The 141746-nt window shown below is 44.5% G+C and overlaps 6 protein-coding genes across 11 annotated transcripts in view; 2 read left to right on the forward strand and 4 right to left on the reverse strand.

The window, feature by feature from the left end:
- Positions 1 to 4338: 4338 nt before the first annotated feature.
- Positions 4339 to 82859, reverse strand: KIF4A (kinesin family member 4A). Its single transcript, XM_051969267.1, has 31 exons — positions 82812 to 82859; positions 75232 to 75372; positions 75003 to 75120; positions 69272 to 69462; positions 67737 to 67829; positions 64386 to 64552; positions 64110 to 64204; positions 55449 to 55565; positions 54661 to 54836; positions 53888 to 53949; positions 44971 to 45103; positions 43354 to 43412; positions 43164 to 43269; positions 40222 to 40272; positions 39111 to 39296; positions 34694 to 34797; positions 32980 to 33124; positions 31253 to 31363; positions 29884 to 29967; positions 29208 to 29321; positions 26465 to 26620; positions 17485 to 17579; positions 16491 to 16620; positions 13668 to 13838; positions 13327 to 13434; positions 11899 to 11976; positions 11444 to 11542; positions 10739 to 10909; positions 6639 to 6755; positions 5241 to 5363; positions 4339 to 5098 (listed from the first exon to the last, which is right to left on the reverse strand). The coding sequence occupies exons 2-31, from the start codon at positions 75349 to 75351 to the stop codon at positions 4868 to 4870; spliced, it is 3711 nt and encodes a 1236-aa protein (XP_051825227.1). The 5' UTR covers positions 75352 to 75372; positions 82812 to 82859; the 3' UTR covers positions 4339 to 4867.
- Positions 82860 to 83054: 195 nt separating this feature from the next.
- Positions 83055 to 86519, forward strand: PDZD11 (PDZ domain containing 11). 3 transcript variants are annotated; one of them, XM_051969270.1, is made up of 7 exons: positions 83055 to 83177; positions 84242 to 84341; positions 85065 to 85148; positions 85423 to 85479; positions 85731 to 85829; positions 85960 to 86037; positions 86205 to 86519. In XM_051969270.1, the coding sequence occupies exons 2-6, from the start codon at positions 84255 to 84257 to the stop codon at positions 85990 to 85992; spliced, it is 360 nt and encodes a 119-aa protein (XP_051825230.1). In that variant the 5' UTR covers positions 83055 to 83177; positions 84242 to 84254; the 3' UTR covers positions 85993 to 86037; positions 86205 to 86519. The 3 variants fall into 3 exon arrangements, with proteins under 3 accessions (XP_051825230.1, XP_051825229.1, XP_051825228.1); XM_051969269.1 differs by having other exon boundaries at positions 83060 to 83177; positions 85977 to 86037; XM_051969268.1 differs by lacking the exon at positions 83055 to 83177 and having other exon boundaries at positions 84223 to 84341; positions 85977 to 86037.
- Positions 86520 to 87913: 1394 nt separating this feature from the next.
- RAB41 (RAB41, member RAS oncogene family) lies at positions 87914 to 92406 on the reverse strand. 4 transcript variants are annotated; one of them, XM_051968411.1, is made up of 8 exons: positions 91930 to 92406; positions 91665 to 91723; positions 90868 to 90921; positions 89792 to 89897; positions 89570 to 89681; positions 89155 to 89248; positions 88786 to 88852; positions 87914 to 88373 (listed from the first exon to the last, which is right to left on the reverse strand). In XM_051968411.1, exons 1-8 carry the CDS (start codon positions 92093 to 92095, stop codon positions 88306 to 88308), a joined length of 726 nt encoding a protein of 241 aa, XP_051824371.1. In that variant the 5' UTR covers positions 92096 to 92406; the 3' UTR covers positions 87914 to 88305. The 4 variants fall into 4 exon arrangements, with proteins under 4 accessions (XP_051824371.1, XP_051824368.1, XP_051824369.1 ...); XM_051968408.1 differs by having other exon boundaries at positions 91948 to 92237; XM_051968409.1 differs by lacking the exon at positions 90868 to 90921 and having other exon boundaries at positions 91930 to 92241.
- Positions 92407 to 93928: 1522 nt separating this feature from the next.
- ARR3 (arrestin 3) lies at positions 93929 to 102979 on the reverse strand. The gene is made up of 15 exons (XM_051968109.1): positions 102843 to 102979; positions 102552 to 102582; positions 102350 to 102410; positions 102149 to 102193; positions 99768 to 99967; positions 99525 to 99584; positions 99293 to 99360; positions 98737 to 98872; positions 98518 to 98602; positions 98328 to 98400; positions 97045 to 97182; positions 95640 to 95723; positions 95305 to 95328; positions 95134 to 95190; positions 93929 to 94108 (listed from the first exon to the last, which is right to left on the reverse strand). Exons 1-15 carry the CDS (start codon positions 102857 to 102859, stop codon positions 94012 to 94014), a joined length of 1176 nt encoding a protein of 391 aa, XP_051824069.1. The 5' UTR covers positions 102860 to 102979; the 3' UTR covers positions 93929 to 94011.
- Positions 102980 to 116621: 13642 nt separating this feature from the next.
- On the forward strand, positions 116622 to 124186 carry P2RY4 (pyrimidinergic receptor P2Y4). The gene is made up of 2 exons (XM_051968371.1): positions 116622 to 118182; positions 122219 to 124186. Exons 1-2 carry the CDS (start codon positions 117140 to 117142, stop codon positions 122220 to 122222), a joined length of 1047 nt encoding a protein of 348 aa, XP_051824331.1. The 5' UTR covers positions 116622 to 117139; the 3' UTR covers positions 122223 to 124186.
- Positions 124187 to 134369: 10183 nt separating this feature from the next.
- AWAT1 (acyl-CoA wax alcohol acyltransferase 1) overlaps positions 134370 to 141746 on the reverse strand; it is an 11397-nt gene continuing 4020 nt past the window's right edge. The window contains exons 4-7 of the mRNA XM_051968402.1: positions 138388 to 138592; positions 137903 to 138077; positions 136448 to 136647; positions 134370 to 135148 (exon numbers count right to left, since the gene is read on the reverse strand). Coding sequence (XP_051824362.1) covers positions 134994 to 135148; positions 136448 to 136647; positions 137903 to 138077; positions 138388 to 138592 — 735 coding nt within the window. The 3' untranslated portion in view covers positions 134370 to 134993. The remainder of the gene's footprint in view (positions 135149 to 136447; positions 136648 to 137902; positions 138078 to 138387; positions 138593 to 141746) is intronic.

Raw genomic sequence — 141746 nt, forward strand, 5'->3', positions numbered from 1 at the left:
CTTCTCCAGCTCATTTTACAGATGAAGAACTGAGTCAAACAGGGTTAAGTGATTTGTCCAGGGTCATACTGTAAACGTCTGAGGCTGCATTTGAACTCGGGTCTTTCCGACTCCAAGGCTGGCGCTCTATCCACTGAGTTGACCAAACCCCCGTTGTAGCATGGCCAATATGGTCATCCAGCCTTTGCTTGAAGACAGGCAGGGAGACCCTGGATGGGGAAGCAGCCCCGTCCACTTTTGGATGGCCATAATTGTTAGAAATTTTTTCCCAATTTCAAGCCTAAATTGGCTTCTCTGCAACATCCTCTCTCCATCGGGTTCTACCTTATCAGGCCAAACAGAACAAATTTTAATCCCTCCTCCCCCAAATACTTATTTTTAAAATATTTAAATTAAATTAAATATTTAAAATATATTTTTATTTATCTCATTAAATATTTACCAATTATATGTAAATCATTTATTTATTTATTTGAGCTTTTTTTTTTTTTTAAACATGCATGGATAATTCTTTGACATTAACCCTTGCAAAACCCTGTGTTACAATTTTCCCCCTGCTTCCCCCATTCCCTCCCCTAGATGGCAAGTAGTCCAATATACGTTAAACATGGTAGAAATAGGTTAAATCTAACATATGCATACATATTTATGCAATTATCTTGCCGCATAAGAAAAATCAAATCAAACCAGTAAAAAAAAAAGAGAGAGAAAGAGAGACGCAAAATAAAATGGGAGCAAACGACAACAAAAAGAGTGAGAATGCTATGCTGGGATCACAACATAGCATTCTCACTCTTTTTGTTGTCGTTTGACAGTTCCCACAGTCCTCTCTGGGTGCAGATGGCTCTCTCCATCACAAGATCATTGGAACTGGCTTCAATCATCTCATTGTTGGACAGAACCACGTCCATCAGAATTGATCATCGTATAATCTTGTTGTTGCCATGTATCTCCTACTTCTGCTCTTTTCACTCAGCACCAGTTCATATAAGTCTCTCCAGGCTTTGCATGTAAATTTAAAATAATTATTTCTTAAAATTTTGAGTTCCAAATTTTCTCCTTTCCTCCTGTCCCTCCCCCTTCTTGAGAAGGCAAGCAACTTGATATTGATTATGCATGGGAAATCGTGTAAAACATATGTCCATATTAGCCGTGTTGCAACAGAAAACACAGACAAAAAATAAAACAAGAAAAAAAAGAAAGTAAAAAACAAGTATGCTTCAATCTGCCTTAAGAATTCACGAGTTCTCTCTCTGGAGGTAGGGAGCACTTTTCATCCTGGATCCTTTCAGATTGTCCTGGATCATCGTTTTGATCAGAGTAGCGAAGTCTTTGTTATTGTACAATAATGCTGTTATTTTGCACAATGTTCTCTCCTAGTTCTGCTCCCTTCACTTCACATCAGTTTCATATAAGTCTTCCCAGATTTTCCTGAATCCCTGCTAGACTGGTTGGACTAGTAGTTCACAGTTCCATTAACAATACATTAGTGCTCTTCAACAATGAGATGAACCAAATCAGTTCCATTTGTTCGACGATGAACTGAACCAGCTACACCCAGGGAAAGAACTCTGGGAGATGAGTGTGAACCACTACAGAGAATTCCCAATCCCTCTATTTTTGTCCGCCTGCATTTTCGATTTCCTTCACGGGCGAATTGGACACTATTTCAGAGTCCTATTCTTTTTATGCAGCAAAATAACTATTTGGACATGTATGCATATATTGTATTTAACTTCTACTTCAATTTATTTAACATGTATTGGTCAACCTGCCATCTGGGGGTGGGGGTGGAGGGAAGGAGGGGAAAAGTTGGAACAAAAGGTTTGGCAATAATCAGTGCTGTAAAATTACCCATGCATATATCTTGTAAATAAAAAGCTATTAAAAAAAAAAACAAACAATACATTAGTGTTGGGGCAGCTGGATGTACCAGGATAGAGACCTGGCCCTGGAGTCAGGAGCACCTGGTGTGACCGTGGCCACTGTCAATCCCAATTACTTTGCAAAACCCCCAAACGTCCCTGCCCCCTCCCAAACCTAGTGAATAAGTGTCCCAAACTTTCCACATCTCTTCCAAAATTTGTCACTTTCCTTTTCTGTCATGTTAGCCAAGCTGGTATCTCACTTGTTTTAATTTGTATTTCTCTAATCAGCAGTGATTCAGAGCATTCTTTTGTGTGACTACCGATAGTTTGGACTCGACCAGAGCTGGCTCAGTGTTTAGGAGGCTCCGGAGGAAAGTGTGGGAAGAGAGGTGTTGGACCGACCCCCAAACTGAAAGTCTTCAGAGCCATTGTGCTGATCTGATTGCTGTAAGCCCATGAAACCATGCCAGAGCCGTGGTAGGGAAGCGAATCGCTTCCGTTTGAATCGTTTTAGGAAGATTCCGAAGGTCACCTAGTGAGATAAGGTACCGGGTACTCCTTGAGCTGAGCTGTCAAGCATTCCAACTCTATCGGACAGAGGGCAACTCTGTCGGGCTGGCCACGTGGTTCAAATGCCAAAGTATGTTTGCTACAGACGCTATTTTTTTCGGAGAACTCACACTAGGCAAGCGCTTACATGGGGGGCAGAAGTGATACTCTCAAGGTCTGTCTGAAGTACTCTGGAATCAATTGCAGGACATGGGTGGTACTGGTACAGCACCGTGCAGTATGGCGTGCCCTCATGAAAGAAGACGCTGTACTCTGTGAAACATGAGACGTGCACATTTAGAGATAGCTCTATTCCAAATGTTCATCTGGACTATTTATGCTTGACTGATGGTAGAGCCTTCCAAGCGCATACTGGTTTGATGAGTCACAGTGGACACACTGTACTTTGACCTCACCACAGTGATGTCATTTTGATCCTCCAAGAATGAGGGATAAAATACCATAACTTGTTCAGCCATTTCCCAATTGATGGGCATCCTCTCGATGTTCGATTTCTCGCCACCACAAAAAAAGCCGCTTAGACACATTTGTGTACAAATTTTCCCTTTTCCTTGCTCTCTTTGGGGTACTGGGTCAGAATATCCAGTTTATAACTTTTGGGAGCTTAGTTCCAAATCATTCTCTGGAATGGTTGGACTAGTTCACGGTTCCATTAACAATGCAGTAGCGCCCCAGGTTTTCCACATCTCTTCCGACATGTCAGTTTCCTTTGGCCATGTCAGCCAATCTGATTGTGAGGAGGTATCCCACTTGTTTTCATTTGTATTTCTCTAATCAGTAATGATTAAGAGCATTTTTATGTGACTCTGGATAGCTTTGACTTTTTCAAAAGTGCCTGATCATATCCTTTGACCATTTATCAACTGGGGAATGGCTCTGATTTTTATACATTGAGCTCAGTCTCCTATTTATTTGAGAAATGAGGGCTTTATCAGAAAAACCTGCTATAAGACAGCCATTTGGAACTCTGCTCAAAGAGTTATTAAACCGGGCGTACCCTTTGACCCAGCAGTGTCTCTACTAGGTTTGTCTCCAAAGAGATCTTTGCAAGCCTGCAAAAATGTTTGTGGCAGTCCTCTTTATGGTGGCTAGAAACTGGAAACTGAGTGGATGCCCATCCATTGGAGAACAGTTGGGTAAATCGTGGTATATGAATGTTATGGAATATTCTTGTTCTGTAAGAAATGACCAGCAGGATGAATAGAGAGGCTTGGAGAGACTGACAGGAACTAATGCTGAGTGAAATGAGCAGAACCAGGAGATCATTGTACACGGCAACAACAAGACTATACTATGATCAATGCTGACGGACATGGCTCTCTTCAACATTGAGAAAAAAAGGATTTGATTAGAAAATTTTGCATAGCTGTTCATTGAGGAAATTGATCAAAGTCTTCTCTCCCTTTTTTGTCTCTCTGGTTTAAGTATCAGCACCATGCTTGTATCACCAAAAGAACCTGTCCACCTGATATTTAAATAGCCATCTGTCCCCACCCTGTGCTTCCTCCACACTTGTTCGTGCAACTGATTCTCATCTGGCATGATCTTGATGCCTCTGGACCCTCCCTCTTCTTCTACATCCGAATTATCCTCTTCTACAGTCTCTCTGCGTCATCAGTCTGCTGCCTAAAATGTGGTGCCCACAACTGATCCCTCAGTATGGCCCAATGAGACCTTCCTCCAGGAAATTGTGCCTTTCTGAATTCAGTCCAAAATTGCCTATCACATCTACATAGTTTGTTTCCCTGGATTCTGGCCTACTCCTTCCCACCCATTTAAAGCATCCATTTAAAGCCACAAAGAGACAGAAAAAGTGATCCAGTCTGGTTTCTGCAGTGACTTAGCCACCATAGGTACACAGGTAAACAGACTTCCCTAACAGAGAGACAAAAGGCACACAGGATTTCAAGTTTATTTATTTACCCAATATTAACTTAACAAAGTGTCATTAACATTTGCCCGAAGACCAAGGGTCTCTATTCCTACTAGAACAATAGGCCAGGGCGTTCCCTGGTCTCATGGTAGCACCTAGAGCCGTGTCTCAACATAAACCAGACTAACCACTAGGTTAAGACTACCAAGAAAGCCTCATCCCATTCGTCTTCTCGGGCTGAGGGCAGACATCTCCTATTGATTTGGATGGCACCAGACTGACTTCCAACATGAATCCTGGAAAGGGGAAACTTCTCAACTGATAGATAATACACATATGGGACTTTTTAGGGTTATGGGAATAATTCATGGCTCAATAGTTCCAGGAAGGCTGCTCACAACAGAGGTAGCTTCTGGAGATAACAGGGGGAAGTGGAGAACAATTTCTTCTTTATTATGCAACAAGTAATCAGAAATCCAAAAGAGGCACTAAAAGCCCCCTCCCTCAGCAACCTCTAAAGCAGCATAAAGACACCGCCCAGGTCGGCTGGCTAAGTCTAGACGCCTGCCTCCTCCTCATCGACACAGCCAGAGAAGAAGTTAATCGTGCTGCTCAGAACTCGCTTCTGCTTCTTCTTCTTCTCCTTTTCCTTCTCCTTCTCCCCTGAAGCCTTATTCTCCTGGGAGGTAGACGCAGGGCCAGACTCGGACGGGGCAGGGGAAGCAGTCTGCTTCTTTAACTTTGTGGCCGACAGCACCTGGCTCGCATCGTACATCTCGCGAAGGATCTAGGATGACAGAGACGGGCATGAGCAAGCTCCTGCTATGAGCAGCCACCCAGATGGGCTTCATTCTGAGGTCAAATGACAACTCTGTGACACGGCTATCCCTTCCTGACACTGCCACAGCCCGAGACCCGGCAGCTCCTACCTTGCTAGTGGGCGTAGCACAGACGGGATTGAAGAAGCTCAGGCCTGGGGTCACTTCCGTGGGATCCTCCAGCTTGAAGGAACCTTCAGAGACGTGAATATTTTCCAAACTGCTGGACATATCCTGAGAGATGGACAGGCAGATTGTCACAGTGAGATCTTGCCTGCTCCTCCATAACCGATCGGAAGCAGTGTTTGCCCAGCTCTGACGACGTGTACATCGTTCAGAGGAAGGCAGCGAGGGGTTAGCCTCGAAGAGGTACCAGTGGTGGCCAACTTAATTTTTTCTTGCCAGAGAGGAAAGGGGTTTGAAGACAAGTGCTTTAAATTCAACAGGACCATCATTTGGTACACTGCGATCTCTCCAATTCCCATTCGGGATCACAGGGAAAGGGCCGGAAGAGGTGACTGGACAACGACCCCACTGTTTCCAAGGCAAGTCTAAAACTGGCCAGGTGTGGGCAGCTTAGTGCACCGTGCTGGGCGCTGAAAACTCAGGAAGGGGCGGTTCTCCTCTTTAGGCTTTGGGCTCACTGGTTCCCCAAGATGAAGGCCAGCATTTAGTGTAGTTCTGAGAGACCAGCAAGAACGCCTCTCCTTCTAACTGTGACATTAAGGCTTGGCTCCCAGAAGTTGGGCCAGTGTGCATTTTCCTGAGAGCAGCATGCTGGGATGCCCCTTCCCCAATTCCTTTTGGCTCTAAGCCTAAAATGTAGTGCTAGACTTGGACTTGGGAAACACCTAGGCTTTCTAGCTTTGTGACTAAGTTACATTCTAGGTAAACTGTGGATATATATGAAGCGACCTCATTGGGCTGTGGGGAACCGAGTACTCAGGAAACCTTGAAGTCCTATGGAAAGTAGAGGAATTAGAAAGGAAGCTAGGGTGGGGACTTCCCTTCCTTTTTATCTTTCTAATACCCAGCATAGGGCTTCCTACAGGAAAGTACAAATGATCTGTATCAGCATAAGGAGACTCCCTGTATGGGAAAAGGGCTGCAAAGTAACCCATTTAGTCAAGCTGACTGGTTGAATATTCCATCTAAGGAAGAAACCTGGAGGAAACCTGAAATAAATGGACCCCCCTCCACACTCTGGGATGAGGGGAAAGAAGTCATCTTAAGAAGGCTCGACATTGCTCAGCTATCGTACCGTATCCCACGGTTAACACATTGGGTAGTTTCGCTGAACTGACCTTTTCTCCTCCTTTTAGTCTTGGTTACAAGTGCTCAATGGGAAGAGAGAAGAAAGAGTAAGATTCGAAAGGGAAGGCTGTGTGTAAAAACAAAGAGATCAATAAAAATAACTATTTTTTAAAAAGAACGTTCTGGCTCAGAGGGTCCGTCTTTCCCAGGGAAAGGCGAGCAGCTTTGGGGCAAGGGGCAAAGACATCACTCAACTGCTTGCAGTTCTCGGTTCCGGCACTTTGTAGGGTCACAGACACAGTCAGCTCCACAGTCCATCTTTTGTTTCCTGCACCCGCACTGTTTGTTTCCACACCAGCCTTTGCAGGTACACTGGGGAACGGGAAGAAAAGAAAAAGCCTTAGAAAGCCGAGGGACTTCCAGTCTTCCTTCCACAACTGGCTCCTGCATATCCTCAAGGCACCCCCGACTGTCCTGCCCCTAAAACACAAAGTCACTGTAGCAGCTAGAAGCCCCAGGATGCCTTGTGACAATCTGGAAAAAGCTTTTCTGGTACTATCAATTACTCAATCATTTACAAATGTGCATTTGTCAAGCATGTGCCAGGGATGACGTTTTTTCTTTGTTTTCAGAGGACCAACGACATCTCGGGTGCTATCTTAACTTGTGAACTGGACTGAAATGAGGCAGAGCTGCACAGAACCGTCAGCTTCGCCCCAGCGGCAGGACGAAAGTCAGGACGACCAGAGACGGCTCGGGATGCAGGGGCCGACATCGGTTTTTTTGACATCTGACTAAACTAAGGGCTCCCCTTTGTTTAATCCCGCTTCAGCTGCCTTTCTGGCCACTGTAACAAGCTGTGCCCGTACCCATGCTTCACCAGGAGAAGTCTTCATGTGCTTGGGGTAGATGTCTCCCTAACTAACCATTGGGGTTGAGGCCTGTCTATTATCCTCAACCTGGTTTGGCCAGTCTACCGGGGTAGTTTTCGCTGGGCATGGCCACTCTGTGTCCTCCAGCTTCTTGGAGTCACGGGAAAGAGTCGGCCGAATCGGGCAGATGGACAAGCAGCCTTGAAAAGAGCTCGTTCTTCTGAACACTAAGGCCTTGCATTTTATGTAAGAGATTACATTTTAATAGGGGAGACAAGTACACATAAAAAACCTACAAAGCACAAGTGTACAGTGAATAAACACAAGAGGTGACGAAGGTCTGAACTAAGGTGGGAGCTGTGGCAGGGTTGGATGTGAGATCGATTACGAAGGTAGAAAGGGCAAGATTTGGCAACTGATTTGGAAGTGTTGGATGTGGAATATTATACTAAGGTTAAGACCATTGGGAGCTGGAAGGATGGCAAAAATAGGGAACTTTAGAAGACTCTTAGGTTTTTTTTCTTTTTGGGGGGGGGTGATCAAGAGTTCAGTTTTGAAATGTTGAGGTTAAAGTGTTGGAAATGTCCACTAGGCAACAGGACTGAAAATCAAGAGGGGGTCTGAGGCTGCAGAAAGACGGTAAAGTGTATGAGAGCTGATGAGATTGTCAAGAGAGAAAAGAAACTGAGAAGAGAAGAGAACCCGGGAGAGGAGACCTCGGGGAACGTTCACAGTTAGAAAGCACTATGTGGATGATAAAGCAACAATGGTTACCGAGGAGCAGTCAGGAGAGAACAGTGCCCTAAAAACTAAGAGATGAGAGAGTATCCAGCAGAAGGTGGTCAGTAATGGAACAGACAGGGGGAGGATGAGGATGGAGAAGACCTCTGTCAGATTTGGCAAGGAAGAAAACATTAAGAAACTCTGAAGAGCAATTTCACCTGAATGAAGAGGTCAAAAGTCAGACCTCAAAGGAATAGTAGAAAGATACATTAGAGCTTATATAAGACCAGAGGCTGAACAAGTGGGATTCTTTAAGGCAGAAGAGCAGGGATCTGGCTATTACATCCTGTCCCCCCTTGATATCGACTCCTCATGAATTTGAAATAAAGGTTTTGCAATCCACGAGGTGAGGGGGAGCATTTCAAGGAGGAACGGCTGATATGGTGAGGAGGGCATTTCAGAAAGGGCTATTTTTCCCTTCATTTTTAAGGTGTGCAGGAAAAAAATGGAGGCACTTGCACGACTTAGTGCAAACTTCTTTCTCTCAGTCCTCTCGCTCCAGGTCTCCCAGCACTGGCTGTGAGTTGGTAGGAAGCGAAGAAAAAGAGCACCAGGCTAAGAGTTGAGAACTGGGTGTGTTGGGCTTATACCTAGCTCTATGTACCTAGCTCTACATACAGCTAGAAAGGAAAAGATAGATCTTCAAAGTGCTTAACAGCTGCCTGGGAGAGAGCGCTGACAAACACCATCCAGGTACCGTGGTCGGAAAAGTTATCTGCTCTAACCTAGTCTTAGAGATTCCCCAAATGGTAGAATGGGAAGGGAATTTTATTGACAAGAAAGCAAAGGCTGGAGAGCGTGGGCAGGCAGACTCAGCCCTATGACTTATTACCTTTGATTACAGGCAAGTCATCAGAGAGATCTGAGTTTCATTTTCTTTATCTGCAAATTGAATCTAACAATACCCACAGTCCCTCTACAATGCTCCGTGCTCAAGATCAAAGCCAAAATAATTCAAGTTTCTTGGTGCCCTTTCTATGGCCTACACTGTCTATTCATTAACAGTTCTTGGCCCCAGGCAGCATGGCTAACATGGGGCAGCAAAATAGTTCAGTGGACAGAGTGCTGGGTCTGGAATCAGGAAGGCCCGAGTTCAAATTCCATCTCTGTGTGAATCTGGGCAAGTCACTTAACTGGTGTTTACTTGAATCCACTGGAGAAGGAAACATGCCAATAAGGCATGAGGAACTCAGGTGAGAACCGTTTCCCCCCCTCCCCTTTGCACCCCCCCCCCCAAAAAAAAAAATTACAGCCATAGGGCCATGGAGAGTTGGATGCAACCGAATAGCAACTGCCACAACCACACGGCTAAAAGGCAGATTGGGCTCTTGGGGTGACTTTGGATAAGTCACAACTTAAATATTTACTCCATCCAGGTTCCTTTTTATGACCTGTCAAGCACACTTCTCTAGTCTGTGCTGAAGGCTCAGAAAGGAGAAACGCCACCTTCTGACATCCCTTTACTAAATTACCTGGCCTCTAATGTCCTCTTATGCATCTCCCTGGGCCTGCCTCCCTCCCTACGTCTTGTCACTCAGCTGCTTGACTCCAGCTACCAAGACCTGCTGTCTCCCCCAGCTTTCTCTGCCTTTTGTCAAACACCCCCCTCACCATATCAGTCTTTTCTTTGAAATGTTCCAATACTGACTCCCAAGCCTTCCCAGTCTAATCTCACCTGGCTCCAAGCTCTAGAGTCGCTACTCTTAGTACGGAACCACACTGAGGTTTTAGAACCACTGAGCTCCTTGAAGATGGGGGTCGTTGGTCGTATTCCCACTACACTCAGTCCAAGGGATGCTCAATAAAGTGTAACTCACCGGAGATTCTAGTTTCTAAGGGCCAGCTTTTCTCTGGCACTGTGGGAGTTGTACAAGAAGCTGACAGTTATTGAGATGAAGCATCCTCCCAGCAAGTCAGCTGTTTTCACGAGGGAGTGAGAATGAACTATACCAATGGACAAAAGAAGGCTTGAGCAGCCCCGATGGCATCAGGGAAGAGCAGTGGCTAGTGAAAGGACAAAGGGAAGGCTCAAAATGGCCTTCAAAACCATCTAAGTAGGATAATTAGGTAAAAATGGATTATTACTGAATAAAGGCTATCAGATTGTTCCTGAATGGTTTTAATCTGGTAAATGAACTCCTGATTCAGCATTCATCTGAAGTCAATGTCTTCTCCAAAAGACAGAGAATCAGTAGGGCAGAACTGGGTGGAGAAGAGAAGTCTCCTGCCCAAGTTCTGTTTTTTCCTTCCTTTCTTTCTTTTTTTTTTTTTTTTTGCTGAGGCAATTGGGATTAAGCGACTTGCCCAGGGTCACACAGCTAGGAAATGTTAAGTGTCTGAGACCAGATTTGAACTCAGGTCCTCCTGACTTCAGGGCTGGTGCTCTATGCATTGCGCCATCTAGCTGCCCCTGACTTGGTATTTTCAAATCAGCCTCAATGTAACTATGTGGAGCATGTACTTAGAGAGACCTTGAAGTGCAACTAGCAGGCAACTTTTGACAGCCTTCCACGCCAGTCCCAAGCTCTGCAGAGCTGGCTTAATAACTCCTCTGAAAGAGATAGGGTCTCTTCACAGGGTTCTAAGAGAACAAGAGGAAAGGGTAAAGTTGACTTGGCTCAGACCCAGTTCAGATGCTTCAAATGCTGTGAAAGCTAGGGTCAAAGACTGTGGCCAGAGATCTGGGGAAGTGGCTCTCACCCCTTGCACGTTTTTCTTGGAAACTTTGACTGATTTTTTTGGCTTCCACTCATCATCATCCTCCTCATCGCAATCAGCTTCGCTCCCAGAGGGCTCTGTAGTAGATTTGAGATCCTCGACTTCCACGGTCTGTATCTGGGACTTTTCTTTCGTTAGACGGGAAGGTCTTGGCTAAGAGGAGAGAAAGTTATAGTTAAGGCTAAATTAAATAAAATGGGCGCCACATCCTTTCTGGCAGCTGCTAACAGCTACATTTTCAGGGCAAAGTCTTTGGATTCCCTCAAGCCAATTTGACTTGGCTTCATCAGCTAGGATAACTCTGCTTTTAGTTTCTGGTCCCACAGAATCCTAGATGGAATGAAAATGGGAGACTGAGAAATCTGAGGGAGTACTGAAGGGTTCCATGATCTTATGAGGTAGTATCTCTGGACCGAGAGCTGAATAATACTCCTCCTTCCCTAAAGCTGTGATGGAGACCTCCTCTGCAAGCACCGTCCCATTCCAAACTTATGGGAACAGTAGCAGTCGGCCTTCTCCAGATTTTCTGGGACAGTCCAGGGCAAAAGTGATGCATCAGAGCTCGTGGTAGATATTTTATTAAAGGAGTTCTGGGATTCTGCTGGCAACTTTAGAACCCGCCATAGGCTACACTCCCAAACCAGGGGTATGAGATAGCACTGATGGCATTAACTCTGGCCACCGTACCTTGGGGGGGATATACTCAAAGGAAGAATCAGGCGACAGAGCGCTAAGTTTTGGAGGGTGAAGTTTCTGTGAGCTCACGACTCGGAGAAGGTTCAGTTTCTGTTTGAAAAGAAAGACAAAGCACATATGAAGCGGTGGGCAGCCTTTGAGGACGCAGGCAAAATCCAAACTGCTCAGTGTCAAGCGAGCTCTGGCCTCCTCACTTCTAAATCGCCGTCAAGTTACGACAAGGCCACAGCAAAGTGAGCTTCTACTTCCCCAGATGAGACTTAGATTTGGACAAGGGCAACTCAAAAATTCACGTTCATTCCAATTTGAAATATTTATGCTCTAGAAACTCAAAACACAGCACAGAGTGGAGTCATCTGACATACTGAAGGCTATTCTTCAATAAGACTTTTGGCTTCAGCGGCCACCAGGGCTTGCCAGAGCTCACCTTTGAGTGCGAATCCTACCTGCTTGATGGATTCATTTTCTTGAAGCAGCTGCTGGTTTTGCTCACACATTTCTCGCATCTTCTCAAGTTCTTCATCCTATTTTCAGGGTAAGTGGGGTTATTTGGGGCACTACCTGTGGACTAGCAAACCACTCACAAGGATTAAAAACACACATGGCTGCTAGTCGTCACATACTGGGGAATGGAACCAGACAAAACACTCTTATTCTGGCTTCAGGAGCAATGAAAGCCAGGCCTTATCCCACTGCTCTAGGCAGTCTTGACTCCAATCTTGGCAGCCATGCAACTTTCCACTGCCCAGCCCCGTTGAGGACACCTCTGCTGTTCTTGACTGGTCCAGCCCTGCTTTCCCCTTGTCAGAATGAATAAGAAACCTGTGAAGGCTCAATTTTGTTTGCTGAAGCCTTGAGAAAGTTTGTTTCGTGGCTTCAACAAGAGGAATGATAGATGCTAAGCAAATATGGTCCACATCAGGGGTCCTCAAACTTTTTAACCAGGGGGCCAGTTCACTGTCCCTCAGACTGTTGGAGGGCCGGACTATAGGAAAAACAAAAACTTTGTTTTGTGGGCCTTTAAATAAAGAAACTTCCTAGCCCTGGGTGAGGGAGTTAAACGTCCTCAGCTGCTGCATCTGGCCCATGGGCCATAGTTTGAGGACCCCTGGTCCACATTATAGCTTGGTGAGGAGAGAGACTCAAGGAAACCTAAAAAATGGATTCAGATGGGGGCGGGAGAGGGGGGAATATTCTAAACTGGGAAGAAGTTAAGCACTGCAGTATGTTACTACTGGAAGGGATTCAGATTCAAGGCACTTTGCCAACATGTTGGGTACTAAGTAAGAGCCAGTTCAGAGATACAGAGAAGCTTGGGTCTCATTCCTTTGCTCGGGACAGGCTGTATTTAAGCCCGGGACACGGAGACACAAAGAAATCCAAGCCCTGCCCTCAGGGAGTTACAATTTATCAGAGGAAGCAAAGTGTACACAAAGAAATTTGTCCAAGGTCACTTAAGGGGAGGGAGCACACTAGAGAGATAAGGAAAGGCAGATCAGAGAAAGTGGCACATAGGCCAGGGAGGGACTCTCAGAGGCAGAGGCAACGAGGGAAACTTTTACAGGAGGCACAGCTTATGCAAAGGCAGGGAGGGAGACAGAGAATCAAATGACAAGTGTGGGGAAAAAGTACTTGCGTGCCTTCTAACAGGCAGAATCACTGAGTAGTTTCACTTAACTGTTTTAAAGGGGTGACTGTCAGGGGTTGGTTTCGGTGTTTCCTGGTCTTTCATCAAAACATAAAAACCCAAGCTACTCTGTAGGAGAAGCTAAGGAGAGACTTTACAAAGGAGCATTGGCTCACAGTTCTGCCCCCATGGCCATCTTCTCCCACAAGTCTGGGGCCTCCTGCCCGAGGGAGGGCTGCTTTCTCACCTGAAACTTTAGCCTGTCAAGCAGCTGCCGCTCCCGTTCATTGATGGAGTCCTCTACCTGGGTCTCTATAACTTGGTTTTGCTGCAATTGGCTAAGGAGGTAGAGTACCTAAAGAAAGACAAATCCTCGATGCTGAACGCTTCACAGATAAAATGTTAAATGTCTTGTGCCCAAAGAAATAAAGCAATTCCAGGTCCCCCCTCCCCCCCCCCATGCTGATTGAGGCAATCTCATAATGAATCAGGGTTAAGCACGCTGTTCCTGTAGAGAGCACTGGATAACAGGCAAAAGTATGAGAGGATCAGCTGCTTGAGCCCTGGGCCCAGTGCTGGCCACTTCACCTTTTCCTGATGCTGTTGCTCTAACTTCATCAGCTGTTCCTGAAGCTCATTCTCCACCTCAGTGGTGTGATTCCGTTCCTCAAAGACCATCTTTTGCAGTTCAGAACAGTTGTCCTTGCTCTGTTTCAGGTTGCTTTCAAGTTTGCTGAGCTGTACTTTAGAAGAGACCAACTAGAAGGGACACGAGAAGATGAATGAATCCAGAAAACCACAACTTTTTTTGTGTGCTAGGCCGGGCAATCACCATTTTCCTAAAATGAGCAATAGGCACGGTACACTGGGAAACTGAAATATCTGAAGCCTACAAAAGGCCTTCCCTTTTTTGTTTTGTTCCTCCAAACAGGGCCATAGCCAACGCCCAGAGAAATAGGCTACGGCACGTCACAACTCTGACACATGCATGAAGGCAAACCCCTGAAGCTCAATTGTGTCCCATCTCAATTGTGTGCTTGATCTGCTAGCATGTGAAAACGTGTTGGCTGAGATTCCATTAAGTGGGTCTGGTTCCTACATGTTTCTTCAGGGATATCAAAAATTTGACTTTACTTTTACTTCAGGACCTCCACCATGAATTGTAAATGTTTATAAGGATCAGGATTCTTGCGTGAGATTATGCTGATTAACCCAAACCAATACATAATAAACAAACATTTATTAGGAGCTGATTAACTGCCAGGCATTGTGCTTAATGGGGAGGATACAGAGAAAAAGCAACAACATCCCAGATCTCAAGGAATTGATATTCTAATGTGAGACAATCTGTACCCTCATCTGTTGATGCCGGGAGAAAAAGGAAAGGCTTCCTGCAGAAGCTGAATCTTAAAGAAAGTAAGGAAGCAAAAAGTCAGTTTGGAAGGGAAGAGCAAGCCAGGCATGGGGGGACAGTCAGTGTCAAGGTATGGACTGGACACACATAGGTACAGACAAGCTACCTATAGAGGAGAGGGAAGGTAACCTTCGAAGGAATTGAGAAAGGCCTTGTGGGCGAGGTGGCTCTTGAGCTTAGTTTTCAAGTCAGAGACTAAAAGAGAGTAGTTGAAAGAAAAAGAACTCTAGGCATGGGAAAAGCCAGTGCAAAGGCAAAAAAAATGGAGTGACCTGTGCAAAGAATAGCAACCAAGCCAGTCTGGGCACACTGTGGGGTACGAGGAGAGTGTAGAAGTTAGGAGACTAGGGAATGCAGGAAGGGGCTAATTTGTGATGCCTTTGAAATGTCAAACAAAGGATCTTTGATCCTGGAGGCAACAGGAAGCCTCTGGAGATTAGGGAGTAGGGAGGTGAAGAGATTACATTTACAGTTTAGAAAAATCCACTGAGCCTGTGGCTGGGAGAGAAGCCTTCCTCAGGGACATCAAGTAGGAGGCTCTTGTAATAAAGGAGTATCTAAGCTGGAGAAGTGGCTGTGGGAGGAGAGATGTTCCAGAGAGAAACATTCTAAGATCTGGAAACCAATTAGCTCTGTAGCATAAATATGCCAGAGGAGCACAGGACAACTGGGAAACTGGGAGGACCATCAATGACATTAACAGTCACAGAGAAGCTCAGAAGAAGGGAGGGTTTGGGCACTTAGTGGGGAGTGAGGGGGGAAAGATAGTGAATTCTGTTTTAGGCACGATGAGTTTAAGATGCTTGAGGGATAGCCATTTTGAAATGTCCAACAGGCAGCTGGTTATATAGGATAGAGCTCAGGGAGAGACTAGGGCTAGATTATGGATCTGAGAATCACCTGTACAGAAATAATTGAACCCACGGGGACTAAGATGACTAAGACAGCCAGTACAGAAGGAAGAGAGAAGAGAACTTTAGACAGAGCCTAGGGTGGGGGCAACCACACCTACCTGTGGTATGGACACACCAGTGGATGCAACATGGATGAAGTTATGGCAAAAAACAGGTGGGAGGAGAACCAAGAAAGGAGAGGGCATCCAGGAAGGAGAAGGTGGCCAACAGCGTCCAGTGCTGCCGGAAGGTCAAGAAGGATGAGGATAGAAAAGAGGGCCTTCGATTTGGCAATTAAGAAACCAGCGGAGAGAGCACCTTCAATGCAATATGAGGCTGGAAGTCAGAAGGTTGAGTATTTAGAACTGAGAGGAGAAACAGCACAGGGAGATGTGAAAGTGAGGAGAAACAGAGGTCAACGGCTGTTAGGCACGGCAGCGTTTTGGTATCAGAGTATCTAGTGTTTCTGAAAGATGGAGGAGAATTAGATGTGTTTGGAGGCAGCAGGGAAGGACCCAAAGGGAGAGACTGAATAGCATGGGAAAGAATGGGGAGGATAGTGGGCAATCTGCTGCAGGAAATAGCCCGGGACGATGTCAAAAATCAAGGGGTTGACTTTGGTGAGAAGAACAGACATTTACGAATGTTTGTAATAGTTCCGTTCTTTACTTAATGCTTAAAGGAGGTGGTACAGACAATTTAAGATCCTCTCTCTTGTTTGGACCTTAGTCCAAATGGAACAGGTGATTGTAATTTCCCTTAGCAGGGAACTTCTTTCCTTAAAAAACAAAAAACAAAAACAAAAGCAAAATCCCTCCACAAAAGGCCCAGATCTGTTAATGGCCACTGCCCTCTGAGTCTTAATACATGGCCCTGACCTGTTATGGCCATACTTTTGAAAAGCCAGCTTAAAGCTTGTACTTGCATGAAATTGCTTAAGCACCTTTTCGATACTTCCTTCCAGCAGACTTTTCCAGGCTTGCTAATCTGATTTATTGGCTTCATGCTGAAGTCTAGTACGATAAGCGAGCAATCTCCCAGATCAACATCCTGTCTACATTCACACAGCCATACCCTTAACTCCCAGCACCCAGAAAAGCTTACCTCTCTTATTAAGCATTTGAGAGCACACTTGGCCTCCACAATGGTTGCGATGTTTTCCCAGCGGTACTTTGCCCTATCTTCATTGTCTGCATCCAGCAATTTCTGTTGGAGGTCAGCAATTTGGGCACTCCTTTGGGAAAAGCAACAAGGACATTCATTGCCGGGATGCCCGAGGACCAAGGAGAAGCAGACTTAGGGAGGTAGCGATGGCGTAGGGGAAAGGACACTGGATCTGAAGTCAGGAGAAGCTGGGTTCAAAGTGTGCTTCAGACAGATTAGCTGTGTGACCCTGATCAAGTCATTAAACCTCTTGTCCTCAGCTTCCTTGTCTGTAAAATGAGGGTGATGGACTTGATCTGTAAGGGAGTCTAAGTTCTCTTTCAACTCAATGAACCTAAGAGCCCTGAGGAGACTCATAGTAAATCAAAGGGAAAATAAATACACACAACACAAACACAAACACACACACACACACACACCCCAGATGAAGTTCCAAACTCTTAAAAAGACACAAATTCTTTTTGTAATGTTAAATATTGTCTTATTTAGCTCAAAAAGTCTACGATCCTAAGTAAATCAAAAAGATTACCATAAAAGTTCTTCAGGATTCTAGCTAATGTGCCTGCAGAAATCACAAGATACTAGCCTAGAACACTAGAGTTCTTACCTTCAAATGTAACCTTGGACAAGTAACTTTTGCTCTGTTTCTCTCTAAAAGGAGGGTTTGGATGACAGCATTGTTGAAAGGTCCCAACCAATACTGGGTTCCAGGGAAATTCTATTCTCACTCCTTTAGACTATTCTTAAGGATTCAGGTTGGCATTTAACTGGCTCGACATTACAGAGATACCATGATCCTTCACCGTTACAAATGAAGCCTTTTCACACAAAACATGTTGAACTGACTTATTAATTCCACACAGCCAATAGAAATCTAGTTTCCAATTTGAAATGAAACTGAGTCTTTTCAGTGTTTTCGGGACAATCATCTTACCTGAACTCCATTTCAGTCTCCAGACTCTCTATCTGTTTTGTGATAGCATCATTTGATTCAAAACTTTGTAGATCAGCAAGTAAATATGTTTGTCTCTATAGAAAAGGATAAAGGGGTTACAGGAGGAGCAAAGAAGCAGTGTCTTGCTCTTTCATTGTATTGCATCAATCAAATGGATCAACACATGTAAAAAAAGCACTTTGTTAACTTTAAATGCTATGTAAATTCCAGTTATTTTATTATCATCTATTTCTTGAATTTTCCTTTTTTTCAGATTGTTTTGATGACATTTTAAAATTTGAAGCAAAGGTCATCTTTACTTAGTCCCACCCAGCCAGACCTCCAAGTGTCTTCTGAATATTCTTATCAGTTTTTTAAAACATAAATTTAATGATTTTATCCAAAAAAATCCCGTGGTATTTTGACTGCTATAGAATTCAAAATACAAATTTTTATTTGTCATTTTTACCTTATTAATATGATTTCACGAATCTTCAATATTCTTTCAATTTTGATTTTCCTTTAATTATAGGCGTTATACTTTTATAATTGTCCCCACATCTCATAAGTAGGTTAATACTCAAATAATTGACATTTATTATTATAAACGGGGTTTGTTTATGGCTTCGCAAAATATTGCTAGCAAATAAGAATGAAAAAGGTTATTATGGGTTAATCTTGCATCTTGCCACCTTTCTGAACTCATATTGCCTCCATTAATTTTATGATTGAGAAAAATGGATTTTCTTGCTATACTATCATGTCAACTGTAAATAATATTTTGATCTTTTCATTTCTAATGTTGATTGGCCTAATAACTGTGTCTTGTTTGAATACTGTCTAAAACAAAAACAGTGAGAATAGGCACCCTTGTTTGAGACTCATTTTTAGTGAGAATATTTCTCTATTACATATTAGGCTGGCTCCTAGGTTAAGAGCCCTTTTACAGAATTAAGGAAAGTCCACGTGTGTGTTGTGTGTGTGTGTGTGTGTGTGTGTGTGTGTGTGTGTGTTAGTGTGTGTTAAGGCATAAAGATTGGATTCTATCAACAATTTATTTCATCTACATATATATATAATATATCCACTAACAACATTTTGGGTGAGTTTCCCTTCCTCCTCCCCTTTATCATCAGTTTTCCTGATATTGAACCATATCAGATAAAAACCCTATTTGGTCTTGTGAATATTTTTTTGAAGAAAGATTTATTTTAATACTAATAGTGTAGTCTGTGATTTAGGCTGTATTGCCAGAAGCAATTTTATTTAACCTATTATAAATCATTTTTATATAAATCATACAAGTCATTTCTAGCTTGGAGAGAGATGGTATTAACTGGCATATCTTCTTCTCATGCCTTTCAATCTGACCTTTGGTTCCAAGACAATTTAAGGTGACACCTAGGAGAAACCTGAAGAATATATTAAAATATATTTAGGGTTAACATTCCAGAACAACCCAGTGCCTTTCTGTATTTCTTTCTTCAAGTATTGAAAAAAGTTCCTTGGAGTGATCAAAACCTTAGCTTTGAATGCAAGAGGACATTGCCTTTGGGTAGGTTGTAGAGCAATCAACAGAGAGTGAAAAGGCTATAATCTTATCTTTGTAAGAGTTGAATTTGTTAATCACCATTTATCCATTTCAAAGGAAGGCTTTTATTTCTGTGGTTCTCACTTTCCTAGGGAGAAAACCTGGAGAGAGTTTTACATAGAAGAAAGTATTTTTAGAGAACGAAATATTTAGAGAACTAGAGAACACATAAAAATATATACAAGAAACTTAAACATTTAGGAAGACAGTTCCTAGGACACATGATAAATGATCAAAGGATATAAACAATTTTCAAAAAAAAAAAAAGAGCAAATGGTTAACAATTTTATCTGAAACATTTCAAACTAGAAAAAAATCAATAAATAAAAAACCTCTAAACTCAAATAGAAAACTTGAAAATAAGAGATTAACAAAATTGAATGAAAAAAAGCAAACACTGACTTAAAGGGGGAAGGAAATAAAATTATTAGTGAGAAAAATGTGAATTCATGGCAAATTAAGAACCAAGTAGAAATTGTATTACCCAAATTATGTCAATAAAACTGGCAGCAAAATAAAAGAGATGAATATTTGCAAAGTTGCTCAGATCAACAGAAGAAATAGGAAACGCTAATGAAGAGAGACACGCCTAAAATAACCCAATTTTGAAAAAAAATTGAACAAATCATAAATGAACTCTCAAAGAAAGAAATCCTAGAGCTAGATAAACTTACAAATGAATTAAAACAAAAATTCTTCTTCTTCTTCTTCTTTTGTATTTCAGAGTTGATTTTATTGGCATTTGCTAACCAATAGTGATTTTTAACATTTTTCAAGTGACTATTGATAGTATTGATTTCTTTTCTGAAAACTGTATTCATATACGTTAAACATTTATCAATTAAGGAGTGGCCTTTATTTTGACAAACTTGACAATATTTTACATGCCCGTGCTAGAAACAACCTATTTATTACATACACTCAAGATTATATACATACATATGTATGCGAGTATGTATATATATGTAATTTTACTGTCTATGGCACCTTTTCAGCAAATGTGGCTTCCTTGATTATCTCTTTCAAATGAGTATATTTTTGCTTCTGCTTTGTCTCATTTTATGATTTCTACATTTGCTTTTTTAAATCAATCCATAAACATTTATTAATTACCTTCATAGTACCAGATATAGTGCTAGATACTGAGGATACAATGAAATATAACCTGCCCTTTTGAAAAAATTGTTTAAAAAATAAGTTTTTTATGTTTTAAAGTACATGCAAAGATAATTTTCAACATTCACCTTTGCAAAAACCTTGTCCTCCAAATTTTTTTTCCTCCACCCTTCTCTCCCCAGACAAATGATCCAATATAGGTTAAAAATGTGCAATTTTTCTACACATATTTCCACATTTATGCTATAGAAGAAAAACCAGATCAAAAAGGAAAAAAAAAAAACTTCTCAGAAAAAAAAAAGCAATCAAACAACAACAAAGGAGAAAATTCTATGTTGTGATCCATTAGTCCCCACAGTCCCCTCTCTGGATGTATATTGCTCACTGTATCACAAGATTAAAAAAATTAATTCTAATAGCATATAAGTAATTTGAAAAATAGCAAAAGAAGGGGTCCCTAACAAACTCCTGCTATGAAACAAAGCTGGTTCTGAAATCTAAATCAGGGAGAGTCAAAATAGAAAAGAAAACTACAATCAAATATTCCTAATCAACAACAGTATAAAACTTTTATAACAATGTATCAAGAAAGATTATATACCAAATTTCCTGGGGGGAGGATTGTGGGAAGATGGCAAGTAGGTTAGAAAATTCTAAGCTCTCCAGATTTCCTCCACAAATAAAACAAATTTGCTCCTTAGGGCCAACACAGAGCAGTGAAAAACAAAGCTGCCTTGGGGCAGATGTACAGGGTCCTCCAGAGACAACCATAGAAAATCCAAAAAAGACCCCAGGCTGGGATTTATTAAGTGTAAATGTAAACATGGCCCAGCTACCTCCACAAAAACAAGTAGCCTTGGGATTAGCAGGTTCTGAGTGAGCCTCAGCCCCAACCAGCTTGAAACTTTCACCTCCCAGACTGAGTCTGGGAACAGTGAAGGAACCTCTGAAGATAAGAAAGCCAGGTCCAGTTGTGCTGCTGAATGGTAGCCCTGGCCCATCAAATGGGGCATAGAAGGGTGTTTACGTTAAGGAGTGAGAAGAGATGTGTAGACTAATGGGAATGGGATAAAATGGGAAAAGATAAGAAGGGGAGAAAAACAGATTTGAAAAAAAATTTAAAAGCTAATGCTCCACCTGACTAATAATGAGATGCAAATCAAGACAATTTTAAGGTACCACACCCTCCCGTACAACAAACAAACAGTTAAAGGCAATAAAACCACTGACAAGGCGGTAGAGAAACACATAATGCAATTCACTGCTGATAGAAATGCAAATTTGCAGATTTTTTTTTTTTTGAGAGCAATCTGGAATTGTGCAGTAAAAATTACAAAAAATAAGCATACCCTTTGACCCAATGATTCCATGCCTAGGAGTATACTCTGAAAATACTAGCTAAAACAAAATAAGAGCTCTCTGTTCAAGTTTTCATAGCACTATTATTTGTAATTACAAGGAAAGAAAAGCAACCCAATGTCCCAAAATAGAGGAATAGTAAAATAGATATGATATATTAATGTGACAATACAATAGTGTAAGGAGAATGTACAAATATAAAACACATATAGAAACATGGAAAGTCCTTTGTTAAATAATGCAAAACCAGAAGAAGAAAGTAGAGACTAACTACAACCATATAAAAAAAAAAAAAGGAAATGAACATTAACAAAGCAGAAACGATAAAAAGATAAATTATCTTATTCATTGAAAATTAATTATTTTAAATATAATTAAAAATCAAAAAGCAAATTTATCTGTTGAATAACAACAATATTTTATTAAAAGAGGGAATCTATGTTGAAACATTTATGGAGCACCACTAAGTTAGATACCCTTAGAGTACCATGTACCATAGACCATAGTTCCTTATCTAGGCTTTAGAGAATTTAGAGTTGGAAAGGTACTTAACTAAATGATTCCATTCCATACTTAGAAAATAATTTTTACTACATCATCCTTTTGCTTAAAAACCTTTTGTGAGGGGGAGCCACTACCCCCCAGACAGCCCTTTACAGTTCTGAATGGCTTTAATTATGAGGAGGTTTCTTTTTTTATTAAGATTAAATTTAGTCCTTTGCAGCTTCCACCCATTATTCCTTTGGGGCCAAACAAAGCAAGCCTAATCCTTCCTCCAAAATATCACCTTAAATGCTTGAAAACAATGAATATGTTCCCTTTGCTTCTCTAGGCCAACCATCCCCAATTCTCTCAAGGGATCCTCATAATGGCAATAACTCAAAGCCTTTTACCAAGCTACTTTGCCCCTCCTTTGGATATTGCTCCTGCTTATCTATGAATAACTTTTCTAAAATGCGATACATATTGATGAATATGGAACTAGAAGAACTGCACATTTACTCTATATCAGATTGCTTGCAGTCTTAGGGAAGGAGAAAAATTTGGAAGACAAGGTTTTGCAAAGGTGAATGTTGAAAACTATTCTTGTATGTGTTTGGGAAAATAAAATGCTAATAAAATGAAAACAACAATAACAAAATGTGATGCACAGAACTAAATCTAACACTCCAGAAAAGGACTTACCACTACATAATGGTACTATCACCTCCTTATTCCTGAGAACAATGTTTTTCCAATGCAGCCCAAAAATCACATTCGACTTTTTGTTGTCGCTGTTACCACACTGTTGCCTTTTATTGGGCTTGTAGTTTGACAAAATCCCCAGATCTTTTTCAGATGAAGTGACTTCCTCATGTTATGAAGCTTTTAAAAAAATAATTCTTCAAGTTTTTTCAATATTTATGAGTTCATCAGTTCTCTCTCTCTGAAAGTGTCTATCATTTTTTAATCACCAGTCCTTCAGAACTATTGATCAGAGTATCCAAGTCTTTCACAGGTAAACAACATCGCTGTTATACGTAATGATCTCCTAGTTCTCACTTCACTTTACATCAGTTCATACAGGTCTTGCCATGATTTTTCTCCCTTTGTCATTTCTTATAGCACATCAGTACTCTATCACAATCATCTGCCACAATTAGTTCACCATTCCCCAACTGATGATTATCCTTTCAATTTCCAATTCTTTGCCATCACAAAAAGAAACGCTAATTTTTTTTTATACAATTGGACCTTTTCCTTTTCTTTGATCAATTTGGGATACAGACTTTGGGATACAGATGGTGTTGCTGCATCAAAGAGTACACACAATTTTATAGCTCTTTGGGCATAGTTCCAAATTGTTCTCCAGAACAAGTGGAGGAGTTCCCTAGTCCTCTAGCATTTCATTAGGGTACCTATTTTTCCCTTATCTTCTCTAACTTTTTTTTTTGGTTGCTGAGGCAATTGGGGTTAAGTGACTTGCCCAGTGTCACATAGCCAGGAAGCATTAAGTGTCCTGAGACCAGATGTGAATTCAAGTCCTCCTGACTTCAGGGCTGGTGCTCTATCCACTGCGTCAACTAGCTGCCCCTCATCTTCTCCAACTTTTGTCATTTCTGATAGGTGTAAGGTGGTTACCTTAGAGTTGTTTTAATTTGCACTAAAATTTTTTTTAACGTTAGCTTTTTTGTCATCATTTTCTATTTTTGTCCTTCCCTGAAGTTGATTTCTTAAACCCAACTAAGAATTCACATTTATTCCTCTAAATTTCATCTTATTTGATTGAATTCTTTAATAATAATAAAAGCAACAACAACTAGCATTTAATACACAATGCTTCAAAGTTTGAAAAATACTTTACAAACATTATTTCATTTGATCCTCACAACATCTCTGGGAGGTAGGTGCCATTATCATAAGAAGCTGAGGCAAACAGAAGCTAAATGAATTGCCCAAGGTCACACAGCTAGTAAATGCTCAAGGTCAAACTTGCTCAGATTTTCTGGACTTCAGGTCCACTGAGCTTTGTACTGAACCATCTAAGCTTCTAAAATCTCTCTGATTCCTCCTTAACTTGCAGGCAACACAAAGCTAATGATGATGCCGCCCAGCCTTTTCTCCAAATCACATCAAAAAGAATTCTGAGGTTTTACCTCACACCTTGCAAACTGGCCAAAATGACAAAAATGAACAAGTCAGTGTTAGAAGGGCTGTGGAAAGATGGGAACGTTGCTAAAAATCACAAAAAGCTACAACTATTTTGGAAGCAATATGGAATCATGCAAAGAGTGACGAAAAATATCCATACCCTTCCTACCAGTCTCTATTATTGGACTTATACCCCAAGGAAACCACTGATCAGAACAAGTTCCTACATATTCCAAAGTATTTATAGCAGCATTTTTTTTTTTTTTTTTTTTTGGTGATAGCCGAGAACTGGAAACAAAGTGGATAGCCGTCAACTGGAGACTGGCTAAACAAACTGTGGTACGTGAATGTAATGGAATATTACTGTGCTGTAAGAAATGCTATGTGATAAATACAGAGAAGCATGGAGAGATCTATATGAATTGATGCAGAATGAATTAAGCAGAGCAAAGAGCACAATGTACACAGTAACTCCAACAGTGTAAATATTTTGGAGGTAGGATTAGGCTTGCTTTGTTTGGCCCCAAGGGAATAATGGGTGAAAGTTGCAAAGGACCATCACACCAAAAAAAAAAAAATCACAAATAAACATAGCTAAATCAGAAGATCAAATAGGAATCAAATGAAGAAATAAGAGAAGCTACTCATGGTGTTACAAATTGTACATGTTTTCAGACTTTAAAAAAGTTTTGATCAGTTGTGCTGGCTTTTTTTTCTCTCTTAAAAAAAAGACTGTCACGTGAGATGGCTCTCTGAGAGAGGAGGAACACATGGGATGACTGACTATGGTGATGTGAAAAACAAAATATCAATAAAAATATTTTTAAAAATGTTAAGCAGTACTGGGTCAAGCATAGATAGAACCATTAATGGATAATCTGGATCTGACCATTCAAGTAGTTCTGAATTCATCTAACCATACTATCATGTAGGACTCCATCTCTCCAACATTTCCACATAAATAGCATCGCATCAACTACTTTGCTAAAATTTAGGGAAACTATCTACAATATTTCTTAGTATATCTGCCAAGCAGTGGTTATCTCAAAGTCAAAAGACATGGATGTATCAGGCACTTTTCTTATATATTCCTCAATTCTTTTCCAGAATGGGTATGGCATTCAAAGCTTTGTCAATAGTATTAGTGGATCTGTAATCTAGTTAACTATTCCAACATAATTAATTTCTGGCTTTGGTAATTTTTGCCAATTTGCTTAATATGAGGTGAAAGAGAGTATTCCCCTAAGTAGTTTGTTCTTGGTTTTATTGAGCACTGTGCTAATATTAAACCAGGCTATTTCTGATAGGACTTTGAAGGAAACAATAAAGGATTTGGACTATCTCCTTCACTTGGGGCTCAGCTAGTTTTCTGGGGGCCTTCCGGAGTCTTGGCTTCAGTGGAGAAGTGAAGGAGAGCCTGACACCAAGGTGGTGTGATTCGGAATGAATCTAAGTCCAAGGGCTTGTGCTCCAGCCTTCGGTTCGCTTGTCTCTCTGAATCTCCCTGGCTGAGGCTTCTAGCTTATATGCTACACACTGAGTACAAAGCAATCATTACATCACTAGAAAACCATTATTTATTGTAGGATTAATGCTAAACTAGATCTAACCATTGTCTCCTCAATTCCATTTAGTGCCTTGTTTCAAGTTCTGGCCCATAACATCTCCATGTGGGACCAGATCAATCATACTGAACCAGGCTAAATTAGATAACTATTGTCTCTATCAATTCCACTGACTTAGTACCTTGTAAGAATCCTTTGTTTCAAGTTCAGAGTTCTGGCCCATAACAGATTCTGTTTTCTCTTTTCATTCATCTTCATCCATATACTTTGTACTATATTATCCATTATGGTTTGTTGATTTCTTTGCAAAAGCAAACTTTTTAAATATACAATACTATCCCCTTTCTGTTTTTGCCTATCCTATTTCTTTCTGAATATGGAATTACCATGCAGCGCCACCTTTGCATTTTGGGTCTCACTCTCAGTGCTGTCCATGAGGCCAAATCTGTCTCCTACCGTACTGTAGTTTATTGCCTATACTTTGGGTATTTGGATACAGACATTTAAAGCTTTAGAGCTTTTTACCGGCTCCTCTCCTTAGATTTAAGAGTAGAATGGAAACAACCATCAATTTGCTTAGTTATAGAAAAGCAAAGTAAATTAGCAAAATCATTCTCCCTTCCCCCACCCCCAATCTAAGGAAAGAAATTCTCTTGAGCAGGAAGAGATTACAGAATATCACTGTTGGCAAAATGTCTTCTCATAAGCACTTACTTACCCGGAGTTTGGGAGGTGGGTTTTCTCTAGAATCTTTTTTCTGTTTGAGCTGAACAAGTTCCTGAGCTAATATCTTGCGATCTTCAAGGAGGTCATTCAGATGGCGTTTGGCTTCTTCAGTACTGACCATAACTTCTATTTCATTGAAAAGCCAACTCTAGGAGAGAGAGACAAGTCAAAAACCATGAAGGTCTGTGTCAAAAATATCCAAGAACATACAGACCACACAGACTGGATTCAGTCTCATGAACATTTCAACTAGTAGGTAGGACAATTTTCTAGTAGCAACACACTATTTCTGCCTATAACTCAAAAACATAATATAACATAAAAGGTTTTATCTGTAATATCTCCAAGTGCTATAGGATGTGCCTGATAAATCACTTCATCCACTAAATTAATCTCACTATCTCTCCCTTAACTACAACTCCTATCTTTAAACTAAGGGATTTCAACATACATGTGGATTTCCTCTCAAACATGCTAGCTGTTCAATTCTTCAATGTCAACTCCCATGATCCCTTACCTCCACATAACCCACTTGTAAAACAGTCATGGTTCTGATCTGTCTTCAAATACGTTCCTGCTTTCAAAAAATTTTCACTAGAAGAGCCAGATGGAGACTGAGTATAGATGACAGCATGGTATTTTCACCTTTGTTGTTGTCTGTCTGTTTGCTTATTTTTTTTCTCATTTTTCCCCTTTTGATTTGATTTTTCTTGTGCAGCATGATAAATGTGGAAATATGTTTATAAGAACTGCACATGTTTAACTTATATCGGATTGCTTTGCTCTTTAGGGGAGGGGTGATGTGGGTAGGGAGGGAAATAAAGTCAAAAAGTTTCATAAGGGTAAATGTTGAAAACTATCTTTGATTTATTTTATAAAATAAAAAGCTATTATAAATTAAAAACAAAATAAAAAACTTTCACTAGGTTTTTATCATGCCATCAAGAGAGCATCCCCTCTCTCCCCTTTTCAGCCAAAGTCCTAAAAAAAGCTTGCCTCCACTTCCCCTCTTCTTACTCACTCTTCAACCCTTTGAAATCTGGCTTCCAGCTTTTTGATTAAATTGCTCTTTCTCAAAAGCTACTGATGATTTCTTTATAATGCTGTTGTCCTTGAACAAGCTGTTCTCTTTATTTTGTTCTGCATCAGTTCATGCTACCAAGTGGTTTTTTTAGTTATCTCTTTCAGCATTTCTTGCAACACAATAATATTTGATTACGTTCATATAATAGTTTGTTCAGCTATTCCATAAGTGATGAGAACTTTTAGATTATGGTTATTTTCTTTTTCTATTTTAATATTCTATTCATGATCTTTCATCACCTTCTTCTACCTCTTTTCTACACTAATGTATTCTAACCCTCCTCTCTTTTCTCTCTTCCAAACCTCAGAATAGAACCAATCTACTCTGTGCTCCTTAATATTTCTTAACACTCTAAATAACTGAAGACATTAAGTTTCCAAAGGGACACATCTCACCCCCTTTCGCCCCCCTACAGTGTTAGCAATACTGTCATCATGCAGTCCTTGTAAATGCATTGAAAGCCCTTCCTAATCTGGCTCCAGTCGACCATCCTAGGGTTACTGCCTCTCTATCACCCTCCTTCATGAACTCAACGTGCCAAACTTACCGGCCCAGTAGCTGTTCTTCATGTTCTGCATCTGCCCTCGGGTCCATCTTTTTTTGTGCAGGCTAATTCCATGTTTGGCAAGCATCCCTTCCTTAACTTTGCTTCCCAGAATTCCTAGCTTCCTTTAAAGCCCGGCTTTAATGTTACCCCTTAGTAAGGCCCACCCTGATTTTTGCAGTTGATAATACCCCCCTTCCCAGAGAAACTACTTTTTACTTATCTTTATTTATATTGTGTCCCTCCCAAGAAAAAGTAAACTCCTTGAATATAGGGACCTCAAGTGTCTTTGAGCTAGCACCTAATACACAACAGGCACCTAATAAATGTCTATGTAATGAATAAGAATGCCATTTGTTTCCTTTTTCTTCTAGGATAAGATGCATGACTCAGCCTGGCATTTAAATCTCTCCATGTTTGGATTCTACTGGTCTAGACCACGGGCTGTGTCCTGGATGTGACATTTCATCTCATACCTCTCTTGTCTCCAGCCCCTGGAATGTCCTTTCGCTTTCTGCTTTTGCCTCCCAGGATCCCTTGCTTTCTTTGAAGCATACCCATCTCACTTGCCACCTCTTTCAGAAAGCCTTCTTGATCCTCTGAAGTGTCAGTACCATCCCCTCCATGGAGATACTTTGCATAACTTTACATATACTTCTCTAAATTTAGTCCCTCAGTAGAGGGGAATCTGCTTGAGGTAAAGTGAGATTAAGTGACATACATGCCTAGGATCACACAGCCAGCATGCGTATGAAGTCAAATTTGAACTCAGGTCTTCCTGACTCCAAGTCCAGTGCTCTATCCGCTGTAGCATCACCTACCTGATACTGAAAGCCGCGTTTAAAAATATTTGCCTGATTCATTTAGTTATTAGTTCGAAGGTTTTGAATTTTTGAATTTTCCAGGGGAAAGCAAACCAAAACATTATTTTGAAATCTCTAAGCAATCAGTAAACATTGATTAAGCACCTACTATATTCCAGGCATTGTAATGCTACAAAAATAGGCAAAGGCTAGTCCCTGTTCTCAAAGAGCTTCCAATCTAATGTGTTCCTCAAAGCCTAAGCAGTCATTTCTCGCTCCTTCCTCAAGCTCAGTTGGTCAGTACCTTCACTCGAGCTGCAGCTCCTTCCATTCCTCGGCTCTGGCTCTCTTTCCGCTTCTCTGCAACCTCCCGCTGTTTCTGGAGAGCATCCCTGAGGCGCTTGTTGGCAGCCACTGCCTAAATGGTACACATTTCTGTTGGCTTGAGGAGGAACTAGGAGAAAGTATTCCCCACCCCAAAGGATAAATCTATGGGCTCCGAGCCACACGAGAACTAGATTTGACTCCATAGCCCAACTGGCAGGTCACTTAGGGAAGTACTACTATTGTAAACCTAGAAGAGACCCAAATGTCAAGGACCCCATTCAGAGAGAATAAAACAAACACAACAGATGTGTTCTTGCTGAAAGTTTGAAGCACAGATTTTTTAAAATCTCAGGTGATGTTTTCTTCAGTGTTTAAAAACCATTATATTAGCTACTTACATCAGTACTATGTTCTTCGCCTCCTCCTTTTACCAAGGTATGAGATCCACACTTTAGGTGATATAAACAAACTCAGGACAAGACAGACCAAAGAAGAGGGCCTTTGGGTTCAATATTGTAATGAGGCTTGTTGGTCAAGAATGGCTCTCTACTTAGTCACTCAGTATGCGGGCTCACTTAAAGAATGAATTGTCAGCCAGAAGACTAGAAGGACAGACAGATGAAGCAATCTCGAAGAAGACACGGATTTCTTACCTCCTCAGTTTTCCGTATGAGGACATTGGATTGTTGCTGGAAGTCCTTTTCAAGCTTTAGGAGTTCATACTGCCTCTTACGATCCTAAGAAGAAAAAGTTTTAATCAGAACATAGTCCTTCATGGTATTCATTTGAAACAAATTGATAACACAAGAGGAGCCATTCTTCAGCTTGCTCTCTCTCTCACTGGCACTGGGAACTGGCAGTACCCAAAACCCGGGGTCCCTTGTCTATTCTGGACTGATTGCATCCTGCCAGATGGATGAGATAACTGTTCTCCTCCTCTCTGGAGTGTCCCAGTGGTCGGCAAACAGGAAAGGAGACAATGCTACGCAGGCAGCCAAGCCATGGATATCAAGTTGGAGAGGAGCTTCATTTTTTCAAGGAGGCAGATTATTGAAGACAGATACTGATGGCTCTAGCCACAGAGATATCCAGAGAGAGAGAGAGAGAGAGAGTGAGAGAGAGAGAGAGAGAGAGAGAGAGAGAGAGAGAGAGAGAGAGAGAGATGTAGGCGTATAGAGACATATCTATCAATCTCTATCCCCTCTATATGCTTCTTTCTCCCTCTCTGGATCAGAGAGGCAGCAAACAATACAAATGAAAACACTGGGATGTCAGATGAAGACAAAACTATCCTTCTAGTCCTAGTCAGGAATAATGCTCTTGTGAATCCCTTCCTTAACTCATTCTTCTCTTACACAGCATTTGCACCACTTGCTTTTTCTTACATTAACTCTTGTGTAATTGCCACCTCTCCATGAGGATTAGATTCCCAGAGGGCAGAAACCCTGTCCTAATATTATCACTGCACGTTTCCATAACACTGGAAATTTTACAAGATGTTTTCAGGGACGTTATTTCATTTATCTCCCCACAATCTTACTATATAGGTAGGCTAGTAGTTATTATCCCATTTTACAGAAAAGGAAATTCTATCTTGAAGTGGTGAAGGGATATGGTCAAGGTTACACAACTGGTCAGTGACAAATCTGGGACAAGACCCCATACACTGACTCCCCAAATCAGAGCTCCGCTAGACCATGTTTCCTCAAAGAGAATCTTGTATATAACAGATACAGAACCAACATTTGTTGAATGCTTTAATTTCTTCCCTCTCCCCTCACACCCTTGGTGCAGCAATTGGGGTTAAGTGACTTGCCCAGGCCCAGCCAGGATGTGTTAAGTGTCTGAGACCGGATCTGAACTCAGGTCCTCCTGACTCCAGGGCCGGTATTTTATTCTTTGTGCCATCTGGCCACCCAATGTTTCAATTTCTAGAGATACTACCTGTTTCAGGAGAAACTACAAAGAATATCTGTCAGTAAGCCAAGTCAAAGGCTCTTAAGGAACCATGGAGAAACTCACTCGTTCTTTCAGCTGGATTACTTCCTTGTCTTTTTGTTGCTTCCAGTGTCTAAAATTTTCAGCATCTTCTTTCATCTTACGCATTAGCTGTACTCTTTGGTTTTTCATCAACTAGAGGGAAAAAAAAATATAAGGATTGCTCGTTTCTGAGCCCATGTGCAAATGAATAGATTCATCACCAACATTCAAATTTTGCTGGGGCTACAACCTAATTCTGCTCCTGATTGGGACTTCCAAATAGAGTGAGACACACTTTAGAAATCAATAAATAGTTTTATGCCCTTTAACTCTGAGATCTGACTGTCAGACATATGTGTCAAGGAAGTCAATGATAAAAAGGAAGTACAATTATATCAAAATATTCATAGCAGCACATTTTGTAGTAATAGAGATATGCAAATAAAGTACATGCCCTTTAATTGAGGAACGGCTAAACAAGTTGGGGCACATGAATGCAACAGAATATTGTGCTATAAGAAAGCATGAATATGAATAATATAGGGAGACATGGAAAGTTGCATTTGAGCTGATAGAGAGTAAAATAAACTAATCCAGGAATATAGCACACAGGACTATCAGTATGTAAATGGAAAGAACAACAACAATGAAATGGAAAATTGTGTAATTATAATGACCAAATTTGGCACCAACTACCTCATTTCTTTGCAAAAGTGTGGAGCCAGGAGTGTAGAATGAATGAACAACATATGCTGTTTGGCTTAGGTGATATTTTGGTTAATTTTTACTGAACTGCTCAACCTCCCCCCCATGCCTCTTCTTTTTTTATTCTTTGTTGTAAGGGTTGGTTTGCTGACTGGGGGATGGGAGAGGGATATATTTGATAATGAAAATGATATAAAAATAAAATATACTAATATATTTTCTTAAATCCACAAATGTAGATACAAGTGCAATTTGTATTTCAGATCTTGAAACGTAGAAAATGATACATCAAACAATAGGGTCAGGAAATTTCTATCGAGTTTCAATGTCTAAACAATTTAACAGCCCACTCAACTGACAATGATTTCCAGGGTTCCATAAAGATAACGCAGTAACTGTATATGCTGAGACCTGATAGTTAAGGAAGAATAAACCTTACAGTGCAAAAAAGGTATATGTCACACAGACTGGATGAGGGTAAGGAAACAGGATATCACCAATGAATTTGGAGATGTCATGGTGCTCCAGATATGGAAGGAAAAGCATTAAAGTAGGAATTTTAAAGATTAAACGAGGGTTATGCCATTCAGATAATAAAGTCCTTCCTGGCATGCCTCTAACTAGGAATTACCCACATGGAACAAATCCAGGTGGAAGTAGTGGTTGATAGCTCCAAATAGGACATTAAAAAATTAAATATTTTTAATGCATTTTTTGTTGTCCCGTCACCTAAATTTCCCCGTATATACCACCCCAACTTGTGAAAAACCTATCCAATACAACAAATAATTATTTTTAAAGAAAAAGAGAAAACCCCTTAGCAAAATGGAACTACATCTATCTATTTTTCTAAAAAAAAAAATTATATATATGTTCCATACCCATAGACCTTCCACTTCTGCAAAGGACTAAGGGGAGGTGTCTTCTCATTTTCTTTGGGGTCATGCTTGTTCTTTCAAAATACACACAAAGATAGTTCTTAACATTCACCCTTGAAAAACCTTGTGTTCCATATTTTTAAAAAAAATTTATAAAAGGCAGTATTTTCAATACTTTCTCATTACCCGTATCTCCTGGTTAAGTTTGGAGACTGTGTGTTCTGAGGATTCTTTTAACTTAAGAAGCTTTGATTGCTCATTCAATTTTTTCTTCAGGTCAATAATTTGCCCTTCCAGCTCTTGGAGTCGTTTGCGACGACGCTCACTCAATCTGTATGAAAATGTAATAAGATCAAAAGTTCAACCCTGATGTCAAGTGGTACAATACTAGACGGTATGACCTGACCTAGTGATCAGTAGTAGGCAGAGGAAAGATTACATGCCATCCTCTAGCTCAGTCTGAAGAATTTTCTTGTATAATAGATGCCTGATAAAGCCAGAGACTTGATCTTGATTCATCTGTCTGAGTATGGGAGGCCACAATCAGCTCCAATTCACCTTGTACCACCACATCCTAGAAAGCAGTTTAACCTTACTTAGCTTTACCAAGAAGCTATACATCCATTTTTCTAACTGCAAAGGAAATCAGATGTGATATATCTAGGATATACTACAACATATTTAACATATATAGGACTGCTTGCCATCTGGGGGAGGAGATGGAGGGAGGGAGGGGAAAAATCGGAACAGAAGAGAGTGCAAGGGATAATGTTGTAAAAAATTACCCTGGCATGGATTCTGTCAATATAAAGTTATTAAGAAAAAAAAAAAAGATTAGAAGGGAAGCAATAAAATGGGAAAACATTTTTACAGTTAAAAAAAAAAAAAGAAATCAGATGTGACAAATATTTGCCACATCAAGGAAAAGGAAAGTGGGATAAGGAATAAAGTAGAGCATTGAGGCAGTTTTAGTGAAGAGTAAATACTCTTTGGTTATTATTTGGAAATGACTGGTAGTTGGCTGAAGAAGTCTCTCACTTACTAGTAACCTGGAGCAATGGATTCATTCTAAAGCTGTATTACTACTAAGCTACTTCACAAATCGCAATTAACTCAGACTTTCTAGACCATTTCCTATTCTGAAGCAATCGCCCTCTTAAAAACGTCCAATGCAATCAGATATACAAAAAAATTGTCTCTTCTATTGCCTTTGGTGGTTATTTAAAATATTTGTGAGTGAATCCAATTCTTCCTGTGCAACAAGAAAACTGTTCAATTCTGCACACATATATTATATCTAGGATATACTGTAACATATTTAATATGTATAAAACTGCTTGCCATCTGGGGAGGGGGTGAAGGGAAAAATCAGAACAAAAGTGTGTACAAGGAATAATGTAAAAAAAATTACCCATGCATATGTACTGTCAATAAAAAGTTATAATAAAAAAATATTTGTGAGGGGAAAGATGTGGAGAAATCAAATCATGACAGGATAACAGAACTCTAAACATTTTGGGAAGCATTGCTACAGAAGAAATGGATACATAGAAACATACACACATAAATTTATAAATGTATACAATAGAACAACTTTCAGAAAGTCAGTTTTGGTTCCATCATTGAAGTGTTTCAAATGGAGGCTGGATACACCTGTCTGGGTGGTTGTAGAAGGGAGTCATACCCGGCTCCAGATTAGATTAGGTCCCTTGCAACCATGAAATTTTGTGAGTAGCTTCTTGTGTGTCTGTGTCTTGTCTTTCAAACTAAATTGTGACTTCCTTGAGCCTCAACAAGAGCCAATGCCCTAGTCTTCTTTGGATCCTCCCCACCAACCCCAGAATGTTTAGCAGAGTGACTTTCCCATAGTGCTCAATATAACTGATGATTTGATCCTTACTTGGCTTGGTTGACATCCTTCTTTGTTGAATTAAGTAAAAAGATCAAGTCTTCCTTTTCCTTTTGTAGATTGACAACTTCCAACTCTAGCTTTTTCATGTTATCCTAGAAGATTATGAGTCAGAGAGAAAGAAACCATTTACCAGGAACGAAAACATGTTCTCCATCTCAAGTCTCGGGGGAGGGGGGGCATTTATTGACCTCCCATGAATTATGTCAACATGAAACCACTACCGAGAAAGCTTTTTTTGTGATATAAAAATCAGAGAATGGAAAATAACTCTATAATAGCACTTACAGTTTTCATTTAACAAAAAGATTATAGGTAGTTTGGTGGTTTCCATGATTGGGAAAACCCAAAGAACAGATTCTTTCCTGTTTCCTTCACTCTAAGACAGATGAAAGGAAGTTGGCTAACATTGGTTGTCAGTTAAGATTAGATTGGGGGTAGGAGTCAACTTTGGATGGACAGGAAGAGTCAGAAACTAATTAGTACCCAGAAATACTTCTTATAGAGAATTACAGCACTTTTTTTTTTTAAAACTAATATGCTTTTACTGCATGTTTTTTTTTTTAAACCAGTCTAGCTGGACTTTCTTCAATATAGCCCAGATGTCCAAAAAGTATTAAAAAAAAAGATTAAGAATTACAAGAAGACACTATAGTAAATATTCATCTTATAATAACAGAATTTAGCATAATGCTCAAGACATAGTAAGTGCTTAACTGATTGATTATTGAGAATTTATTTATGTAGTACTTTAAGCTTTGCAAACTCCTTTGCAACTTTTTTTCATTTAATCCTCATAACAATCTTGGGAGGCTAATATTATTGTTATTATTATCCCCATCTTACAGATGAGGAAAATGGAACTGACAGACGTGAAGTGATTTGCTGAAAGTCACATAATTTGTAAGTATCTGAGGCAGGATTTAAAACAAAGGTCTCTCTGCCTCTGAGTCTAGAATTCCATCCACTGGACCACCTAGTTGCTCAAATTAAGTACATTTTACTATACCAGGTCTGGACAAAAAAAAATCCCCAAATAAACCTGAGTAAAGGGTACAACAAGAAAACTCCAGCATTGGGATGTGTACAGAGAAGCCTTCGATCATATACCAGGCTGGGAACCCTAGATCCTGAAGCTGTGGTTGGCCAGGCAAGGATACAGGCTGTACTATTTTGACCAGAACTGAGGCTCAGACTAGGAAGGCAATAATTGGCAAGTGCTCAGAAACAGAACCTCCCCAAACAGGCCACTGTGTGTATAATAGTGTTGGTGCAAAGTAGATGGTGGAACAGGCTGGCCAGCAGCTCCAGAAGTATTAGAAAAACCCAGTTGCTCATTACCTAGAGCCTAGATAATACAGAACAATAAAAGAGGATGCCAGCATTTCTTTGAGAAATACACAGAACGGAGTCCTGACACAAAGTTCCAACTCAGGAAGTAAGGCTAGAAAGAAGGAATAAAAATAAGAAACCACTGATAAAAAACAAATTTAATACAGCCAAGGTTGCCCAACAATAAGTCAACAAACATTTATTAAGTACCTAGTTGGTGCCAGGCACCAAACTAAGCATTGGGGATATGAGAAAGACAGAAACACAACCCTTGCTCTCAAAAGGCTTATACCCTAACGGGGGAGACAACATGCAGATAATTATGTACAAACAAGCCACAATCAAGATCAAACAAGGTCTAGCAATTACTACATCAAAGGAGAAGAAAGTTTGGAATGGGATATTCAAAAAAGGCAAAACAGGTTTATATTCAAGAAGAACCTCTATGCAATGACTGCAATTTTACAGAATAAAAACAAGGTCTTTAATGAAAGAAAAGATTTTTTAAAGTATTTCTGTTGTCATCCTGAAAACAGCTCAAGTAACTAATCTGAAATGCAAACAAAAGAGTTAAGGAAAATACAGAACTGTGAATACATCTAAGCAATTAGAAAGGACTATATGATACTGAATGGTTTATATTATAAAGAGAAAAAAAATAAGTATCTCTTCAGAACCCTAATGCCTTCAAGGGTTATCGAAGGAGTAAGTGATAGAACCAGGGAACAGTTTTGTTCTATCTTGATGATTTTAAGAGGAAAAGGAAAGAAAGAGATCTGAAGAAGAATAATTTCACATAATGAAGGTTCACAATAAGATTATAACAAATATGGAAAGGGTGTGGGGGTGGGCTACAGACATATTTCACTTTAACCTGGATTGAAAAAAAAAGCAGGTTGAAAACAAACACATAAAATTTGGTATAGAAATACATTAAATGCAACAGGGAATCTGGTGAGAAGGAAGGTGCATATGAAGAAAGAGAGGTAGATTCAAGGAGAAAATAGTCATAAGCAAAAACAAATTATAAAAAAAAGAAGTGTTAAGAACCTGTTATCAGTGACTGAGTGGAAAAAAAAAACAGATGAAGGACAGAAATAGATTGCATCAAATACAGACCAACAGTTTTGAGCACACTCCTCTGATATCCGAGACATAAGGAACTGACTTAAATTTATAATAAGAGCCATTCCTCAATTGATAAATGGTCAAAAGATATAAGCAGACAGTTCTTTAAGGAAGAAATCCAAGTGATCCAAAGTCTCATAAAATACTTCATATAATCATTTGAGAAATTAAAATTCAAACTACCCAGAAGTTCTACCATACCATCTATAAGATTAGCAAAGATCATAAAAGAAGAACACGGCAATTGTTGGAGGATCTAAAAGAGGTCAGGAGGCCAAATGCATTGTTAATGGAGTTGTCAGTCGGTCTAGCCATTCTGGAAGGCAATTTGGAACAAGGCCCCAAAAGTCACTAAACTGTGCATACCCATTAATTTAATACCACCATTATAGCACATATCCTCCAAAGAGATTAAAGAAAGAGGAAAAAGATCCATCCAAACAGAAGTACTTATAGTGGTGTTTTGTTGTAGTAAAGAACCAGAAACAAAGAAGAACCCCATCAATTGGGGAACGGTTGAACAAATTATGGCACACATCTGTAAAGAAATGATAGCGGATATAAAAAATAACAAAAGGAATGGTTTCGGGGAACCTGGAAAGACTTGTACAAGTTGATATAGAATGAAGTAAGCAAAAATAGGAGAATTTATACAGTAACAAAAACACTGTAAAAAACAACTCTGAACTCTCATCAATATAAAGACCAACCATGACCTCAGAAGACAGATGAAGGAGCTGGCTACTCACTTTATTTACAGGGGTGATGGATGCAAAGTAAAGAGTGAAACAGATTTTTGGACATGGTAAATGTGCAGATTCATTTTGCTTGACTAGACTTGTTTCAAGAATCGTTTTTCTTTTTGTACAGTGTATATGGAAAAGTGGGATAGTTGGTATGAAGAAAGGGGCTAATACTACAGTCACTCTCCAAAAAGAAGCATTTTAAAAATTAAAAAAAAAGAGAGAGAACCAAAGATCAGAAGGAAAAAGAGCTCATGTTTTGCATATGAAAGGTAGTTTGGAAGTTTCATGTTTGCAAGCACTTTTGATTCTAGGAAAACGCCAGATATAGACTGACGCCTCAGTTGCTACTAGCACTTTTCCAAGGAAGTAGAAGTGTTCTTTCTGGCCACTCTCATCCCTAAAAGGCATGTTTATCTTAATTTCTCTTGCTATCACAAAGTGATGGTGTTGGAGGGAGCAGGAGGGACAGTGAAAATCATTGGTCATTGAACTTTTCTTCTCCACATGTATGGGTAGAAACAAAAAAGTCAATTTGGTAGGTCTATATAGGTGTAAACATACAGAGTGGGTAGAGGCTCAATGTATATGGCTGGAAAGAATGAAGGAAGACCATGGAGGAAACTTGTCCTGACAACTTCACAGGTAAGTTAAACTAGAACGGTTTAACTGAAAAAAGTTGAACTAGGAGTAGAGGCCAACCTTTGTGGTTTCCACAAAGGTTGTGGAAACCTAATAGCCAGACCCTGGCCTTGAAAGAAGTACCGCTGTGACTCAGAAAGAAATACTATGAAAAACAATTTAGCCACTGGTCTTGTGATCCTGATTCCAAAAAAGGGAATTCTTTCTCTATTTTTGTACTGTAGCTCAAAGTAATAAAAACAATCTGGCTACAAGATCAGAACCTTGGTTTTATCATTAGAATATGACTTTGCCCAAAAGCAAGCAAAGATTATCCTTTATAGTGTTATCAAACTACATTTCTTTTCATATTATGCAGAGGCAGACACTGAAGGATAAAATAAATAATAAGGTCCCTATCCTTTAGTATTTTAAAAGTTTTAACACTCTATAGCTATATTGGGCCAAGCCCTTATCTTCTGAATTCAAAATGAAGTGCTCATAATCTTCAGCAGGGAAGTCCATTTAGGGAAAGAGAGATGACAGATATATCTAAATTCCAGCTCTAAGTCAGCAGAATTTACCTGGTACTGGAACTGAATGGGCTGCAGGTTGCTGTCATTCTCACTAACTTTCTTGGCCAGTGCTTCTTTCAGAGCCAGAGCTTTATTCAGTTCTAGCAGCTCCTTGGACATCTGAGCCTGGCGCAGTGCATGTTCCGTGGAGAAACCAGTAGAGGACCTGCTGGTGTTGGGACTGGTTTCCACTTGCTACAAGAGAAAAGAATGATTTGCAAAAGAAACAGGCATTTGGGACTCCCTCTGCCTTGTGACCTGGACAATTCTCTTAGCCACTCCGTTATTTATAGCTTCTCTTTCCATCCCAACTGTGGTCACTCCTATAAGACTCACTCTGAATGGCTTCCAGGTTTGTCCTAAGCCATTCATCTCATGGCGATCACAAGCGCTACAATTCTAATCAGCTTCTCCAACTGACGACCCTAGAACTTATCTTTTCTCCCAACAATAGTTGTCTGGGAAACCTGTATCTTAGCGCTCCCTATTACCACTGAGCTAGATGGTCTTACTCATTTTCTCTTGTATTTTTCACAGAGGAGGCCCTCAGAAAGGCCCAGAGTTGGAAATTGGGAGTTGTAAAAATGGAAGTGGTGGTAGTAGTGAATACCAGCTCTTACAGGGCAGTTGTTTCTGTACCTCTTAAAAGCACCTAAACAACCTGATTTGCGGATTCACTTTGGTATCTAACCTTTGACCCTGATCTGGTTTGTTCTCTGTGACTCCTACCCTAGTCACCTACCATTCCCTCGTTCTGGTCTCTCAACACAAAAGAGGCTTTTAACTCAAAAGGACAACCTTCCTTCTGTTTCATCTTCAATCCCTTCTTGCTCCTGGACACAATTTCCTAATCCTCCACTTTAACTCCCCAGACAATTTATGAAACATAAAGGATGTTGCCTAAGAAGGCTTCTGGAAAGTACAGGGCACACACATGGTAGTGGTATCCGTACATGGCTCCGCCAGACTTTACTAGGTACCAGGTATTAGAGACAAAGCTTTCCTGAATGACGGGGCACTCTAAGAATGGTAGAGAAAGGGGCTGCGCAAGACAGGCTAAGTCACAGGAAGCAGCTCGGTTCAAGCTAGCAATCATACACAATAAGTGCCGGTTACTCACGGTGTCTGGCTCTGTAGGAACATCGGCAGCCACACACGCATCAGTATCATCCTGTGAAACAATAATTTTTAGAAATTATTTCCAATTTTTAGAAAAAGGCTTTTAGTTAAATCGACAGACATTTTTAGAGCAGCCATTAAAAAAAAATCTGTATTTAGAAACCTTGTTAATGGATCAAGCTCAATTTTGCAATCATCTATACACCAACCCATGGATCCATTTCACATCTGCCACTATCTTTTTTTTCCCCCATGATGAAAAACTTTGTGGCTCCTGTAAAAATAAGGCCATATGGCAAATGCTGTGGCCTCTTCTGCTAAAGATGATGCCATCAGACTGGAGCATTGTCTTGGAAAATTGGCCCTTTCCTGTTTCACCAACTGCTCTTTCTTTATATGATTTACCAGTTGTCTTCTAAGTCAGAAAGGCTTTGCTTCGAGTCTAGCTTGGGTACCTTCCTGGCTGTGTGACACTGAGCAAGGTACTTCTTGAAGAGCACAGTTAAGAGACAGTACCAACCTTCACTGGCATGTCAATATAATAGCTAACATTTACACGTCAGGCACCAGGCCAGGAGCTTTCCAATGGTCTCATTGGATCCTCATGACAATCCTGGGAGGTGGGTGTTCTTATGACCCCCATCTTTCAGTTGAGGAAATTGAGGTAGGCCAAAGTGAAGTGGCTAGCCCAGTGTTGTCACACGGCTACCAAATGTCTGAGGCTAGATTTGAATGCAATTCTCTGACTCTGGGCCCCGAGCTCGATGCGCCGTGCACCGATTTCATGTCAAAGAAATCACAGGAATGGTTCTCCCTCTCCTTCTGTTGTGTCTTTGATGTATGTTTTAGAGTCAGTAAAGCACCATAGTCTCAGAGAACAAGAACCTGGTTTAGAGAGATCAATAAAAGCACCAGCCAGGGCCTTAATTAAAAAACTGCTCCCAAAGCAAGTATGTTTCAGTTCCTGTTTGGGACACAGAAAGCAGAAAGAGACCACTTCTATTTGGATTAATGAGTTTACATTGAGTTTAAACACTAGGGGACTTGAGCCTACATACTAACACTCCCTCAAATATCTGCCCTCGGAGTTCTTCAGTTTACTTTATTTCCATGAACTCCTCCTCTACCCCATCTTAGCTATCTGCAGAGATGGCCAATCCCCTTTATCTTGCATCACCCATAAAAGTTCCACTTCCATGTTCAGGAATGCTGAAAGTCCTTTATGTGATTCCACTACTCCTTCTGCCTTGTAACTCCAAGCCCTCAGATCTTTCCCAGGCCATCACCTCTGTACCACTCTCAATCACCCTTAGTTTCATTCTCTTTCTTCCCTATTTGACGCCTTGATGAAGTCAGTTCGACTCTTCACCGCCCTCTTCTATTGGGTCTCCCGCCCCCTTACCCTCTTGCCAAACTCAATCCACCCCCTTCAGTCTCAGGTTGCCCCCATCATATAACTCTTTGCTCCCACTTCAGGTGCTGTTGAATGAAGCTGGAGAAGATTAGGAAACCCAGCTAAACTCTCTGGCCATGGGCATGGACTAAATCGAAGAACCTAGCAGGGTACATATGTCCTGTAGGACCTTGGTTTAAAATGCCTACCTTTAAAAACTTGTGTCAGAGTACTTTTTTCTTTTTTTCCCCTGAGTCAATTGAGGTTAAGTGACTTGCCCAGGGTCACACAGCTAGGAAGTGTTAAGTGTCCTAGGACAAATTTGAACTCAGGTCCTTTTGACTTCAGGGTTGGTACCCTATCCAATGCGCCACCCAGCTGCCCCTTCAGAGTACTTTTTTCAACAACAATTCCTTACTCTTTACTCATTTAAAGGTTACAACTAGGAGGCTCGTGTAATATAAAATAAGGCCTGCTAAAGGTGACAGCCAGAGTGGCAAAGCTCAGAAATGGTAAGCCATCCTTGCTGGGACATACAGACAAATAGACATTTGCTTATTTTTGTAGGATGTGGGCACTATCTCCAGAGTATACAAATTCTTTCTGTGGCATAGATGTGTGTGTGTGTGTGTGTGTGTGTGTGTGTGTGTGTGTCTTTACAGATAACTGTCTTAAGATTTTTAAGAGACATTATTGTATTCTAGGATTTAAATACAACACATACAAAGTGCTTTGCAAACCTTAAAGTTCTATAGTAATGTGAGTTATTACTATTATTAGAGAACCAGGAGGAATAAAGTGGGATAAGGTCTACGCAACCTCAACAGGGGTGTTTGCCCTCCATAAGGAACATGACAACTGCATAATGATGAATGTTGATCATCCAGGTGGTACTATGAAAAGGGGGCTGCACCTGGAATCAAGGATTGGGTTGAAATCTGCCTCCAATACAACAGCAGAGTTAAGAGCCTTGGATAGGGAAGTCTGTTTCATGGAAGTCAGGAGGTTCTAACACCTTTCAGCCCCCATACTTCCTATTCAATATGAAAAGGAACAGGCCCTGGCTAGAAGGCAGAATGAGGCTCTTCACGGTTGCTGTGATAGACAAAGATGACATATTGTCTCACAGTGATTTCCCAAATCAAACTTGTATATCAGCCATCTCCACAGTACAGTAGCAGAATACCATCTTCTTTAGGAATTCTTTAGCAGATCTGAAACTGCAGCTCCATGTGGGTGGTCATTTTTAACAGAGGCAGAGATGGAGCTACCCATGGTCACATCTTGCTCTGGGAACAATGCTGTCCTTCAGTTAGGCCTCAGCTTATTTAATTTTGCATTATATATGGGAACAGACCTCTCATCACAAGGTTGTCCTCTCTAATTCAGTAGACAAACAAACCTGGGTGCTCTTCATGTTCCAGATCGTGGCAGGGAACCACAACACCAATCAGGTGGTCGAATGCGGCAAGGGGCCCAGTTTGATTCTCCAAATGGATACACATGGGCATAAATGGCCCACGTAGTAATACCATCTTTACTTGACTTACCGAGAGCTTAATTATCATAAGTTGCAGATCATGAACTGTCTCCAAATTTTCTTTTAACTTTTCATCCTCCAGAGAGTCTATCAGTTTTTTCAGATCAAGCTTGCACCTGAAAGTTTAAGCGCAAAGATCAGAGGAGAGACTACGAAGGTGGCCCTGGGCCCTCACAATGAACATCTGACAAGAAACTTACGCTGCATGTTGCTTGAGCTCTTCCAGCTTGACGATCAGCTTGTCATTTGTTTGTTCTGTCTGTAACAAAAACAGAAGACCATCAGAGGCCTTATCTAATTATGTTCACCTATGGCTTGGAAGAAAACAACTGGATGGAGCAGATGCTTCCTCTAGGGCAATCTTGGAGCACTTCAAAGGTTTTAATTATTTACAGAGAAATTCACTGCAAAACTCAGCAACGGAAACCGGCCACTTCATTCTCACTCTAGTCACCACCGACCACTTTCAAAAACACACACGACATGAGAGTTATCAGACTTGCCACTGGAGCTTATACTTTTTCTCCACAGAGAAGTTTAGGATCATGTAGGAAAGCTGGGCTTCCTGACCACTCCCTAGTCTATAAAGCAACTCAACAGATACCAGGACTATAGGGTTGCCTACATAACCTAACATCAGGACTAAATGTTAGTATTGCTCTGGCAGGGCGAACAAAGCACAGAGGTCTTTCCAGAAAGGAAGGAGGCTGGGATATGGTGTAAAACCACATAAGAAGAAATATAATGTAAAAGTGGAAGTAAGAAAACGGCTACTTCCATGAACATCGAGATTGGTACTGAAAAGACAGCAGCAAGGAGAGAAGAGACTTAGTTTTTATAGGGAAAAGTGAAAAACAAGAGATGTAATGGTAGATAGTGGGGGAAAGAATGAGCCAGGGAAGAGAGGGACCCAGGTTGGTGAAGGAAATTTTTTCTGTTAGATTTCAGTATTTGAAATAATATGCATGTCCACAGTGGATTAAAGTTTTCTTGTGGAGTTATGGTATACGATTCTGTTCCTGTATACAAAATAGTTCCTGTGCAAACTAGTAACTGCTGTGAAGCTTAAGCAGACCCCCCAGGTCAGGCAGCACCCTTAATAACTTTATGAATGGCACAGGTGTAGAGCTGGCACAAGAAATGGCCAATTGATGTCTCAAACAGCAGTATCATCTAGAAGCATCAACTATAGAACAGTGATAAAAATCTTTAGGTAAAGGGGCAAAACACTACCCAGCATCCTTGCCCTTATGTCAGCAACAGATAACAAGTTTAGTCCTCTTTGAATCAAAGTTTGGAAGCAGTCTATTCTTCCTTGTTGGAAAACACATCATGATATAGATGGATGCATGTCAAATGTAGACTGAGTGGAAATCTGTTGATCTGGGGCAAAAGATTGCCTGTCAAAGATTGAATTTATATACATTCAACTTCATATTTAGACTGGGGGGAAAGGATGTGAAGTGAATCAAGTCTGGACATTGGACTATGGAGGCAAGAGAGTGACCAAATTTCCTCCCTTCTAAAGTGATCTGTAATACATCTTGAAATGGGATGGAATAGAAAAATAGATATAGAAAGATACTTAAATTTACTTTATAGTCAAACACTCTAGAATGAGAACCTGCTTTGTAACGGACTAAATCTATACTTTATAACACTTGATTTATTACAAACCCACAGGGCTGTCCCAGAAGAATTTTATAAAAACCTTTTATTCCATCAGTTTTACAAAATAAATAAGACAACTTAAGCTAGTCAACATCCAGACCATCTGTAGCACCAAGGCTTCTACTACACAGTTCTTGTAGTCTCACCAAAATGATCCTCTCCAACATCTGGGCTGTCTGACCAGCTGCCTCACTTAGTCCACGGCTTAGCTTTTCATTCTCCTCACTCAGAGACTGATTCTTTTCCATCAAGGATTGTAGATTCTCTGATGGCTCCACACTAGAATAGAAATGAAGTCATGAGAAAAATACCTGAGCTGTCCAAAAAGAAATTTCATGGGCCATTTCTTAGGGAATAAAAGTGCCCCAGTTACGCCCTCCTCATACTTCACATGGGTCTGTCCATATGATTATATTCAATTTAGTCCAATGACACTTGGGGGAAGGGGCGAGAGAGACACAGGACTTTGGAATGAGAAGAACTATTTCTTTGACACATCTCTCAACAGAGAACTCAGAATCAGATGTGGTTGTAATAAGAATAGCAATCAATGATTGTTCTCTTTACCATCTTTGCAATAAGACCAAGCCATATATATATATATATATATATATATATATGTAAGTAGGAAGAAGTGAAGCTAAATTTTCATTGATATATATATATATATATATGTAAGTAGGAAGAAGTGAAGCTAAATTTTCATTGACTAGCCCTATGGTCAGATAGTATATAGGAATAGTATCAATATTGCTCAGCACAATACTATGGATAAAAGACAAGGCCAAAATTCAGTCTATTCAGATGCTGGAATTGAATACCAAGGCTTTTTTTTATTATAGCTTTTTATTTACAAGATATATGCATGGATAATTTTTCAGCATTGATCCTTGCAAAACCTTCTGTTCCAACTTTTCCCCTCCTTCTCCCCACCCCTCCCCCAGCTGGCAGATAGACCAATATATGTTAAATCTGTTAAAGTATATGTTAAATACAATATATGTGTACATGTCCATACAGTTATTTTGCTGCACAAGAAGAATCAGACTTTGAAATAATGTTAAATTATCCTGAGAAGGAAATCAAAAATGCAAGCGGACAAAAAACAGAGCGATTAAAAATGCTATGTAATGGTTCACACTCATTTCCCAGAGTTCTTTCGCTGGGTGTAGCTGGTTCTATTCATTATTGAACAAATGGGATTGATTTGGTTTATCTCATTGTTGAAGAGAGCCACGTCCGTCAGAACTGATCATCATATAATATTGTTGTTGAAGTATATAATGATCTCCTGGTCCTGGCTCATTTCACTCAGCATCAGTTCGTGTAAATCTCTCCAGGCTTTTCTGGAATCATCCTGCCGGTCATTTCTTACAGAACAATAATATTCCATAACATTCATATACCACACTTTATTCAGCCATTCCCCAATGGATGGGCATCCACTCAATTTCCAGGTTCTAGACACTACAAAGAGGGCTGCCACAAACATTTTGGCACATACAGGTCCTCTTCCCTGCTTTAAGATCTCTTTGGGATATAAAAGCCCAGTAGTAGCACTGCTGGATCAAAAGGTATACAGTTTGATAACTTTTTGAGCATAGTTCCAAACTGCTCTCCAGAATGACTGGATGTATTCACAATTCTATCAACAATGTATCAGTGTCCCAGTTTTCCCACATCCCCTCCAACAATCCGCATTATCTTTTCCTGTCATCCTAGTCAATCTGAGAGGTGTGTAGTGGGAATAACAAGGCTTTTTACAGATGACTTCAAGAGGAAAAACTGACATAAGTGAGTTATGGTGATGGCTAGTGGTCAAGAGCATATGTCACAAGTTATAAATCAGAACGTCCCCTTCCCAAAAAGATGGAGAGGGGATAGAGAAGAGAGAATTCTCTCCCTTTTGCTTCTCCAGAAATGTATATTTCACTGCTTTCTGTTTCCTTGTTTTGTTTACTTTAAGTACCCACTTCTAACAGAAGAAGAGGCAGCAGGTTATAGATATCCCTGTAGAGCACATACGTCATTTCTTGCCCATTCTGAAGAAATGGGGTAGGATCTGTCAAAGGATATAGATAGGAAGTCTCAAAAGAAGAAAGGCAAGCTATCAACAACCAGATTAAAAAGTTCTCTGAATCACTAATGATAGGAGAGATGAAAATTAAAATAGCACTGAGATTCTACCTAATGCCCATCAGAATGGCAAAGATCATAAAAGAAGTAAATGATGATTGTAGAAGGGGCTATCAAAGGACAGGAAAACTAATGCACTGATGGTGGAGCTATGAACTGGTGTAGTAGCTCTTCCAGAATGCAATTTGGAAGCAGACCTCAAAAAGCACTAAACTGCGCATACCTTTTGATTCAGCTCAACCACATTTTATGTTCCACAAAGATCAAAGGCAGAAGGAAAAGAGCCACTTGCACAATATTTATAGCAGTACTTTTTATCATAGCAAAATACTGGAAACAAGGCAGGTACCTCTCAATTGGAATGGAATAAATATTATGATACATGAATGTAATGGAATATGATTGTGCTTTAATAAAACATGAAAGAGAGATATTCAAAGAAACCTAGGAAGACTTATTTGCATTGATGTAGACTGAAATGAGTAAATTCAGAAAAATAATTCACATAATGAAAATATTGTTTAAAATAACTTTTTTCAATGAACAAGAAATTACTTTTTTCTGCTTCCCACTTTGCCTCCCCTACTAGAAAACAAACAAAACAAAAGAATGAAATATGGATAGTCAAGCAAAACAAATTATTTCATTCTCTATCCTGAATCTATCACCTCACTAAATGATTACTGTATTGTAAATGTCATTTATAAATGGAAACTGAAAAACTCAACAAGTCTGATTGATATAATTACAAATGATGAGTCTAGGAGCCTGATAATGAAACTTGCTTCCCACCTCTTTGCAGAGGGGTAATACACTAAAGGGGCCAAATGTCATACACATTTTAGACATACCCCATGTGTACATTTATTTATTCCAAGAAATGGTAGAAAGTTTGGGGACACAGTGATAACAGTCAAATAAAACAAAAGGGGGAAAAAATTCAAACATCAGTGAAACATTTAAAAATACAAAGAAAACAGAAGGCTCAGACAAGGAAGGGAGTATGCTATTTCATATTTCATACATATTTTTAAAATCCACAAACTGGGTATATGTAATGAAGATTCTTTTTCACACACACACACACACACACACACACCCCCCACCCACTCCTCCTTTTCAGTTCTTTGTACTTAAAATGTTTGTGTTTCCAATTTTTTTAAAAAAATGGAGTGGATCAACAATATGTATTTTAGTTGGTATGAAATGTTCCCAAGGGATTTTGGAAAGGTCAAAAGAACTGCAATTTGATCCAAAGACTTCAGGGAAATGGAATAATCTTTAAGACAAATAAGGGTTACAATATTGGATGGTAACCAGCTGCTGCCCTTAATCTTCAAAAAAGACAGAATAGAGTTTCAAGGATAAACTAGATGAGCTCTTAGCCAGTTCAAAGATTTCACGAACTCAGAAGGCCTCCGAGTTTTCGGCTTGTTCATAAGCAGAAACTGTAAAGTGGATCTTATCAAAATTAATATGAGTGTCTCATATTACATTGTGGAACATTTGGTGGTTAGGAATTTATGAAGGAACACTGTTGAAAACAATTCATTATTCCAGATGAGGGATTCTTAACCTAGGGCCTGTGAATGTTTTTAAAATACTTCTATAACTGCATTTTGGTAGAACTGATTTTCTTTGTAACCCCAGGATTCTTATAGAGCTAAAAACATTATTTCAAAAAGAGGTTTGTTCCCTTTGTTGCTAGTTTATGACCTTTACCAAAAAACTGGTCCATCATGTTTATTATCAGTTGGCCAGGTGTAACATTGAATATATATCTATTTTATCTTTCAAAATTGACAAAAAAGGAAGAATTATGAAATCCAAGTTAACCAACTAAAATTTGGCAAGTTATGGGCATATGAGTCATTTTAGAATTAGAGAATATGAAAGCTAGATGTGACCTTAGAGAGCAACTAATCCAAATCTCTCATTTTATGGATAAGGAAACCGAGACCTGTAAAATGATTTGCTCAGAATAACCCAACTAGTAGTAAAAAAAAATCAAAATCCATCTTTTGCCCGAGTCCAGTGTTCTTTCCCTACATCATGCTACCTCTTTGACTTGAGACAAATTTCTTAAACACTTACATGCTATAAATGCTAAGTACTATAGGAATAAAGAGAATATAGAACATAAAAATCCTCAAAGCTAAAAGGGAAGAGTTGGTAGTAAAGAATTAAAACAGCTCTATGGTTATGACCTGAGGCAGCCACATAGAAGGCTGGGACGACAGAGGAAACGTGCTCAGACTAGCATTAACATAGAGATGTAGGGCTATGGTTTGTCAACTGTCATTCTGCAAAAAAGAGGCAATGTGAAACCAAGATCCTTTCAATTTGTATTCTATTCAATTGCCTATGTGGGGAATCAAAGTTACAAGTAAACGACTGCAGATCTCAACTAAGTTTAGTGCAAAAGCTTTATGGACCCTTCTCTAAGAGAAGATGAAGAAGGTAAAAGGGTAAAGGTAAAAGAAGAGGGTAAAAAAAATAAAAACAGAGACAAGCTTTCTAGAAAGTGAATGGGCAAGGACTTTCTGGGATGATGGAGGAATGAAAGGTCATCTCTCCTCAATATCTTCTTCAAACAAATAAATCAATCAACTACAAAGAGAAAACTCAAAAGAAAAGTAAGGAATTGAGCATGACTAGAATCGATGGACATATTGATGAAGGAGTTTATAAATGGCTATGAAAAAGAGAAAGAGAACTGGCTCAAGTGAAAAACAACAAAAAAAGATTATTTCCCTGGAAGATACAAAGTACAAAATAGATAATGCAGAAAACAAATTCAGGAAATTCTAACGGGAAAAAAAGTTTGGACTCAAGACAGCCAAAAGTTATAATGTATTCATTAAGGTAGAACAAGCAGAAAAAAATGTAGTAAGAATTGTTGGCCTTCAAAAAACAGTGAAGAAAATCAAACAAGCATTTATCAAGCTTTCATCATGTGCCATATACCAGGCACTGTGTATTAAACAATGGGGACACAAAGAAATGCAAAAACTGTTTCTGCACTCAAGGAAATTACATTCTAATGAAGGTAGAAAAGAGGCTGACTAGAAAATTTCCAAGTTGGAAAAGTAGGAAGATTACAAAGGAACAGGCTATCCGAAAGAGTGAACCCTAAATTCAATTTAATCAGACATATCGGCAAAGTGCAGGATAATGACAAGAAGATGATTTTACAAGTAGGCAAGAAGAAAAACATCTCATATAAAAACTCATTAATTTGAATTGCACAAGACTCTTCTATAAACATGAAAACTAAGAGAAGCAGATGGAACAGGATATCCTGAAAGCTCAGAGAAAGGAATTTGAACACAAATCACTTTCCCAAAGAAACCAAGTATTCTTTTCTAAAATAAAAAGATTGTCATTTAAGAATTCATAGGTGTAAAGAATTAAAGACAACCAGTAGCACCCTTCAGACAGCTTTTGGTATATAAATGCAAGAAAAAGCCTAAAACTTTTCAAAATAAATACTGGGGGAAAAAATCAGTGGGTTGCTTATATGGGTGATCAACTAGTTGCTCCCTCAATGTAATCACCACAGGAGGAAAACAATGAAAAGAGACCATTATCAATATATAGACTAAATGACATAGAAGCTACATGTAAAATCAATAATGGTGGAAGATTCAAATATTTCATTTATAGAACACAAAGCAGTAAAAAAATAAAGAAAAGGCCCACACTTGAACAGAGTTCTGAAGAAATTGCATTCAATAGTTATATGGGGAAAACTCAATGGGAAAAGTGAGGAATACCTCTCCTCATATCCCTATATACAAGGGACTCACAAAAATTAAATGGTCATATTCTAATATACAAGTTACAAATAAATTTAGAAAAAAATTAAATACAACATTTGCAAATAATAATAGGGCAGCTACATAGCTCAATGGATAAAGCTCTGGGCCTAGAGTCAGGAAGAACTGAGTTCAAATATGGCTTCCAACATTTACTAGTGATCCTGGGCAAGTCACTTCATCCCTCTGTGCCTCAGTTTCCTCAATCATAAAACGGGGATAATAAGAGCACTAACCTCTCAGGGTTGTTGTGAGGATTAAACGAAAAGATATTGGAAAGTGCTTAGCACAATGCTCAACGCATATTCATTACTCTAAGGTCCATAAAGGAGAATAAGAACTGGAAACTAAAAGCATTCCCGAGTTTCTGTCCCAGCGCTGGGATTCCACTGCTAACAGGAATTTGAGGGAAGAAGCTCCTTCTACCAAAGCAGATGAGCAGTTGTTCTTCAATTTCCTTTCTTTCTTAGAGTTGTTCAAGGCACAGAGAGTTTAAGTGAATTGTCTAGGATCACTAAGCCAATATCTGTCAGAGGGAGAACTCAAACAGGGGTCTTCCAGGCTCAAAAGCTGGTTCTTCATGTTACCTCCCATTAATGAAGACAGATGAAAAGAATGCTGGAATTTATAGAGGGTTTGGGGGGAAGATAAACAAATACTTGTTAATTGAGAAATATTTTAAAAATTCATTGGCTAAAATATAGCAATATGTAAATTGATGATGACGATGATATGATTTCTTATGATCATGACTTTCATCAAGAATATGAGGATGATTCAATCCTGGGGAAATAATCAGTCTAACATATTGTAATACTAAGAAAATGAAATTTCCTTATCTAGTCAGTGTCTTTGTGAGCTGTGGTGGCTGAACAATAGCTGCTAGACCTGGCGGCAAGAGAGTATTCAGACATCAGTCAGCCAGGTGCTGTCACCACTGATCCCAGGCTATACTATTTTCTTGTATACTCACTTCCACAATAAGGCTGAGAAGGGCTTGATGGTGCTTGTTAAAACATCTGAAAAGCTAATTTCTCCTTAATGATAAAAAGTTATTTGAAACCACAAAGTCTCTTTATGTGTAATGCAAAAACAGATTTTTACAATAAGAAAATGGGATAAAATTAGGCTATCTACTCTCACTATTACCTTTTGGAGAAGTTTTTAAATTTTGAAATACTAGCTAGAGAAATAAAGCAAGAGAACTAAATTAAGAAAATAAGCATAGGCAAAGGATTTGTTAAAACATCCCTATTTGCAGCTGGCTTATTTAGAAAACCTGAGAGACCTGACTTTAGAAAATTGAGATAATCGCTTCAGCAAATAATGAGACATAAGATATACCCACAAAAAGTCATCAGCACTTCTAAAGACCATGAAAAAAGGACAGAGTAATGTGGTATAAAGATAGTAGAAGCTAGGGAATAATACAGATTGACTATAATTATGCAAATGATAAATAACACTACAAAATGGTGATACTGTGGTGAGTTCCAATGAATAATCTCACTCCAGAAGAACTGAGAAGGAAAAACCTGGCTCTTCTTTTAGTAGATAGGAAGTACAGAACTGTTGTCTATACCATCTACATCTTGCTTGGTTTTTCTAAAGGTCTTTTTTCTTTTATTTTCTTTTCAAGCTAAGGACTAGGTAGGCGTTCAATGGAGAAGGGATAATTAAGGCAAAAAGATTGGTTTAAACAAAAAGCAACAATAAAAATGTTAAAGACACAAAAACAAATGGAACTTTAAAAAAACTCATATTATTTATGATGACAAAATATTAGCCATTAACTAATCAAGGCACACACAAGCTGTAGAATAGTGACAACTATAAGACAATCTAAACAGAAGAAAAGAATGAAGTAATTTGCATATCATGGCTAGGTCGGGCCAAAATTATAAGCTTAATATAACACCAATCAAAATACTAATAGATGGCCTTCTTTGTTCCTATGAAGTGATAAGAAACTATATGAAAGAACAAATGAACAAGAAGCAAGTGGTAAATTATGGAAAGAAAGACAAATAGATTGTCAGAACTCAGCTTCTCATGGGGCATTTATTATAAGGTGATTAAAAGTAGAAAGCACTAGAACTGTTATCTTATTTGGATCTCACAAGCTCTACAAATGGTGGGTACTATAGACACAATCCACTTTATAGACAAAGAAAATAAGATTCAAAGAAGTCACTGGTCTCTGATCAGAGCTACACAAATGGCAGAGACAGCATCTGAACTGAGATCTTCCTGGCTGAACCTTGCCTTTGATCCCATTCCCTGCTATCTTCTCCATCAGTTCCTTCATTGGAATTTCCTCCCTTTTCCCCTTCCTGCTTGAGGTTTTATGCACCACAAGTGTTTTTTTTTGGACATCTGAGCACATTAAAAAACAAAACAAAAACCTTACTCTATCTCTACAAGTGATTAAATACTCATAAAAACCAAAAACAAAAGTTTTTTAAAACAGAGCTAAGATTTTCTAAAGTCTGTTATGTGAGCTTTTATATAGTGAGTTTTAAATGTCTGATTAAAATTAACTTTTCAGATCCCGTTCTTCCAATAGGCCAAAGCTCTAAACTATGTAGTAATTTGGAGGTAGGTTGGAATCTGGAATGTCCAGCTTACCAAGACCATACAAATTGCAACTAAAGCGAATGTATAGCTGCCCTCCTTTCATTAGAAAGGTATGCAACGTTGTATTTAGTCAAATGCAGTTTGTTTTGCCAAACTTAAAAAAAATGTTTTCTATAAAACAAAGCTCACTGGATCAGCCAGGGTGTGGAGGGTATATTTGGAAATGAATGAATTTTAAAAGCCAAAAAAAGGGAATCAAAACTTAAAAGAAATTGAGAGTGCAGGGATTTGACCAAAGCAAAGTCCTGGTTTGTGTCACCTCTCCCCCACCCCCTGTAACATCCTGTTTGAATATAGATGGGTCACCCAGTCCAAATAAAAAGAAGAGAATTAGAAAGACAACTTGCCAAATACTAAAGAATCAACCAATCAGCACTGTTGTAATTGTGCTGAGTGATGTCAGGAGCTCCAACTAGGAATGGAGGAGAAGCCACTGTTAGAATACCCAATTTAACTAGTCCAGGACTCTTACTTGATAGACATGGGCAGGGTCCCTCCATGGGTCTGCAGCAACAAAACTTGCAGCTGCTGTACCTGAGAGAAATCAAAGAAATAACAGCCTGGTCAATTGAAAGCTACTTATCTCTTGGAAGTCAGATTAATTAATGATTAAAAACATTTTAATTTCACCCAATGCCTATTTTTTTTTTTTGAGACATTTCAAAGGGGGAAAAAAGTGAATAAGATTTGGTTTTGGAGAATGAAGGAAAAGAAGGTCTGGAACAATGGTGATTCAAGTGACAGAATAATGAAGCAGGGAGGAAGAACTAATGAGTTTGCTTTTAGATAGTTCCTTCACTAAAATGAGAGGGTTAGATTGTTTTACCTCCAAGGACTCTCAGCTCTAACATTTTAAATCTATGATTACTTAATAGATCCTTGGGAGAGACCAAATGGTTATATACCCAATCTGCATGCTTAATCAAAAGCAAATACAGATTTCTGGTTCCCAGGCCCAGAAACTCTCTCCTATGTCTTTGAGATATGCATGGTAGAAAATCTTTATCTCACTGTAGAGACTACTTCTATAGCTCCCTGAGATTTGGGCTGAAGTAATTTTTTAGGGCATGATAAAAAGAAGAAATCCAGTAGGGATCCATTAATGTTTCTGAACTGGCTAGACCATCTTAAGAAAATTTAACAAATAGGACTATGTCTCAGCACTAAATTAGTATTTCTTGAAACCCATAATGATAAATTAAGACAATAATACCAATGACTCCCATCAAATTCTGTCTCTAGTACCTGTTGCTTGAGATGATTAAGTTCAGCTGTCTGAGGATCGATGTTGATGATGGGTTTATTCTTGATTTTTCTTGCCCTGTCAGCATAGCGCAGTGTGTTCACTGTTTCTTCTAGGTTGGAGTCTGCAGGACTCACACAGGCAATCATGAGAGTATGGCTATTACCACCTAGTGAGTCTGAAAAAGAATAATGTTCTGGTGTTGAAACCAAGTAAGGAATATGCAGAGAAAGCTGCCAATTTTGCTGGATGAATTCAAATCTGGAGGCTCTAAAAAACCTTCCAGGCTTATGATGGAGATGTGGTGCTCCTGAGAAAGGCTAAGTTTTTTACGTTGAGATTTACTCTATTTGTTCCCTAATCTTACTTGAGAAAGGGCTTCCTGCTGTTCTACAGAGCAGTCACTAAGGCCTAGTCTAATCACGTCAATGTCACTTCTGTCATCAGACATTCTAAGGATGCCCCCTCTTGGTGAATTTTATGTTTTGTTTTGTTTTTCTCTTGGTGAATTTTAAGCCAGCAAGGAATCCTCCCTGAACACCAACAGTCTCACAGATACTGCTGAGCATTCTTTTTAGCCAACAGTGTTCAGGACTGAGTGTGCCTCGGCCACCAAGCAAGCCTTCTCTTGACCCCGAAAGCTGCCAGCCATTCTTACTACCTTTTATTTGGTCACAGGCCCATATCTAGCACAAATCACAAATTGAATTTTATCAGTTCCCAGTCTCTCCCATTCCCAAATCATTAACCTAAGATTCCATCACTTTGTTTAGAGGGTACATGGCCTTACCTTGAAGCAGACGGGTTAACTTGGAATCTCTGTAGGGGATAAAGCCACTCTTTTTGTCATCTCCGAGTGCACTAATTACATTTCCCAGGCATAGGAGCCCTCTGTTAATATTAATACCTACGAGTGAGAAAAGAGAGAAATCAAAATTATGTTGACTTATCTAGCATTAGAATTCTTTTTCCTAAAATGAGAAAAAGAACAGATCCTTGAAAAACACTCAAAATTAAAGGCCTACTCAGTTCTCCAAGAAAACCAGGTGGAAATCTGGCAGCGAGCATTTAATTCAGTGGAGTTCAAAGAGTTTAATGAGTTGCTTAAGTTATTAATTAGCATACTATATAATCAAATTCACTGGTGTTTTTCACTCTTTTACCAAAGAAACAAAAGTAACCTAGTTTAGCCTAATAGGCTAACCCACCTCTTGTCTCTCTCTCTAATCTGTCCTATGCAAATAAACTTCTTAATGTACCCTTTAAAAAAATTTCCAATAATATTTTATTTCCCCAAAACATGAAAAGATAGTTTTCAGCATTTATTTTCTAAAGACTTTGTGTTCCAAATTCCACCCCCACTTCTCCCCAAGACAGCAAGCAATCTGATATAGATTAAATATCTGCAATCCTTTTAAACATATTTCCATATTGGTCATGTTGTGCAAGAAAAAGCCGACCAAAAGAAAGAATACGAATTTTAAAAAGGTGAAAATACTAGGCTTCAATCCATTAATGCATCCTTTTAATCATGTCAAAAACCATTCTGAGCTCCCCATTGCTTAGCAAATAAAGAAGAGATGCCTTTGCCTGGCTTTTAAAGCCCTCTTATAAGGTAGCTGCAATCTCTCCAATCCTCCCACCTGTTTTTGGTCTTTGGATGCTCTCTCTACATAGAGTGAAGCTAGTCACCGTGAATTCCATCTCTGCAGACCTCAGTCTTCTCACGCTGCTAAAGGCTCCCCTATCCGTCTGTTCACTCTATTCAGCTCTTCCATAGTATCTTCTCTGGTGCTCTCACTTGGGAATGATCTATCTCAACTCTTAATAGCACCTCAAAGATCTACTATCTACTGAATACATTATTCAGGGTATCTCAGAAGTTTTAGTGAAGTTCTAAGACTTTGAGGATAATTTGTACCAGTGATGTCAAACTCAAATAGAAATACGGTATAAAGGGCTGAAACTTTGAGTTGATGCAGAGGACAGACAACTGAGCACTTAAGGCTAACTACCGATTGGACAATATTAGCATATGCTTGGAAAATGGCCCTTCCCACTATTCTGTGCTGGTTCAATCTTTTGGTGTATACAGAGAATTGTGGGAAGTGGAGTAAGACAAGCCAGGGTCACTTTGGCAATAGGAGAAGAGAAGGAAGGTCCTGCATCCATCCTGTTCACTTCTACCCCTAAAGACCAAGAATAAAGGACCAAGGACTTTTGCTTATCCTGACTCCAACTGATTCTAAGATATCCAGGGTGCTAACTTGGTCTTCATAATAGGGGATCACCCAAACCATATATAAGGATCCCTGCAAGCTGCATGTTGACTTAGAAAATCAAAAATTATCATTTGCAATGTTTTAATTTACTCTTTATTTTCATTTTGCTTCACTTATTTTAATCCAACAGCTGGGTGCGGGAAGAGGCAAGAATCTGCTTGCTTCAAGTCTCTCCCTATTCCAATCCATCCTCTATTTAATTATCAAAGTGATTTGCCTAAAGCACAGGTCCCATCATATCTCTACTCAGTAAACTCCAGTGGCTCCCTGTTGTCCCCGAGATCAAACACAAAACACCATGTTTGACATTCAAAGCCTTCATAACGTAGATTCCTCCTCCTACCTTTCTAGTCTTTTTATACCTCACTCCCTGGAACACATTCTTTGATCCAGTGACACAGACCTCCTGGTTGGTCCAGAAATAACTCCATTTCAAGGCTCTGGGCATTTGCTCTGGCTGTCCCCCAAGCAAGTCTTCAATGTTCTCTCTCCTTACTCCAACTACTGATTTCCTTGGATTTCTTTTGGTCCTACAGGAAGCCTTAATTCCAGGCCCTTCCTATTTATCCTGTCTAGAATTTGCTTTGTATTTGTGTGTTTGTTGGCTCCCTTTTGAAGGCAGGGGCTATTTTTTGAGGTTTTTTAATATCCCCACGGCTTAGTAGAGAGCTTGGCACATAGTAGGTACTTAATAAATGTTTCATTAATTGCTTATTTTGTTAAAGTTTCCCAATTACATTTTAATTTGGTTCCTGGCAGGATACTCCAGGAACAAACTTTTTAAAAAATGGTTTATTTTGGAAGCAATTGGGATTGTGACTTGCCTATGGTCACACAGATATAAGGGTCTGAGACCAGATCCTCCGGATTCCAGAGCCTGTGCTCTAGGCTACTGTACCACCTGCCCTCCCCCCCGCCCCTGAGCAAACTGTAAGTTTATTAAAGATTGTTGCCTAAAATTAGAATGGTTGCCTCCAGAGATGGTTGGCTCACCCTCCTTGGAGGTCTTCAAGCAGAGGCTGGTATGTTAAGGTGTGAATTCCTCTGGTGTATGGATTGGCTCAGATGGACACTGAGGCTATGTTTTATTTAGCTTTCTGTCTCCCTTAGCATCTCCATGGACATAGTGCTCTATACAGAGTAAGCAGCCTATAAATGTTTCTGGAAATAGTTTCTAATATGAAAAATTTAATTGTCTTTTCTCATCATTTTATTCTGAAAAGAATTATCTATAATTTACACTTCATTTCATAGGATTTAAATTTTTCTTTTTAAATACAGAAAAGGATATGGACAGATACAGTAGCTTCGGTCTGGCTAAAATATTTGCTTTCCCATTATTATTATTATTTTGTAATGGAATTGATTGCCATGTTTATCCCTTCCATTTCCAATACTCTTAATCTCTCGTCTCCTTTCCTCTCTACTGGCTTCTTTCCTTTTGACTTCAAATGTACAACTGTCTTCCCTCTTCCCTAATTTGGAAGGATATGGTCCTCCTATGATTAGGAGGACCACTTCCTTTAGCCATCTATTCTTCCATGTGGGTGCTGTAGACTAAGCATTTCCTCCTTATCTCTACCAAAATGTGAGTTTCATCTCTGCTCCTTAACTGAAGATGGCTCCCAAAATGTCACTAATTCAACATCCTTTCTCCTTTGACTTCTTGTAGGGTAGGTTTCCTGGGGTTGCACAAAACCCGACATCTCCATTTACCTGGAAACAAATCAATGAAGAACCGAAAACTATCTAATCTCATCTCTTTCTCAATGGGCTCTCTAACTGCCTGGACTAACTTCTCAATGGTTAATATACTCCTATCCCGATAATCCTAAACTGACATACAAATGCTATTCCCCATGCTCCCCATTTCCTCAAGCCTTATCTACCTCAGCCATACTTCCCCAATGTGCCCCTCCAGTTCCGAAAGCTTATTCCACTGTGCCCTCTAGAATGCCTGCTCCAGAATTAATAAATTTCCTTTTATCTTAAACTTCTTTCTCTCTTCTAGCCCACAATTAGACATGGCTCTTGAGTGATAAACACTGCTTCTCAGTATCCCCTTTCCAGGAGTGGCTACTTTCATATCCCTCCCTCAACTCAATGGTTATGAAGAAAGAGTTAAAATACTCCCACAGCTCTGTTGTTACCACTTTCTTATCCTCTCTTAACTAACACCTATACTAATTAACTTCTTTTCCTTTTAGGTTTATGCTATCCAAATTTATTATCCAATCTAAACCCCTATGGTTATCTACAGCTCCCCATGACTTCCTATCCTCACACTAAGAAATTTCAACATACATATTGATAAGCTCTTCAAATAACCTAACAACTCAGTTCCTCAATCCATTCTCATGATTCACTCCTGTACTCCACCTCAGCTACACATAGACTTGGTCACCCTTGACCTGGACAACATCATATTGATGTCTCCAAGATCCCTTCTTTTGAACATAATCTTTTATCATTCCCTCTTCCCTATGCCTTATGAACTCTAATCTAATTACTATCTCTCTCAAATCCTTCCTTTTTCAAACTTCTCCATCACTATCATCCCTTCAGTCACTAGACCTGCAATTTCAGTGTTATCCTTTACTCCCCAATCATCTCACAGATTCAATTCATTGGCAAATTTTGTTTCTACCTTCATGTTGTGTCATGTTGTTTCCTCCTCTCTACTCAGACAGTCAGAACCCCAATTCAGGTCATCATCACCCATCTCTCATCTGGACTACTGAAGTAGCCCTCCAACTGGTACTCCTGTCTTAGGTTTCTCACCACTCCAACCCATCCTCCAATCAGCTGCCAAGGTGCTTTTTCCAAACTGCAGGTCTGACCATCACCCCTTGACACCCTGTCCAGAAGCTCCCATGGTTCCCTATTACCTCCATGATAAAGTATAAACTCCTCTGTTCTTATATGTTACTCCCCTCCATGATGTAGTGACATTGGCCTTTTTGCTGTTCCTTGAACACAACACTCCTATCTCCCACCTCCAAGGCTTTGTTCTTAGTCTCCCTGACTTCCTTCAAGATTCAGCTTAAACTTATACTTTAACATATTTAACATGTATTGGTCAATCTGCCATCTCGGGGAGGGGGTGGGAGGGAAGGAGGGGAAAAGTTGGAACAAAAGGTTTTGCAAATGTCAATGCTGAAAAATTACCCATGCATATATCTTGTAAATTAAAAGCTATATAATTAAAAAAAAAAAAAGATTCAGCTCAAAATCCACTCTGGTCTCTGAATTACTAACATCTTTCCCTTTCAGGTTATCTTCTACCTTCTCTGTGTATCTTGGATGTATCTAGACATCTTCATCATTAGAATATGTGCTCCTTTGATTTGGAACTATGCTCAGAAAGTTATCAAACTGTGCATACAGTTTGATCCAGCAGTGTTACTACTGGCTCATATCCCAAAGAGATTTTAAAGGAGGGAAAGGGACCTGTATGTGCAAGAATGTTTGGGGCAGCCCTCTTTGTAGTGGCCAGAAACTGGAAACTGAGTAGATGCCCATCGATTGGAGAATGGCTGAATAAATTCTGGTATATGAATATTATGGAATATTATTGTTCTGTAAGAAATGACCCGCGGGAGGATTTCAGAAAGGCCTGGAGAGACTTACACGAACTGATGCTGAGTGAAATGAGCAGGACCAGGAGATCATTCTATACTTCAACAACAGTACTATATGATGATCAATTCTGATGAATGTGGCCCTCTTCAGCAATGAGATGAACCAAATCAGTTCCAATGGAACAGTAATGAACTGAACCAGCTACATACACCCAGGGAAAGAACTCTGGGAGATGACTCTGAATGACTACATAGAATTCCCAATCCCTTTATTTTTGTCCGCCTGTACTTTTGATTTCCTTCATAGGCTAATTGTACACTATTTCAAAGTCCAACTCTTTTTATACAGCAAAATATCTGTATGGATATGTATACATATATTGTGTTCAACATATAATTTAACATATTTAACATATATTGGTCAACCTGCCATCTCGGGGAGGGAATGGGGGGGAAAGGAGGGGAAAGGTTGGAACAAAAAGATTTGCAACTGTCAATGCTGAAAAATTACCCATGCATATATCTTGTAAATAAAAAGCTATAATAATAATAAAAAAAAAAAAGAACACGTGCTCCTTGACAGCAGGTACTGTGGGAAGCTGTATCCTCAGTGCTTAGCACAATGCCTGGCACACAGTGTTTAATAAATATGTGCTGGCTAACCTTACTGAAACAGGACACTGCTGACTACTCCACCCTTCTTGAAGTGTTTCTCTACTCTTGGCCTCTATGACACTATATTCATATGATTCTCTTCCCTCATGAACTATTTCTGCTTATAACAATTACTCTAAGGCTCTATCCTTATTTTTCTGCTAATTCTGAGAACTCATCTATTCTCAAAGTTTTATTTCAAAATGCTGATCATTCCTAAATCTAGCCCTCCATCCCTGCCCTTTGACCTGAACTACAATTAATTATATAAGCCAGTTCTAGCTGTCTCCCCATTACTTCACCTCAAAAGTACAAAAACAAAACTCATTCCCCCTCCCTTTTATCTGACTCTGGTTCCCTCACCCAGGAAATTATCCTTTTCCAATTTTCCTTAGTCAGTGTCATCAATTTTTTCTCAACTAGTCAAAGTTAGAGTCATATGTGACTGTCATTCCTTAGATTCAGCCAGTCAAGTTCTATGGATTCTTCTTTCCAGATGTATTAATTCCTTAGTTCTCATTCCTTCCACTACCGGTCCTTAGCACCTCATGTCTAGATTACAGCAACCTTCAAGTTAACCTTTGCGCTTCCATGTTTTTCTCCCTGCCCATGCCACGAATCCTTCCTAATCAGTGCTGCCAAGCTAATGTTTCTTTAAATCAATTTTAGGTCATTCCTTTACTTACAAATCTACAGAGATTCCTGATTTCCTGCTGCATCAAGTCTAAATTCCTCTAAGCATTTTGGAAAGTTCTCTATAACTCGATACCAGATTATGTCACTTCTTATTACTCTCTACATGTTCCCATTGCTCCAGTGGGGTCAGTTTCTACCCGATTCTTTGAGAATGCTCTATTAATTCCCCTCTCACTATCTTGGCTCGTGGTTTTCTCATTATCTAGCTAAATTCGTTTCTATTATGTGCCTGTCAGTGTTCACTTCCATCATTAATCCCTTTTCAACTATTTTAACTTAGACTAATATTCTTTTCTGAACTCCCATATCTTGTATCTGAGATGAGGTAATTGGTCTAATTTTTAAAACAAATATACTAGAACTTTTCTCTCAAACTCAGTAGTTCCATCTTTAGAAAAAATAAAAACTTGTTTGTTTACAATATCTTCAAAGCAACTAACATTCAAGAAAAAAATTATCCAATGTGGGCATTCAAAAAATTACTGCTTCTTGAATATTACAGCAAGCACACTGTCAGAAAAAAGGAGAAGCTTTTCAGATCCTACCTTCTGAGTCACCCATGGGATTTCATGCAATTTTGCCTGCTCCTACAAAAGTATAGAACTTATTTCCTACTAAGGTCTAGTGGGCTACTTGAGGTAGAGGGAAACTAATCCAAGGTCTCTATGTGTTTTGAGTTTTTTGGGGGAGAAAAAATTAAACAAAGGTCATTCTAAATGCTTGTTTAGAAGAGGTCATATACCATTTTATTCAATTAAGTATAGGTAATAAAAAGATATTCTGATTCTGTCCTACGACCAGTCATTACAAGTGTGTTGAATTGAAGTTAAAGAGGATAACTAGGAGAGATAGGAAAGCAGCATAGCAAATACACAACTCCTTGTGAGGCTGCAGCCAAAGAGAGCTAACATTTTGCATCTACCATTAAGAACACCGGTAACAAAATAGAAAACGATGTTCTACCCTTGTATGAGAGTACTATATTCAGAATTCTATTATGTAGAACAAGTAAAACTATAACCAGTAAGTGGCCACCATGGTGACCATGGCCACAATGGATACAGGAATGCCTCGCTTGCCCGCTGGTGGGTCTGTTTGCCGCAAGTCACTCCTCACTCCAATTCATCTTCTAGTCAGCCACTAAAGTGATTTTTCAATAAGCTCAGGAGGCTCCTATCACCTCCAGAATCAAATATAAAATCCTCTGGCATTCAAAGCCCTTTATAACCTAGCCTTCCTCCTACATTTTGTCTTTTTTATACCTTACTCACTGACACACACTCTTGACAGTTCCTGCTGTTCCAGGGAACAATACACTTTGCTTCTTGAGTCTCAACATTTCCCCACGCCTGAAATGCTCCTCCTGCTCATCTCTATCAATTGGCTTCCCTGGCTTCCTTTAAATCCCAAGTAAAATCCTCCCCTCCTTTGACAGGAAGCCTTTATTACCCCCTCATAATTCTAGGGCCTTCCTTCTTTTAATCCTTTCCGATTTGTCTTGTACACAGCTTGTTTGTGCATCTTTGTTTGCTCGTTGTCTTCTCCATGAGATGGTGGGCTCCTTGAGGACAGGGGCTGTCTTTTGCCTTTTTGGTAGACTCAGAACATTGCACAATGGCTGGCATACAGCAGATGCTTAGTGAATGTTTCTTGACTGACAGGAAAATCTGGAGATCCAAGGTCCCTAGTATCCAGTTCCAGGATGCCATAGTTGACTGTGAAGATATAGTACTCTAAAACTCAAAGATCTGGAGAGACTGGGGGTGGCGTGAAACCTTAGCAGAAGGTGTCAGTAATAGTGATTACCCTCTCCTCCTCCAAAGAGGGCCACTCAAACTTTTTTTTTAATATACAGAAGATAAGCATTTGAAAAACTTGGACAAGTTTTGAAAGATGTATGTATTTACATATATTTTTTAAACGTATTAATGAAATGTAGACAGTTTCACATACCATCTTCTCTTTGTGTTCTGTTTTATATGTGGAAATTAGTGTTTTAAGTTCAAAATTTAAAATTTTAAAAATAGTTTCCCAAATGAGTCCTTTCCCAAGCCCCTGCTGTTAGCAAGTATCTTCAAGCAGTCTTGGTCTCCCTTCTTTGTCAATCATTAAGTATCTCCTATCAACTTACTCCCGATTTCCTAAAACTGCTACCTCTTAGGTTTAACGTGGGTATAAATGAAATTGATTTAAGGATCTATGGCTTTCATCTACAATAATGATGTAAAATGTTCTTACCTTCTTTTAGACGGTCTCCTTCAGCTTTTGTTTTCTTCTGCCTTTCAGAACCAGCCAAGTCTACAAGATGCAGCTTGGATCGAAAGACACTATTCCTGTGATAAAGACAGGATGACTAGGTGGAACCAGTATTTAAACCCACTATAAAAGAATCAAACATCAAAGCTTCTATAATCTTAAAAATAGATGGGGTGTTATGCCAATTCCATCAGAGCAATTTCAGCTTCAGTAGAGTTAACACATGAGAAATATTGATTATAAATATTATAAACATACTTGTCACTTTTCTTTTTCTGTTCTACAGAGATGGTGAAGATGGCATGAGATCGGGAAGACTGGGAGTTCATAGCTGTGGAGGCCACAGTCCTACAGTTGTTGCCCTGCTCCAAGCAGGACACCGTATCCATGGCAAGCGAAACAATCTTTTCGGTGAGTCCAATGATCTAATTCAAAAGGAGAGAAAATTTGCTGTAACTCAAGTGCCTGACCAAAGGTCGAGTTATTGAAGGGAAAGTACTGTCTTTGTTTCAGTATAAGTTTAGTAAACCTTATTGTGTAAGTCATATTGAAAACTATGAAACCTAGACTGTTTTTAATGATTACCTCTGCTAAGGTCTGGACAGTTAGTATCAAAAGGCAGCGATAGCCCTGGACTCTAACAGTCTAAGACACCAGTGTTGGTAGTAGGCTGGACCTCAGTCGGTAATACATACCAGAGGCCAAAGAGCAAAGGGGATAGCTAAAATAACCTCTAGTTTTAGGGGAGTCTTGATTGAACACTCCCCTGTATCCAACATCATAAGACAAAATATGCAGTACAATTATCTCTCTTCCAACTTCTCCCTATTTGGTCCCACTCCCCTTCCTGTATTCTCCTCAATTTTATCATGGGTCGGCATAGTAGGAAGAGTAATGGACTGGGAAGTCGGGAACCTGGGTTCTAGTCCAAAATCTGCTAGTAGTTAAGTTGTACAACTGCAGGTAAATCTTTTCTCTGGACCTCAATCTTCATCTCTGTAAAATGAAGGGATTGAACTAGATGACATTTAAGATTCCTTCCAACTTTATGAAATCTGATTTTATCATAATTCCTAATTCTTTATCTCCAGCTCTCATCTTCAACTGTGAGCTGAATATTTTGATTTCAAAGGCCTCTGTAGGTGCTCGCCAGGTTGACTTTAAGGGTTTTAGCATTAAGACTGGAAGCTCCTTGAAAGCATCTAGTGCTTAACACAGTATCTGGGACAGAGTAGGGGCTTAAAAAATGCTGACTGATTATCTGAGTACTTAGAATCCTGACTCAGAGGCTGATCTGACCCAAACTTAAACCTTTAAACCTTGCCCAAATATCTGTGGATCCTGAGATTGTGAAGGTCCTTAGGAGAAAACTGGCCAAATCCAAGTGAAAAATTGGAGAAGACCTGGGTGGGGGGAGAATGCAGAAATGGAATAAACTGTCTTTGAACAGTTGGCATGTGGCATAGTCAGGTGCAGCAGCTCCATCCAACTTCATTTTCTTAAAAGCCCTTGCCAACTCTTCATGAAGCCCAATGGCTACTGATGTTTTTGTGTCCAAATAGGATAGTTCTGCTGTCAGCAATGACACTCGATTGCTACAACAAATCTGTTCTAGTTTGTTGTCCTTCCGTTTTCACTTAAAAATTCTTGCGGGAGGATTTGGCTTAGTTGGTTCTCATGCCAAACTTTCTGCAAACTCATTTCCTCCACAGCTTCTTTATGTTATTTTGTGAAAGATTGTTTGTGATCATCTGTTAACTTTCTCTCTGAGGTTTTAGAGTGAGCTGGTATTCAAAATAGATGTTGCCTTCAACTACTATAAATCTGATGCCAAGCAGGAAGAAATGCTTTCTTTGCTGGCTAAAGTTATGGGTTCTTTTTGACTCTGTCCTTATCAAGACTATTTATGTTGGTTAAAATTCCCTATGAAATAATGGTCATCGGAGCAGGTTCAACTTTTTATCTATTTTACAATTTTATACTGCTCAGTGTCAGCTCATTTAAATGGACTGAAGCTGTTATAATGGCAGGTAGTATTTTCTTGTCTTTATCCTTTCTTCTAACTTGGTGCTGATTTGGACCTCTGTTTTAACTAGCCCAGGTTCAAACTACACAGATACCTGATTTTGAAATGATTTCCCCAAAAGTAACTAGTCCTTCATTATGTGTTATGAAATTGACTTTTTTTTTTTGGGGGGGGGGGGTGTTTTGTTTGTTATTTGTCCTCTACCTACTATCTTCTGATTTATAAGTAAACTTAGTTTAGAGGATCTTGTTATGTCATTCATAGAATCTACTTCAGTCTCTGCAACAGACCTTGGCAGAGTGGCTACAACCACTTTTATTATTGGTCTTTCTTCTTATGTTTGTTAAGAACAATACAAATTGAGAGTCGCTAAGTATTCCACAAAACAATATTTTTTCTTGTTACCTTTCGGTACACAATGAAATCAACTCCACCCATTCTTTTACTCCAAGGAGAACTCAAATGGTCTTTCCATCTAGGTCTTCTGATTTCATTTAGAGCAAGAATGTCAATGTTGACACAATCCAGTTCCTCAAGGAGCATTTCAAGGCATCAGTTGTTGGACTAAGAGCTCATGTTTAGAGCACCAACAAATAATTAATGGCCTATATATAAATGTCTAAAAACCAGGGATTTTTAGCACCCTCTGCCCCACTTTACACCATTCTGCACTGCAGAAGGAGAAAGGGATCTCATACAAATATACTTTTATCGGTTTTATGGGTTCATCATCTAGTGGTCAACCTGCTGGTGATGAGTTTTTCCATACCTAACTAAGCTGTCCTAAGGATAGGAGGGGCAGACTGTCACAGGGACCATTCTCAAAGTGTTTTCATTTTGGTAGAAAATGTCAGTTTTGTTCCATTGAGGTCCAGTCTTTGCAAATCAGGGGTCACCACCTCATGTCATGATGAGGCAATGGAGTAGGATTTGTATAATGTAGATACTCAGAAAAACTTTACATTCTCTGTCTAGAATGAGCTCTTCTATCAACTATACTCATTTTTCAAAGGCCTAATTCATTACTGACTGCTCTAATCTTCACTGATCTCTTTTGAGTATTTATTGCTTATATAATACTCAGTAAAAGGCAATGATCTAAAGTGTTTCTTATACGTCTGTCTTACCTCTCCAATTAGACTCTAAACCACCTAAGGGTAAGAAATATGACCCGTTTCTGTATTTCCTAAGGAAGTTCAACTCCCTAAGCTTCTGTATTCTAAACAACTCCTCAATGAATACTTTGCTATCAGTATGTATATGAATAGAAACGGGAATCCTTAAGAAAACAGAGTGTGGCTTTCTCTCCTCCCTGCCTCTACCCTGAAAAAATTTTCATCCAGGAATATATTCAGCACATCCTGGCTTCAAAAGATGTAGGGGCTATAAAAATCTTAAGGTCTGATGTTCAAGGTCATTTATGTAAGTTCCTTAAGGGCAAGGACAGTTCCATTTTTTAATCTATGTATCCCCAGTGCTTAGTACAATACCTTACACATAGTAGGCATATCCAAGTGTTTGCTGAATTGAACCTTACCATCAGCATTTCCAAATATTTCTGTCACAAAGAGAAAGCAATTCACCTTTATGCCTTCCTTAGGATCTTCTCGTATATTTATTTGTGAGGATTTCTCTCGAGATGGGCATAGCAAGTCTAGAATCTCCTCGTTGTAGATCTGTTACAAAAACAAGACAGAAGAAAAACATTAGAGCCACCTCTTTCTGCTGGGCATAGGTGGTGATGATGGGGATCCCTACTCCTGAGGAGGCTTGAGGCTGGCAGAACTCCTGAACTCAGGAGGCGTGAGATGCAGTGTGCTAAGGTGATTGCAGTAGGCCCAGCATTAAGATAATAAGGATGGGCTAAAGTGGGGAACCAAACAGAGTAGGTCAAAAATCCCATGGTGATCAGTGGTGGCATCTGGCCAATACTTCCAGTCTTCTTCAAACAGGAAGATCCAGTCTCCAAAATAATTACAATAGCCCCAAACCTCCAAATCACATTCCAGAAATTTCATTTTTATACTAAAGGAGAATTCATAAGTTATATTATGATTTTTCCTTTATGATCAAACAACAGGCACACACACACACACACACACACACACACACACACACACAAAAGAACAGAACTAAAAGGTGTCCCCAAATTCAGCAATTTGGTCTTGGCAGCTCCCACCTTCATTGCTGCTTTTATTTCACAGATACTTGAGATGTTAACAATACTCTCTCAACAGAAATTCAGCTAACTTGCTTCCAATTATCAGGTCTTTGACTGCAGGGCTCATAGCCAAAGCATCTTAACCACACACTTAGTCAGAAAAGGGACCGGTAGTAAGATTTTTAAAAAGCTTAAGCCAGAGGTTCTTGATTTGGAGCCTATACACTTAAAAAAAATATTGTGATAACTATTTTAATATATCGATCTAAGAAGAGGTCCATTGGTTTCCTAAGACTGCTTCCTCTTTTAAATCTCCACATGGCTTCCTCCTAGCCCATTTGTAAATCAAGCTTTCCATGAGGATCAAAAAAATCTAACTCCTACTCTTTGTAGGAGTTTTTTTTCCTTCCTATGAAAATGGCTATCTAATTTTCTGGAGCATATTAATGACATGGTCCTGAAATACATATGTTCAAATTGTCAGGTTAGTATCTGACTTTTCAATTTCTTTGCATTTATACATTGGCTCATAGATCTAGAACTGGAAGGGCCTTTAAAGGCCTCAATTAAATGAAAAGGCAACTGAGACCCAGGGAGGTCAACTGACTTAGATGGAGAGAATAAATCTCAGAAGCAGGCTTTGAAGTCAAGTTCTCTAACTCTAGCTAGTGAGTGCTCTTTCCACTGTACTCCACTGCTTCCTCTTCTACCCCCACCTCCCAGACACACAGCCATTATTAATGCAGGCCTCAGTTCATTTACCCAACTTACTAGGTTAACAGTGGCAGTGATATTTACATAGCAGTAAACTGAAAGTTTGCAAAGTGTTTTGTATATGGCATCATTTGATCCTCACAACCACTCTAGCTAAATGTCTTAGATGACGAAAGCAGAGTCTAACCTTGAATTCAATAGAGGTTGTTTTGAATTCAGAAAACTTGGAGTTATATCTCTTACCTCCAAGTAAGACACTTTCAGCGTGAATTCAAAATCCACCTTCTTGTCCATTTCGGTGAAAAGTAGTCGTATTACCCGAGGGATGACTCCAACTGTCGATTCGTGCTCTTGAGCTGCAGTATATGCACTTCCCATTGAAAATGTTTTTCCAGAGCCAGTCTGTCCATAGGCCAGAACGGTTGCATTATACCCTAAGCAGAAGAACAGAGATTATACACTTTGTGGTTCTCAGAACTTTTTCATTCCAGAAATAACCTGGCCTATTTCAATTAGAAGCCAATAACTCTTATCATCACTCGGTCAGCCAAATTAAAATCAAGCACTTTCAAAAACACTCAGATCTTTACCCCTTGAATTAGAGTAATATGACTGTAATTAAGTTTCAGAAGCCACGAAAAATAGAAGCCTAGTATGAATTTGTTATAAACAATCCCCTTAGCTAAAAAGACAAATCCAAGTATATTTTGCCATCAGTTAAAAAAATCCCTGTGTACCAGAATGCAATTATCTAACCCAAAAAGCCAAACCACTGACTTACTTCTACCACAGTCAGAAATCTCCAGGGTAACTTGGGTGCAAAGCATAAACAAGCTTCCTCTGATTGCCTGTTTCTTCCTCATACAAGCAGCCACTTGGGCTCCAATGTTACTGGGACCTCCTAACTCTGCTAATGATCTTGGAGTCAGCTTTCTTTCACCAATCTTTACGTAACACCTACTGTTCCCAAGCCCGTGGAAGGCAGAAGAATCAGATGGCCTGAGTTGAAGGCCCAGTCTGCCACTCACTAATTGCAACCTTAATAAAGCCACCCCAACATGCTTGTTGTGATGAAAAAACAAACTGGTGATAATTGTATAAACATGTTTACATACATTGGATTTAACATAAAAAAAAAGAAAAAAACAAATTGGTATAATTTTAGGCTGCACCTGCATGTATCTGTGTGTAGGTGATGTTGCTTCTGTCCTTGGTCCTGCTAAAACCACACAGGGGCTACTGATTATTGTGTTAATGCCAGGAAGCTGCAGACTCTCCCAAGGTCTTAAGAGATGCCAGCCTAACCTCCTCGTTTCTGTTTTAATAACTACTCCGCTGGTCATTCAGGGAAGGCAGAGATAATAGTTTGCCAGGATTTAGGAAAACATTTGACAAATTCTTTCCTTCTATTCCCTTAGACAAGATGTAGACTACTATACTATACTGAACTAAATGAATGGCCCCAAGAGGTGCCATTAATACATCCCAATGCCATCTTGAAACGGAGGGACCTAGGAATATGGGCTTGGCCCTGGGTTACCCAAAAGTTTACCGGTGACTTGGATCAAGGTCTGAATGGCCAGCTTATCAAATACACAGATGACTCAAAAGTAGGATAACGATCATAATAATGGCCAACATTTAAAAGTGAACAAAGTACCTTGCATCCATTATCTCATTTGATCTTCACAGCAGGACTAGGAGGCAAGTACTATTATTATCTCCCTCTTACAGAAGAAAGTATGGCAGAGAGAGAGAGAAGTGATTGTCACACAGCTTTAGTGTCATGGGATTGGAATTGAGGTCTGCTGGACTCCAGCAGTCTGACCACTTAGCTGTAGCCTAACAGCACATCTGTAGCACTTTAAGGTTCCCAACATGTCTCACATATATGAACTCATTTGATCTTTATAATGCCCCTGAAAAATCATGGAAATGGAAGAAACTAAGGACAGGGCTTGGAGTGACATTTAACACTCTGGATGACAGTCAGAATCTGCTAAATTTTGAAAGGCTAGAATATTGAGGCAAACTCAATTTGAGATGAAATGTGGACAAAAAGTATGAAGCAGTGGGGAAGGCACTTGACTTGAATTTTGGAACACTAAGATTCAAATCAAACACTTAGGATCTAGATTTGTAATCCAGGTCATTCACTTAATCTTTCAAGCCCCAGTTTCCTAATTTGTAAAATCAAGAGCCTGGACTTGACCAACCGCACTAAACTCTCTTCCAGTCCTAAAATAAGGATCCTTCACAACTAGGAAGTAGTGGGAATAGACAGCAGTTTGTATGAAAGAACTGGAGATTTCAATGAACTGCAACCTCAGAATAAGCCATTGGTATAATAGGGTGACCGCCCCCAACAGGCTGCCCGGTGGTACAGAGTACTCAGAATTGGGAAGGTGACAGTCTCTCTGGCTTTGGCCCTGGCCAGGCCCAGAGTTCTGATCTTTTCTAGGTACCACATTTTAGGCAGACAAACTGAGAAGCTAAAAAAAATCTAGAGAATAGTGACCAGAACAAGAAAGAAGAGTCTTCAGAATGTGGCAAGCAAGAGTTGGTAGAGGCAATTTGGGAGCATATAAAAGCTACCCTCAAATATCTGTGGCCAGGCTTTGCTCCAGGAGACCAAACTTAAAGGAGTAACAACCTGGAGGCAGATCTGGGCAAAGAACTAACAATGAGAACTATTCCAGAGTGGGCTGCCCCAAGAGGCAGCATTTCCCTTCACATTGGAAGTCTTTAAGCAAAGGTGACACGAGATGATGTGCTTTGGTCACATCTGGGCTAGACCAAATGGCCTCTGAGGTCCCTTCCAATTCTGAAACAATCCCGATTCTCCCATTTAACTAATATATGACTACAGTCAAACCATTTATGACCTTTGTGTGCCTCAGTTTTCCTACCTGTAAAAGGATGGGGTTCCAATGTATGCTATCTAAATGTCACTTGTAGGTCAACTGTTCTAAAACCTAAAAAGAATATTGCCAACAGAACTTTGCCTGCAGTAAGTGCTTAACAATTGCTTGTTGACAGATAAAAAAGTGTAGTTATTTTGTCTGTTGGTCATCACTCACTCTCCTCTGAAACTCTGTGTGAAAGTTTTTGGCTTACGACCTCTGAAGGTCACTCTAGCAACATTTCATTTAGAGAGTATCAGTGAATAATAAGGTGTTCTACAGTTTTTGTTCAGCTGTTTCAGTCATGGCCAATTCTTCGTGACCCCATTTGAGGTTTTCTTGGCAATGATACCTCTGTGTGCTTTGCCATTTCTTTCTCCAGATAATTTTATAGATAAGGAAACTGAAGCAAACAGGGTGAAGTGACTTGCCCAGGGTCACACACAGCTAGGAAGTGTCCGAGTCCAGATTTCAACTCGGGTAGCTGGGTCTTCCTAAATTCAGGCTCAGCGCTTTGTCCACCTGGCTGCCTACATTTTGTATACAGAACATAATTGAATTTGTTTTTGAATACCAAGGATCATGTCACTCATTGTTCTGTAACATAACATGTATTAATGTATGCCAGACTTGAAGCTGAGAGTTTGTTAGTCTTATTACTTAAAGGTCCAAGATTTCTGTCCTTTGAATTCAGTTAATTTTTTGGACTTTTGTGCTCTGAGTGTCCCTGTTGCTTCTTGCCATCAGTATGATTACCTGCTGTCTGTTCCAGTCCCTTCTGTTATTTTGATGCTTCTCTTGAGGAAGGGAGGATGAGCATAACAAGGAAGAGATTTAGAATCATTTCAGTTGGCCTCTCCTATGAGTGTGGGCTAGTTTGGGAACATTTCTTTTGGCGGCCTAGAAGCTTTTTTGTTTTTGTTTACTTCCTGATTTGCTGGCTCTATTACCAAGTTAAAGGCTGTCAGTTAAGTGAGCTTTGAATACAAAATCATAATTAACATCTTTGTACCTTCCATAGTTCATCGTTTTATAACTTAGGAAATTATTTTAAATCAACGATGTTCCCTTCATTAAAAAAAAAAAAAAAAGATGCAACTCAAACCTTTTCTATTGAACACAGATCTTGCAAATAAAAAAGCCAAAACATTTGTATAATAATGGATACTGCACCTAAAGCACAGATAAATGAAGCACCTTTAACCCCAAGGAAAAGCACCTATGGAAAGTCTACTCTTCTATTTCCATCAGAACCATCAGGCACAATGGCCTATGGCTCATGCTGCAGCTGCAGAGCCTTGGCCCTGCAAAAAAGCCCAGCCTCAGGTGTCAACTTTGATCTCAACAGAGATCAGAGGGGACAATGTTACTCTCACTGTAATCAACAGTACACAGACTAATCATACAAGTACACTGAATTATAAACTTAATCAGAACATCTGATTATAAATTAGGATCTAAAATCTGTTGATCAGAAGACTTGGGTTCAAATTCATGTTGATATTCACTTCCTGTAGGACTCGCCTCCAGCTCCTCACCCCTGGGGGTAGTGGACACTGGATACTCTTGAAGGCATCTCTCCCTTACAGTGTTAATCTTATTGTACAGGTCAGTTCCCACACAATCTGTCTTTAAGGGCAGCCAGATGGTAGAGTGGATAGAGTACTGACGCTGGAGTCAGTTCAAATCCAGCCTCAAAACACTTAAATACTTTTTAGTTCTGTGACCCTGGGCAAGTCACTTGATTCCAATAGGAAAGAAAGACAAGAAAGAACAATCTGCCTAGAATAATCTTAAAAAAAATCCAAGATGGAGAAATAGTCAGTCACATAGCTACAAATACAGGGGTAGGTTTATGAGGCACCAGAAGTGAGATCACATAAGAAACCTAGAGGGAAGATGATTGCTGTCTTCAGCAAGTCCGAATGGCGACTGTGTGAGCCAAAGTTAGCCTTCTTGACAGCTTTACAGAGCAGCTTGTAGTGTTTTAGCAGGGTCTAGAACACAGATTTTGGTAATGAAGTTGTGCTTGACAATCTCTAAGGTCATTTCAACTTGATAAATCCTTTTATTTCTGATTCTTTTAGATGAGATGTTCTTAACCAGAAACAGCTAGGTGGCAACTGAATAGAGTTCTGGGCCTAGAGTCAGGAAGATCTGAATTCAAATGCCATCTTAACCACTTACCAGATGTGTGATGCTGGGCAAATTATATAACTTGTTTGTCTTAGTTTCTTGAACTATGAAATGGGGATAATAATAGCACTTAGCTTCCAGGGTTGTTGTAATGATCAAATGACACAATCTTTATAATACACCTAGTGGTAGTAGGTACTTAATAAATGCTTGTTCTCCCCCCCCCCCCCTTTGTGAAGTCAAATGGAGTTAAATGACATCTTTACTTCCACATAATTGGTTTCCTTTGTAATCCCAGAAATTTAATTTTATACATTTAAATATTATTTTATGTAAATCACATATGTATATTTATGCATGATTTTAGGTATATGTTAATATATTACATACACATTTTAATAATGTTTAACATTACTTAAATATTATTAACTTAAATTCTAAGAAGGGGTCCTTAAATGGGCTTCACTGGACTGCCCAAGGGCTCCACGACATGAAAAAGGTTAAGAAAGTTTGTTTTATAAAATTTTGCAAGGCTGAATGTTGAAAACTATCTTTGCATGTATTTAGAAAATAAAAAGCTATTATCAAAATTTAAAATAAAATAAAATGAGATGGTTGAAAAAAAAGAGAAAGTTGTTTTAGATGGATTGGTTTGCCTTTTTTTTTTTTTTTTTTTTAAAATCCCTAAATGTCTTATGTCACTTTGCAGTTTAACTTGTAAATTGAATCAGGGCATCCTGGAGATCTACAAGACAACACGTCAGCACAGTAACTAGGGGTCACTGAATGTTGTCACAAGGTGATATCTGGTTTTTCAGTAACGAAGGCTAAGCATGTGTAAAGAGTAAGACGGCTCAAAGACATCCACAGCATGGACAGGCTGCCCCAGTGACTACAAGGCTAACCCTCCACACCAGGGCAAGGTACTGCCTCACCTTGAAAGATGCCCTTTATGAGAGGAGCAACTGCCGTGTTGAAGACTTCTTCCTGCTCCACTGACGGGTCGAACACAAAGTCGTAGGTGAAGCATTTGTCCCCATTGCCAACTACCACCTGGAAGAGCAAGAACAGAAGGGGGTGCCCTGGGTGATGAGGATGAACCTACTCATTGGGTAAGGTCACTGGGTCAGGAAGCCACCGGACTCTTCCCCTCTGCCCCCTTACCTGAGGTTCTCCAGGTACAAAGTTAAGGCAGCTATGGCAACCTTCATCCAGTTCCTTGGGGAGAAGTGGGCGGCAGCGCAGAGCCACCTTGACTGGGATCCCTTTCACTTCTTCCTTCATCACGGTTTCAAACTCTGAATCCTGCCAGGAGGAAAGGTGAGAACTGCTTAGTGGGATACCTGATTCAAGGACCTCTCCATCTCTTTAGCCTCCTCACAAAAGCCCCAATATCCTGTTTTCTTACCTCAGTTTCCACCCAACTGCCACAATGTCCTCAACCTCTCCAACCTCCAGATCTCTCTGGCTTTCTTATAACCATTTCAATCTCCTCAGACTACTCGCCCCCCACTCTCCTCACACCCCAAACCTCTTCACCTTCCAAAAATCTTTTCACCGCTCCCCCCTCCATCTTCTCAAAGTCTCTTGGCCTCCATCCCACCCAATCTCTTTACCTTCCAGAATACCAACATGCCCTCAGCCTCCCGCCTCTGGCCTCTGCCTCCCCCCCCAATTTCCTCACCTTCAGGAACATTAACATACCCTCAGCCTCCAATCCCGCAAGCTTCTCAGTGCCCCTCGGCCTTCGCCCAGCCCAATCTCCTTAGTTACCAATACCAACATCCCCTCCGCCTCCATCCCGCCAAGCTCCGCCCCTCAGTCTTTGCCCATCCAATCTCTTAACCTTCCATAACACCAACATCCCCTCAGCTCCCCCAAGCTCCACCCCTCAAGGCTCTGCTCCCCACCCCTCACACTTCCTAGGCTTCTGCCCCACCCCAATCTACTAAGAGTTAACAATACTAACATCCCCTCGGCCTCCACTCCCCACTTTCCTCAACTTCGGGAATACTAACATAACCATGGCCACCATCCAGCCAAGCTCCTCAGCGCCCCTCCGCCTCCACCTGCTCAATCTCTTCACCTTCCAGAATACAAATACCCTGGCTTCTGCCCCACTCAATATCCTCAACCTTACCAATACCGACAACCACGCGGTCTTCGCCCCTCCAATTTCCTCAACTTTGGGAATACTGATATTCCCTCGGCCTCCATACCACCCAATCTCTTCACCTTCCGAAATACCAACATCTCTTCAGCCTTCCCCACCCCCCCATCTCCCCACAGTCCCTTGGCTTCCGCCCAACCCAATCTCCTCAGTGTTACCAATACCAATAACCACGCGGTCTTTGCCCCCCAATTTCCTCAATTTCGGGAATACTAATATTCCCTCGGCCTCCACCAAAACCAATCTCTTCACCTTTGGGAATATTAATATCTGTGCCTCCATTTCAATAAGCTCCTCAGCGCCCCCCTTGGCCTCCACCAAAACCAATCTCATCACATTTCCCTTCGGGAATAGCAACATCCCTTCAGTCCTCGTCCCCCCCCCCCCCCCTCGCCCGCCATCTCCTCACAGTCCCTTGGCTTCCGCCCCGCGCAATCTCCTCAGTGTTACCAATACCAACAACCACGCGGTCTTCGCCCCTCCAATTTCCTCAACTTCGGGAATACTAATATTCCCTCGGCCTCCATACCACCCAATCTCTTCACCTTCCGAAATACCAACATCTCTTCAGCCTTCCCCCCCCCCCCATCTCCTCACAGTCCCTTGGCTTCCGCCCCGCGCAATCTCCTCAGTGTTACCAATACCAACAACCAGGCGGTCTTCGCCCCTCCAATTTCCTCAACTTCGGGAATACTAATATTCCCTCGGCCTCCATACCACCCAATCTCTTCACCTTCCGAAATACCAACATCTCTTCAGCCTTCCCCACCCCCCCCCCCCATCTCCTCACAGTCCCTTGGCTTCCGCCCCGCGCAATCTCCTCAGTGTTACCAATACCAACAACCACGCGGTCTTCGCCCCTCCAATTTCCTCAACTTCGGGAATACTAATATTCCCTCGGCCTCCACCAAAACCAATCTCTTCACCTTTGGGAATATTAACATCTGTGCCTCCATTTCAATAAGCTCCTCAGCGCCCCCCTTGGCCTCCACCAAAACCAATCTCATCACATTTCCCTTCTGGAATAGCAACATCCCTTCAGTCCTCGTCCCCCTCGCCCGCCATCTCCTCACAGTCCCTTGGCTTCCGCCCGCGCAATCTCCTCAGTGTTACCAATACCAACAACCACGCGGTCTTCGCCCCTCCAATTTCCTCAACTTCGGGATACTAATATTCCCTCGGCCTCCATACCACCCAATCTCTTCACCTTCCGAAATACCAACATCTCTTCAGCCTTCCCCCCCCCCCCCCCATCTCCTCACAGTCCCTTGGCTTCCGCCCCGCGCAATCTCCTCAGTGTTACCAATACCAACAACCAGGCGGTCTTCGCCCCTCCAATTTCCTCAACTTCGGGAATACTAATATTCCCTCGGCCTCCATACCACCCAATCTCTTCACCTTCCGAAATACCAACATCTCTTCAGCCTTCCCCACCCCCCCCCCCCATCTCCTCACAGTCCCTTGGCTTCCGCCCCGCGCAATCTCCTCAGTGTTACCAATACCAACAACCACGCGGTCTTCGCCCCTCCAATTTCCTCAACTTCGGGAATACTAATATTCCCTCGGCCTCCACCAAAACCAATCTCTTCACCTTTGGGAATATTAACATCTGTGCCTCCATTTCAATAAGCTCCTCAGCGCCCCCCTTGGCCTCCACCAAAACCAATCTCATCACATTTCCCTTCTGGAATAGCAACATCCCTTCAGTCCTCGTCCCCCTCGCCCGCCATCTCCTCACAGTCCCTTGGCTTCCGCCCGCGCAATCTCCTCAGTGTTACCAATACCAACAACCACGCGGTCTTCGCCCCTCCAATTTCCTCAACTTCGGGAATACTAATATTCCCTCGGCCTCCACCAAAACCAATCTCTTCACCTTTGGGAATATTAATATCTGTGCCTCCATTTCAATAAGCTCCTCAGCGCCCCCCTTGGCCTCCACCAAAACCAATCTCATCACATTTCCCTTCGGGAATAGCAACATCCCTTCAGTCCTCGTTCCCCCCCCCCCCTCGCCCGCCATCTCCTCACAGTCCCTTGGCTTCCGCCCCGCGCAATCTCCTCAGTGTTACCAATACCAACAACCACGCGGTCTTCGCCCCTCCAATTTCCTCAACGTCGGGAATACTAATATTCCCTCGGCCTCCACCAAAACCAATCTCTTCACCTTTGGGAATATTAACATCTGTGCCTCCATTTCAATAAGCTCCTCAGCGCCCCCCTTGGCCTCCACCAAAACCAATCTCATCACATTTCCCTTCGGGAATAGCAACATCCCTTCAGTCCTCGCCCCCCCCCCCCCCCCCCCCGCCCGCCATCTCCTCACAGTCCCTTGGCTTCCTTCCGCCCCGCGCAATCTCCTCAGTGTTACCAATACCAACAACCACGCGGTCTTCGCCCCTCCAATTTCCTCAACTTCGGGAATACTGATATTCCCTCAGTCTCCATACCACCCAATCTCTTCACCTTCCGAAATACCAACATTCCCTCAGCCTCCGCCTCCTTCCAATTTCCTCACCTTCGGGAATACTAACTTCTTCTTGGCCTCCATTTCAACAAGCTCTTCAGCGCCCCCTTGGCCTCTACCCAAACCAATCTTATCATGTTCCCCTTCCGGAATAGCAACATCCCTTCAGCACCCCTCCCCCCCATCTCCTTACTGTCCCTCGGCTTCCACCCCACCCAATCTCCTCTGTGTTACCAATGCCAACAACCATGCGGTCTTTGCCCTCCCAATTTCCTCAACTTCAGAAATATTAATATTCCCTCGGCTCTCCATACCACCCAATCTCTTCACCTTCCGAAATACCAACATCTCTTCAGCCCCCCCCCCCATCTTCTCACAGTCCCTCGGCTTCCGCCCAACTCAATCTCCTCAGTGTTACCAATACCAACAACCACACGGTCCTCGCCCCCCAATTTCTTCAACTTTATTCCCTTGGCCTCCATACCACCCAATCTCTTCACCTTCCGAAATACCAACATCCCCTCGGCCTCCGCCCCCTTCCAATTTCCTCACCTTCGGGAATACTAACTTCTTCTTGGCCTCCATTTCAACAAGCTCTTCAGCGCCCCCTTGGCCTCTACCCAAACCAATCTTATCATGTTCCCCTTCCGGAATAGCAACATCCCTTCAGCACCCCTCCCCCCCATCTCCTTACTGTCCCTCGCTTCCACCACCCCACCCAATCTCCTCTGTGTTACCAATGCCAACAACCATGCGGTCTTTGCCCTCCCAATTTCCTCAACTTCAGAAATATTAATATTCCCTCGGCCTCCATACCACCCAATCTCTTCACCTTCCGAAATACCAACATCTCTTCAGCCCCCCCCCCCATCTTCTCACAGTCCCTCGGCTTCCGCCCAACTCAATCTCCTCAGTGTTACCAATACCAACAACCACACGGTCCTCGCCCCCCAATTTCTTCAACTTTATTCCCTTGGCCTCCATACCACCCAATCTCTTCACCTTCCGAAATACCAACATCCCCTCGGCCTCCGCCCCCTTCCAATTTCCTCACCTTCGGGAATACTAACTTCTTCTTGGCCTCCATTTCAACAAGCTCCTCAGCGCCCCCTTGGCCTCCAAGCAAACCAATCTCTTCACGTTCCCCTTCCGGAATAGCAACATCCCTTCAGCACCCCTCCCCCCCCAATCTCCTTACTGTCCCTCGGCTTCCACCCCACCCAATCTTCTCAATGTTACCAATGCCAACAACGATGCGGTCTTTGCCCCCCAATTTCCTCAACTTCAGGAATACTAATAGTCCCTCAGCCTCCATACCACCCAATCTCTTCACCTTCCGAAATACCAACATCTCTTCAGCCGCCCCCCCCCCCCAATCTTCTCACAGTCCCTCGGCTTCCGCCCAACCCAATTTCCTCAGTATTACCAATACCAACACCACACGGTCCTCGCCCCCCAATTTCCTCAACTTTATTCCCTCAGCCTCCATACCACCCAATCTCTTCACCTTCCGAAATACCAACATTTTTTCAGCCGCGCCCCCCCCCCCATTTTCTCACAGTCCCTCCGCTTCCGCCCAACCCAATCTCCTCAGTGTTACCAATACCAACAACCACACGGTCCTCGCCCCCCAATTTTCTCAACTTTATTCCCTTGGCCTCCATACCACCTAATCTCTTCACCTTCCGACATACCAACATCCCCTCGGCCTCCGCCCCCTTCCAATTTCCTCACCTTCGGGAATACTAACTTCTTCTTGGCCTCCATTTCAACAAGCTCCTCAGCGCCCCCTTGGCCTCCACCCAAACCAATCTTATCATGTTCCCCTTCCGGAATAGCAACATCCCTTCAGCACCCCCTTCGCCCAATCTCCTTACTGTCCCTCGGCTTCCGCCCCGCCCAATCTCCTCAGTGTTACCAATACCAACAACCACACGGTCCTCACCCCCCAATTTTCTCAACTTTATTCCCTCGGTCTCCATACCACCCAATCTCTTCACCTTCCGAAATACCAACATCCCTTCAGCACCCCCCTCCCCATTTCCCACACAGTCCCTCGGCTTCCACCCCACCCAATCTCCTCAGTGTTACCAATACCAACAACCACACGGTCCTCGCCCCCCAATTTCCTCAACTTTATTCCCTTGGCCTCCATACCACCCAATCTCTTCACCTTCCGAAATACCAACATCCCCTCGGCCTCCATCTCCTTCCAATTTCCTCACCTTCGGGAATACTAACTTCTTCTTGGCCTCCATTTCAACAAGCTCCTCAGCACCACCTTGATCTCCACACAAACCAATCTCTTCACATTCCCCTTCCGGAATAGCAACATCCCCTCAGCCCCCGCCCCCCATCTCTTCATAGTCCCTTGGCTCCGCCCACTTTGCTGGATACCAACATCCCCTCAGCCTCCTGCTTCCGCCTCCCACCCCACTTTCCTCACCTTTGGAAATATAAACATCCCCTCAGCCTCCATCCTGCCGATCTCCTCAGTGTACCTTTCGGCCTCCAACCCACCCAATCCCTTCACGTTCCCCTTCCAGAATACCAACATCCCCTAGGCCCTCACCCCTCATCTCCTCAGTCCCTCGGCCTCTGCCCCCCCCCCCCAATTTCCTCATCTCTGGGAATGCTAATATCTCCTAGGCGCCTCTCATCCTCTGACCCACCCAGTCTCTTTATGTTCCCCTTCGGGAATACCAACATCCCCTTGCCCCCCCCCCCCCAATCTCATGGTCCCTGGCTTCCGCCCTCCTAATCTCCTCAGTTACCAATACCAACATCCTTTTGGCGTCCATCCCACCCAATCTCCTCACCATCAATAATATCACATCCCCTCCGCCTTGTGACCCCTACCGCCCACTTTCCTCATCTTCGGGAATATTAACATCCGTTCTGCCTCCGGCTGCCTCCTCCCCCTCTCTTCAGCATCTCTTGCATCCTACCCATCCAATCTCTTCACCTTCCAGAATACCAACATCCCCTCGGCTTTCCCCACTCACCCAATTTCCTCAGTGTTACCAATACCAACAAGTCCTTGGCCTCCATCCATCCAATTTCCTCACAGTCCTTCACCCCTCCCTCCAATTTCCTCATCTTCGGGAATACGAACATCCCCTTAGCCTCCATCCCACTCAACTGCCCCACCTGTTAGCAATACCAACATGCCCCTGTCCTCCACTCTCCCATCTCTTCAGCTTCCACAGCACCAACATCCCTTTGGCTTCTGTCTCCCCACTTTCCTCATCTTGGAGAAAACTAACATCCCCTCAGTTTCCGCCCAACTCAATCTCCTCAGTGTTACCAATACCAACATGCCCTCGGCCTCGATTCCACCCAGTCTCTTCACATTCAGGAATATTAATATCCCTTCAGCCTCCATCCCACTCAATCTCCTCACCTGTCAGCAATACCAAGATCCCCTATCCCCTCAGCCTCCGCCCTCCTACTCTGTTTCCACAGCACCAACATCCTCAGCCCTAGCCCCCATCTCCTCAGCCTCCAAAATATCAATATCCCCTTGACCCCCACCCTCCCCGATCTCCTCAGCCTCCACAGCACCAACACCCCCTCGGCCTCCAACCTCCAATTTCCCCATTTTCTATCCCCAATCTCCTCAGCCTCCACTACATTAACATCCCTCGGCCTCCGGCCCCCCCAATCACCTCAGCTTTCTCAGGCCCTTCACAACGTCAGCATATTGTCAACTGCCTCCCCTCCCCCCAATCTCTGCAGAGTTCTGACTTCCAAAGTTTCTGACTTCTTGACTCCAGCTCAGCCTATTCACCTCCCAAATCTACTCCTGTCCCTCCCCCACTGCTCCCTCCTCCCCCCTTCGGACTCTTGACGTCAATATCTCTGCAGTCTCCTCACCTTCACAATCTCCTCAGACTCTTCAACCCCCAACTCCACAGCCTCCTCCAGAGAGCCGCAATTTCCAGAGCCTCCTCCCCCCAAAGCCTCAAGCACCCCTCGGCGGGCGCAGGGCCTCGTTTTGACTAGGTCCTCCCGCGCCGCGCCGCGCCCCTCCCCTCGGCGCCGCTAGGTCTCCGTGACCCCCTGCCGCACAACCCACTTTCCACACCCCCCCCGCTGCCAGCGGCTCACCCGCAGGCCTCTGGACTCCCGGCTGCAGAGATCCCTCCCGATGCCTCCTGGAACCCGCACACCCCGCCGTACCTTTTAACCGCCAAGTTTCAAATCAGCCTGGGAGACACCGGCCAATCAGCGAGCGGAAGAAAGGAGGCGGGGCCTCCGGGACAGAGGCGAGTCCCGGGGCGCAGGCGCAAAGCGACCCGGCTCTCGCCCCGCCCCCTCTGCATCCCGCCCCGCCCAGGGAGACACCGCGGCTGGGCTGGGCTCTCCCGAGCTCCCCGCCTGCTGGGGTCCTCTTTGCTTCCGCTTCCGGCTCTCAGTCTCCGGCACGGGCGCCCGAAAGTCCAAGCTGGCGGTGGCGCCGGAGCCCCAGTCCAGGTGAGGCGCTGCCCCGCGGGGAGCTGTCCCGGGGACAGGGGCACGAGGGCGCGGCCAACTGTCAATGGGCTGGGGGCCGCCTCGGGAACGCAAAGCCTATTGCCCGAGAAGGTTGGCTCGCCCTGGCCAAGGGCTTCTGCCCTGCCTCCTCCGAGCTGCTCTGCGCCTGCGCCTGCGCGTCCTTGCCCCCTAAATGCTGAGGAGGAGGCTTGGCGAACCTGGAAAAACTGGGTTCATGCGCTGTCTCTCACACCTAGTTTGGGATCCTGGGCAAGTTACGTTTTCTCTTAGTGCTCACTGGCTCGTCTTAATGACCTGAAGGAAAGGGAATCATCTTTTAGTTAGCTCCTAGTAGGTGCAAAGCTCTTTACAAATATTTGATACAGCAACCCTCTGAAGTAGGTGCAATTATGATTCCCATTTTACAGATGAGGAAATTGAGGCAGATGGCGGTACAAGGTCCATCAGCTAATAATTTTCTGAGGCTGACTTTGAATTCAGGTGTTCTTGATTTCCTGCCCAACCACTCTATCCATTTTGCCATCGAGGTGCATGCAAATATTAACTCATTTTTGTCCAGCCGGCATTAGATGGATGAGGATAATGTGTGGAAATTGATCGGGGAGGGAGGGTTTGGCTCAGATCACCTTGGCAACATTCTGATGAATGTTCTGATTGAACTACAGAATTTTAGAGCAAGAGTTGAAAGGGCCTGCAATTTATTTATCCATTCATTCATTTCTTTCTTTATTTGCTGAGATCATTGGGGTTAAGTGACTTGCCCAGGGTCACACAGCTAGGCAGTGTTAAGTGTGTGAGAACAGATTGGAACTCCGGTCCTCTTGGCTTTGGGGCTGATGCTCTATCCACTGCGCCACCTAGCTGCCGGAAAGGTTATCCTTATTTTCCAGAGGAAACATCAAAGACCCAGAGAGATGTAGTGATTTTCTCCAAAATGGAATTAGAACTCTGGTCCAGAACTAGCACTCACTCTCTCAGTCAATTGTGTGCTGGTTTGACTCAGCCCTCTCAGCTGAATGCCAGTTTATGTTTGTTCTCCTCAGCCCCTCCCCAGAAATGGAAGGCCAGATTCCTTATGATGATTACCCGGTGGTCTTCTTGCCACCCTATGAGAATCCCCCAGCCTGGATTCCTCCTCATGAGGTGTGTTGTTATCCCCTTCTTCTTGTGTGGGGCCAGTGGGGAAATGGGGAGGCTGTCGTGACTCGGGTTTGATGCCTGGACTCAGTGACTGATTGTAGGGGAAGGCTTAGAATGAAACAATTCTGCCTCACTGTCCTGCCTAGGAACCTTCTCTAAAGGCCTTTTGACATTCAGCTCTGTCCCTGGTACCTTTGAAGTGGAATTGCAAGTCTCAGTGTGTCCCTCCCTTGGGGAGACCCTTCTAAACAATTATTTGTTGTTAAGTCATTTCAGTTGTGTCCCACTCTTCATGACCCCGTTTGGGATTTTCTTGGCAAAGATACTGAAGTGGTTTGCCATTTCCTTCTCCGGCTCATTTTACAGATGAGGAAACTGAGGCAAACAGGGTGAAGCGACTTGCCCAAGGTCATACGGTTAGTGTTTGAGGCTGGATTTGAACTAGGAAGCCCAGTGCTCTATCACCTAGCTACCCTAACAACTCCAATTTACTGTACTCTAATTCCTGCCCAACCTGTCCCTTCTAGGGCATTCTAAACACGTAGAGCCCAATGGTTTTCATTTCATCAGGAGGAGAAGACTCAGCTGGGTGATATTGGTGGGCCTCCTTGTGCCAAGTCCATGACTACTCTTTCTTGTCCTGGCTCCAGAATGAGCTGAAAGTAAAACAGAGGGAGGACCTCTGGAAAGGGAATGTGATTCCTGGGGGTGGGCTATGTATTGCAGAGGGTCTACCACCCAGACTACAACAATGAATTGACCCAGTTTCTGCCTCGGACCATCATGCTGAAGAAGCCCCCAGGAGCCCAGGTAAGCCTGCGGAGCGTCCTTTTCTTATACCAGGTTGAGTTGACCTTGCCGAGGGCATTTGCTTAGAGCTTAGCCTAGGGTTGAAGTAGAATAGTAATCCGAGGCAGACCCCGTTTCCCCCCACAATCCTGGGAGTGCTGAAATGCCACCACCGATTTTCATTTCTCTCTTTAGAAGAGCCAAGTCAGCTTTAGTGTTATCCTTTGTGGGACTAGATGCTCTTGTCCATGTGCCTTCTCTGCTGAATCTCCTTCACCGTGTCCTTCTCTTACAGTTGGGATTTAACATCCGTGGGGGAAAGGCCTCCCAGCTGGGTATCTTCATCTCCAAGGTGGGTCAGTGAACAAGGGAACATCCTGCATTATATTTGACTGGCTCGTCTACAAGTAGAGCCCTAGTTGGCCTGGTGTTAGGAGATGGATGCTCTAGAGTTCACAAAGCGATTCTTTATTCTTGGCAGACCCTTATCTTAGTTCCACCCCCCTGACTGCCAGATCAGCTGCCCCCTGTCTGGTTCATACAGGCTTCCCTACAAAGCCGTTTTCCTACAACCCTTCCATGTGTCCTTCATATTCCTGACAGGTGATTCCTGACTCAGATGCCCATCGGGCAGGACTACAGGAAGGAGACCAGGTTCTAGCTGTAAATGAAGTGGATTTCCAAGATATTGAGCACAGCAAGGTGAAAGAGTCCCCAGCCCTGTGGATGGGTCAGATTGGGCAACCCAGGAAAGTGTGACACGCAGCCAGTGTTGGGGGTCTTGGGGCCTGTATTGGGGGTGCCAGGGGTCTGTGTTTCTGCTTTTTCCTAGCTCCTTCTGCCTTTCAGGCTGTGGAGATCCTGAAGACAGCCCGAGAGATCAGCATGCGTGTCCGCTTCTTCCCCTACAGTATGTTTCTGAGTGAAGGGCCCTGATAGTCACAGTTCTATTTGTAATTGCCAAGGGCCCTGGGTTGTAAGATACTTTAGCAGCAGAAACTGGGAGCAGAGAGGGAGGCAGGCTTTCTGCCACGAGAGAGCTGTACCCTTTCTTCTGTGGATTTTTCTCATCCCCAGATTATCATCGCCAGAAGGAGAGGACTGTACACTAGGAGCTGCACCCTTCCCCTGCATGTAGAATCTCCCTGGAATACCGGACTTAGAAAGCACCCAGGAAATCTTGCGCTGAACCAGACCTCAGCCTGCACTGCCCTGAACTACACTGCACTTTCTCTCATTTTCTGGGTGGACGTCAGGCCTAGTAAAGGCAAGGGAACCTTTCTAGGGAGAATCCCCTTCCTCTCTGCCAGCATTGATCTGTGACAGGGAGCCCAATGAAAACCTCATTCCCCCTCTCCCCTGATAAATAAAAGGAAAATCTGGATTACTGTTGATGTGGCTTTATCATTTGGATTGGGCAAGCGCCACATTCAAGTCAGGGAGAGGGCGGGCTGTGAAAATCTTTGTAACAGGCAATGAGGTGGCAAGTAGCGCCCACTTCCGCCACGGGCACTGTGCTTAAGGGCTTCTCTTGTGGTTAGCATAAGCCTCGGCTCTGGTTTCCCCAAATCAGGGCAGCCTCGTCTGCCATCTCTCCCACCCCGAGGCCTGCTTCCCTTGTTTTCGGCACTCATAGCTGAAGCCAGCTATACAAAAACCTGGTTTGCCACCCATCTGGGGCATGAACCTGTACAAAAGGGAGAGTGTGGAAGGGAAAGGATAACAGGGTACCCCTAAGTTTGGGATCTGAGACCAAAGCAGAGCTGAGAAGAGCAGGTGCTAATCCCATGCCCGAACTAACAATTCCGGGGCAAATAAACAAACCAGTGTTGCTAAAGGCCTTCTGGTCGACCTGTTGTCTGGCCAGGAGGTAAATGGGATGGTATGGGGGGGTCATTCTAGAGCTCTAAAGCCAAAGAAAACCATTGTGGTGGCCATGTGTGATGGAAACTTCGCCTGAATGAGGGTGACCCCATCCTCTTAGCTCCCAGCCTTCCCCAGGCCTATTCTGCCTCACTTCTGTTTCCTTCCCTTTGCTTCCCCAAGAGCTGAAATTAAGCTGCTTAACGCCTACCCTCTTTCTGGGTCTGCCATCCTCTTTCTCCCCTCCACCTCCACCTCCACCTCTGAAGTGTGAACCGTATTTGTTCCTGCAATGGAGTGGCTTCCCAAGCCCCTACTCTTTTGGACAGTGGGAGGGGTCTGGCTAGGCGGGGTGCAGGCAGTCAGAGGCCTTGGCCGATCGGGTCAGGCCGGGGGGGATATGAGACGACTGGCGTTCAAGGCCGAGAGGCCGGATGAGCATGGGGGCAGAGCGGGATCCCTGCCCTGTTGCAGCCCAGACTGTCACCGTCAGGCTTTTAGGGTTAGGCAATCTCGGTTCGCAAATTGCGGTTGGGCCAGAGAAGAGACTTGTGGGATGTGGGCTCGAGCCCCACGGCGGGAGCCGATTGGCTGAGCCTCGACGGCTCGCTTCTATTGGTCACACGGAGAGGTCCATTTCCGCGGCTCTCTCGTGATTGGCCGCTCTAAAAGTCACGGGATTGCCGGGAGGGGCGGGTTTGTTTACTTCGGGACCTCCGGACTTTGCTCGCTCCGCGCCCCTTCTACTGCCCCCCCGCCCCCTCAGGGACACCTGTGAGGTTCCCACCCAACCGACCGTAGGTAGGGGGGCTGGCGAGGGGCCCCTCCGAGCTTCCTCGGCCGTCGGGCCCAGGGGGCGAGGCTTTCAGAAAGGAGGGGATGGGCGGCCCGGAGGGGAACAGGGACACGCGGGGGGCCGGGGGCGATGCTAAGCCATTTATTAAAGAAGCGAATGGAACAGAGAAGACGCGGGCGAGCCGGGCAGCTTGAGGCTGAGGGCTGATCGAGACCTTCCCACCCCGATGAGGAGGGAAGGCTGGAGGCCATCAGGACCGCGCTGGGAAAGGCTCGGCCTCCAGAAAATCCAGTGTCACACCCCGGCCTCCTCTGGGGTCGAGCTGTCTGTCTCCGTGGGTTCCGGCTGAGCCGGACTGCGGGGGCAGCACCCGGGAAAGAGAGGCGAGGGACAGACTGAGATGATGGAAGGAACCTCGGAGGGGGCAGCAAAACTAGGAGCGCGAGGTTCAAATCCACTAAGTAGAGCCCGCCCACTGTGAGGTGGGGATAACGGGCTCCCCCGAGTGGGGCTGGCTTCTTAGCAGGAGCAGCCGCCGCCGCCCTCAGCAGCGGGCTCACTCGCCTTCTCCAGAGTGATCTCCACCACTGGGGAGGGAGTTAAGGAAGTTCCTGAGCAGTGGGGTGAGGGTGGGAGTGGGGCAGAGGATGGAGGGAACTCCTGGGCCAGGGGATCGGGGCTGTCCGGCGAAGTGGGGGGAAGTGGAGGTGAGGCTCAGTGAAGTAAACTGGACCTTCTGTCTCCGAATTTTGTCCTTTCTGTCTCTGTCTCCTTGTCTCTTTCTGTCTCTGTGTCTATCTCTCAGGGGCAGGGCATGTTGGAAGGAGATCAGGGTGTGAGGGGAGCCAGACAGGCAAGTCCTTGGGCTCAGTTCTGTTTTCTTCTCCTCCCCAGGTGCCAAAAGTGCGATCTTTTCAGCTCCCGACCCCCAACCAAGTTACCTTATATGCCTGCCCCCCTCCCAACCCCCCCCCCCAACTGGGCTGGGAAACAGGATACGTTCGCCACTGCTTTCCTCTGGGACACTATTCATGAAAGGCAGTACAGAAGCCACTCGCCGGAAGAGCTAGGGATGTGCAAACATACATAATACTACATACATACATGTCCACATATAAATACAAGTTGATTGTGATTTGTTTTGGGAGGACTGTCGGGAATGACACAGAGGAGAGGGAGGAATGGGATCTCCGGGCCAGTATGTGGACAAAGGGCAGTCCTCATCTCCCTCATAATAGTGTAAGGGTTTCCAGCAGGGACAGAATAGTCAACTGAGCTCTCTCCTTTTCTCCAAGACAGTAAAACATCAATTAGCCAAGGGTGGATTGGAATGGGGCTGCCATTAAGGGAAGGAGAAGCAAGTGTTACCTGCTTGACATTGTACCCAGTTTTGGCACTAGTCTCGATAAACATGACATTCAGTTCCTTGGCTTTTTGTTTTCCCTCCTCTGATGAAACTTCCCTGGATAGACCAGAGAGGGATGAGTTCCGACGCAGAGGTATAAAAGACCTCTTTTGCCCCAGAAACCATTTTTCCCCCGAGAGAGTCACTAATAGAGGGCCCGATATTCAGCTCAGCAGAAGTCTAAGACAGCCACCTAGACCAGTTCTGCCCACTGTTCAGCTTGGGCCAAGAACCCCAGAAGTGGCAGCCCCAAGACTCTGGCTCCCACATCCTGGCAACTCCCCCCTCCCATCATACAGGCCTGTCTAGAGCTCAGGTACTAGGTGACCCACAGGAGGCCCTAAGTCTACCCCAAGACACAGCCCTTGAGCCTCTCACCTCTTCTGGCCCAGGTCATTCTTGTTCCCCACCAACATGATGATGATATCCCCACCTCGCTCTGTCCGGACGTCACGGATCCACCTGGTTGTCTGGTAGAAGGTGTTAACGTCTATAGAGAAAAGGTATTGGTGGGGGGAGGGGGTCTAAGAATCTCAGAAGGTTCTTACCCTTATCCCTTTCCCCACTTTCCGGGAACTCACAAAATCCCAGAATACCCACTTGTAATATCATAAACAATAACAGCAACAGTGGAATCCCGGATGTAGCTGGGAATGAGGCTTCGGAAACGCTCCTGGCCGGCGGTATCCCATAGCTGCAGCCTGATCTGGGGAAGACAAACTCCCCAAAGGTTAATTACCCACCTTACACGACTAGACAGAACCAACATTGATTTGGAGGAACAAAAGATCTAGGATCTCAAGGGAAATAATGAACAAAGTAGGGATGAAGGGTCTTTTCGTGCCAGATCTCCAACTTAAATGGAGACTAGCAATAAAAACGATTTGGTGCTGGTTAAAAATGAAAAGACAGATCAGTGGAACACACTAGATGAGCCAGGTCCAGAAGTCATTTCACCTAGTATTTGATAGACCAGAGAACACAGACTACTGGGAGAACGGTTCTGTGTTCAACGAGAATGGCTGGAAAAACTGGAAAGCAATTTGGCAGAAATTAAGTTTTGAGCAGTAGCTCAAAAAACTCCAAATGAATACCCGACCTGAGCTTAACAGGTCATGGCATTTTAAAATTAGAAGAGAATGGAAGGAGGTGTCTTGTACAACTGTGGTTTGGAGAAGAATTCTTAACCGAGAAAGAGATGCAGGTGATCAAAAAAGGAAAGCCAGACAACTCCAGGCACAAGCTTAAAAGCTTTGGTTTGAACAGGATGCAGCCGAGAAGGCACACTGTCTGCGTGGTGGTGGGAATCTCTGCAGCAGGTATCTCTGACCAAAGCTCGAGATCCAGGGTACGAGAGAAATGAACAAATGTGGCAGACTCTGTATGGACGGCCTGCGTTAAAATGCTGTTCATAAACCTTAGAAATGGAGAAGTCTGCAAGCTCATGGCCATGGAGAGGGGGAAAGGGGAAAGTGGAAAGTTTGAGGCTACGTATCCTCTGATGGAAAGTAGACTGCATTTAGAATCAGAAAGCCTGCTGTGCTTTGTGGCACTGGGCAATTCCTTCCCCCTCCGGACCTTTTTTTTTTTTTTTTTTAAATTTTATCATGAAAGAGTTGGCCTGGAGAACAGGACAGTCTTATATTAGTCTCTCTCTTAAACTGTTGATCACTTACTGAACGATCCTCTAGGTACATGGTCTTAGACAAGAAATCGATCCCAATAGTTGCCTGAAAGAGAGGGGGGGGGGAAGAGAGACAGGGATACAGAGGCAAAGAGTGAGGGAGGAAAAAGGGAGGGAAGGAGGGAGGGGGGAGAGAGAGAGAGAGACAGAGAGAGAGAGAAAGAGAGAGACAGAGAGAGATAGAGAGACAGAGACAGAGAGAGACAGAAAGAGAGACAGAGAGAAAGAGAGAGACACAGAGATAGAGAGACAGAGACAGAGAGAGACAGAGAGAAAGAGACACACAGAGAGACAGAGACAGAGAGAGAGAAAGAGAGAGACAGAAAGAGAGACAGAGAGATAGAGAGACAGAGACAGAGAGAGACAGAGAGAAAGAGACACACAGAGAGACAGAGACAGAGAGAGAGAAAGAGAGAGACAGAAAGAGAGACAGAGAGATAGAGAGACAGAGACAGAGACGGAGAGAGACAGAGAGAGAGACAGGGACAGAAAGAGAGAGACAGAGAGAAAGAGAGAGAGACAGAGAGAGAGGCAGAAAGAGAGAGAAAGAGAGAGACACACAGAGAGAGACAGAGAGATAGACAGAGAGACAGAAAGAGAGAGAGAGAGAGACAGACAGACAGACAGACAGACATAGAAAGGTGTTGGAACTCAGTTATTAAGTGACCTCTCCCCCCAAACCAAAGAGGAGGGCCAACAAGCTGCTAATGTCTGGAAGTCTCCCAGTCCCGTTGCTGCCTTGAAGGGCTGGGTGGGGGCTGCCCAGCTTCTGAGCGGATCCTCTCTCACCTGGTAGTTGTTGTCGAAGCTGTCGTACACGAATCGGGTGATGAGTGAAGTCTTCCCCACTGTGGGCGAGAGGAGCAGTGGCGCTGCGTGTGAGGGAGACCGCGACTCTCCCCCGTGCGGCTCCCTTCCTCTTCGCCCCTCTCCTTCCCGGCCCCTGCCCTTCCCGCCGTGGCGCCCCCTGCCAGCGCCGGCCGTCCGGGCCCTCGCCGCCAGTCCCGATCCTCCCTGCCCTCAGCCCGCCCCTCCCGGCCGTCAAGCTCCCCACCCGGCGCCCGCAGCGAACCGCTCTGCTCCCCCAGGAAGACCATCTTGAACTTGCGCGACGCCAAGCCGAAGTCATAGAAGTCTTCGGTTCTGGTGGCCGCGTCTCGGTACATCCGGCCCGGCTGCACCGTGATCCCAGACCTCTCCGAGGCGGGGAGCTGGGCCATCTTGAGCCCCGGCAGTCTCTGCTGGTCGGGTGGCAACTTAGAGGGACCGGGGTTAGGGATGGAATGAAGGCTAGGGAGCCCGGCGGGTGGCCTTGGCCACGCCCCCTGCGGACGCCCGGCACGTGCCAGCCTTTGCCTGGGGGGAGGAGTGTGCCGGTCAAACTGTCCCGCCCCCGGGGAAGAGTAGAGGGCTGGAGGCTGGTGCTTGGGGGCCCGCCAGCCCCCCGCTCCCCGCTCTGGCCCCCAGTCACTCGTGGAGGTGGTCGGCCGCTGCCGGCCGCCAGGTGCATCGTTCAGGGCTCCCCCGAGCCTTCCCGGATCCCGGACTCACTTTCTCCCTTTGCCCCCGAGGGATCGGGCTCCCGGCTCTCCCAGCCCCTGAATTCAATGGGACGCTCGCTGTAAAGCCGGCCAGGGTCCTGGGGACCTCTTGCGGGGCCCCTCCAAGGGAAAGCGAGGCAAGGGCTCTAATTTAGGGGAGGGGACGAGAAGCTAAGACTTGAGACTCCCGGTGCCTGCCAACCGTCCCGGCGCGGTCCCGCGGGCTTCTGCCTCCTCCCTCCCCTCCCCATCTACTCTCACTCTCCTCCTGCTTGCACCAGACTGTCTCTAAGGCTCTGGTGCCGGTGCCACCCAGCCTCCCAGCCTCCCAGAGTCCCTCTCCCCAGCACTGGCTAGGGTGGAGGAAATCGGACTGCTTCTGCTTCCTCGGACCCCTTGACCAACATGGACCAGCAGACCAACCCTCTGCAACCCCTAGAGGGGGACACCGGAGGTTCAAGCTGGGGAGGCGCGGAGGGGCAGGAAGGGTTCGAGGCAGGTTGGAGCCTCCGGTTCCAAGGCCCTGAACATTTGTCCCCCAGAATCTCAGGGAGAAGGGCCTCCGAAGCAGCAAAGCCCACTAGTATGTGACCGAAATCCCTTTTCCAGTCACCATTCAGTCTCTCCCTGACTTTCTCCAACAAAGGGGAACCCGCTCTTTCCCGAGGCTCCCCATTCCACCGTGGGGTGACACTCCTTATCAGGAAGCCCATCGGGACCTCGTTCCCCCCCTCGGGACCTCGTTCCCCCTATCGGGACCTCGTTCCCCCCATCTGCTCTTTGCTGGGCCCTCTAGGATTGCCCTAGGAAGGGCTTCGGCTGGCTTCCCCGAGCTGGCTTCCGTTGGATGGACCACAGGTCAGAGCCCCCCGGCGGGAGTCGGGCTGCTGCGGAGGGCAAGGCAGCTAGGGGGCCACGGCCTCGCTCCCCCAGTTCTGACCCCAAGCTCCACTCGAATTTTCAGGAATACTCGATTCCCTAATGAAAATCCCCCGCCCCTTACTTCACACTTAATGACCATTAAGGACCAGGAGCCAGGCCACCCATTTCCCCAAACCCCACTTCCCAGATATGACAATGGGAGAACTCAGATCGCCGCCGAGATCATAGACCCCAAAGAGGGCCCGAAGCTTCGGAGCTGCGTGACGTTCCGGTCCAATCCCTTCATCTGGGGAGTCTGAGGCCCTCGGCCCACATCACACAAGACCCGCGTTTGGGCCTCAGACTCATAAAGAAGGTCCTGGATATTCTGTTCAGTACAAGTCCTTTGATCATCTGAAGAGAAGACTCGGGGCTCCCGGCCAAGTACAGGCAGTGTCCCATTATAGTCTGGCTTATTGGGCCCCAGTCCAGCGCGGTCCCTTATCCACCCATTCCTCGCAAACCCACCTGATGACGCCATCGCGTCTGTTGTCCCTCACTCCCCCAGCCATTCAGAGAAGAAGCCCGAAGTGCAGCCCTCAGGGACACGTGGGCACCCCCTGCCCCTCCCGGAACAAGAAACACACTGTCTGCAAGTCAGTCTACTTTATTTGGGGCCACGTTCAATTCGTCTCACGGGGAGACATCGCAGGGCCCAGGCTCCATGGGCTTCCTTAGTTGTCCTCAGGGTTGGGGGCCTCCTCCTCAGGCTCATCTCCCCCCTGGCCCTTTGGCCATCTCTGAGCAAACTCCTCGATGATGATGTCCTCACTTCTGGAGCAGCAGCCAAAGGAGGAGGGGGAGGGAAGACTCGAATAGACACCGAAACCTTTCCTTCTTCGTGGCCCTCCCTCTCATCTCCCAGCCTGGACCCTCCCTTCCCCTGCCCTGCTCCCTTTTCCCTCTCCTTCTCGTTCCCCTCTCTCCCTCTCCTTCCCTTCCTCCTTTTCCCCTCTCCTCCTTCCCTTCCCCGCTTTCTCTCTCCCTCCCCCTTCCCTTTTTCCCTTCACTTGCCCTACAACTGTCTGGACAGTCTATTCATTGCCCTCTCCTCTGAGAGACACCCGTCCTCCTCTCCCCGAGTATCCCCCCCCCCAGGTCCTTTCCTCCTCAGAGGCAGAGAGAAGCAAGCGAAAGGCACTCTGGGGGAGGGGCCCTACCATCCCACATTGTCACATCGGAAGCAATCTCCTCCATAAAACTTGTCATTCCAAGAGAGAAGGGAGCGGGTTGGGTCAGCTAATTTCCCCATTTCTAAAGGTCAACCCCCTCTCCCCTCCCCCTCCCCGGTACCTGGTGACATCTGCAGCCCAGGGGAGAGCACACGATTGAAATTATAGGGTCTCAGAGCTAGAACTGAGAGGTGCTTCACACAACAGGTGGACCAGCCCCCTCATTTGACAGAGGCGCTAACTGAGCAGGGTTAGGGAGGTGTGATCCCCTGGGGAAGGCGACTGGGACTTGCCCAAGCTCACACGAGTAGTCGTTTCCCTCTGGAGCTAGGGATTTCTTGAGAGGTCATTTTCATTCAAGCCCCTCATTTGATAGAGTAGGGAACCGAGGCCCAGAGAAGACAAGGCCACTCCAGGAGTAAGTAACTGAGCCAGGATTCAAAGCCAGGGCCTCTGGCTACCGGATTTCGGGCGACCAAGTCTCGGGGAGACATGCTTGCTCAGCGGCATCCGACCCTTCCGACGTACGACTCAGAGCTTCTCCAACCTCCCTCTGTCCCCCTTCCACCCCAGCCCACCCCCGAGCTGGTCCATCAGGGCAGCCAAGCGGGACCCCGGTGCCACTCACCGTAAGATGGCTTGGGATGCATCAGGCTCAAGGGCAGCACCACACTCATGTCACTGCCAAGATGCCCCCAGAGTCGTCATTGACCTCCCCAAGCCAGAGCCCTCAGCCGATCTCCCCACTTGCTCCTCTGAGCCTTAAATCCCCGTGCAGCCCTTCCTCCCTCTCACCTGGATGTCAGATCTCCTAGGATGCTGGGGACAGAAAGAAACCCAGGGTTAGCAGCTGGGCAAAGAAAAGGGGGACCTAATTTCCTTGGAAGTGAGCGGGTTTAGAATAATTCTCCCATGAGATCTTCCCACTGGGGAATGGCAGTGGGGGGGGAGTATTTGGCTAGTGTGTGTGTGTGTGTGTGTGTGTGTGTGTGTGTGTGTGTGTGTGTGTTTGTGTATGTGAAGATGGAGAGCAGGCTTACCTTGGGAGGAAATGGGAAGAGACCCTGAATAAACAGGGCCAGCAAGGACAGTAATGTGAGAGCCCTGCTCTGGGCTTAACTGGGACTCACCCTCCGCGAGATACCACGATGTTGATCCTGACTTGGTAGGACACTAGGATCCCCAGAGCCTCTTTGTCCGTGCCAGGTTGAAGACTGAGAAGAAGGGATTTTGTTGTTTTTGAGGAGAGAGGGATTGTGGGAGACACCAGATCCTGATGGGTTTTTCCCTTTAGAATGTCCCTTTCCATTCTGATTGGTATTGCTCTCTCTGGGGCTTTCTGGGGCTCCCAGAGCGGGAGACCTCGGTCCACTAGAGAAAGAAACTGACGTGGCGATGGTCACGCGATCAGGAAATGTGTCAGGGGCGGTAATGGGACCCGAGTCCTCTCGGACGTAAAGCCGGAGTGCTTTCCAGCACACTAGGAGGCCTCTCTCAACATATCCCTCCCGGGCCCAAGTTCAAGTTCCTCCAAGCCCTCCCCAGTCGGAGCCCATACACTGCTTAGAAAGGTAGAACAGGAGAAGACTTGAGGAAGCTATGGCTACTCCTTCATTTTACAGCAGCCTGGAGAGAACCAGGGAGCTGCTGAAGGAGAAAGAGCTAATAAGCAGCAGGGCTGGAGCAGGAACTGGAAAAGGGCCAATCCTGCAATGAACAATTCCTCAACTTGCCTGGGAGAACTCTAGCTAGCTAGATTATAAGCATCCCCAGGGCAGAGCTTCATTCAGTCATCCCCTTGACATCCACTAGCACAGGATAGAGCCCTTAGTAGGTACTGAAGAGATACTTGGCAACTGACAAGGAGAGCTATAGGATCTTAGGCAAGTCACTTTTCCTTTCTGGCTCTCCATTTCATTATGTGCAGAATGACAGGGGTGGACCAGATGTTCTCCGAGGTCTCTTCGCGTCTAAGACCTCAGATCCTCCTATCCATGATTCAATAGAATATTCACTTCAAATCAGCAAATCCTTCTTTCTTACCTACTATGTGCAAGGTCTTTTGCTGAGCCCTCAGATTCTCTGACTATTGACCGGGGGAAAGATGGACTGAGGAATGAGGGAAGAGAGAGGGGACCACGGACCTGGGGGATTGAAGTCGGAGGCCCAGGGCACCTTGGGGCAGCTTGGCTCGAACCCTTCCAGTGGCTGGAGCTATTTGTGTTGATGGTCACACTCTACTGTCACGTGGATTTTCATTTTCTTTCTTTCTTTTCACCCCCTTCTTTTTACCTTTCCTCTTCTACCCTTCCACTGGACTTTCTCCTCTTCCCTGACGCCCTCTAATGGCCTTAGGTCTGTCGGGTGCCCCTTCCCCCCCAGGGATCGCACTGGTTGCTAATGGCCAACAGGGCTAGGGAGTCCGTTGAGCCCTGGCCCGGCCCGTTTTGCTCTGAGGGCCTGCCTTCTGGGTGCATTGGGAGTCACTGTTGAGGAGAAAGGCCAGCGACCGGGAAGGAACAGGGCTATCCTCACATGGTACTCGAGGCCAGATTGGTGTCTTCATGCTTAAGTTTGCCATCCAAGGCCAGGCCCTGTTTCTGACGGTTGGCGGCCAGGGTGGGGGTCGCCGTGAAGCTCTTGGAAAAGGTAGAGTTAGCAGCCACAGTCTCGCTGTTGGAGGAGGCAAACAAGGACCCTGGATGAGAGGACCGACTGAGCAGAGTCTAGTTCTAGTCACTGGGATGGGTTGGAAAAGGCCCTAGACATTCACTGGACTCTGGGCAAGTCGTTTCCCCTTTCTGTGCCTCAGTTTCCTTTTCTGTGAAATGATCCTCCCCCGGAAAAACGTTTCTGTCAAATGTGAAAGGCTGTCTACGTGATTTCTAGCAACGCTATACAACTTTAAAGTTTTTCTAACGTCCCCGAGGGAGGCAAGAGGTGTGTTAGTAGGCCCACTTGGTTGTCGGTCAGTCATTTGCAGTTTTGTCTGACTCTGTGACCCCGTTTGGAGTTTTCTTGGCAAAGATACCGGTTTGCCATGTCCTTCTTCAGCTCATTGGCAGATGAGGTAACTGAAGCAAACAGGGTGAAGTGACTCGCCCCAGGGTCCCACAGCTAGAAGAACTTCTAGTTTCCAAGGCCAGATTCGATCTCAGGAAGACGAGTCTTCCTGATTCCAGGCCCAGAGCTCTAGGCAATGTAACACCTAGCAGCCCAGATCCACTTTCTAGATGAGGAAACTGAGGCAGGGACATGGACTTGCCCAAGGCCACACTGTTAGCAAACCTAGATCTTTCCTGACTACAAGTTCAGCCCTCTTCCCTTACAATGAATGTCCTTCTACCCCCAGCACAAATGGAAGATTCTGCTAGAATCGTGAATGATTCCAGAAGACTCCTGGGTAATCTTGACAGGTGTCAGGTCTGAGTTGAGTGGTGGGACCAGTGAGCCCAAGGAGACAGGGGAGAGACCCCTGTGCTTCTGCCTCTTCCTCTCCTCCCCCCTTCAGAAGGACAGGACATCGGTAGAAATGAGGGGTTTGAATCAGATCTTATACCTCCATGTCCAGAGATCGCCTTCCACTTTACTGGGACTCCCCTTCACTTGCTTGCCCTCGAGATCCAGTTTTTCTCAGGCCCTAACAGCTCGTCTTTCCTGCCCCTTTCAGCTCTATCCCCCTTTCGCTTCCAGTCCTTTGCCCCCTCATCCTATGGGTGTTTTTTCAACCCCCTTCCCCTCCGGCCCTCTGCCTACCCTTCCCCTTCCCTTTCCCCCTCCTCCCACCTCAGTCTCCCATCCTCAGAAAAGGTTCTCACCCAAACTCTTCAGAGAACACGGTTTTGGTGTACTTGTCCCCAGAGTACAGGACAACATCCACGATCTGGTCAACTGCACGTCACAGTCAGAGCCGGGGATAGAACATATCTGTGAAGCGATGCTCCCGCCCCCAGGACCCGGCCCCCTGCCCAAGGACACCCGCGAACAGGACTTGTGGGCAGAGCTCACCCGACACCTTGATTTTCTTGATGAGCTTGCTGGTGCCATTGTTGATGTCGACATGGATGGAGATCGGTTCCCCGTGGTAGTGAACCTGCAGTGGGGCGGGGGCACGGTCCATCACCAGGAAGGTGGAGTTGCCTTCCTTCTGGCAACGAGCCTCACCCCAAATCCCACATCCCTGCTCCCGGCGCCTTTTGGGGGAAGGCAGAGAAGAAGGCCACAGACCTCCTTGTCCATCCAAGCTTCTAGCTTCAGAGGGTGGTCAGACAGAAGGAAGTGCCGAGTGGTCTCAGCCCGGGGCATGGGGCCCAGGTCCAGGGGGGCAAACTGCACCTTCCGAATGATTAGACGCACGGAGTTCCTGGGGGAGAGCAATTTCTAGCAGTGAGAGATTTTCCCCTACCCCCTAGCGACCTCTTCTTTTTCCTTCTCCAGGAACAAGGATACTCTGACACTTTTATTCTCTGCAAACATACCCCCAGTCTAAATCTCCAGAAGGAAGGACAGTTCACAGAGAAGGACTGGGTCTGTGGTGGCAGGGGAGGTCAACGGCCAGAGTAGCTACACTTATTTCCTGGCTGTGTACTGGGGAAGGGGAGGAAAACGAGCAGGTGAACTGTCCTTTGCTACCTGTGCAGTCTTGGACAAACGCCTTCTCTCTCTGGGCCTGAGTTTAAAAGGCAGGGGATTGACCTAGAAGACCCTTTGAGATCAAGACTTTTTGACCTCAAAAGGTCCTACCAGCTCCCAAGTCTAGCTCTAGGGTCCTCTGAGCCAGTACCTCTTGGAGATTTTCTCCTCTACATTCTCAGCATAGAAACTCTTCACTTCATAGTCCACTCCACAGGCCTGCAGGGGGTGAGAAAGGAAAGGAAACCTTCTGTCCCCGGTGTGAAGCTCTCCCCTCCTTTCATGAGCCACAGGTTCCCTTGGTTGATGCCCTCCGGTCCCCTGCAGGTCTTCTCCTACTGCTCATCCCACCGGGCCTATTCCCCGGGAAAGTAAGGTCTCACCTTATCCGCGTCCTCGGGTGCAGGCTGCAGGGTCACTGAACAGGGCAGATTGGTGGGCAGCTGTCAGAGGGAGGGGGGTGTCAGAAGCAGACAGGGAGAACAGGGCCTTTCCGCTACTTTCCAGTGTGCTGTGTGTCCCCGCTTCCTCAGCCAGGCCGCCCTCCCTCTGCCAGCTTCTCTATTAGCTCTCAGTGCCCTCCTCGGGGGAGAGCCCGGTTCGGGCGCCCAGGGCTCCGGACTCACCTGGAAGGTGAAGGGATAGGCATTGTCACCGAGCTTGTGCAGCAGGCATTCTTGAAGGTTTGTGAGGGGCACTGGGGCTTGGGAGGGCTCTTTGGGGAACACTTGGAGGGCCTGCGTATGGAGGTCTTTCCGGAAGGTCAGACCGATCACATCCAGATCATCCCGGCCGTAACGGAAGGCACAAGTCAGCACCACAAACACTGTGGGAAAATGAGGAGGAGCTGCCATGGAGGGCTGGGCTGTGAGGTGGGCAGGAAGGGCAGCAAGCCCATCCTGAACAGGACCCTGGGGCCTGGCCCAGACTAAGCCTGTGCACAGGTAGGTGAGTAACTCAAAAACCCCAAGGAGGCCATCCAAAGGCGGCGAGGCATTTTAAATCAACGTTCAACTCATGGATTACTTTCCAAATCAAGTCCAGTTGGCTTTTAGAAGAGTTAATATAGAAACTAAAAAGCAAACACCCCCTCTCCCCGAAAACCTTGCAATCGCAATAATGGATTTAGAGGTAGAGTTCATTGTCTGTTCACTTATGGGACCGCTGCCACGTCCCCTAATATGTCTGAGTTTCAGTGAACTCTCTAGGTCTGGGCTGGCGGAGGGAGTTTCCAAACCCTCCAAATCCCAGGTCCTCGGTGTGCCAGAGCAATACAGAATGGGGGTTACAGTGATCTGGTTAGACCTCATCCTTCAACTAGTCTGGAAGCTCCTTGAAGCCAGGGACTCAGGGAGTTTGCTCTAGCTCCAGCACCTAGGACAGCGCCCGGCACTTTGGTCAGCATGGAATACATGCTTAGCAAATGACCCAAAGAGTCTAAGAATACAGATCATCTCGTCCTATCCTTTCATTTGAGATTAGAAAACTGAGGTCCAGAGAGGCCATGGGACTCGTAGAAGTGGAATAGAGAGGGAGAGGTGGAGCAGGGGGAGGGAGAGAGAGCCCAAGTGATGGAGAGGAATAAAGGAGACAAAGGGAGCCTCAGTAGACCGGGAGGGAGTGAAGAATTAGGCTGGAAGTAGGTAAACAGCAAGAGAAGAGAGGTGGTACAGTGGATAGAGAACAGGGTGTGGAGTTAGGATGTCCTGAATTCAAATCCAAATTGAGGGGTTTCCTACTGGGTGATCCTGGGCAAGTCACTTCACCTGTTTGCCTCAGTTTCCTCATCTGTAGAATAAGCTGGAGAAGGAAATGACAATCCACTCCAGTATTTTGGCCAAGAAAACCCGTCACCGGGGTCATGGAAAGTTGGACACGACAAGGGTGGCCATTAGGTGGCACAGGAGGCCTGGCCAGAAGGTGTCACCTCCCTTGGGAATGCTTATTGTTTAGCAGCAAAACTTTCTTTTCTGGCTGGAAAACAACTTGTCCACTTTTTCTTCTTCAAACTTGAAAGTTTATTTTCCAAAGAAAAATTCATTCTGGAGGCCTCTTCTGAAGGCTTTGGGGTTTTTAATTTTGGAAACTTTAGCCTCTGAGCTGTTTGCTGCTCCAAGGCTGTCACTTAGCCTTAGCTCTCAGATAGGGAGGACGCATTGAGACCAATTTCCTTATTTTACAGAGGATGGAATTGAGGCAACCCAGAGAGGACTAGCAAGGGCAGAGAAGAGCTTCAGAAGCCCAGGCTCCTGCCTCCCCCCCCCCCAGGACACTCAGGCCTGTCTCTGGCCTCCCAGAAACACTTGGGCTACCTCTTCTTGCCATTGGGAAGAGCTTCATTTTAAATCAACTTTCAACTCATGGATTCCTTTCCAAATCAAGTCCGGTGGGCCTTTAGAAGAGTTAATATAGAAACTAAAAAGCAAATACCCCACCCCCCAACAGAAAACCTTCCCATTGCAGTTCTTAGTACTGAGCTCTCTGAGTGCTTGAGCACACACACTCATTTCTCAGCTCTTCAGTCTCTTCATCTGTGAAGTAAGGGTGCTGCACTAGGGGCGCTTTGAAGCATTTCTTGTCTCAATTCTTGGATTACATGGAGTGGCCCCCACCTCCAGCTCTTTCTGTTCTTAGTGCTGCTTGGAATGGGATAATGACATCCCAGAGACATTATTCTGAGTCTCAGCGATGGGATCAGAACATTCTCTCTTCCTACCTAATTACTTCAGGACCTGGGGAAGGGCAGCATAGTTCCCCATCACAGACTTGAAAGATAGTCTGTGTGTCTGTCTCTGTCTCTCAGTCTCCGTCTGGCTCTGTCCCTCTTGTCCTCTCTGTCTCTGTCTCTTTCCTTCCCACTCCCCTGTCTCCCTCCTTTTCTCTTTGTATTTTTGTCTGTCTCTCTCCCTCCCCCCCCGTCCCTGTCTCTGTCTCTCTCCTTTTCTCTCTTTGTCTCTGTCTCTCTCTCTCTCTCTCACACACACACACACCCATACTCACAAATTACCTTTTCGATCTTTCACGTTCTCAGGGTCAATCAGGACAACACCATCTGTGGAAGTGGATAAGAAGGCTTGGGGGAAAGTGCCCTTGGAAAGGACCCCCCTCCCCCCTCATTGGTTTCCTTCTTTTTTCATGTCTTTCCTTCAGGCTCCCTCCCCTCCACCCTATTGATGTCAAAATCTCTGGCCAATTGGATGTCACTGACCAATGGGTTCCACTGAATCTATATGGTCCACAAAGTCCCGTTTTCCCAGGTAGACGGAAAGCTGTTAGAGGAAAAGCCTTCCTGTAATTCTCCAAGTCACCTCTGTGTTGATCCCCCTCCATACCATGACCCTCTACCCAAATCTTCTGGAGATCCCTGTGATGTACATTGACCTCCATCCAAATGACCTTCAGCCTCTCACCTTCCCATTGGAGCAGGTCTTCTTAAACACCCTGAGGAGTAGGAGACAAAGAGTTGAGGGGGGGGGCACAAAGTTTTTGTGGAGGAAAAAGTTGCTGCTGGAATTAGGGGGAAATAAGTCATGGGAATATACCTGGGAATGAGAAGGCAAGGCAAGGGCTGAGAGCAGGAAGGCTGGGAGTTAACCCTTTATACTCCCAGCAAGCATTGTTTTAGGGAGGATTAGTGAAGTTTGGGGGGTATAGAGCATGAGGTGGTCATGGAATCACGGGGACTGTAAAGGATGTCTTACTTGGAGCTGGTGGCCATGGGCTCAGTTTAGGGGCACCTCTGAGGAGGGAGGCAAGAGGACACCCTGGAGTGGGAGGTGGAAGTCCTGATGTGGAGCTTGGTGTAAACTCGGGCAATTCCTTCTCTCTGGGCCTGTCTCCTGAGCTATAAAATGAAGGGGTTAGATGAGAGATCTCTGAGGTCCCTTCCAGCTCCAACACCTATGACCCTCGGAGAAAGGAGGGCTCAATAAGTTGGCTCCCTGACATCTCGATCCCCTCTACCAGCTCCTGACTCCCCACAGGACTCTGAGTGGTGTGGGTAAGGCAGACAGGCAACAGCAAAGCCGTTACCTGGCACCCAAGAGATCTGTTTTCTTGCCTCCCCCTCCCTGACAGTCCTGGGCCCTTCTTCATCCCCCCCATTCTCCCTTACCTTTACATTATTATATGATTTACATTACTCCCTATTTATATAGATATAGATATAAGTGTAGACACATATATACAAAGAATATTTATATACATACAAACACATATATCCAAAGAATATTTACATCCATGTACACATATGTATGTATTCAGGAAAAATATATGTACACTTTTTTTCTTATATTGGTGTGCAATATATTTTTGGAGAATGGCTGTATTAATGAGCTGGAGTTCCCGAAGTTCCCGATTTTCAGCTCTCCGGTGATAGGAAAGTCCGGAGGACTTGGACTGAGTGGGCGTCCCCAGGTTTAGTCAGACCATATATGGAAGAAAGCTAAAAGGGAGATCATGGCGTCTAAAAGGGAGAACATGATAGAGAGCTCATGTTCTCTAGGGGAGAACAGAAGTGAGGAGAATGAGTGGGGAGAATTGGATAGGACCAGAGAGAGCAAAAAGGGGAGAAGGGAAGAGGGAGTAGAGGAGAGAAGCAAGTAAAGGTTAGCACAGGTCTGCACCCCCGGAGCTTGAGGGCTGGTTTGCTAAATTCAAGAAGTCATCTGGAGAGCCGCCCTGTCCAGAGCTCTGTCCTCAGGGAGAGAGGCAGGGCTCTGACCCTGGTCAGGGGGAGAAGAAGACTCTTTTGGGCACCTGAGACAGAAGGACCCGGAACTAGAGCCAGCTCTGCGCTGCTGCCTGAGACCTCCGGCCCCAGGGCTTGGAGGAAGACCTGCCTCCCGGGCTGGATGGAGGCAGGCCTCAGTGCAGCTTCCTGCCACGGGCCCTCAGAGCTCCTCGGCAAGGCTACAAGCATCTTTTGGCTACTGAGGAGGTGGAATGAGCAGCAAAGATCGGAGGCTCAGGGCCTTAGGCCGGGAAGGGACCTGAAGTTCTGATGATGTCGACCTGTTTGTTTCATAGATAAGGAAGCATGCAGAGGCCTACAAAGCAGAGGCAGTGGCTTGTCCAAAATCACCAAGAAGCAGGAAGAGACTGAGACTAGACTAGCACCCAGCTCTTCTTGATGTGAAGCCCGTCGCTCATGCCCTTCTGCCATGTTCCCTCCCTAAGGGACTTCGGTTATTGGAGGCTGGGGGTCCCGGGTTCTTAAGTGGTAGTAAAAGAAGCGGGCCTGAAGGTTTTTCCCCCTCCCACCCTTTCAGTCCCCTCTCCTCATATCGCCATCCCAATGCGTGCCCTCTATCCCCAGCCCTATCATCTCACACCTCCAAATCTCCCCAGCACCATGGGTGATGCTTGCTGGACCCTGGGGCTCTTCCTGCTGCCATTTTCCTGGGGGTGGAGGTGGGGATGTGGAGGGCTCTGTCGGCCTATGGCTAAGGGGCCTAGGGCCAGCCAACTCCCAGACTCTGCCACACAGGCTCACTTAGCTTGGGTATCAGCTGGCTCAACTGGAAGAGGGACAATTTCCTCCCAGCACCCTCCCCCTTCCAAACGCCCTCGCTATGTAGGCTTGTCAGACACAAGTGGGCAGAGGGGATATGGGACAGAACTGGAAAGGCAGGAAATATTACCTGGAGAGAAATATGAAAATCAGCCCAGCTCCTACTCTGCTTTCACTGCTCTTGGCCATGGTCCTTTTATAGCCCAGGCCCTTGGGAGGGGGCTTTGCCCGATTAGCTCTGGGGTGGGGGTGGGATGTATTGAAGTAGCACAGCCCCTAAGAGCTCAGGAAATAAGAGTTTGGAAAGCAGATTATAGACTAAGAGATTAGCTCCTAGTGGCAGGGAGTTGGCCAGGGAGATGGGGTTTTAGCGGCCCTCCTTCCCACGCCTCCCCAGTGCCCTATTTCAGGGTTCTCCAAGACTCCTTGGCAAGGCTCCTTCCCTTTTTTCTATCCACACATCTTAAGAAGATTCTGTACCCTTTGATCCAGTAGTGTTACTACTGGGCTTATACCCCAAAGAGATATTAAAGAAGGGAAAGGGACCTGGATGTGCCAAAATGTTTGTGGCAGCCCTGTTTGTGGTGGCTAGAAGCTGGAAAATGAATGGATGCCCATCCATTGGAGAATGGTTGAGTAAATTGTGGTATATGAACGTTATGGAATATTATTGTTCTGTAACAAATGACCAGCAGGATGAATACAGAGAGGCTTGGGGAGACTTACATGAACTGATGCTGAGTGAAATGAGCAGAACCAGGAGATCATTATACACTTCGACAAAGATATTGTATGAGGATGTATTCTGATGGAAGTGGATTTCTTTGATAAAGAGAGCTTTAATTGATCAAAGATGGACAGAAGCAACTACACCCAAAGAAAGAACACTGGGAAATGAATATAAACTGCTTGCACTTTTGTTTTTCTTCCCGGGTTATTTTTACCTTCTGAATCCAATTCTCCCTGTGCAACAAGAGAATCGTTCGGTTCTGCAAACATAGATTGTATCTAGGATATACTGTGACCTATTTAACATGTATAGGACTGCTTGCCATCTGGGGGAGGGGGTGGAGGGAGGGAGGGAAAAGTCAGAACAGAAGTGAGTGCAAGGGATAATGCTGGAAAAAATTACCCTGGCAAGCATTCTATCAATAAAAAGTTATAATTATTTTAAAAAATAATAAAATAAAATAAAATTACATTAAATTTAAAAAAAAAAGAAGATTCTGCCATGTCAGACTGGGTAGAAGAGGGAACGGGGCCCAATTTCTCTGATGCTGGGACCCAGGTGACATGTATAGTGGCAGGAGAGGGCAGACTGAGAGTCACACAGTTAGGAAGTGTTAAGTGTCTGAGATCAGATTTGAACTCAGGTCCTCCTGAATTCAGGGCTGGTGCTCTATCCACTGCACCACCTAGCTGCCCCTAGTTTCTCTTATCTAAAACCCACTTAGTAATTCCAACAACATCTGCCTCCCAGGGTGTTATAAAGACCAAGTGAGGTGGATGGATGGACGGACAGATGGATGGACAGATGGATGGGCAGATATGTACATGCATGCATACATATTGATTGCTTTGGAAACTTTCAGTCAGCAGACCGATCGATTGATTGAAGCCCTAAAGTGCAAAGAGACGAGGGCCCGAGACAAAATCTTAGGGGACGAGACAGAATCTTAGGGGACGCTCATGCTTAGGGGGGCAGAAGATGGATCCACCAAAGGAAATTGAGTTCTGAGACAAATTGGAGAAGGAAGCCCAAGAGAGAGAGCAGTGTCGCCGAGGCTAGAGGAGGTCAAAAAGTATGTGGGCTGAGGAAGGAACATCTGATGGCAGGACCTTTGGTAACCTTGGAGACGGCCATTTTAAGAGAGTGGGAGAGCTGGCAGCCGAACTGCAAAGAATCAGGGAAGGAATAGGCAGTAAATGGAAGAGTCTGGCGTTTTTCTCTGGGCGTTTAGAAGTACAAGGCTGGTGAGATATGGGATCATAGTTTGAGGAATGGCAGAGGCAAGGGAAGGGTTTTGCTTTTGTTTTTGTGTTTTTACTGAGGTAATTGGGGGTAAGTGACTTGCCTAGGGTCACACAGCTGGGAAGTGTTACGTGTCTGAGGTCAAATTTGAACTCAGGTCCTCCTGACTTGAGGGCTGGTGCTCTATCCACTGTGCCACCTAGCTGCCCTAGGGAGGTTTTTTTTAAAGGATAGGATAGGATGTTTTCAAATATATCTATTTCTAAGGTATGTGTACATAGATGTTTGCATGTAAGTGTGTGTGAGTGTGTGTGGGAAAGACACAGAGAAAACACAGAGAGAGACACACAGAGAGACAGAGAAGAAGGATGGAGCTGGAATAGGGGAGGAGAGCCTGGCCTTTTTCTCTCTGGAGCAGGTAGATTCTGGACTTTACAAGGCAGATCTAGGAGACCAGAGGACACCAGTTGGAGCACGGCCTTGGGGGTAGAAGGCCTCGGCACTGGCTCTTAGTTTGCAGCCTCCTTCTCCATCTGCCGGTCTCTGGGGCCCAGTTAAGCCTGTGTAAGTGACCCTAAGCAGCTCTAGTGCTTGGCCTGATAGAAACAGAGATTGAGGCTGGGGTTTATTCTTGGCCCTTTGACCTGCTTAGTTGCCCTCACCAGCCCTTCCCACCACAGAAGATGGATCTCTGATCTACCTCTGAGCTGACCTTAACCTGCTTTTCCCAATGGCTGGTGTAGGCCTGCAGGGCCAACCCAGCTGGGAGTAGGACATCTCTCTGTTCTTTTCATTTTGTAGAATTTCTTTTTGTGTTCCATTTTGAGTTCTGAGATGTCTCCCTCCCATCCTTAGCCTGCGTGAAAGAAGGCTGACATTTGACACAATATTTATGCACACACAAACACACACACACACACACACACACACTCACTCACACACACTGACACACACAGGTCCTCCATAGTTGATTTGAATGATCATATTACTCAGAATAGCTTAGCCGTCCACCACTATTCTTCGAACGATTTCAATCCCATGTACAACTTTCTCTTGGTTCTGTTCGCTTCACTCTGCATTATTATTTCATGCAAGTCTTGCCATGTTTTTCTCAACCAAGCTGCTCAGTAGTAGAGCTTTTGAACCCTACCTCACCAGGGTCTTCTCTTCACCAGGTCCCAGATCCCCTGGTCTCCTCTCCTAGTACCGCCTTGACTAAACTAAAGGTGGCCAGGATGCATCTAGATGTCCCTGACTTCTTAAGTCTACACAAACCTGGTCCTGGAAACATCATGGGCTATTCAGAGACAATCAGAGACTCACATTCTCCCAGGACCCACAGGACAGTGGGATTGGATGCTAGATACATGTGGATTCAGGGAGGATGAGGCAGGGCTCTAGACAAATGCCAAGGAATCAAAATGAACTCAGTCCAAGGTCAGATCTTAGTGAAACTAGGGAATCTACCAATTTTTTTTGTACCCTTTCCTATCCTCTGCCTCACATTTCCCCCATAGATCCTCCAGGATCCACCCCCCCCCAACTTTGGATCATATGAACAGGTGCTAAGTGCATCATCTAAGCCAGGGGTCCTCAAACTTTTTAAATAGGGGGCCAGTTCACCGTCCCTCGGACTGTTGGAGGGCCGGACTACAGGAAAAACAAAACCTTTGTTTTGTGGGCCTTTAAATAAAGAAACTTTATAACCCTGGGTGAGGGGGATAAACGTCTCAGCTGCCACATCTGGCCCACGGCCGTAGTTTGAGGACCCCTCATCTAAGCCATTGGATGAAAACGTTAAATAGCACAGAGTCAGAGACAGAGGAGCAAAGAGTGAATATATGAGAGAGATTATGAATGTGATTGGCAGTAGGACTTAGCAACTGATCCGGTGAGAAAAGGTGAGAGAGAATGAGGAATTGGGGATGATGTTTCACTTGTGAACCTGGGTGATTGGGAAGATGAAGGTACCTTTGAAAGTAGCAGGGAAATTTAGAAGATGGGGAAGTTTGGGGGTGGGAGGTAGGGAGTTTAGGTTTGGACATACTAAATTTGAGAAATCCATGGGAAATCCAGTTTGAGATATTCAAGAGGCAATTGGGGATGTGAGCTCAGCCAGGGGTTAAATAAGAATAAGAAGACAAGAGACTGGAGAGAGGAGGATAGGGTAGAATTGACCTGATTCACCAAGGGATGGGAAATGGAGAAGAAAGTAGTCAGGGCAGGGGTGATAACCTGGAAAAGAATTGAGGAAACAGAGGGATTGGAGGTCATGATGAGTACAAAGAAGGGATTCAGGATCGGAAGGGAGAGGGAGATGTAGAATGACAGCAGACTCTGATAGGTAAGGGAATTTCAAGAGTTCGTTAACATAGAGGAACCCTTGGTGTTTATGGGCAAGATCATGGGTATGTCCATCTCTGTGTGTTGCTGAGATGGGATGGAGTGAATCGCTCAATCATGAGAAATTCTGAAGTTGAGGAACTGGGAGGTAAAGGTATGTGAGGGACTATCCATGTGTATGTTGAAGTCCCCTAGTGTGAGGACAAGAGTGGGGGACAAGAATACAAAACCAGCATAATTCCAAATTGATTTCTAGGATGGTGGGACTATTCACGATTTCAACAAAATACATCAGTGAGCTTGTCTTTCTGCAGTTACTACATTGGCTATTTCCATCTTTTGCCATTTTTGTTAACGTACTGGGTGTGAAATGAATCTTTAGAATTATTCTGATGTGCATTTCTCTTATTACTAGTGATTTGGAACATTCTTTCTTATGGCTGCTGAGTTCTTTTGAAAACTTTTTTTTATTATTATTATTATTTCTATTGGAAATGGCTTTGGGGCTTATGTACTTGTTAGTTTCCTCTGTGTTTTGGAGAGTCTTGTTAGAGATATTGGCCACACTTTTTGTCATTGGAAGCTTCCCTTCTTAATCTAGCTGCTCTAACTTGGTTCATGCAAAATGTGGAAATGAATGGGATCAAAATGTCCTGTTGCCAATGAGGTGATTCAGACCATCTTGTGATGGAGAGAACCATCTACACCCAGAGAGGAGACCGTGGAAAAGGGAATCCCGTCCAAAATTACTAGGAAATATATGAACTATCTCTGAATCAATCTACTAAGACATACTCAGGATTTATATGATTACAACTGCAAAGACTCTTTACAGAAATAAAGGAAGGCAAGCAATTGGATTGATGTTCGTGGCTTGTGGCCGGACCTTGCCAATATAATAAAAAATGGCAATAGCATGCAAATGAATTGATAGGTTTTGTGGTATGCTAATCAAAGTTCCAAGGGGATTCTTTTTCAAGCTACATAAAATAATAACACAATTCATTTGGAGGAACAAAAGGTGTAGAGTCAAGGAAAAGCATGAAAAAAAAAAAAAGAAACAAAGAGGACATGGCACTCCCAGATCTCAACTAGACCCAGACTATTACAAAGTAGTAATCACTATGACAATTTAGTAGTGGTTTAAAAAGCAGAGAAGAAAATCTAAGTCTATTAGCATTTCCGTGATCTTTCAGATAAACAGGCCTGGCAGACAATGGAAATAAACTTAGTGGGGTCTAATGTGTTGATACCATGCTAGCATATTCTCTGTGGTCACTGCTTGCTTTTTAAAATGTTCACTACTTAACTCTTTAATAGCACAAGTAATAATTTTACCAGCAATTGAAGTCAAGCTCACTGGCTTCCATTTTGTCAGCTTCAATAAATTCTGATTTTTGAAAATCATTACATTAGCCTTTCTCCAGTTCTATAGCGTCTCCCCCGTTTCTCATAATATTTCAAAATTTGCTGTTGTCGCTCGGTAATCACACCTACGACTTTATTCAGTTCCTCGGGCCTGGGGACTTGAGCTCATGGAAAACAATTTATTGCCCTCCTACTATTTCCCTACTTATCGGGGACATCAACTCTTCTTACTTAGTCCTTTCTGTTCTGTTCTTTCCACTCCAAAGATCTTTTCACTTGGCAGAGAAAAAAGAAGGAACGCAAGACTTAAAAGCTCTTTCTTATCTTTGTCATCAGCTATCTTGTCCCATCTTCTTCATTCCTGGCTCTAAATATTCTTTGATTTTCTTTTTCTCCACACGTTTTTATTGCCCTTAGCTCTCTGCTAACCTTTTCTTTTTACACAGTCATTTTCAGATACAAGAACCTACCCCCAAATAAGACTTCCATTCTAACAAAGGGAAAGAGGTCAGGAAAAGTGACTGTGTCTGACGATGGAGACAACATTCTGTATACAGAGCCTCATCTCTCTCCTTCAAGGTGGGGAGATGCTTCCTTATTCCTTTTCTGGGGCTCATATTGATTATTTTGATCACTCAGAGTTTGGCTTTGTTTTAATATTTTTTCCATTTATGTCGTAGTCATTTTGTAAGTTGTTTCTCCGGCTTGGCTCACCTAGCTCTTTATCAGTTTATGTAAGGATTCCTGTGCTTCTCTGAATTTATATTCATCTGTTTCTTAGAGCTCAGTAACATTTTTATTATATTCACATAGCACAACATGCTTGGTCTGTCCCTAGTCAATGGGCACTTACTTTGTTTTTAGCTCTTTGCTGCCATAAAAGTGTTACTATTAATATTTTTTTGTTTCTTCCTCAGGGGTACATGCCTAGCAGTAAGATCTCTACATCGAATAGTAGGCTGTATGGGGTGTTTGGAAGGACCAGAACCTCCAGGGTGAGGGCTTGCTGAACCCTCTTCAGGGCTGCTCATCCACCTTCGGTGTTCACCTGTTACCCAACTCTCACCTGTGGCTTCCAAGAAGCTATACCATGTGCGGTGGCAATACTCTGGTGAAACTATCTCTACAGACTGGCTAAACCAGGTTGAGGGTGACAGATAGACCTCAAACCCATTGGTGAGTTGGGGGGGAATATCTACCCCAAGTGTGTAAAGACTGCTGTCAGTAGAATGGGTGGATGAAAACAATGATTTCTTTTTTTTTTTAATAACTTTTTATTGATAGAACGCATGCCAGGGTAATTTTTTTACAGCATTATCCCTTGCATTCACTTCTGTTCCGATTTTTCCCCTCCCTCCCTCCACCCCTTCCCCCAGATGGCAAGCAGTCCTTTACGTGTTGAATGGGTTACAGTATATACTAGATACAATATATGTGTGCAGAACCAAACAGTTTTCTTGTTGCACAGGGAGAATTGGATTCAGAAGGTAGAAATAACCCGGGAAGAAAAACAAAAATGCAAGCAGTTTATATTCATTTCCCAGTGTTCTTTCTCTGGGTGTAGCTGTTTCTGTCCATCTTTGATCAATTAAGGCTCTCTTTATCGAAGAGATCCACTTCCATCAGAATACGTCCTCAAACAGTATCGTTGTTGAGGTATATAATGATCTCCTGGTTCTGCTCATTTCACTCAGCATCAGTTCATGTAAGTCTCGCCAGTCCTCTCTGTAATCATCCTGCTGGTCATTCCTTACAGAACGTACTTGTTAGTTTCCTCTGTGTTTTGGAGAGTCTTGTTAGAGATATTGGCCACACTTTTTCTCATTGGAAGCTTCCCTTCTTAATCTAGCTGCTCTGATTTGGTTCATGCAAAATGTGGAAATGAATGGGATCGAAATGTCCTGTTGCCAATGAGGTGATTCAGACCATCTTGTGATGGAGAGAACCATCTACACCCAGAGAGGAGACTGTGGGAACTGAGGATGGACCACAACATAGCATTTTCATGCTTTTTGTTGTTGTTCACTTGCATTTTGTTTTCTTTCTCATTTTTTCCCTTTTTGATTTTATTTTTCTTGTGCAGGATGATAATTGTAGAAATATGTTTATACAGATCAGATTTAACATATATTTGAACATGTTTAACAATAACAAAAAAAGAATGATTGGAGTGAAAAAAAAAGAAATATTCTGTTGGCTCTGCTGTCACTTCTCTCCCTAGTCATAGTTGTGAAAAGGTCCTTGCTTTTCTGTCCTGGCACCGATCTTTTGTGCCAGTGCCTGGTTCTTGTGTCCATTGCCTGTTACTTGCTCTTGTTTCCATCCTCTGTAGATCTCTTTAAAAACTCTTTCTGTTATTGTTAGCTTGCATTTTTGTTTTTCTTCCCAGGTTATTTTTACCTTCTTTCTAAATCCGATTTTCTTGTACAACAAGATAAGTGTATAAATATGTATACATATATTGTATTTAACATATACTTAACATGTTTAACATGTATGGGAATACCTGCCATCCAGGGCAGGGGGTGCAGGGAAGGAGGGGAAAAGTCAGAACAGAAGGTTTTGCAAGGGTCAATGTTGAAAAATTACCCATGCGTATGTTCTATCAACAAAAAGCTATAATAATAATAAAATTGTATTGCAATATTACTAAAAACAAAACAAAAACAAAAACAACCAACAACCACCAAAAAAATCCTCAGTGGGTTAATGAGTTCCCCATGTTTAAGATCATCCTCTTTGACCACTCCTTCATTTCCCATCATCCGAATGTTCCTCTTTGTCTTTGGAATCTAATTAGTACCGTCCTTCTGGGGCACTCCTCCAAACTTGGAAGTAGGTCGGGATCTCCAGAGGTCAGCCACTATCCTAGGGTTCTCCTGCGTGGTTCTCATTAACACTCAGATCACTCAATTGGCCTTGAGCAAAGTGTTTGCTCAGAAGGTAGAATAAGAACGGTGCTTACAAAAACATTTCCTCAGAACACTAGGGTGTATTCACCCACAAATACATACAGGACCCATGGGAAGAATATACTCAGAGTATGGAGGCAGCGAGGCCATCTGTAAAGAACATGGGTGGCAAAGGGGTGACACAGCTCCAGATAGTGGAACCTCAACCCTCTGATTGTAATTCTCAGCTCCTAAACCTGGAGTACTCCAGCACTAGATTCCACGCATAGACCTAAGGGGTGTGATTGTCTCCATCCCAAGATATTTCCTGTGTGTCATCATCCATCTCCAGCCAATGGACAAAGCCCTATTATCCTCTCTTATTGCTAAGGGTTTATTCATACATTTACATGGAAATTCCCTCCAAATCTGTAGTTCCTTCATTTTTGAAAAGGACCAATGATATTACAGGGGACATCTTGACTTGTGAGTGAATTGGATTTAAGTGAGGCAGTCCTACAAAGCCATCAGCTTCGCTCTCTCTTCCGGAATCACTCAAGTCCAGGGGCAAGACAAGAGTCAGGATAACTGGCAATGGCTCGGGATGCAATGGATGACCTTGGCTTGTTCAGTGCCTGACCAAGCTCTAAGTTCTCCACAGTGCCTGCTTCGGCTGCCATTGGAATGATTGTTCTCATCCTGCCCCCCCCCCCTTATTCTGCTGACAGTAGTCTTCACATGTTTGGAGTAGACACCCCACTACTATCACCCATCACCAGTGGGTTTGGGGCTTTTCTGTCACTTTCAAACTAGTTTAGCCTGTCTGGAGAGATCGCTGGCCATTCCCCTGCCCATGGTACAGCTTCTCGGAGCCACGTGAGAGTTGGGGGACAGGGGACACTTCCCTTCCTGCCAACTTTCTCCAAGGGACACATCAATTCCTGCTAGAAAGGGAAGCAGGAGGTTCGATCACTCTGCTCTTCTCAGAGACAGGGGATATAGAGCCAGGACTCACTGTCTCCCTGTTCCTCAGTTCTCTCATCTGCAAAATATACCTACACGGTCTCCCTCACAGAATTGTTGTTAGGAATATGCTTTGTCAGTTCGAACACATGTCATCTGAGTCCCGAGCCTATGAACACGGGGCTCTCTCCTCATTGGTGGAGATCGATGTTCTGTGTCTGCATGAGGAGCATCGGTGGGGGTCCCTTCAGTCTCTTTGGGCCCCTTTAGTGGCTCTAGGCACTTCTGGTTTCCATCTTGGAAAGAGAGGATGGACGTGGTCCACCTGACTTTCCATTACTGGAAAAAAAAAAGCCTCTGAGAAGAAGGTGACATGAAAGGAGTTGGCAGCCTCTATGATATCCCTACACCCAGCTTGCTACACTTGAGACTTCCGGGGAGTTTCCCTTTGGGTGAGATCTGAGACTCGCCTTTGATTGAAGTGGCTTACCTTGCTCCCATTGGGAGAACTCCTTTCCTTTACGTGTCTATTAGACTTTCTCTCACTCATACGATCTCTGATCTCTATTCATTGCTATTCAAATCAGATATGTGGATTTCTCCACTACTTTCTTAACAAAGCGTATACATTGTAAACAAAGCGTATACATTGTAAACAAAGTGTATACATTGTAAACATTGTAAAACCTTATAAAATTTGGTGGGAAAGGGATGAGACCTTGCATATAGAGCTTGGGATCCGATTCTCTCATTAATGAATCGTGATCAAAAGTCAGCTTCAAACTGAAAATAACATCTCCTAGACGGATGATATTCAAAGGAATGGACAGATCTAGTTGTAGCTCTCTACCCGCCTCCCCCCAGAAGAGCAGAGGGACCCAGCTTCCCGCCTCCCTTTCTAGCAGGAATTGTGTCCCTTGGAGAAAGTTGGCGGGAGGAACAGAAGTGGCAGGAGAGAGCGATCCCGCCTTCCTTCCAGCCACATAGGAAGGGCCTCATGACACATGAATTATTTTGGGAGCCTGGGGCAGCTAGGAAGGGAGTGGGGGCCGGGGACAAGAGAATGGGGGGAGAGGAGGCCAGTTCCAGAAGGCTCCACTAGATGGCGGCAGTAGCAGCCTCTAGAGAGTGGAGAGCAAACTGGCTCGGAGGAGCTGGGTCACGCCTGCAGCGTGACCTTTGTTCTAGCGGATGAATCCACGTGATTGTGTGTGCATTCACGCGTGTGTGTGTATGTGTGTAGGAATATGAGTGTGTGGGAGTGTGATGGTGTATTTTTTTTTGTGTGTGTGTGTGTTTTTTTGTGTGTGCGTGCATGTCAGTGTGTGTCTCAGTGTGCTCATGTGACTGTGACGTGTCTGTCGGTGAGTATGTCAGGCTGTGAGCGTATGTTTATGTATGAATGGGAGGGAGCGTGCAAGTATGTGTACGTGTGTAGGAATGCGTCTATGTATGGGAGTGACTGTGGGATTGTATGAATATACACCATCCATGTATTAATGTGTGTGTCACCAGGGTACTGGATGGGTGTTTGTGAGCTACACGAGTGGATGACTGGATGTGTGCACATGGGAGTGGACGTGAGCACGGATATCTGTGTATCTGGATTGTGTGACGCATGCATGTTTGTGTGAACATACATCAGAGAGTCTGTATTTATATGTAGGAGCACATATGTTCACACATGTCCCTTTGAGTGTGTGCTTGTGTGAATGTGTTGAGAGTGGAAGGCTGGGCAAGCCTCACCTCTGGGCCACGGAAGCCCAGGGTTAGGGCTAGCTCTGGAACCTGTCCGAGACACTGTCATCAGAGACTCAGCTGAGTCCTTCCTTCCCCTCTGTGAAACAGCAGGGCTTCCTCGGGCCAGATTTCCTGTCTTCTGATGGAATTGTGCCCCCCCCCAAGTCCACAGGCCCACTGTGGGTCTCTCTGAGCTAGGAAGGCCCTGGCACCCCCTGAGCTCTAGGGCTGGCTCAGCTTCAAGGCTTCCCCTTCCTTCTACCTCCAGGAACCAGTTTACTGCTTGTCAAGAAAATATTCCAGTTTAAACTTGCCCTGACTTCCCATCCTTCCCCAGGCCCCCAAGCTTCCTTTTGGAGCCACAGTTTTCCAGGGAACTTAGGCTAGGGGGCACAGGACTGAACGAGACGGGATTCTCTTCCCGCTTCCCTATAGAAAGCCTCTGCAGGGGCCACGGGACAGATGACCCGTATTGTCTGGGTGACTCTGGGTGAATGACCTAGCTTCTCTGGTCCCCGAGGTTCCTCCTCTGCCCAAAGAGGTGGTACTAGCTGGTGTCTGAGGCACCTGGCAGTGAGGATCCTCGGATCTTGTGAGCCTATGAGCTTATGGGATGGGATGGCATGGCATGGGAGGAGGAGCGGCCCTCCCCCTTGGGCCCCGCCCTCCAGCTATGCCCTCAGGCACAGGGAGCAGGCAAGGCAGAGACACCTGAACTCAGCTCCAGGGGACCAGGTAGGAGCAGCGCCAAGGCCCGTGGCTAGCTACGGGTGAGCTTAGGGCTCCCTAGATAAGCCCCCCCCCCCACCCCGGGCCTTCTCTTTGACCTTGTGATCACAGATCGGCATAGGGGCTGGGAGGCAGACCGAGAGCTCCTCAAAAGCTCTACCCTGCTTGGACCTGGGAAGGCGAGCCAGCTGCTGAGACGGGAGTGCCGAGCTCCACCTCCCTCTCCTCTCTTGGCCGAGAGTCAGGCATCCTGGGTTGAGATCTGGCCGTCCTTACCCACTTTGAAGGGCAGAGGCCACTGTGGGCCTCCGACTCTGACACGCCCTCCTCTACCTTTTCCAGAGAGCTGAGGTGATTTCCCCTGCCGCCTTATCTCCTTGTTCCCGGAGGTTTGGGAAATCAGCAGGGTATTCCTTGGTCCCGGGACTCCCTGTGCCTGCCAGGGGCCCTCCTTCAAGGTGGCCTCCCTTCCTCCGGGCCATGGCCAGCAGCGACACCCCGGTGCTCGGCTCCCCCAGCCCGTCCCCAGGGCCCGGCTCTGGCAGCGGGGACATGGAAGTGGCCTGCTGGTTTGACGAAGAGTTCAAGTTCATCCTGCTCCCGGTCAGCTACGCCGTGGTCTTCGTGGTGGGCTTGAGCCTCAACATCCCCACTCTGTTCCTCTTTCTCTTCCGCCTCCACCCCTGGGACGCCACGGCCACGTACATGTTCCACCTGGCGCTATCTGACACCCTCTACGTGCTGTCGCTGCCGACCCTCATCTACTACTACGCGGCCCGCAACGACTGGCCCTTCGGGACCGGCCTCTGCAAGTTTGTGCGTTTTCTCTTCTACTGGAACTTGTACAGCAGCGTCCTGTTCCTGACCTGTATCAGCGTGCACCGCTACCTGGGCATCTGCCACCCGCTGCGGGCCCTCCGCTGGGGCCGGCGCCACATCGCCAATCTCATCTGCCTGGCCGTCTGGCTGATCGTGGCCGCTTGCCTGGTGCCCAATCTCTTCTTCGTTACCACCAGCACTCGAGGGGACACTACCTTGTGTCACGACACCACGAAACCCGAGGACTTTGACCACTACGTCCATTTCAGTTCGGCCATCATGGCTCTGCTGTTCGGGCTCCCCTTTCTGGTCACCCTGGTGTGCTACGGCCTCATGGCGCGGCGTCTGTGGCGGCCCCTGCCCGGCGCGGCCCAGTCCTCCTCCCGCCTCCGCTCTTTGCGCACCATTGCCGTGGTGCTGACCGTCTTTGCCATCTGCTTTGTGCCCTTCCACATCACCCGCACCATCTACTACTTGGCACGGCTCCTGGAGGCGAATTGTTACACGCTGGGCATCGTCAATATCACCTACAAGGTGACCCGCCCGCTGGCCAGCGCCAACAGTTGCCTGGATCCCGTGCTCTACCTCCTCACGGGGGACAAATATCGGCGGCAGCTGAGGCAGCTCTGCTGCAAAAGGCCCAATCAGCCCCGTACGGTTTCCTCCCTGGTACTTGTGTCCCGGCCTGAGGAGAGCAGCTGCAGGTAGGGGCGCGACCCCATCGGGCCCGAAGGCACACCATCCCGAAGGCAGGGGGATTAGAATATTGGGGGGGGCAATGGTGTCTGATGAGACTACCCTGACAGAGCTGGCCCAGGCCTCCCTTTGCCCCCTAAGAGGCTTGGGTTCCCAAGTGAGGACCCGGCCCTGGAAGTGGGAAGGAAAGGTCCCCGTCCCCGAGTTCTTTCCTATTCCATCTCCAGCTGGGGCTCTGCTGATGGGAACCGATTCTAGCCAAAGCCTCCTCATCACTTGGGAGCCAAAGCCGCTCAGTGCAGCCAGAGGGCTGGCAAGCTTTGCCTGGTATTTGCCACCTATATGCAGACCTCAGTTTCCTCATCTGTAGAAAGATGGGGCTGGAAGAGATGGTCCCTAAGCACTTTCTGTCTCCTCTGATCCAAAGAGCCCACTTCTGAGTACTATCCAGACCCTGTTGTCAGTACTGAGCTATTCCTTTCCATTTGGGGATGGACCCATATGAACTTCCCAGGGTATCAGACCCAAGGTGCCAAGGACCTCTGGGGATTCTGGGCTGACCTGATTTATGTAATGCTGACAGACAGGAGGAGAAGGGGGGCGCCCGGGGATAAGGCCCCGAGAATGGGCGTAATCCCCAGCCCGTGTATTCCGGAGCATCCTCCGGCAGATGGAATACTTAAGGTCAGATTGTCAGCAGCTTAGAGGGAGCGCTGGGCCCCTGGAGGTGGGGTGGGGCCATGGGGGTCACCCAAACGGCCGGGCTAGGCTGACAACGGCCTTTGGAACCGAGCCTGCTATTGAGTGGGCCTGCCTCCTTTATTGCTGTTTGCAGACAGCATATTTGCCCAACTTTCAGACTTAATTAAAGGCCACTTGGGTCGTAGATGGAGTGAGCCCAAGAATGGGGGAGCCACAGGGACCCTTCATGGACTTGTCCTTTTCTGGTTCATTTAGCTCTTGTCCTGGGTTGCAGTAGGGAGAGAGAGAGAGAGAGAGAGAGAGAGAGAGAGAGAGAGAGAGAGCGAGCCTTGTGACCTCCAGGCCTTGTAGGATGACAGCCTGGGCTTCCTTGGAGGAGGACAGCTGTTTGACTTCAGTGCTCTCCCAGCCCCTAGTGTCAGTGGGGTGAACTGGAAAAAGGGCAAGTTCTGGAATCATGAGCCTTGGGTTCGAGTCTTGGATCTGACACTTATCTGTGTGACCCTGGGAAGTCACTTCCTCTTTCCAAACCTCAGTTTCTTCCTCTGTAAAATGGCTATAGTAATCCTATTTACCAGGCAGGTACCTGACTGGCCCGGTTGTTATGGGAAGGTGTTTGATGACGTGTGAGAGCCTTTCCTCAGGCAGCCACAGTCCCCTTCTGGCTCCCTTCTTCCCTCCCAGATTTCTGATGTAGGCCCGGGAGCTCTCCTGCTGTCCCAACACCAGAGACCCTAAGAGCTAGAGCCTGGAGCTTGGTCTCAGCTCAGAAACTGAGATAAGCCTTCCTTGTTGTGAGTTTCCCTGACTGAGTCTCCCAACATTCAGACCCCTCGCTCCCGTCAGTCCATTTGTCTTTGCTTGGCTCCCCCGGATGTCTTCAGTGCTGCCCCTGCACCCTGCACTTCTCCCCGTCCTTGACCTCCTGATCCTCAAACAGATCTAGATGACCTGGGCCAGATATATGACTGAGCGACTGGCGGAAGGAAGGAGGGAGTGAAACATTAATAACGTGCTTCTGACAAGCCGGGCTCTGTACTGAGCTTAGCGCTGAGACTGAGAGAAGAGCCAGATAGACTTGGAGTGTGAGGAGCTCCTGTTCCAATGGGGAGGGGGGCAGGACCCGGACAGACGGGGTGAGGGGTGGGAGTAGGAGGTCATTTTTCAAGGGCTCCACAGTCCTTTGAGCACGTCTTTTCCATTGCTAAAGGATACCTAACAGCCATCAGATGGTGCCGAGGCCTTGGGTGGTGAGAACTCTCTTTTTTGGCCCTTCCCTTGTGTTGGCCGGGGCTGGGGGTGGGCCACTTGCCAAGTTCTGGCTCTATAAGAGTCGCTTCCCTGGACTGTAGCTTGGAAGCAGTGCTGGTGATCCGGATGCTCTGGGTATGGTGCTGGTCTCAGAGTAATGAGCCAGGATATCTAGGCTTGTGGCCCCGGGCCCACTATCAATTAGCTGTGTTCTCAGGCAGTTACTTTATCTCTCTGGGCCTTATGTGTTCCATCTGTAAAATGGGAGGGGTTTGGTCTAAGTCCTATCGAAGGCTCCTGGGACCTCGCTTCTTCCAGCATTGGGGCGTCACTAGCTGCCTTCCCTCGGGAGCTCTGCTGGATCTCTTCTGCTTTCCTCAGGCCCGAGGCCCGCTTGCTCTCCTTGACCTTGCTTTCTCCTTACCTAAGAAGATCTGGGCCATCTGGCCTGGCTTCCCTCAGTCATCCTGCTCTTCACATCCTGGGAGCTCAGCGTCTGCACTCAGCCTTCCCTCCAAGTCTGGAGCGGGGAGCCGTTCGAAGACTCCATCTGTGTCTGGGCTCTGACCTGCCCCCTCCCCCCCGCCTATGTCCTCCAGACCCCCTATCTGCTCCCTTATTCATCCCTGCCCAATTTGGCATCTTAGGCCTTTCCTTCCCACAGGGCCAGACCTTTCTGCTTTAAAAAAAAAAAAAAAAAAAGAGCAACTTCCAAACGCCTTCCTGTCTCAACCAAGCTTCTTTGCTAAAGCCCTCCTTTCCTCCCATTGGCCGTGGCCCCACACATGCCATCTGGCCTTTGCCTCTCTTCTCCCTCCAAAGGCCCCTTAGTCTGCAGACCCTCTAGCCTTTGCCCCTGTCCCGTGCTCCGTGACATCCCTCCCCATGCACTCGACAGACTCCTTTCTCATCCTCTGGGTTCCAGTCAATCTGACACCGTTTCTCTTTGTCTTTCCTCCCAAACCAGCCCCTCTCCTGACCTGACACCCTCCTCCTTAGCCATGCTTAGCTTTCCTTTCTTCTTCTCGCTGCCCTTCTCAGCTACCTCATCTTGACTTGACCCCCATCCTTTCTGATTAAGCCCCCAATTCCTCCAGACTTGATTCTGTACTGCCGCTCACTTCTGACCCACGTCTCCTCCCCAGTCTGGAGCTTTACCGTTCCTTACTTGAACTCTGGCATTGACGGGGAACCAATGAGGTAGCACCGCAGTGCCCAGCACTGAGGAGACCAGAGCGTAAAATTGACCTGATGCTACTCTGTAAACTACTTAACCACTGCCTGCCTCAGTTTCCTCAACTGTTGCTGCTGCTGCAGTTTTTTTCCTAACTGCTCTCTCTGTCTTCACTCTTCCTCTCATAACAATGCTCTGAGCCACAAAGGGAAGATTCATTTTCCACATGTCTTTTGCTTCCATCATGCTCCCTGGTTAGAAACTCATAAATTATAGGGTCAAACTAAACCAGTATCTCCAGTTTTTTTTTTTTCAACAGAAATCCTTAACTCCAGACAGACGAGTTTGGAGTCAGGAACCGCCTTTGTGTCCTTTCCTGCCTCCAGAGCTTTGCTATTTCTGCTTGTCCCACCTGGAATACATTCCGCACCTCAGCCCAACTGCAGTCCTTCTCCTGAACCACTTGTTGGCAATGCCAGACCTCTGGTAGTGACCACATCCTCCCCTGTGCCATCCCATAAGTGACTGGAGTATTCTTGGCTATATTCACCGTGTGCTTTTGGGTCCTCCCCAGACTCTCAGCTCCCTCAGGAGTTGAGACCCAGCTCTTTGTATCTCCCCTAGCATGGAAAGAGCTACACAATGAATATTTATTTGTTGAAGGGATGAGAGGACGAGTCCAGTTGACGGGTTGTCTTTCCCAGCAGTGCTTGCGCTTTAAGATTGAAACCCAAAGGAGTGGGATGATTTGGAGACTATGGAGGAGGAAATAGATAATTTTTTTCAGGGGGTGCTTTTCAATTTTCATCAGGCATGGGGCCTAGTGTTTGAATTACAGTCTGAGAGAGCCTCAGCAGCCGCCAACCAAGCCAACGCAACCTGAACCTGAATTTCCATTTCTTAAACATCTCTTTCAGATAATCGGCAGCCTTTCCCTGGAAATCTCAAGTGGGAGAGAGCAGCCCCCTCGTCTTGTGGACACAAACTCTTCTTGGCATATGGATACCCTGAGCGATCTGTGATTTCCCGGATGTGTATATTTCCTCTAATAGTGCAGATTTCAACCCATCCTGAGGAACTCTCGACATATCCTCCCATAGGTCCTCGATGGAGGCTCCATACAAAGAAGCAGGGTTAGGGTGGGCCCTCACTCCTCCCTCCCCCAGTCACATTTCTGAGATATCCCATTCTGAGTTCTGGAACATTCAGGCTTTCATGGGAGCATCTATTCAGAGAGATCAGTTTATCTACTCCCTCTACTTATTTTCAGATGAAGAAACTATGGCCTCCCGACTTGCCTGGAGTCACATGGCTAGGAAGTCATAGCACTGGGATTTGAGCATGGGGCCTCAGGACTCTACCTCCATTTGACTTTCTACTGTATCACAGTGCTTTTCTCAGTTGTCCCAGACTTTACCCTATGTTTCTGAGCTCTCTACCTGCCTCCAACAGGCCTTCATTTTCTTACCTTTGCCCTATCAGCCTGCCCTGATCCCCAAGTGGTAAATAAACCTGGGTCCCCAGTTTCCAGAGCCAAGGCTCATTCCATGGTGTTCTGGGTTAGTCTATCTTTGCGCTCTCTCAGCACCCTGATTAATGGCTGGCAAATAGTAGGCATGGGATCCTGGATTTAGTTCACTGGTGAAGGGAAAGTGAGATGGTTTATTACCTGCTCTCCCTCTCCCCATCTTTTTTCTGTCTCCATCTTCCTCCCTCTCCTCTCTTTTCTCCTCCTTCCCCTCTCTCTATCTCTGATTTGGTCTCTCCCGCTGTGTCTCCCTTTCTCTGTCTCTCCATCCCTCTCTGTCTGCCTATCTGTCCCCTTCTCCCTCCACTTGAATAGCCCTGCTTCTCCACCCACAATGTCGGGGCGGCCTCTTCTCATCCTTGAGCCAGCAGCCGCCTCGGGTGGGAGCTTCTGGGGGGTTAGAGCAGCTCTCTAGCCCGAGGTTACCCTCTCCAGGGCTCAGAGGCCTCTTCTCCTGGCTCGTAGGCCCGTTGATAAGTCTTTTCCTGCCCCGGTAAGCATGATCTCTCAGATGCCCTTGTGCCTATCTGCCTATTGACTCCACCAGCCATGTTGTGCCTCCTATTGGACCCAGGCCAGAGCTATTGCCTAAAGAGGTTGTACTTGTACCAACAACCAGCTAGGACCTGTCTGCTGGCCTTATTCTCCACTATTATCCAGCTACAGGCAAGGGTCTCCTAGCAGGGAGAGTCCCGGGCTTTCCTGTTTCAGGGTGTGGCTGAAACTTCCTAAGGTCTCATGTAGTAATGGGAAGGATTCAAATGAATGCCCCCCCTGGTTGGGGGATGGGGAGGGGAGGGAAAAGGGGGAACAAGACTGTACAGATAAAGGAGGGGGATTTGCTATGGAGAAAACAAGTGGACAATATAGTTGGCCCCCAGTTCCTTGGTCAGGGTTACCTCTTCCCCTGTCACCCCTTAGCAGATACTGACCAGGAACTGCTCCTGTTCTGCCCTGAGAAGGGTCCTGGGATTCAGGGGAGAGGGCAAATTGGGATTTGGTAGCTACCAGATTGAGATTAGATTACCAGAATTGGAAATGGATGGATTAGATGGCAAAGGGATTGTATCCAGAGAAGAATAGAGAATTGATAGTTTAGCTTTAGTAGAAGGAGACTTAACAGTGAAATTAGGGAAAGAGAGGAGGCTGAACCGTTCTTCACAGCAGAGAAGTGGGGAGCTCATTTACAATGCTAAAAGCAGTCACTGGGGTCCTTGGTTTTCCTTAACTGCCTTTCTTGATTATAAGGGAAGGTTCATTTGGGGTGGGGTGGGGAGAGGTGAATATCTGGAAATGACTGTGATGGATAACCAAAAGGCATCAATAAAACGTAATGTTTTGTTTTGTTTTTTACAAATAGCTTTTGTATTTCAAAAATGAAAAGCAATAATTAGGAGCTATTTTTGCCCAACTGTATGACAATAAATCTGACAATCTAAGTAAGATGGATGAGTATATACAAAAATATAAATTGCCCAGATTAACAGAAGAGGAAATAAAATACTTAACTTACCCCATTTAAAAAAAAGAAATTGAACAAGCCATCAATGAACTCTCTAAGAAAAAAATCTCCAGGGCCAGATGGATTTACAAGTGAATTCTACCAGACATTTAAAGAACAATTATTTCCAATACTATATAAACTATTTGGAAAAATAGATGGAGTCCTGCCAATTTCTTTGGTGCTGATACTTAAACCAGGAAGATCCAAAACAGAGAAAGAAAATTGTAGACCAATTTCACTAAAGAATATTGAGGCATAAAATTTAAATAAAAGATTAGCAAAGAGATTACAGCAATTTATCAGCAGAATAATACATTATGACCATGTATATTTATTGTATATCTAATTTATATTTTAATATATTTAACATCTTCTGGTCATCCTGCCATCTTGGGGAGGGGGTGGGGGGAAAGAGGGGAAAAATTGGAACAAAAGGTTTGGCAATTGTCAGTGCTGTAAAATTACCCATGCATATAATTTGTAAATAAAAAGCTATTAAAAAATACATTATGACCAAATGGGATTTATACCAGGCATGCGGGGTTGGTTCAATATCAGGAAAACTAGAAGCATAAATGACTATGTCAGTAATGAAACTAACAGAAATCATATGATAATCTCAAATGCAGAAAAAGCTTTTGACAAAACATAGCATTCCTATTGAAACGTGAGAGAGCATAAGAATAAATGTAGTTTTCCTTAAAATGATAAGTGGTTTCTATCTAAAACTATCCACAAGCATTATGTATAATGGGGATAAGCCAGAAGCATTCCCAATAAGATCAGGAGTGAAACACGGCTCTCCATTATCACTGCTATTATTCAATATTGTACTAGAAATGTTAGCTTTAGTAATGAAAAGAAAAAGAAATCAAAGGAATTAGAATGGACAATGAGGAAACAAAACTATCACTCTTTGTAGAGATGATGGTATACTTAGAGAATCCTAAAAAACTACCTGACACAATTAACAACTTTAGCAAAGTTTTAGGATATAAAGTAAGCCCACATAAACCATTGACATTTCTACATAATACCAGCAGTGAGAAAATTCCATTTAAAATAAATGTGAACATTAGAAATGTGAACATTTGCCAAGATAAACCCAGGAACTTTATGAACATAATTACAAAATATTTTTCACACAAATAAAGTCAGATCTAAATAATTGGGAAATTTTTTGTAATGATTCCCAAAGGCCACTGTCTCTAATGGATCTGTTTCCCAAAGAGGGAAAAGGACCCACAGGTGCAAAAATGTTTGTAGCAATTCTTTTTGTAGTGAAAAGGAACAGGAAACTGGGTGGCTGCCAATCAGTTGGGGAATGGCTGAATAAGTTATCATACATAAATATAATGGAATATTATTGTTCTATAAGAAATGATAAACAGGCTGATTTCAGAAAAGCTTGGAAGGACTTATGGGAACTGATGAAAAGTGAAGTGAGTAGATCCAAGAGAACATTGTACACAGTAACAAAAATATTATGTGATGATCAACTATGGTAGACTTGGTTCTTTTCAACAATGAGGTGATTCAAGGCAATTCCAATAGATTTATGATGAAAAGTGCCATTCATATCCAGAGAGAGAACTATAAAGACTGAATGTGGATCAAAGCAGAGGATTTTCACCTTTTTGTTGTTGTTGTTTGCTTGTTTTTCTTTTTTTCCTTGTTTTTACCCCTTTTGATCTGATTGTGCACAGCATGATAAATATGGAAATATATTTAGAAGAATTGCACATGTTTAACCTATATCAGATTGCTTGCTGTCTAGGGGAGGGGGAAGGAAGAAGGAGAGGGAGAAAAATTTGGGACACAAGGTTTTGCAAAGGTGAATGTTGAAAACTATCTTTGCATATATTTGGAAAAATAAAATACTATTAAAATAAAAAATATCAATTGCTCATCGGTAGCATGAACTAATATAATAAAAATGACAATTCTACCTAAATCAATATACTTATTTAGTGCTATAAAAATCAAATTGCCAAAAAATTATTTTATAGAACTAGAAAAAACCATAACAAAATTCATCTGAAAGAACAAAAGGTCAAGAATATCAAGGGAATTAAGGAGAAAAACCTGATCTAACCATTCTGGAAAGCAATTAGTCCAAAGACCATAAAACTGCATACCCTTTGATCCAGCAATACTACTAATAGGTCTGTATCCCAAAGAGATCATTAAAAAGGGAAAAAGGACCCATATGTACAAAAATTTTTAGAGCAGCATTTTTTTTGTGATGGTAAGGAGTTGGAAATCGAGGGGATGCCCATCGATTATGGAATGGCTGAACAAGTTGGGGTATATGAATGTATTGGAATACTATTGCTCAGTAAGCAATGATGAACAGGCAGATTTCAGAAAAACCTGGAAAGACTTACCTGAACTGATGTTGCGTGAAGTGAGCAGAACCAGATCACTGTGCACAGGAACAGCAAAATGATGTGATGATCAATTGTGATGGACTCGGCTCTTCTCCACAATACAGTGACTCGAGACAATTCCAATAGACTTGTGAAGGAAAATACTATCCATATCCAGATCCAGTTTTCTTTGAACTCTGGAGATCGAATGCAGATCAAGGCATACTATTTTCATTTCTGTTTCTTTTCTCGTGGCTTTCCCCTTTTGTTCTGATTTTTCTTTCACGACATGACTAATATGGAAATATGTTGGGCACGATTGTACGTGTCTAACATATCTGCTTGCTGTCTTGGGGAGTGGGAAGGGAAAGGAGGGAGGGAGAAAAAATGTGGAACTCACAATCTTGACAAAATTGACAAAAGTCAATGTTTAAAATTATATTTATGGGTAATTGGAAAAATACTATTAAGTGAAAAAAATCGCTTTTGTAATCACGTTCCATTGTCCCAGTGTATCCTTCTAAAGGTAACTGAACAACTTTTTAAACTGGGTGACTTGGGCAAATTGAGTCTTAAGAAAGTCCCTCATGTACAAAGAATTGCGCTAGTAAGATTCCTGAGTACTCACAAGAATTTCTCCCCTCCTCTCCTCCCTAACCTGAGCAGAAATCCCTCAACAATATTTCTGACAAGTAGACATTCTGACTCTCTGGACACCTCAAATGATGGAGAACCACTACTTCTTTAAGGCAGCCCCCTTCACTTTGGAGGCTATCTGGCATTCCACCTTGCCCACGTGGCTGGTGAGGGAGAAAAGAAAGGGTAATACCCAAAGGGTACCAAGACCTAGGATTTGATCCATCTCCCATAATTTCCCTATCCAAGTCCAGGCAATTCTCTAACCCTGAGGTCCCCTCCCTTTCTTAGGTGGCCCTTCACCCCCACATATATACTCCATGTTCTTTAATGCCCCAGATATTTTGAGTCTGCTTTGTCTTTTTTGATCTCAATACCTTTTGTGCCCACAAACCCCATCAGTACCTCCACATGGCACCTTCCCGGCATGCCCTGCTGGCACTTCAATGTGGGGTTTCACCTTCTAATGTACCCATTTCTCTTGTAAATCTATATGTGTGTCCTCCCTGGACAGTTCACCACACTGGAGGCCTTGTCCTTGTTGAGGTCTTTTTAACTTTCAATGGACTCCTGGACAATCTTTGGGTTCTTCCTACCTCTCCCCTTCACGGCCTCCCTTTTTTTTTTTTAGCAGAATCTCTTGGATGATAGATTCAGTCAGTTGTACAACAAAAATTTGTTAAGAGCAATGATGTCGGTGGGATCATTTATACCTTGGAAATGGGTCAACCCTACAAATCAGGGCTTAATTGTTTTATTGGCTGAACAGACTTAAGTCATGAAGAAAATGGTCATAATGAAGGTTAGACTTAGTGTGTTGTGCATACTTTGTATTTGGAAAGCCTATTGTTAAATATTTACCACCATATCCCTGATTAAGCTCCTATTATGTGTACTTACTAGGTACACATAGTACGTACGCTGTATGACACACTGTACTGTGTCAAGGGCTGGGCATTTCAAGAAAGGCACCAGCCAGTCCCTGCTCTTAAGGAGCTTCCAGTCGAATGAGGGGAGATGATATGTGAATAGCTCTGTAGAAGCAAGCTACAGATGGGATAAACTGGGGTTCATCACCAGAGGGAAGACATGGTGCTAAGGGCAATTGGGAAAGGCTCCTTGTAGAGCTGAAACTTGGTGGAAGCCAGAAGGTTCACATGAGGAGGGAGAGCATTCCAGGCCCAGGGAGATGGCCAGAGAAAATGTTCTGAGGTGGAGAGAGAGAGAGTCTAGCTTGGAGAAAAGCTGGGAGACTGATGTTAATGTGTTGAAGAATATGTGGAGATGTAAGGTGAAGACTGAAAAGGCAAAAGGATGGGGGCAGCAATGAAGAGATTGTGTGTGTGTGTGTGTGTGAGAGAGAGAGAGAGAAAGAGACAGACAGATAGACAGAGACAGAGAGATACATAGAGACAGAGAGAGAGAGAGAGAGAGAGAGGGAGAGAGAGAGAAAGAAAGAAAGAAAGAAAGAAAGAAAGAAAGAAAGAAAGAAAGAAAGAAAGAAAGAAAGAAAGAAAGAAAGAAAAAAAGAGTCAGACTCTTGACAATGAGTGGAAGATGGACCAGAGTAGGGAGAGACTTGAAGCTGGGAGACCAATGAATCAATTATTTTACCAGTCCAAGCTTGAGATAGGAGGCCCTGTATTCAGGGGATGTTGATGTCAGAGAGGAGAAGGGGATGTATGGGAAGGATTTTCTGCAGGTAAACCAATAGGCCTTGAAGACAGACTGGATATGGGAAATGAGAGAGAGTGAGGAGTGAGAAGGTAAAAAAAGATAAGGGAGGAGAGCAGAAGGACCCTTGAGGGTGGGGCCTGTCAGACAGGTTCTTCCTCCTTGTCATGATGGGCAGACTCCCAGGTCCTGCTTTCCTTAACCTCTGATGTTCAGAGGCCCTGTGTGGTGGGGAGAACCCCCCATCCCCTGCTATTTTCTTTCTGTGCTCTCATCTCCATCAGCCTCTGCAACCATTAAGGACCCATCTGGGCCCTCCCATCCCATGGTGCCCTCTGGAACCTCGATTCAATTGTTAGCAAACTGTCCTTCATCCAAGGGCCATTTCACTGCCATCTTGTGGAACATATGGGAACTTGGCCCCTCCGGGAGGTGTCGCATCCCCCCGCACCTGCTACGGGCCCAGAGAGCGTGGATTTCATTGTCCTCATCTATCGAATGTGAATGGCAAAACTGGTGCTGTCATCAAGCCAAAGGTGTGGGAAGGGAAGGCACTCCTGCTAGGTGGGGGCCACTCCCCTGTCCTCTCAACCCCCAGGACCTGATCACCACCTTTCTTTCCTTTTTGGAGCTTCATGGAAGACTGCTCAGTTGCCTTCTGTTGCTGGCAGATGCTTTCCTCTTTTCCCCAACTCACTGGGGCAGAGGGCGTATGTAGCCTCCCATCTTCTCCCCCAACATTTTATGTGAATATTATCTGAAGGGATTCTTATTGTCTGTGGGGGGATGGGGTTCTTTGTCTTCCCTTCATTTCAGGTTTAAAATGTGCCTTTTTGCTGAGTTTTAGAACTTGAAGGAGACTTCAACTACTGCATTCCCCTCATTTTACAGATGAGGAAACTGAGTCTCAAAGATGGGAAATGACTTGCTCATTATTCCCTTAGGTCATGAGTAGCATAGCTGAGATTCGAATCCAGCTCCATATCTGCTAGTCTCTCCACTCTATCAGGCTTCCCCTTTGGTAAAAAGTAGTCATAACTTAAACCCAGGTCCCGTGCCTCCAGACTACCAGCTGGTTCTGCTCCAACAGGCTTGGCCACCGCGATGGGTCCTTGTGTCACCCTCCCACACACATCCATCTCTCTTGAGGAGATCGTCCCAAGTTTCTATGCAGTGATGAGCATCCGGGCCCTTCAAGCCCCAGGCTTGTGCACCTCCTTCAGGGGCAGGCAGAGAAAGTTACTGCCCTCTGTCCCATAATTGATGCAAATACTCATGGATAATAAATGTCAGAGTTGAGACTCAAACCAAGGGTTCTTGAGTCAACTCAGGTGTCAGAGGATCCAAGTTCAAATCCCACCTTAGTTATGAACTACCTTGGACAGCTCCCTTCCTCTCTGTGTTATTTTTTTCTCCAACCTATAAAAGCAGTAAGTTGGCCCTTGGCTCTCCAAAGTCTTACCCAACCTTCTGTATGTATGACTCCATAGCCAGCATTGTTTCCACCAACCCCTAAAGGAGCTCCACTAAGGCACCCCGGATAAGAAGGTCTGTAGCCTTTCCTGGGCCCCCCTTTCTCCCCACCCGTACTTCAACTGTCTCGTTCATAATTATTTCTCTTCCCTTCTCTCTACTGTCGTTCAGCCATTTGCAGTTGTATCCCGCTCTTTGTGACCCCATTTGGGGTTTGCTTGGCAAAGATCCCGGAGTGGTTTTCTTCTCCAGCTCATTTGACAGACGAGGAAACTGAGGCAAGCAGGGTGAACTGACTTACCCAGGGTCACACAGCTAGGGAGTATCTGAGGCTAGATTTGACCTCAGGAAGATGAGGCTTCCTGCCTCCAGGTCCAGCACTCTGTCTACCGCACCACCTAGATACCCTTTCTACAATCTTTCCCTTTGTGATCTCATCCATGTCTAAGATTTCCACTCTTCTTTCAGTCCAATCCCTTCCATACCCTAATCTCTGGCCACCTGCTCTATATCTCTGGTACTCTGAACTCTACAGATCTCCAAGCAAACTTTCCAACTCATACCTCCCCCATCCCCAAAAAGCAAAAGCAGTGATGCTCCCAGTCACCCAGTTTCTGACTTTCTAGTCATTTCTGACTCTTCCTCCTTGTTCATTTCCTCTCCAATCTACTGAGCTTACCTGCGTAATCCCTTTTGACTCTTCCCCTCCTTGTAATCCCTCCTGTCAATACCTTGCATCATCCCCCTCCACCCACCAGCCCACTGCACTGGTTCCCCTGCCTTAGGTGCCACACTCCTACCAGCTAAATCCTCCTAGTGCACTCACTGTTCAGGTCAGGCCACTTGGAATGACTTCCCATTGCTTCTTGAATCAGATTTCACTCCTTCGCCCAGCAGCCCAGGTTCCACCCTTTCTTCCTTCTTCCCTCCCTGTCCCCCTCTGACTCTCTCTCTCTCCTTGCATCCCTCTTCACTTGCTTTCATATAATTTTCATTTCATTTCATTTTTATTCCGAATGTGTCAAACACAGAATACGACAAGCCTTTCCATACTCGAAAGTGCAGATTTCTGTCAGGTAGAGCTCGAGTTTCTTTTGTAAGCATCCGGGGCTTTCAGAGCTGCCCTGCTCATCTGGGCTCCCTTCTGCTCTCTTCTTCTATTTGGGGAGGGGCTCTATCCTTGACTCTCCTTCCCTCCCTTTCTCAAAAAAAAAAAGAAAAAGAACGGAAGGGAAGCCTTGTAATAAATCTGCGGTAAAGTCCAAGGCTGAGTCCCAAAGGTGTGGCTCCTGCTGACTCTTGGAGCTGCTTCATTCACCATGAGGCCTCTGCACTCTGCACTGATCTCAGTTATTAAGGCTTTTCCAGTTGTTTTGACATTATTTTACTCGTCTCCATGTTTTACTCGTGCCGATCTGTCTTAGTTCATACAAGACGAGTCTCCCCAGGTTTTCTCTGAAAATGTTCCCTTCATCATTTCTTGTCAAACCTGCAAGATCTATGTAAATACTAATGGTTGTCATGATAATGATTATTCCTATTATAATAATCTTGAAGCAGTTGGCGAGGGAGTATACCCACAGGGCACAGAGTGCTAGACCTGGACTCAGGAGACTTTCTAATCCAGCTTCAGATATTTCTTAGCTGTGTGACCCTGGGCAAGTCACTCAATCCAGTTTAGCTCTGTTTCCTCATCTGTAAAATGAGCCAGAAAACAAACTGCAAACCATTGCAGGATCTTTGCTAAGAAAGCCCCAACATCTCACTTAACACTTTTTAGCTATGTGGCCCTGGGCAAGTCACTTTACCCCAGTTGCCTCAGCAAAAAAAAAAAAAGAAAAGAAAAAGAAAGAAAGAAAGAAAGAAAGAAAAGAAGAGAAAAGAAAGCTCCGAATGCCTCATGAAAAGTAGAACACAACTGAAAGTGAGTGAAGAATACCATAACCCAGGATGGTTGTGAGGGTCAAATAAGATAACATGTTAAATTATTGCACAACACCTTGCACATAGTAGGTGTTTAATAAATAGTTGCTTTCTTCCTCATTACTATTGTCTCTACCTAGTAGTGGTATCGCTTGGCCAAAGTTTCATGACTTTTGAAGCAAATGCTCCTTTTTCCAGAATGGCTGGACCAGTTCCCAGTTCCAGATAGGATACATTAAAGCACCTATTTCCTTATCTCCCCTACATTGTTTGTCCTTTTCCTTGTTTTGGTCAACTTGGTTAATCTGATGGATGTGAGGTTATTACCTCTGGAGTTGTTTTTAGTTTGCATTTCCATAATTATTAGTGATTTTTAAAAACATAGCTAGTGATAATTAGATTTCACCTAGTCATAGACCATAGCATCCTTTGACCAATTATCAACTAGGGAATGGTTCTTATTCTTACACACTTGAATCATTCTTCTTAGAAGTGAGATCTCTATCAGAATCATCATCATCATCATCATCTACTTCTCCTCCCCAAAGGTCTAATTCTGTTAACGGTACCACACTTGACATAAAATAATATCTAGGTTTTTGGTTGCTCCAATCTTACAATTCCACCCTACTTTGGAGTCATCATAAAGCCTGATGCTCTGTTAACCAAGTGACCTAATGAAGCCCATTTGTGGCAGGTGAGAGACCGAATGCCTTCACGCCAAAGGCTCTTTGTAGTCTCTGCTGGTCAGAGGTCACCTTACCTTCTGGGCCTCCTCTGGTTTACCCCCAAGCCAGCCAGGTTCTCCTTTACTCCCTGTTCCTTGGGAAAGCAAGACCTTTCCTGGCTAGTTCTTTGAACCTGGGCCCCACACTGAGTGGCTGCCCTTGTTTCATCTTAATTCCTGGCTCCAACTTCTCTACCTGTCCTTTTTGTCCCTTTTGACTTTTATCACTTCCCTCCACACCTTCTGCAGGTCAATCAAATTGTCCTTGTTCCCTCCATACAGTTTTCCATTTCTCCATTTCAGACCGTTGTGCTGAACAACTCCTTTGTAAAGCTCTCTCTCCTCAACTCTACCTTGCTGTGGGTCCCGACTCACTTTTAAGGCTTGGCTCAAGTGCCATGTCCTGCATGAGGATTTTTCTTATTGCCTCTAGCTGCCAGTGTCTTCTCCCTAAGGATCCTGGGTCTGTTTCATGTATCCTTATAGGCTCAGAGACTTTAGAGTTGGCAGGGACCTTAGAGGTCATGGGGTCCTACAGATGAGGAAACAGTTCAGAGAGGTGAAGTTACTGCCTAGGGTTCCTCAGCCAGTCAATGTTGGAGGCAGGATTCAAATTCAAGCCTTTCTGATCGCTAAGTCCAATGCTCTTTCAGGCCACCATGCCACTTAGCTAAAGATTTTGTACGTAAAGGTTGCCTCCCTCCTAGAATTGAAGTTCTGGTGAGGACAGGGATTGCTTTAGTTTTGCCTTTGTATCCATGCACTTGGTACACAGTAGGTGTTTTAACATGCTTGCTGAAGGGTTAATTCTAGTAACTAGTAATTCTAGTTAATTCTAGAAATCTGTTGGCAAAGTTACACCGATGGATGGTGTAGGGGACTGCCCGGGATACAAAAGAAAAGGGGAGGGGGGGCTTTTTTCTGACTTTTGTTCCCCACATCTTTTAGACATTTAGTTTGTGTTAAACAAGCCAGATGTGTCTGTGGAAACCCCGAGCAGTCAGTCAAACACAGGCAGCACACTTAGCTGAATTTGCTTGAAGTGTAAAGGTGCTTTGTTTGAGCTTTGGAGCCCATTCTTGATTGAAAGTTCTTCCCACCCACTTGCCCCTGGACTAGAGAGTGTCTTTCATTCATGTTTCCCGGCTTTTTGCTACAGGGCTTAAGCGATTTGTTTCCTTATTCCGTCACCTTTTCCCCATGGTCTTCAGGGTTATCATTTTTCCCACATTAATTTACATTGCTGAAGGATTTATTGGTTAGATAGGTGCAAAGGGTTATAGGAGAGACAGACTTATTCCTCCCAAGAAAGTCATGGGGTGGGTGGGTAATAAATAAAAAGGTGCCTGGGAGGAGATCAGTTGTGCTTTGGGGCTTGAGGATCAGCAGCTACTGCTGCCAAGAGCTCCAAGAGGGGCAACTCTCTTTCAACTCTGAGGCTGACTCCAGACAGCAGATCCAATTACAGAGCCAGTATTCTTGGGCAGTAGAAAGTCAGACCTCTATACTATTGTTGAAAAGTTGAACGTCCTGGAGGGAGAGAGGGAGGAAGGGAGGGAAAGAGAGGCTGTGGGAAATGTGGAATCTCACAGGATACGTGGCCATGGCTTTGGGGAACAGAGCTGTATAAGGAGCTGCCAGAGGTAAGCAGAAATCTTGGTGAAAAGGGGTGGGGTCAGGGGTCAGGCCCACAGCATCTTTGAGAGGTGGAGCTAAGCACATTCCTGGGGAAGGATGTTCACAGGATACAGTTCTTGTGTCTCCCTTGGTCAGAAGGGACACTCCTCAGCCTCCTCATCCCCTTTGACTCTTGGCTTAGCACATAGGATCGGGGGATTGCATCCTCCAGTCTCAGCCCTCAAAGGAACAACAGCTCCTGGGTCTTTGAGTTCCCATACTGGGTCTTGTGATCATCGAACAACTTCTTCAGGGCTTCCATGTATATGGTGTGATACTTTTCCACTGTCTCTTGGCTCGGATTCTCCATCTTGGGGACCATTATAGGCTCCCCGACTGATGGAGCACATGGCAGAAAGAAGGACAAAAGGCATCAGAGCCCCCCTTGAACTCTTCCCCTCCCTTCCCCCACAAGGATCCTCGTCTGAGCAGTTCCCACCCTCTCCCACCCTCCTGCCTCTGACCATGGTTTCTGTAGGCACTTGACCTGGACAAGAGTCTTCCCAGAGAATCCCCTTTCTGAGCTATCAAGGCCCCCTCACTGTCTTCTCCTCATTGCTCTGTGACTATCTGAAACCATCCATCCGCTTAACCACTCCCCTCTCCTTCACATCATTATTCAGTCCGTTGCCAAGTCTTGTGGGTTGGATGGCATCTCCCATCTCTCCTCTTCCTTTTACTCCCGTGGCCACCTTTCACCTGGACTATGAATAGCCTCCTAAGTGGGTTCCCTGCTTTCAGCACTCTTAACTAGACAATGAACTAATTAGTTAATTCCCTTCTCCAATGCATCTCCACATAACTGCCAAAGCTATCTCAGATCATAGCTCTGATCTTGCCACTTCCCCTCAACAACCCCTGCTGGCTTCCTAGTAGCTTTAAGAGCTAGCTGAGTTTTTCAGGTTGGCAACAAAGGCCTTACCTCCTTTTCAGCCTTATTTGATACCCCCCCCTTCATTCACTCTACATTCTGGCCCAAGCGGCTTGCTGCTGAGCCGAGATACCGCTTCATCTTGTCCTCTCTTACCTCCGAACATCCCTACCAGTTGCCACCCTCTGCCTAAATTCTCCCCATCTTGTACAGCTCCGTTCGTTGGAATCGGTTCCCTTTGAGGAAGCGCCTCTGACAAAAGCCAGCCATCCCTCCCTCTTCCCTGATGTCTTTCCAAACACATTCTACTTTATATCATACTTAACTGTGGCCATGCCTTATACTCCTGTTAAACTGTAAACTCTACGAGGGCAGGGCCTTTATTTTTTTCCTTCGATTTCCAAGGTCCAGCACAGTGCCTTCCCCATAGGAAGGGCCAGAGAAATGCTCTTTGGATCGACTTGGATCATCTGTCTTCCTTTCATTTTTAGGCAGGTCCCCTCCCTTCTCTGGGCCTCAGTTTCCTATTTTCTGAAATGAGGGGTTTGACCCAGATGACCACTCAGGTCCCTTCCGTCTCTTCTCTCCGGTCCTCTCTACTCACTTTGGGCTTTGATGTTCTCCTTGGTGTCGTTCCCCAACTTCCTCCCCTCTGTCTCCATCCCTTGCTAGTTCTGCCCTCAGTCCCATCTCCTTTAGCCTGCCTCGACACCCCTCCCTATGCATGGCTTGCTCCCGAGGTAGCCTCTCCAAGGGAAGCTCACCAATGGTGATGATGGGCTTGGGGAGTGGCAGAAGTCCCCAAAAGTCCTGGAAGAAGCCACGTCCATAGAAGACACAACAGTAAAAACCCCAGAAACTATGAAACCAGTTCTGGAATCGGTGCATACGGCTGCCCTCAGGGAACAGCACTTGGTGGTAGACTTCCGTCTCCCCAAAGGTGAAGGTCGGGACCAAGTGAGCCCTACAATGAAAACAGTATCGGTATGGCCAAAGAGTGACAGGAAGCTGCCTTCCTGAGACTCTTCTTGGCCCATGCTCTGCCCCCACCAGGCCGTGGCTTGGGATTGAAGGTGCTGACGCTTCCCCCCATCCCCGTGCGATCTTGAGGTTCTCGGGAGAAATTCATTGCCAGAGGGAGCCACTACCAGAGTCCCTCTGGGGCCTAACTTTGGGTGTCCATCCTCCTCCTCTTCAGATAGCGGGCCCTCTTCTTGGTTTCCCCCATCACCACTGCCCCACACAGACAGCACTCCCTCAAAGTGAACTGGACAATGTGGTTTTTGGTCTGGCTGGGAGGATATGATGGAGACCTAAAACTCTGAACCCTTAGCTTGACTTAGCTTTCTGGAGATGGGCCCACTTGACTCAGGGAAAGGTTTCAGATGGAATTGAAGTGAGCATTTCAGACTCTTAGTCCCATTTACCTTGCTGGACTCTTTCCTAACTGTGGGTAGTCACTGTACCCAGAATCTGGTAGAGTCTCAATAAGTCCTTGCAGAATAAATGAATTGTCTAGTTGAGAGTGGATTTATGTCCTCTCTCACTAGATTGTAAGTTCCAGGGGCAGAGACTGTGGTATTTATATACCACGCTTCATTTATTTATTTATTATTAATATTAGCATTATTTATTAATATAATATTATAATTATATACAATAGAATAACATATGCTATTATTCTATTCTATATATAATATAGAATATTATTGTATAATAATATAATATGAATGTAATAAAATATTATTATTTATTATAAACCACAAACCACTTTTAGGTTTATGAACTCATTTGATCCTCACGACAACCCTGAGATGTAGGTTCTGTTTTATTTTATGGGTAGGGAAATCAAGGTGTAGAGAGCTGACGTGTTTTGCCCAGGATTCCACCTCAGCCCTTCCTGACTCCACGGTCCACACTCTAGCTTCCGGACCACCTGACTGCTCAGTTTCCTGAGTTTACACTCGGTATCTTGCCCAGTGTCCAGCACATCATTCTGTATACAGTTGGTGCAGGCCCTTAATAAGTGTTTCTCGAATGAATGTGTTTGGGTCTTGGCCCTCTACTAGATCCTAACCTTTCTGAAAGCAGAGATTGTGTCTTCTCTAGATTTTGTATCTCTTAGTGTTCCTAGCATGTGCTCTACGTACAACAGGTGCATAATTTAGATTTGTTGACTGAAATCAGCTAATAATGGAGGCCGACCCAGAGTCACCTACCCGTGCCGGAGGGCTGTGCGCACGAACCCTTTGCGTTTCTTGATGATCAGGGAGGTGCTGTTAGGTACGCTCTGCAGAGCCTCGCCAACGCCCCCGATGACAATGCCTACCAGATTCCCAGGGCCATTCTTGGACAGCATGTAGTCAATGGCGGGCTGACTCACCGGGCACACACCTGTAGAGTAAGCAAGTCGCTGATTGGGGGGGGGGGAGGCAAAGGAGCCCAGCCTCAGGCCCTCACCTTCTGGCTTTCTCCTGGGCACCGATTCGTGCCCTTCTGGCCCACTTCAATCACTCTGATGCCAAGAGATGGCACAGAGGTCTCAGGGGTGTCCCATCATGGCCCTGGAGCAAGAAGCAAAGGCCGAAAGCAACAGCGAGGGGGCTTTGAGTGAGTTATCAGCATGAGCTCCTTCTCCCTGCCCGTGCCCAGGCTGCCAGGGAGGGACTGAGTGCCCGCACCTCAGAGGAACAGTCAGACCTACCTTTAGCCATGAGGTATTCCCTGATAAAGGGGACCTTGAAGAACCAGGAGAGCGTGGCCAGGTAGGGTCTGATGCCGGGGAAGGTGGTGGAGAAGTTCGTGGCCTCAGTGCAGAAGTTGCAGAAAGCCCCGAAGGTCAGGATGCCATGGGGATGAACACCCATGATATAGTTGTGCTCTGGGTTCAGGTCCTTAGTCTTCAGGAGCTGAAACCAGAGTTGGGGGTAGAGAGCGTTAGAAAGAGATCACAAGGAGGGGGGGGTCAAGGAGGAGCACCCCCCCAGGTGCTTCAATGAAAATGAGTGAATGAATGCATTGATTAAGCCCTTACTGGATGCTGGGAACTAAGATAAGTCCTGGGGAGGCAAATAGAAAAAAGGCATCAGGCTCCTGTCCCCAGGGGCTTCTGGGCTACAGGGAGAAGCCACCATGTTACAGGAGCTGCATCTAGGGAGGGCGGGAGCCACCAGTGGTGGAGTCGTGGGGAAAGTGACCGACACCCAAGTCCTTTGCAAGGTGACAACGTGGGTCAGATAATCAGAGAGTTAGAGAGGGGGCTGGGCAGCTGGGGGCAGAAGTGGGCTGACGGCCCACCATAGAGACAGGCTGTGAGGGTTAAGACAGCACAGATGGCTTCAATTCAGCTTCACTGGGGGTGGGGTTGATGGGACTATGTTTTCTGCCCAAGCTGGTGGATGGCAGCTAGGTGCCCCAGAGGGCTGGGCCTGGAGGTGGGAAGATCTGGCCTTGGGCACTTACTGAGTGTGACTCTGGACAAATCATGTCTATATTGTCTCAACTGTAAAATGGGGATCACAATAGCACTTTCTTCTCAGGATTGCTGTGATGATCAAATGATAATTTAAGATAATATTTGTGAAGCACTTAGCACAATGTCTAGCGCAGAGTGGACACTTAATAAAGTACTAGACTTGATTTCATCCCTTCCTTTTTTTCTTCCTTCTCTTTCTTTCTTCCTTCCCTCGTTCCTTCTTTCCTCACTTCCTCCATCCTTCCATTTCTCCCTTCCTTCCTTCTTTCCTTCCTCCCTTCCTGCCTCCTTCCTTCTTTCCTTCCTCCTTTCCTGCTTCCTTCCTTCCTTCCTTCCTTCCTTCCTTCCTTCCTTCCTTCCTTCTTGCCTCCTTCCTTCCTCCCTTCCTGCCTCCTTCCTTCCTTCCTTCTTGCCTCCTTCCTTCCTCCCTTCCTTCCTCCTTCCCTCCTTCCTTCCTTTCTTCCTTCCTTCCGTCCTTCCTTCCTCCTTCCTTCCTCCCTTCCTTCCTCCTTCCTTCCTTCCTTCCTTCCTCCCTCCCTCCCTCCCTCCTTCCTTCCTTCCTTCCTTCCTTCCTCCCTCCCTCCTTCCTTCCTTCCTTCCTTCTTTCCTCCCTCCCTCCTTCCTTCCTTCCTTCCTTCTTTCCTCCCTCCCTCCCTCCCTCCCTCCTTCCTTCCTTCCTTCCTTCTCTCCCTCCTTCCTTCCTTCCTTCCTTCCCTCTCTCCCTCCTTCCTCCCTCCCTTCCTTCCTTCCTCCCTTCCTTCCTTCCTTCCTCCCTTCCTGCCTCCTTCCTCCCTCCCTCCCTCCCTTCCTTCCTTCCTTCTTTCCTTCCTTCCTTCCTTCTTCCCTTCCTCCCTTCCTGCCTCCTTCCTTCCTTCCTCCCTCCCTCCCTCCCTTCCTTCCTTCCTTCCTTCCTCCCTCCCTTCCTCCCTCCCTTCCTCCCTTCCTCCCTTCCTCCCTTCCTTCCTTCCTCCCTCCCTTCCTCCCTCCCTTCCTTCCTTCCTCCCTTCCTTCCTTCCTTCCTCCCTTCCTTCCTCCCTTCCTCCCTTCCTTCCTCCCTTCCTGCCTCCTTCCTCCCTCCCTCCCTCCTCCCTTCCTTCCTTCCTTCCTTCCTTCCTTCCTCCTTCCTTCCTTCCTTCTTTCCTTCCTTCCTTCTTCCCTTCCTCCCTTCCTGCCTCCTTCCTTCCTTCCTTCCTCCCTCCCTCCCTCCCTTCCTTCCTTCCTTCCTTCCTTTTCTTTTCTTCCTCTTTTCTTCCCTCCCTTCTCTCTCCCTTCCTTCTAACCAGTGCCAGATATTTGGTAATGTCTGAAGCCCAGAGGGCATTGCTCAGTAGGGGGAAGGCTCAGAATTGCCTCCACCAGGACCCAGTCTGTCTCAGTGCAGAGGCACCCTGGGCCTCTTCCAGGCTTTACTGTGGTGTGCAGGTGGCCCTGGACTCTTGAAGGCTCCATCCTCTATAGAGGGCCAGAACTTTGGAGAAGTATATTTGAAAGAAGGTGTTAACTCAGTGCCGTTGCTAAGACAATGGTTATCTAGCTTAGGTGAGTTCTCTAGTTCAGTATGATTGATTTAATCCTAAAACGAGGTGTTAACTCGGTGGAATTAAGATAATGATTCTCTAGTTTCAGTGTACTTAGTACTTAGTCTAGCTCTACAAGCCTGACACCTGTGGTGATGTACTTGTAATAGTCTATAAGGGCTCAGAGATCTGGGAGGGGGGGTACACTGGAAGATCGAACCCCTCGTGATGGCTGGCCTGTCTCCTTCACCTGGGGCCGGGCTGGCTTTCCGGAGGCCCTCCTGAATGGGGCTTGGTTTCAGTGGAGAAGTGCAGGAGGCAGGCGAGCCACCAGAGGCTGGTCAAGTCTTCTAAGTGCAGGAGAGCCTTCCTTTCGTCCTTCTAGGACAGTCTCTGTCTTGAAGTCTGCCCATTGTAGGTGTCAGTCTTGTAGAATAGGTGTCATCTCGGAGAACTATACTAAGTACTAGAGGAGCATTATCTCAGTTCCACCAGGTAATGCGTTGTTGTAGGACTAAATCAATCATCCCCAGCTCCCGCCCTTTACAGCCCTCAGCACACCAGCCATGGCCGCCCCACGGAAGCGGATTTCCACACGCCTGGTGACCGGCTGTGTATTCTCTGTGGACCATGTAGGGAGGTGAGGTGCAGTGGGCAGAGAACTGAACTGGAAGAGGAGGCCCAGGACAGTTCTGCTGCCTGGGTGACCCTGGGCAAAATCAGCATCACTGGGCCCTGTAACATGAGGGATCTCCAGGATTTCCTTCTAGCTTTGCCCACATGAGCCTCTGAACCAAGTGCAGAAGGCTGCTGCTGCCCCCCGAATGCTAGGCTTTGGGGTACAGTTTGCTTTGGGCCACGGTGGCTCAGAGCTCCTGGGTTGGCAAGGACACCGCTTGGCAGTGCCGCCGGGGTATCCCCCAAAGTCAGAGAGGCCCAGCAGTGTAGGGGGGGGCAGCCCGGTTCCGGCTCAGTACCGAGATCTGAGCCCTGGGCCACCTGTATTATCTTCCTCTGAGTTTTGGATCTGGGTTCCTCCAGGTTCACCCCAAGGGTGTGTCCAGAAATGCT

This window comes from Antechinus flavipes, chromosome X (assembly GCF_016432865.1).
Source record: "Antechinus flavipes isolate AdamAnt ecotype Samford, QLD, Australia chromosome X, AdamAnt_v2, whole genome shotgun sequence".
NCBI classification, from domain to species: Eukaryota; Metazoa; Chordata; class Mammalia; order Dasyuromorphia; family Dasyuridae; genus Antechinus; species Antechinus flavipes.

Bases quoted from the DNA above. Each gene is read 5' to 3' on its own strand.
- P2RY4 (XM_051968371.1), top strand. From the start codon at position 117,140: ATGGCCAGCAGCGACACCCCGGTGCTCGGCTCCCCCAGCCCGTCCCCA.
- KIF4A (XM_051969267.1), bottom strand. From the start codon at position 75,351: ATGAAGGAAGAAGTGAAAGGGATCCCAGTCAAGGTGGCTCTGCGCTGC. The intron at 26,621-29,207 runs GTACTGACCAAC...TCTCTCTCCTAG, and splicing joins GAGCTGCAGCTCGAGTGAAG to AGTTGGCTTTTCAATGAAAT. The intron at 17,580-26,464 runs GTAAGTAAGTGC...CCTTTTCTATAG, and splicing joins ACCCACCTCCCAAACTCCGG to AGACAAACATATTTACTTGC.
- ARR3 (XM_051968109.1), bottom strand. The intron at 98,603-98,736 runs GTCTGTGGCCTT...GCCCCACTGCAG, and splicing joins AAGCTTGGATGGACAAGGAG to GTTCACTACCACGGGGAACC. The intron at 94,109-95,133 runs GTGGCACCGGGG...CTGCTCCAGAAG, and splicing joins CCCAAGCCATCTTACGGTGA to TGAGGACATCATCATCGAGG.
- RAB41 (XM_051968411.1), bottom strand. From the start codon at position 92,095: ATGGCCCAGCTCCCCGCCTCGGAGAGGTCTGGGATCACGGTGCAGCCG. The intron at 89,249-89,569 runs GTGAGAGGCTCA...TGGTCTATCCAG, and splicing joins AATGACCTGGGCCAGAAGAG to GGAAGTTTCATCAGAGGAGG. The intron at 88,374-88,785 runs GTATCCTGTTTC...CTCCCTCCCCAG, and splicing joins AGAGGAAAGCAGTGGCGAAC to TGGTGGAGATCACTCTGGAG.
- PDZD11 (XM_051969268.1), top strand. From the start codon at position 84,225: ATGTTTGTTCTCCTCAGCCCCTCCCCAGAAATGGAAGGCCAGATTCCT. The intron at 84,342-85,064 runs GTGTGTTGTTAT...TATGTATTGCAG, and splicing joins CCTGGATTCCTCCTCATGAG to AGGGTCTACCACCCAGACTA. The intron at 85,830-85,976 runs GTGAAAGAGTCC...TCTGCCTTTCAG, and splicing joins AAGATATTGAGCACAGCAAG to GCTGTGGAGATCCTGAAGAC.